This window comes from Empidonax traillii, unplaced genomic scaffold (genome assembly GCF_003031625.1).
Source record: "Empidonax traillii isolate 1590-97213 ecotype Southwest subspecies unplaced genomic scaffold, ASM303162v1 scaffold65:size4453928, whole genome shotgun sequence".
In the NCBI taxonomy this organism is placed as follows: Eukaryota; Metazoa; Chordata; class Aves; order Passeriformes; family Tyrannidae; genus Empidonax; species Empidonax traillii.
This window is the reverse complement of record NW_020955258.1, coordinates 614,637-758,815: the sequence shown is the minus strand read 5'-3', so window position 1 is coordinate 758,815 and position 144,179 is coordinate 614,637. Positions and strand designations below refer to the sequence as shown.

Here is a 144,179-nt window from a genome sequence, read left to right as displayed (position 1 = left end):
TAATCTTTGAGCATCCATAAAATTCACAAAGTTGAAGAAGGTGATTTTCTGTGAGGAATCACATGGTAGAAAGCATCTCGTGGCTTCAAATCACACAGACTGGTTTGCACTGTCTTCTTGTCTCAAGATGAAACGATTGCTTATTTTACCCCAAGAACAAACAGGAATTCCAGTCTTTACACAGAGCTGAATCAGCTCAGAGAGAAGCTACTAACAGACTCACCACGTACAGCAAAAGAAAATTTTTCAACAAAAAGTATTTTGTAAGGCAGCTTTAATGTATACCTGTCACTTTATTTTAGTCCAACTCACAGTAAAGGTTATTAAGGCCCAGATTTCTGGAAAAGCACAGGGAAGGAAGCAGTTGGCTTTCACTGGCTCAATGGGATTTTGGACATCCAACTTCTCTAGGTCTCCTGGAAAAACCCCAGTCTACATTTAATCTGAAAACATGAATAAGTATATTACGGGATTTAAACAAGCTTAGCATTTTTCCAATTATTTTTTTATATGTCTTTCGCTTCCTAAATTACTCCATTCAGAGAAAAAAATAAGTAAGTTCATGTTACTGTTTAGCAATTATGTCAGAACAGAAATCACCACAGCCTTAGTCACACATAATCTTTTCCAGTGGCCAGTGTCTATTCACGGAACTGAAAAAGCCTGAATTCTTTATCTTTGCCCTAGACTGGAGTTCAGGGATTTTTTTTTTCTTCTGGGTACGAGTGTCTGGCTTTTGTTTATCTGGGCTGTCAAAGTGAAGTATCTGCATGGAATAACACAGGAAACTCTGCAGCAAAAGCAACAGTAAGGCAGACTAATGATGTGGCATTTATCCCCCAAACTCGGATGTAACAAACTTCCCACAGCAAAATCACTTCTTTTAGAGTCCACTTTAGATTCCCTTTAAAAAAGGCCCGGTGCTGGATAATCCCCCAACACATGTAATGCACTCACTTTTCTAGCTAGCAGGAACGCCATTGCTACCGCGGATATTACTGAAACATTTTCCAGAGAACTGTTCAGTAGCTTAAGTTTGGAGAAAGATAGTACCCCATAATGCCTGTCTCTTACAGTATATTACAAAAATTCTTCCTATAAACATTTTTAGGAAGCTTACACTGCTGGCAATATACTGAAATATTTGAACGCTGGCAAACATTCTTTGACCTGAAGCTACAAGGAAATTAAGCTCTAAAATCATAATCATATTTTGCCCTCAGAAATGTACATTATATTATCTTCAGACTGACTACGGAAGCTTAATCTATTTGGTTTTGGAATCTTGAACTCTGAATAAAATGACAAGAGGAGCAAAAGGTAGAAAATAACTTCCATCCTGACATACTTTATGAAGGCATCAAGCCTCTCACCTTTTCAGAATTCCTCAAACGATATAAATTTAACTTCAAAAACATCTGAAGTATTTATCCTCAAGGCCTTTAGCACTATGCCACAGAATATCCCACAAACCATCGTTATCTTGAGTCAAGAGCAGGGTCAACATGACAGCTCCCTGCGCACCTTCCCACAGGCAGTGCAAGGTGAAAGCCAGCTCATGCCCAGCACGGACTATTATCAACGACCAGAAAGAGATTGGGCTGCTACAGGAACTTGGGATCTACTTCAAACACTCCTACTTTGTGTTCCTTAGCTGAGAGAAGCTATGGAAAGAATTGTCAGCTAAAGGTATTTATGGTGTTTGTTGAACTGGGCAAAACCAGAAAATATTGACTTTTGCTTCTGTTAGACTTCAAGGTTATCAGCCCGTTGAACAGAGGTCACTGTTCATATATTTCTTGATGTTACAGTGCTTACATTGTTGGAAACTTATGGGCACAGCAACAAACTATTTAAAATCAACTCATACGTTTTCTTCATGCATTTCTGCTTTTCCATTTAAATCTCTGTTGTAGGCAGCAACAACAACTTCACTGGCTAAGAAGGTGATATAAGCAACCTTTTGCAAACTTCGTATAGTCAGAAAAATCAGTGTCTAGTCAAGACAAGCTCTTCATTAACTTCTGGTTTCTAAACTTATGCAGTTAAGAAGGGCATGGTTGGTACATGCAGACCAGCCCAGATTACTGAACACACTTGTTTCAAGGCCTGGCTTCCACGTACTGAAGTACAGCACGTCACACCAAGGAAACAAACTTCTGGGGACAAGGAAACAAAAAAATATTTTAAACAGCAGAGGATTGTTTTTAATTATCTTTGTTGATGCTAATGACAGGAAACGTAGAAAAGGGCACTCCCAAAATACAGACACTTAAAGGAAAGACTGTAATCAACTTGCTTAACATTCTGCATTGCACACCTGAGGATGATGGCTACAGTTATGCTCAAAAGACCATCTTTCCTCACCTTATATATATATAGAGAGAGAGAGAGAGACAGATAGATACACACAGAGACTCATACATATAACACATCCCAGGTAGTACAGGTTAAAACTCTCAAGACACAGCAACAGTGTGAGCAGAAAACATCCCGTTCTCCAGGTCACTAGTGAGCCTCACTCACCAAGCAGCTGTCCCAGGGGCGAGCACAGAGCCAGACTGTGCTGGGGTTTCCCCACACGCACTGTGGTTCTCTACCACAGATACACACAAGATAAGCATTTCAGTCCGTGACTTTTGGAGTTCACACTTTTTCTGAATCAGACCTGCTTTAAGGGCAGGAAATAAGCACAAACAGCATCTTGGCATTTGGGACTACGAAGGAAGGAACAACACCAAATCTCATATAAAACCAACAAAAAACAATGTAGAACTTCACAATAGTAGAATTTAGCAGTGAAGAGGTTGTTTCCTCTACATTTTCACTTTTTTTTTTGAAAGGCTTCAGCCTTTCGACAGTGCAAAGTGCTATATACATTTATCACAGGGATACTGAACAAATATTAATTAGTTGATTCAGGTGTTTTTAGAAGCAAAGCTATGATCAAACACTACGTCAGCCACTACTAAGAATGTTTTAATTTCCGACTGGGGTCACGTGGTTTACTGGTGAACATGGTGATTCTGGGTTAATGGTTAGACTCAATAATCTTGGAGGTCTTTTCCAACATTAACAATTCTACGACTTTATGAACTGATAAATTTTTCTCTTTAACTTGAACTAGAATTATTAGAAAGCAATATAACTTGGAGCAAACATTTAAATAGCAGCTTTAAATAAATTCAGATCAGTTATATTAAGTCATGTACTTATTTCCTAGCAAACTGGCTCTAATTTATGAAAATTAAAGTATAGCAGTGAAAAACACTCCTGTTTGCACATGCATTATTTAAATTACATTTCTTTATAAAAAATAGAGTGTTGTACAGAGTACTGCATAAAGTAAGCCATACACCATTATGAAGTAGCTTTCCCATTCTTTTTAACACAACTGTATCATGGAAAACTTATCTGCAATCTCTCTGTAAATAAGAGATCCTGATCTGAGCCCAAATTACCTGACATGGTGATAAGCCAGATAAGGACAATTTCTGGTGATTAAAATACAAATCCTTCCAACATTAAATGAATTTAAGTTCAATTTTTTTCCCTAACAGTTTTAAGATAGACATGCCTTTTTTCTTTTTCCTTTTAACATAGATATGAGAAAGGGAAAACCCCAGAAAATACTCAACTCATAACTTGAATATGTGTTTTAGAGTCTTAAGGCAAGATATAATTTATTCTACAACATACACTAAACACATTTACAGGATCAGACAGGTTTTCAAAATCTCTGAGACAAACTAATACTGCAATCAAAGGATTAGCAAACCAGCTGCCTATATGCCATTACAGCTGATTATCATAGACTGTAGACAGCTACCTTGCTTGGAAAGTGCTTTCAGGAATACTGCATTGCTGCCAGAGAGAAGGGTTTATAGCAGGATAAATAATAACTCATTATTTTATTTAATATACATAAAACCAGGAACTTAAGCAATAGAAATTGCATGATGGTTTAGAAAATCTTGTTATAAACTACATTTACAATAAAACCTGGCAAAATGGAGAACTGATGAAACTTATAAGACACTGCCATTCAGAGCTACGGATGCCATGCAGAAAAGGTTTGACTTTTCAGTCTTCTCCCCAAATCTTACTAAAAATTAAATGGATTCCAACATTCGTCTTATCGTGAATCCATAAAATCATGGAAAGACAAAAACTGACCAACTTGGAAGTGACAGGTTTTATCTTCAAAATGTTTTCAAATAGCTCTTGAGTTCACATGTAGAAAAAATTGCAAAAGATAAACTCCCAATAGCCCTCAATAAAAAAATTGTCCTTGTTATTAAATACTCTTCAAATAGTTTGTTATGTCCAAACAATTTTCCCTCTTTAAGACTATGAGAAAGAATTATTGTTCTTACTGGAGACTGAGCTCTTTCCAAACAGGAAAGCAGCAGAACTCAGCATATTCAACAAGATGGTGAACTGTTTACAGCACTGCTTACAAAAGAAAAGGAAACGTCTTTGGTTTTCTACTAACACTTCAGCATCACGTTCTTTCAACATCTTCGTGAGTTGCACTACTGGTAATGAGACAATGTTTGCATCACTCCAACTTGATACAACTATAAAGGAAAAATATAATTTATTATCTATGAAGAAAATTCAGATGAGGATGGAAATCATAGTAGTGATTTGTTCATCTGGTAAAACCCCTTCTTTCAGATGACACTGATGCAAACCCAAAACTAGTAACCAACTGAGTTCATCTCTCAGGCAGCTGGTAAAAGAAATCATGTTAGCTGAGCAGAGCTGTATCTCTCTATCAGAAGTATGGACGTGGCACTTTTTTGGCTGCATATGGTTTACTTAGACTAACATCAGCTTTAGTCTATGTATATATATATATATATATATATGAAATTATATATTGAATTCTAAGATTCCTGTACAGGGAGAAAAACAGGATCATCTTGATCACAGTTTCTGGCTATTGATATGGCCTCTGTATCTCAGGAGAGGAAGCCAAAGTCAGAATTTCACAGCCAGTCAAGAGAGGACAGACTGCCTAGGGGTAACTACAGAAGTATAAATATGCACCAGTTATTCAAAGCATGGCTTTCCAAAAAGCTTTTAGATTAAATAGATTATTCCTCCTCTACTTGCTTCTTCTCTAGTTTGTCTTCTTTCCCTCACCTTCTGGGGATTTAAAGGTCTTTGAACATCCTGTGTAGGAGATGAAACAACAGCCATTCACAGTTTTTAAATGCTCTGTCTGAATGAGCAGAGTAGTTAAAGAAAAGAAGCTTACCATAGTTTTAATCTCAGCTTCTGTGTTTACAATATGGTTACTCTCCAAATCTTGCTTACAGTCTCTATCCCATAATATTGAGAGGTCAACCTCTGAGGCTGGAGAGCATTTTTCAATCTTATAAAAAATCTCCTGAAATCCACCTCCCTATCCATCCACCCAAGTAAAGATTCCTAAGAGAGTCTACACACAAGAACATCCACACTGCCTTTGTCTTCTTTATTTCTAAAAGCTGGATTTTCCATTGCACCTTGGTTTTTTTTCTAAATCACAGCTGCACGTCACTGAGGACAATGAGGATGAGAAAACAGGAAATACTTTGATTGATGTGGGGTTTAACGTTACCATGTCACTGTATTATTCAGGGACCAGAAAACACTAACAGAAATTAAAGCGAAGAAGATCTCAACAACAGAATCAGTTGGATTTCACAGAAGGAAAACAAAAAAAAAAAAAAAAAAGAAAAAGGAGCTCATGCTTAGCTTCATTAATCCTTTCCCCCTTGTCCCCTCCTCTAATTAGTATGCCTAAGGGCTCTCCAAGAACACTGCACCATAAGGATGTACGACACAGGTATCAAAGCAAAATTGGAAGTCAGGTTACTGTTTTAGAGTAATAGCAAAGGAAAATTAAGGAAGTTCAACAAAGGAAATGTGCAGCTGTTACCACCTGACAATAAGCCAGTGACCACCAGCTACAGAGGAAAAGGAGACATGAGAGTTCTCAGGCTGTGCAAAAGTACTAACTTGTAACTGAAAAACACAGACAAGTCAAGTACAAGGCAGTTCAACAATCTCTGGATATACTAAGTAGTTTACTCATAAAACACTATCATTATAATAGGAGTATTTGGAATTTAAAATCAGTGAGTGCAGAATCTGTTCAGCAACATTTAAAGTTCCAGGTAGGTTTACCCCAGCACAGAGATCATTATTAGGTTCCCTTCCATGTCCCTATTGCACCCCTCAAGCAGTAAGGTTCTCTCCCTTATCCTTAATGCTTAACCTCGTTGAACTTCCACCTTACATTTCAAAGTCCTACCACATTCAGTACCCCAAGTGATTTTTTTTCAATCTGCTTATCATTTCCTTGCCTGCTCTTCCCCCGATGTATTTGACAGCAGATGCACATTTCTCCCATAAGCACCACTACACCTTTTTTAGGTCACTCTGTATGTGCAGCACAGTTCCTGTGAGCAGCTGCCAAGTCACAGTCACTCTCTTCATTTCATCCAAGCTTGTGCTGAAATTAATTTCTACCAGAATGCAAGTCCGTGATGAAGAAACTAGTTCCCCCTTTTTAAACCACTAAAAAGGCATCAACAAAACTCCCACACTAGCAGATGCATAAAGCTGATGCACTGTGTGGCTCTGTTGTGCCTGTGTGGCATTCTTCAGCCTGTGACCTGGCCTCCACACCTTGGCATTTTTTGCCCTGAGTCACTGTACTGTTTGTACATTTATTTATAATTCTGATTATAAATAAACTGAGACAGCATCCAACTCATGCTTTCATCCAAGTACCTATCAAAAATATTAAAATAAGAAAGATCAAATCTGTCCTGGTTATGGTCATGTTGATTGTTATTACAAAGTGCTTATCCAAGTCCCTAGTCAGGAGAAGCGATTTATTCTCATTTCATGGGACAACACACGTAACTCCAGGATCTGAGAGAAGGAAGGCAAGGACATTCTAGAGACCCCTCAAGGCCACAGGAACGCCACTGGCATGAGCACCCCCTGTGGAAGACCCTGTTGGTGATCCCGGGTGAGCCCGTCAGCCACACCCACAAACTGAACCACAGGGGCTCAGGCCGGCAGTCATTCCCACATGGATGGCCACAGCACTGCAGTCAGAACGATGGCAGTGCAGATTTCTCCCATATTGGTCTGGTTTTACCCACACAGAAACATTTGACAGTCCCCTCCTTAACCCTATGTCTGCTCTACAACCCAGAGACACCAGATGCTAAGACAGCAAAAGTTCTTTTTTTAGGTTCTGTCCTCCTCTCCTGCCCATCATAAAACACTGCTCACTTGTTATTTTCAATCAAATTTGACAGAAAAGTAAAGACCCTCCTGGATTTCTCAAGAGTCCAATGAAAGCACGCTGGGTAGAGGCAAGTGGCACCAGAACCACTCCAGTGGAAAGAAAAGATGCTTGTTAGGCATAAGGGATTTTACAGCTTAAGGAAAGATCACTTATAAGTGCCTCCTACTTAATCCCAGCACAGCAGCTCTCAGAGGACCTCTGGCAGTCAGGACATTTCCAATTTGGCCAGAGCTTGTGCCATCACCAGATCTAATCCACATTTCTCACTTCTGTAACTTTTTAGCATACACATGTAGCTGTTTACACTTACTTATATTGTACTCAAGCTGTTAAATTCCAGTCAGGTGCCAAATGGCAGCATTAGAGTCAGATACGGTGTCAAGGGGGAAGCTGAGAATCACTGTTGAGGTCTCTCTGCTCATCCTCAGCACAGCTTTCCAACCAAGACCAGTTGCAATGGAACAGGAAAGGAAATGGAAGAAGAAGTGCCACCTGCAGTGTCTTGCTGTGTTTTAATCCAAAATCAGCCATACGCTCCTCACAGCAGTGTCTGTTTCCAAGCATTACAAACAACTGAATCCCTTGGGATCTACGGATGCACACCCCCATCACCTTCTGCTGAAGCACACACTAACACTAATCCTACGCTGGCACAAGCAGCATCTTAAAAGAATCAAGAATTTTGTCCATTAAAAAACAGAACTTACACTTGGCAGTAGGATGAACAGAACAGACATTCTTTTCATTTTATACAGTTTTCTTGATATGCATACACTGATTTAAAAGATTCCACTCCAGACATCATTTAAAGCTAAATGAGTCTGAGGCTGTCAATTTTTATTTTCTTAAGTTTTACTTTTTATATGTGTTCAAAGAAAATAAGTACTGAAAAACATCACTGCAAGCATCACTATAGCAACCACAGCTCTTCAAAGTTCCTTGAAGCAACACACTCAGATTCCAGATGGAGCAAAATGCCATGTCTATCTCGCTTTTCCAAGGAGCCTCTCTTTCCTACAAAGCCTCCAAAGACTAGCAGGGACATCTGCTGCAGAAGTTGCTCTTACAAAGACCACACAGACTCGGATAAATTCACCTATTTTCACAGTTCTGAAAACAAATAAAACAATCAGCATCGTGACATCTGCACCCAAATGCCTGCATGAAATGTCACTAGAACAAGAAAAGAGTTATGCAAGGCATTTATTCGAGTCCCTTTACAATCCAATGGTTGACCTCGTTAAAGTCAGAGGCAGTTTTGCCACATATTTCAGCAGAGCCAGAATTCCACCCTTCATGGGAGGTTTCTCTGGTAGCTCAGCTCTTTGATTCACCACACGGCCAACAGAGTACTTTGCAGCATTTCACTACACCTGCTGCCAATCAATTCTGCCTCACTACCTGGATGCAATTTGTAGAAAAGGCTGTGTATCCTTGAATCAAAATCTTAGAAAACAATAATAGCAAACATACTAAGGAGATTGTAAACAAATCCAGGCTCATTTTATATCTAGGAAGAGACAGAAGACTGGAGGAAAGGTATCACTGGCTTACAGTTTTTTATGCAGCCATCCAGGGAGGAATAACAGATAATTGTGTATTTTGTTTGTTGGTTCCAGTGTTCTGCATGTAATTCAGTGTTATGGAAGCAAGAGCAACCAAAGCATCATTTCAGGTGCCACTACAAACTGCCATCATAATATCCCAGTAAAAATCAAAACACCAAAATGCATCAGTTCTCCAAAGTATTCCCATCGCCAAAAACACATGGGAAAACAGCCAACAACAAAAATTCCTTATAGATTCTCCGGTTTGGCCCATCTCCTTAAAAATAATTAACAAGGCATTCCATCTGGCTCTTGTCAAATCCCTTTTTGAGTCTGCAGAAGTTCCAAGGTGAACTTCTGACAGTTACGGCACCTTCTGGGCCTGAATGAAGCGGCAGGACCACGGTGCAAGGAGAGATGAGCAGCTCGGCGCCGCTAACGGCAGGCACAGATGCCGGCAATTTACAGGCTCCTCGCAAGCCACGACTCTCAAACAGCAATATGGTCATGTACCAGTAACATCGTTATGCCCTGGAGATTCAGCCCTTTGTCCTCCAGCTGACATAAACGAAAACAAGTGTCAATACATCAAAGAATGCTGTCTGCGTTTCTTATTGGAACTTTCTGCTACAGCTGACAGATGGCTCCGTTCTTAGGAGTGGAAGAAAAAACATTTCCTAGCAGACCCCAAATATTTGTGCTTGCTTGGCACACCTCTCAAAGAATTCAAGAACAAGAAAACGGGGTCAGTATGAATTCTCTTTCTGAAAGGAAAATAAATAATGGAGGGAAATATACAGGTCATGAAACTAATTAATATTGTGCAGGCCATATTTGAAAAATACTAGACAGTATTTCCATTCTAGAGCCTTGGGCCATAACACTCAAAATAACCTCAGCTGCCAATTATCTGGAGTCCATCTACTGCAGTGAGGAATCTGACAGTCGCTAGTGGGGAAATTACAACGAAAAGATTTAAGTTACCACTGCCATTTGGCAAATGTGTAAGTAGTAACTTAAAAGGATATCCTATGTATGATATGAAGTTCAGGTCTGAGAAGAAGTTCAAGCAATATCAATATCTAATCTGCAAGCAATGATGAGAAACTACCATCAGCAGCAATAACAACTGGAAATCTTTCCTGAATGGTTGTCTAAATTCTTATATCAAATATCCAAACAACAATTATTTTCTAAGTTATATACATGGAGCTTTATGTACTAAATACAAACTCAGCCATGCAAATTTGATTACACATTTCTGGCATGCTATCAAGGCACAGAAAAATGTCACATACTTCTCTACTTAACTTTAACTAGAGATGATTCCGCTCATAATTATTTAGAAGATTTAAAACTTTTTTTTTTGGTTGATCTAAACGAGTTCAAGGAAATCACCTCTCATCTGTGCATATTTGGGGGGAAAAAAGTAAAACTTTGATGCAATTACTTCCCTCTGACTATCTCAGCTACTTCTAGGTACAAAAACGGCATGTAGAACCTATGGCTGTAGAGTTCTCATGTCACAAAACAGAGCTCTAAGAACCCGCAGCATGATTTAGATTGTGTCAAGGAAAGCTGTAACCTCCTACGCTATTGAACAGATATTACGAGACAAATGTGAAGGACACATGTCATTGTCCAGCTTAGGGAGGAAAAAAAAGCCAACAACAAATGCTTCCATGACAATTTGTTAGGTTTGTAATTCACCCATTCTAGCATAAAAAAACCCCAAACAAGCTGCAGTGGTCAGTTATACTTTTCCTACATCCTATAGCTGTTGAACATCTGTACTATTAACACACTGAATATTCAAATCAACTTATCTTTTCCAACAGAAGGGAAAAATCTCAGGTTTCCACTCTGGTCAGCAATTTTTCCAATTTTTTTTTAGCTTTGGATGATGTTCTTCTAAATACTTGTAGAACTACCATTTCTTGGAAGGGAAACTTACAGAAAGTAATAGCCATCAGTATGTGCTCCTCACTCTGAGGCTAGCAGGCCCTAAAAATTAAACCTACATTCCACAAAAAATTGTAATCGACTCCCTCTAGGCTCAGGCATCAACTGTTTGCCAATACTTGTTAATCAGCTCAGTGTTCATCCCTCTCCACTCTTCCCGACACTCCTAAGATTTACTACCAAAAGACAGTACCACTACACTGACTCAACCTCAGTTTGTGCAATCCTTACAGTAATTCTACACCCCTTCGAAAAAGCTAACAAGAAGCACGGGTTTTTTTCAGACAACTTATCTGCATTGTAAAACAAATGTTGGTTTAAAAGCTAACTGTAAGCACTCAGCAGTACTGCTGCTTGCACTGCCCTGCTCCCAGAAAATGATTAACACCACCCTATGGGACAGGCTGCTTCCCTCCTTCATAATCAACCCTGCTAACTTAGTTTTCAGACAATATAGGACTATTCAGATCCCCATCCTGGCCTGCTTCTTTGTGTCTCTATTAACTGATCTGCAGCTGTACAAACAGCAGTGTTTCACCAGCATACTGTCTCCTTTAATACAATTTATCTTATTCAACAGCACTTCCATAAGCTTAAATGAGCCCAGCATTTGAAAAACAGTAACAAATACCTTCAAGACATACTCCCCGATCTACAAAAAGATACCTACAGGTCTCAAGCAGTAAACTGCATGACAGTCTGTCTACTGCATCTCCACAAAGGGGTTCTGCTGAAAACACAGGTCCTGGGGAGTGTGAGGGGCCATGTGTTAGTTTTATGAATATTCTGACTCATTATCAGGTTCCGTTCTCAAAACAGAAAACAGCACTGTATAAGCTTTGCCAGTACAACCATCTACAAAAGCCATCATTTATTTCTTCAGGTAAAAGATTTCCCCAGCTGTGCTAAGAATGCCATCATCTTCCTAAATAAACTATTAAACTGATGAGGAGACTGTAATTTCTAAAGAAAAGTCTGGAAAGAGTTGTTTTTGCAAATTTGCAAAACAAGTCCGCTAACATGAGCAAACAGTCCCCCTCACAGCTGACAGCCCTGGCTGGCAGCAAGTTGTAACTCATTTTCATGCTTCCCCCTGCAATCTTCTTGGGCACTTCTGGGTAAAAATACAAGACAAATACAGAAGAGACATCCAGACACATCCATGTAACACACACAGCCAGTCCACTGCTAAAAGCAATCCACATTACAAAAGCTACACCAAATTATTCTGAATTGCCTTTGCACAGATCTCTCAGGGCACAGTTTTGCATCTTAGTTGTTCAGAACATTCAGCAGGGGAGCACTTAAATGAAAAGCTCTTTACGTTGGTGCTGCTCAGAGCTACTGTGTTTTTTAGAAAGCATTAAACCTTATCCAGATCATAATCACAGGTTCGAGACAGAAAGGAAAGTGTAGCATCACAGTCGAAAATCCTTCTGCCAGGCAGAATTCAATTTCAGAAAGTGTTTTTTCCTGATCTCCTAAAACACAAATGCCTCAGTTACTGAATATTTCAGAAAAGTTACAAATAATCTGAAGTTTTCCCCATAACTGATATAGAGAGTACACTTTTAATATTAGCCAAAAAAACCCCACTTTATACCTTATAGGAATTATTTCAAATAAATTTAAATACTTTTTTTTTAATAATTTACAGAATGCAAAGAATGGGACACATGAAAAGTAGATCATATTTTTTCTAAGTTGGCAGTGTTTACATCTGTAACACGTTATTTCTCCTTTGATTTATAAGAGTATATCACAAGAGCAGTCGATTTTACTAAGAGTTCGGGAAGACCTTTGACCATCCTGTTACAGTTACTGTGTCTCACCAACGAAAGGAAAAGGGCGAGGGGACAGGAGGGAACACATTCAATTTTACAGCAGCAGAAGTTACGGCCTCAAGTTTTATTTCCAAGAACTCAGCTAACCCCTCCGGCACAATAAAACGCAGCAGTTGATGGGTGAAGCAGTCCTTTCTTTCCTCCCCTCCCTATTTAAACTGCTTCTCTTCGCTGGGAGAGACAACGCCGAGGCTCCCCTGCCCTGAATGCCTGGCTCTGGTCCAAGCTGCCCTTAATGAGGTCCTGGCAACTCCCGGGCACTGCAGATGCCTCTCAGCGCCGCAAACAGCCTTCATCAAACACACCAGAACCGCGGGCACAGCCGCGCCTGACAGCAGGGCTTTTACTTCCAAAATAAAGAGACAAACAGACATTCGAGAATATCGCATACCCCAGACTTTATCTGAGCTAATCCGATCTCACTTCAACTCTTCTCCAAGAAAAGCGAGCGCTAATGCCTTATAACAATTAACAAAGTTTACGTATCGTGCTATTCAAGCCAGCCAACATTTGATGCGAAAGAAACCCTTAACTCTTCTCATTTCAATTGTTAGAAATCCAGTTATATATTCAATATTTGGGGAGGAAAAAAAAAATCAGTAGCAGTGAAGTTCTGATTTTCTTTTCTAAGCATCACTGATAGAGAAAATCACTATAACAGGAACCAAGCTCTAAAAAGCAGGAGATTCATTTTTCAAACAAGTATCGACTAAAGAGACACCACAATAACACATCAGTGACACTACTCACTATAATTTGCTAGAGAATGTAATGCCCAGTCATACTTCCACATTTTTTAAATTACAATAATTTTCATGCTTCATATCCATGTTTTAGATTATCTCCTTTTCTGACTGACTACAAGCTTGGCTTAAAAAAAAAAAAAAAAAGATTACAGTACAACCTAACTCTACCATAGAGAGCAGTTGCTCTGCTTCCAAGTTGATCCACATTTAATTTCAAATTGAAAAAAAATAAATATTAGGCAGAGATGTGCACAGAAAGTACTGCTGTCTCTTATCTAGTTATGGAGCAGGATTTTCTTGTTTGGGTTAGGGGGTTATTTATTTGGAAAGTAATGTGACTTTTCTCTACAATAATTTGAAAACTTTATTAAAATTATAATTTAACTGAGTTTGACCTACTATCCCATTACAGGGTATAACCCAAATCCTTGCTAACAAGGCTCAAAACATTTTCTTTCACAAAGATCACTTGTGCACAGGAGGCACCCTGCAAGAAACCACACATTCAGATCCTACCGGCAGCCAAGTTCCAGCTGAAAAGGGTAACTTTTGTAAATTACCAGCAGAGAACAGACGAAGAATCCTAGTTCTTCAGGCTCAAGGTCAACTGTCCAAGCTCAAAATGAACATGCAGGAAGTTTACTCTCTTTACCACTGACACTGTCCTTTACCATCTTGTGTTGAAAGCAGCTCCTCAGCCCAAGTCTTTTGTTTTACACACGTAAATTACACACAGTAAAAACAGTATTTAGCAAAGGCATTTACTCTTCAAACCTTACATTAAAAGACATTCTGTTTGTAATATCTAAGTAAATCCTAGCTTAGGACCAGCACTTGCTCTCTCCACCCATGCCAGCCTTGTCAGAATGGAGCAATCTTTTCCCAAAGGTGAGGGAGAAGGTTCCTGCTTGATCATGTATGACTGAGCTGGGAATCAGGTACAGTAAGAGACTGCACCTAATAAAGTGTGTGAATGAGCTTTAACAAGCACCAAGTTGTAATAAACACTCCAGATAAACCTAATGTCTCCACACTGCTGAGGGGCAGAAGGGGTTGCAGGTCTCTCCAGGTGACACTTGGCAAGAAGTTGCTTCCCGGGAAAGGTATTCCATAGCATGTTGCTCAACTAAGTACTGCATTTAGATTACTCTGCAAAGGCAAACCTTTTAATTAAATACAGCACAAAGAGGCTGTGGGAAATCTGAACAGCACACAAAGGAGCGTGGACAAGAGCAGAGATAGGGAGAGCAAAGGGCCCAAGAGAAAATATGCCAGAAGACAGCAAATAGTAAGTCCAGGTGGCCAAGAGTGGTAAAGCACAGTCAAGGTTACCATTGCTGTGCCAATCCATCTTACAATAATCACAAATTATATATCAATTGGTGCACAACACCGCTATCTGCTGAAATATAAAACCACATTTATACCTAAATAATGATTTAGTGTATTAGATATCGCTAATTTTAAAATGAATTGACAATCCACCTCATGGTATTGTAGAAAAGGGTTGCACTAACATCATCCTCTCACTTTGTTAATTTGAGACTGAAACACATCCAAATGAATGCCTGTGAAATGCAAAAATAAGGATTTATATGTAAAGATATTTGAGAAGAGACACTGATTCTGCATAATTAACAGCACTGAAGAGATGGAAATGTTTGCTCTTCTTAACAATATCCAGCAACCTGTAATTTAGCGAGCTGCTATCATGAAAAACCTGTTATTCCATTTATCATTTTCTCACCAAACTGGACTAAAATTTCCGTCTGGATTCCATTTAAATCCGTCTTTGTAACGGTGCAGCTGAACATAGTTCCATAATCACACTACTGAATATTTGCTAAGCAGGCTGTATTTTGAGAGAGAAGGAGGTGAAAGACCTTTTCCTTTAGATACACTAAAGTAGCCTTTGAATCAGACTGAGGCACCGAGAGTGAAAAGGCATCAACAATGCCCACATCAGGGTAATGAAGCAGAAAAGCAGCAGGATCAGCAGCAGCAGAGGGAAGGAGCTGTGAGGAAACTGGACCTCCCCCAAAGCAGGCAGGATGGCACCAGCGCCTACCTGACAACACGGCGGAAAACCACCCCAAACCACCCTGTAAGGGTGAGGCTTCAGATCCAGGCCATTCACCTTCCACGTGGTCCTTCTTCACGGGGAAACTGCGTGCTTTCGAAAAGTGCACTTATTTATTTGTACCCCCACTGGTTTGCAGCACAGATCTCTTGTGTAACGCTTGCCATGAAGCAGACAGGGGAAAATGCACAGCACCGGCCTTTCGGCGATCTCAGTGTATGGGCAAAATCATCAGGAGACCTTTATTTTCAGTATGAGACAAAAGGTTTTTTCCCAGTGACCCCATGCACATCATTTACAAGGATTATCCTGTTGGTTAAAAGGCATTTCAGCAAGCTCACTGCTCAGGGTATGAAAAGGTCTTAGGCTGTTACATTATTTTCCCTCCAGCCATTCACTTGGTGCCAGTAACAGAGTACAGTATTTTTGAAATTCTACACTTACGTTGCGTGTTTTTTGGATGATTTCCAATACTGACCAGTTTCAGATGTTAGTCACACACACACATAATATTTTCCAGTACAATTTTCTGGTTTCTAAGCAGGATTAGTTTAGGACTCTCTAAATCAGAGATTACGGTATTTTGTGTAAAGAAAAAAACTCTAGAAATTTTTCTCCCACAGTTATGAGTATTTCTCCTTTTCATCAACCTGTTCTATCCTGCACATGTGTCAATAGTCTTTAGAAGGAAACCTACTGTATGAAATCACAGCTTTCACAGAAAAGTAACAATGGGTCTTACCAGACTAAAATGCAAATACAGATGTCAAGCAACTCAAAATTTTAAATGCAATTCAATACCCTTTAATGTCATTAATCAATATTCCTTTCAGGAATGTAACGGCACGAAACAGTTTGCATTAAATTCAACAAAACATTTTGCTAGCAATGACCTCCTTCGATCTTGGTAAGATTGACATCTTCCTCTAGAGTTGGAAGAGACAATTATTGCCTTAGCTCCCGTTTAAAATGTCCATAATTGACTTCCAAAAACATTTGTTTACCAAGTCACATAAAACAATGAATTATCCAACTGTATAAAAGTCCATTATATAGCACTACTTGATACAAAAGCAATTAAGTGCCAAGAAAAATCTGATTTTATGCAAATCCAAGCTGTTTATTATGAACAGAGATAAATGTCTTGGTTTGGCTCAGCGATGAACACCAGTATTCAGCAGAACATAAACATATCCTTAACTTTGTGCTTAATGTTAAGGAATTGTTTCTTTTCCATTGTACATGTCCCAATGATTTTGAACCTGGTATTTAGCAAGTTTGCAATAGAACATAAATACAATGATAAAATCAATAGTATTTATGTCCCCCATTTTTTTCAATCTCATGCTAAGAGCTCTAATAATCATAGAGCTGTCTAGCACCAAGTAAGTTTGCATCAGTCCCTTATTTTTTTCATAAATGCACATGACTTTCTTCAGATCTCAAGTTTTTATATATTACTTGCACATTCTTCTGTATATAATGCTTACAGCTTATCCAAACATGATGCAGAACCACACAGGAACAGCTTGTGTCCATAAGGCAGCTATCACTTCACCAAATAATCCAAAAAGGAGTAACAGATGAAATGGGAGAGGAAAAAAAAAAGCAGTCACAATCAATTCTTCAGAAGGGAATAAGTTATAAATAGGTTAAGTATAAGCTTATATAAAATTGTACCAACTGCTTGATTTAAACAAGTAGCTTTTTAGAACAGCAACAATATTAAAAAACTTCTAACAGGATTCCGTAGTAGAACTAGAAAGTTCTGTCAGAGTGCTGAAAGTTTTTTCTTTCAGTGTCTTCTACTATCTCTTACTATCTCTCCCACTTACTCTAGAAGTCTTTCAAAAGCAATCTGCATCTGCAGATACTTCTTAGCAAATAATTATGCGCATCATTTCTTTATCTTAATTATTTATATTTTATTATCTCAAGTAACCGAAGGCTCACAAAACCAAAAAGTTTAAAAAGCCTTTCCCCTCCTGCTGCCAGGGATTAGCATATTTAAGCATTCTAGGGAGGCCCACGTGAAACAAAAGAGACGGGCTGGGAAGTACCACAAAGCAATGCTTCTCAAGTAGAAATGAGTGCTTTAAAACAAAACAAAAGCGGGGGAAAGAAAAAAACAGAAAAAACAACACTTATGTATTCACACCACTTGCTATTTACCCAGTGACAGAAACAGAGGTTAAAAAAAAAAAAATCACTGCAGAAATTCAAAAGACGGTAACAGAAGTCGGTGTATCACACACAACCAGCTCAAAGCCATTCAGTTCCTTTTTCCTTGCAGCAAAGGTCTGCCCCAAAGCTCACTAAAAAGCACAATATAGTCATGCCCTAAAACAAGCCTCCTTCTCCTATAAATCAAGTAAACTACCAATGGGAATAGCAGATGAAAAAAAGAAATATCTCTCTCTCTTCAGACAAGAAGTTCCCAAAACATCAACACTTAAGCCAAGATTTTCATTGAGACAATGCAGCTTTACGGTGTTTAATGTGGTTTTTACACATCAGTTGTGAACTACGGGGTCTTTCGTGCTCCATAGACCAATTGCGGTGAGAGATTTTCCTCCTAATCAGCCACTCAATGACTCTGGACAACCCTGTTATTCAGTAATCCAGGAATAATTCTCTCCTTCTCTCCCGGGGCCATTATACTGCCTCTTAACCCAAAGTGAAGTAGGATTAGCACCATTTTGCCTTTTCCCCTCCCCACACTTACTGCTGTTTCTCTTGAGCCAGAGCTGACACTCATGGAACTGCACAGTGAAACAATTCAGAGAGACGATCTGGGGGGAAAAACAAACTGGGGCAGCATGGGGAGGTTAGTCCTGTAAAGTCGGCTCTCCAAAGAGCAACACTGACGCACTGGTGCTGGCAGGGAAGAGAAGGCAAGGTCAAGTGGCTAGTAGTGCATCCCAGAGGTGGAAGTCAAGAAAGGTGGTCCCTGGCATGTCAAGGTTTAGAGGTTTAGACCAACTTCAATTCACTGCTTTAAATCAAATATGTAACAATTCTACAAATGCAAAGAAATCAGTATTTCTGAGCCAATGGTTGTATCACTGAAATAGCAGTTTGTCCTCGGCTAATGCTGACTGCAGGAGTGTCAGGAAACTGAGTGTATTGTCACTGGTACTTGATTGATTTGGTATTTGACTGTGTGATTCCATCCACACATCCACAAATTAAAACCAAGAACTTGAAGAAATTATTCTTAAAATAAGTGACTTGTCACAGTGCCTGTATGGGAATTCTACAGAAGTTTAAGCTGTAACCTTGTGCTGCATTGAGTAATTAAGAGCACAGAACTGTAAAAAGAACAGCAAAATACTAAACCTTTGCAGAGTAAATGCCACAGCCCTTCATTCTTTGACTTCTGTGGAGCTCCAGGGTAACACAATGTATTTCACAGCAACCTACTACTAGTACGTCTACTGAAGAAATTCCAAGTTTCTTTGTAAAGAAATGAGAAAGGGAAAGAATCTGCTATGTTAGTGATAACACTTCAGAACACAAAATCTTCACTTGGTTCAATTCTTTTGAAGTGCTTTAATACATTTTTGATAGCTCAGTGAATGGACTTATGGGTAGCCATTTGCATATATTTTGATAGAATATGCAAAGAGGTTCTCTGAAGATCCCTTTAAATCAACTACAGAGAAAACACTATTTCAGTAACTATGAATGATAGATTTCTCTGTCCCACAGAAATTAGACACCCATACATTCTCTGCATTAAAATTTAATTGGATTATTTACTAGGAAATGTGATTTCCTTCCTGAAAACCATTTTATACTCATCTCTGACAAGTATCTAGAAAGGCCTAGAAGCCAAGCAAAAAGTTGAAAAATCTACCATAATTATGTGTTTGAAAAGAAAAATTTATGGGGAAAAATCAAAAGAAACCAATCCACACCAGAATGCCCAAAATCAGATGCAGATTGTTGGGCAACCACTCAGGTTGAAGAGAAAACTCAGAGATGGGCCTGCGAGTCACAGGTGCCTGGATTCTCCCCAAATCTTACAACTGACCAGTTCTGGCCTTTTCGGACTTCCTACTCCCACACAGCTTCCTGCGAGTAATTACTTCACCCAGACATTTCCGAACCCTTCCTTTGGACCAAATCTCTTACTTCCTTCTTTGTGCTGACCCCGAGTAACTTCTCTCCTAATGACCTGGACAAATACCAGTGGACTTTGGAATTTCAAGTGTTGCCAACAATCAGGCTTGGCTTTCCTTATACACAAGTATCCCTGAAATTCGAGACTACTTCTCCAGTGCAAACATCTCCGGTCTTCCTCTAAGATAAGGTAAAGGCACTGTGAAGAGGGAGCGTTTCAAACAGAGCTAATGCATAAAGACAGATTACCAAGCCAGACAACTGCACTGTATCACAGCAAAAATGACCTTAGGTTAGTTTTATGAGAATGAACTTTGACAATAATGAAATATAAAAAAGGTGTTTGATTACTCAGAACATCTTTTCAATCTCCTCAACGTAAATGACTACTAAAACAGGAAAAGATAAGCAGGCAAATATTTGAGCTTGGAAGGCAGATGAATCTACCTACAGGTGAAGGAAATTCAGATTTGAAGATTTGCTGTCACAAAAAAAATATATAGCCACTGATGCACTTCTTTTCTCCAAGTCTTAAAAATTTGTATCTTGTGAACGTAACTAGTTAATCACCAGTTCTTGCATTACTAAGCATTTCTTTTACCTGCTTACACTTTGTAAGCCATTTTGTACAGCACATAAGTATTATACTATTCTACAGAATTCTACAGTAAATGTCACATTTGAAGTGTTTTAGAGCACTGTAATATTTTATGTTGTTACAATCATTCGTCTCCCATGCAGAGGAATCATTACCAACAGACATAAATTATGTCTATCAGCCTGATGCATGTTTTAAGGGTGAGTTTAGATAGCCAGCTATGACTTTGCTCCAAGAGCATAAAAGAAGAAATACAGCCCATTCTGCAGCAGAGGGAGGTGTCACAAGCTCTTCAAATTTACCGTAGGATATAGATAGATGTGTGTTATTAAGGCCACTGTCAGAACCTAAGTACATACACAGATACTGTTTCACCATCCAACAGCCTGAACAAATTCCCAAATAAATACAGTGAGCAGGCACAGCTAAATTTCCTTCTCAGAATAATTGCCAGAAACACTGAAAATTTCCAAGCAGGATACAAAAGCACTGCACACTCACGCTATTTAACAAGTGTTGGAGTTGACCCACAGCAGGAGCCCCACGAGCTGCTGTAACTCACCAGTCTGGCAGAAAACTAGGTCAGTAGCCCTGCAAAAACACTACTTACATTTCTGCCAGTTAGAGACTTAAAGCTGCTTAATGAGGGGTTCCAGACGAGTACAAGGGAGAGGAAGGAATACGTAGCTAGGAGCAGGAGAGAAGCTGGAAGAGAGAGATTCCCTAATGGATTGCTGCTGGAGAAGGATGACTAAAATTGTCAGCTCCAGGAACTGAAGTCTCCTGAGTAGTTCCTAAAGACCTTTGCCAGAATGAGAAAAGTGAGAGAAGCAAGCAAAGAACTCTAAATACCCCTTTGCCTCTCCCTACCTCAAAGGGTACCCACAGACCCAACCTCAACTACCGTTAATTGCAGACACTTCCTAAAAAGCAGTGCTGTGCAAAAACCAAATTCTGTATTCACAATTCCATTTTTATATGGCATCTTTAGAAACACAGTAAATACCACCTCCACAGAAAAATTACTTCTGTTTACCCTGAAACAAACAAACAAACAAACAAACAAACAGAAAGGGGGCAGCAGGGAGTAAGAAGTCAGAGAGAGAAATGTATCTTGGGATAAATCTTTCTACATAAAAGAAGTGCAGCTAGAATTTTATGTTAAACTTTTTGGAATAGAATAACTTACTATCTCATGGGTCACTTATTTTCAAGGTAACAATGAAGATGTTCTACCAACACAGCCGCTCACTAAGCCAAAAACTGAATGAAAGATGACAGTATAACACCATTTTCAAATCATGATGCTAGCAGGGACCCTGGCAAGCACCATTCTGCCTCAAATTAATGACAAGTGGAAATTACCCTTTGCTTCCAGCTGCCTACCTTACATCCCAAGTCCTGAAGTTTTCACTTTGCCCTACCTGTTCCAAGACCATCAGTGACAGAGATTACATTTCTCAAGGACCGAAATGCAGAGTCTGCCCCACCAGGTGACTCCCTGCAGCTGAAAGGATGGGAAGTATTTTCTAGCTATGATGCACAATTTCTGTCTGTGTTCAATGAACACTGCTCAGTTACAGCTGTTAAAAACAACAGATGAAAGGGTGAGTTACACATAATTGTTCAAAAATTGACTATCTGGCCTTACCTTAAACATAAGCCATGACAATTCAGAAAAAAAGTAATATTATTTCTTACAGTGGTATATATTAGCTCTAAAACCATTCCCTGTGGGATAAGGGTTTGCTTCCAATGAAATCATAAATCATGGGACATAACTAAGAATTAGAAAAACAAGACAAGGTATTTATTATTGTTTATGAACAATATTTAGAGAGGTCCAGAGAGTGTGTCTGGATGCTTCAGTAGCGTGTGTGTGTGGGGGGGGGTGAATCTACTTTCAAAACTCACTGATGACCCACTTCTGAAAATGTATCACACCCGTAATCACTGCAAACTCTGTAAAAATAGGCAAATGAGTTACAGTAATAACTGAGATACTGAAATGTAAGGTCTTCTGAAATTTCCCTTAAATTACTGCTGTTACTTTCTGCTGGATTCCTCTCAAGACAGCCAGCGACCTCTGTCCCATGTTCTGTTCAGATGAGGATATGGATTGAAGAGGGACCTGGGAGGCCCACGTAATCCACCCAGGAGAGTCCCAATAGAACTTCACCATCCGCTAACAAGTCTCTTCTCAGTCAGGTTTTTCCCTGGGACGTGGAGGATGGGAGCAGGTTTGGAGGTAGAGAGGGAGTAATGTAGTTTTGTTGTCGCTGTTTTAAATATACTGTTTCATACTATACCATACCAAGAGTGGTGGGCATACTTCTCTAAACAAGCTTGATTGAAGTGAAGTGACCTTGTCTCCTCAGCCTTATTAATAATGCTTGAGAAGAAGACCTGTGAATCCCTTACAAGGTCTTGATAAGCATAGCCATAGTAGCTTCTTAGAAGATACTATGACAATCACACAGTTTAGTCACCTTATAGCCAAAACCAGAAAGCTCTACAAACTTCCAGGGCTGCAGTACCAGATAATGGAGACGAACCCAGCCTGTACTTCAGAAAACCCGATCTGGCCTTCTGGCTGGCTGCCACAAAATCTTTACTTCATTTAAATTCTGCTCCAATTCTATTCTCTATTGTTTCATTGCTTTAGGGAGCTTTCACTTCACAATGAGGGCACCTCTGCCAATCCAGCCCTGCCTCTGTAAATAATTTACTGGTTACAAGATTTCATCATAAGCAGTGACTGGAACTGCAGCACTGGGGAATTTAAAACATGAGTGTCAAAACATGCACTTACCAGAATCCCCCCAACAGCCAGAGCCCTATCAGTGGCTCTCAGGCAATGCCTGACAGACCTGAAGCAGGTCTCTCCTTGCTGCAGGAACCACCAAATATGTTTCATCAAGATGGGAATGAAAAGAAGGGTAACTACTTCAACATAGCCACTGCAAGCTTCAAGCGGAGCACAGAAACAGCGGGGGAAACTCTACACTGATTTCCCTCTGTGCCTTTCAGCCAGTCAGTCTCTCATATTCCTTCCAAGATTCATCGTGTCTCATGCCCAGGGAAAACCATCTCAAGGCAACTAAGAAACATCAAACCTGCTGGCTTCCTTAGAAAACTACACTGCTTCATGCAGGCCCTCAGAAATTATGGGAGGTGTAATAGGGTCCCTCATCCATGCCAGCCAGCTGCTCACCTTCACCTGCACAAGCCATTAAAACATTGTCTTCACAAGAGGAACCACCACAAACATCTACTTCTGTAAAGACCTTCAGAACAATCTTTCATATGTAAAACTCCTTGCCAGATCCACAGTTTATGTCACTGGGATTGTCCCAGAGAAAGAACACAAAGAACACAAAGATTTCTCTCCATTGGAATTTAAGGTTTGTTATTTGAAAGCCTGATTGTAAAAATCAGAGCACATGCAGGTCTGAAGAGGTTTTTGCTCGTGAATGGACCCATTAAAAACACTCACCTGAATACAAGTCCTTGTGCTTACAGAGCAGAAAACAAGCTGGAGCAGTCACCAGAATACTGTCCTCCTCAGATGGTAACTTGTTTGAGAAGCACAAGGTATGGGGACAAGCAGCAGAATAGCAGTGATGTGAATTTTCCAGCATTAAATAATGGACTGCTTGCCTATCTTCTTCAAGAAAATTTGCAAGGAGTTACAGATTTCTCCATGCAAACTCCATGAAATTACTGAGTACTGCACTGATTTCTTAAAATCTGTCAATAATGCTACAAAACTAAATTCAAGCAGAAGGAAAGTTTTCATCAGAATTGCAAAACAGTGGAAGACATGATTGTAATTCAGGTCAAATAGGTTATAAATATTTGCATTAACAAACCAGGTCTGGTTTGTCATTGGTTTTTTATAATGACTCAGTTTTGTTAAACTGACCACCACAACAAGTATTCCTGTTCTAGTTTATCTTCACACTATTTCAGCTCAGTATGTTCATATACATAACCTGAAATTCAAGTTTTAGGATCTCTTCTAAACTAATTACACTGTTAGCTACCTTCTCAGTGTTAGTCAATTAAGGACACCATTGAGGGACAGTTTGGTTGACATTATTTATATTTACTCACTTTAAATTGAGAGGGAAGGGAATAATTACATTTATTATAACCAGGCCTGGAAGTCTGCCTGTAATTAAGGATCTGACACAACTTCGAAGTAACTCCATTTTCAGTTGTTTAAGACATCTGCCAAACTATCAGTGAGGTCACAGATTTCATAGGGCAAGCCTTTGTCTACCATCTTACTTAAAAGTGAAAAGCGGATTCTGATAATACGATGTGGTCATGCCTGAGAATAAGACTAGAAAAAATAGGCCGTGAAGTCCATACTAAAATAGTTTTTTGAAGTATTCTGTTGACGAATTCTAAACGTGGAAGAAGCTGAATTTAAGCTGTGGCAGACGGGCTGCCTCATCCCAAGGGTGTGGCTCCTGGTTGGTTTGCGGTGAACTCTTTTTTTTCTTGTGGGGAAGTGGAAGGGGAACAGAGAGAGGATTGCTCATTTTCTTGACAAAGTACCAAAATTACAGGCCTCTGAAAAACTTCAGAAGAGGTTGTTAGTTTGGAAACTCAATTTTTCACAGACCAGCAGCAGTGGACATGCTCTGCAGTCTCTCTAGGACAGGGGATTGTTGCACATGCTGCTTCCACGAGCAGATAAAAATCTGCTGCTTTATGAATGAGCTGAGGTGAACTTAGATCAGCTCCTCCTCCAGCAGCCAAGCACCTACTCTGGTAAAGCTGGAACTAAAAGCACAGTTCTCTCCTGATCTCTTTGCTCTTGCCAGGGAAGCAGAAAAAATAGCAAAAAACCCAAAATACAAAGAATTCTGGTATGTGAAAAGCAGTGAAAAGACAGAACATAGGCCAGTGGAGAAAGCAGCAGCACTGCTCAGAAAAGCAGACAAAAGCAAAGGAGGTCAAAACCAAATGAAAAGACCAAAAGCCAGGAAGAAGATGCAACTGAAACAGAGAAAAGAAAGACTGGAAATGTTTGTGGCCTCCAATAAAGAGCAACTCTGCTTTGTAGAAGCAGCTTTTTATTTTTCCCCTTCCCCTTCTCACCCTCCAGGTCCCTGGCATTTATTTTATGATTCTGGTCACAATGTTGTGCCTAGGAAGAAAATATTACTGCAGCAAGAAACTGTAGGAAATAAACTGCTAGGTTCAAAGCAAGAGATCTTTTTAATAACAACCTTGTTTTCGATATATAAAGTTTTGGGGTTGTGGTGTTGTTTTTCTTTTTTCTTTTAAATTAATTTCTTCCTATCTTATTGCAGGAAGCTCTCACCAGGGTATCTGGATGCTAGACTGCATACTTGTCTTCAGCAGTATTTAGAGAATTACATCAACAAATAAAAATGGTAAGACACCCTGTATTTTTAATTCATTGGTTCACTGCAGATTCCTCTGTGTTTGGTACCAAACAAGGCTACATACAAGGGAAACAGACCTAGAAGAAGGAACATGTTCATACTGTGGCAGGGATAGATAATTACACACCAACAGTGTGCATGTGCCAGGCTATCATCAAAAATCTACTCCTTAGATTTACTAAGAAATCTACAAACTTTAAGCAAAGAACAATTTCTCTCTGTCCAACCTTTTGCAGTCCCTAACTCAAATGTGTTTTTTTCATGTGCTTAAAGAGATCTTTATTCCATGGCCCTTGCGAGGAGGATTCATTCTTCACACTCGCCTAGTGCTTCAGCCATTCAGTCACACAGGAAAATTAGGAAGGAAAAAAGTTCATCTCCAATTATATTATCAGCATTCTTGCACCTCACGAAATTTTCTTGTGCTTAAAAGTACTAAACTATTGAAATAACCTTTTCTGTTACAGATCTCTTATCTTTTTCATTAATATAGTTTGAAATCTGCTCCTAGTTAGAGTGTTTCTCCCACAGCAGAGAAACTATAGCTCAGTGTCCGTGGTTCTTTCATAACATGGCAATAGTGTAAGGTTTGGCAACTAGAGTATTTTAATTCAGGAATCTAATAACACTACATGCTCCTTTTTGGAACTTGGAACTGCTGGAACTTGGATGCTCAAAGTTCCAACTGTCCCGAGATGACTCGAAATATTGTCTCCTCGTTTCAAAGTCACTCATTTTAAGACCATAATCATCCCGAGCTGTCTCTCACAAATATAAAAAGCCTTACGGAAAATTACAAAGCTCACTATTAGCAAAAGCAATGGCTATTACAAATACAAAAGGAATGGAAATCAGTTGATTACAGGAAAAAAAAACAGCCACAACTATGTTAAAGTTTCATCATATATATATATTAAAATTCACCAAACAGCACTGGGAAATTGGCAATATCTGAGTAAATCTATATAATCTGCACTTATTGATTTTCAGAGAGCAGCCCACTGGATTCTCTCACACTAAACTCATTACTTGAGATGTGAAAAAATAATTGCTTCAGAAAAGGTTAACAGAAAACCCTCTCAGGATTTCATATGTTCATTTAAAAGTCCTCTGAACCTAGAAGTTTCTTAATATCTACAGGGAAGGCAGGGCTCAGAATAATTCTTCATGTACTAAGACTCAGATTACTTCTCTCTTCTACACAGGCAGAACAGGCACTTGGAGAATACTGGAGAGAAGAAAGAAAAAAGTGGAAAAAATACAAAAGAAATACATAAATATGGGGGGGGAAAAAGGAAATAGAAATCATTCCAGCAATGTGCTCATGTCCCTACACCTTGTTGTTTCTTGCAATAAAAAACCCCAAGTATGCTCACTGCCAAAAGAAAAGGGGAAAAAAAAGTCACATAGGGAACATTCTAGTTTAGTGCTGCTTCTAAGAAAAGCAGTGAAAGCATGTCAGAGTACAGACACTTGGAATTGCTAATTTAGATGCAGCTTAAGATTAGAAATTCACTTTCATCTAAAATAAGGAACATCCACCATGTGCCTACCAAATAAACACTTTTTTTGCTGCATCATTAAAATATATTCACGTAGTTGAGCAATTGTACATACTACCAAAAAAACCCTATTCAGTCATCTGTCCAGCTTTCTGAGCTGTTTATTAAACATCTCAGGGATAGCTCAATCAAAGAAAGACCATGAGCAGATGATACACAACAACAGATATTTGGAATCTGGGGCCTGCTTGGGGTAACAAGCTGATGAAATTGAGTGCTCAGCAATGATGATAAAAATTCAGTTTAACTAAGCAGAATTCAAACAGCAGTAAATTAAGATGCAAGGTAAAACACTCCTAAATATATTTCAAATGATGATGTTTTCTCTTTTGAACTGTATTTATAGAATTGAAACAGAGCACTTAACAGTGCTGAGAAATTATAAAACACATTTCTAAACCTTCCAAAACCAAAAATTTTGTTTAAAAGTGTTGTCTCTAATAGCTGTATGCTTTGCCACTTTACACAACTTTTCTCTGCAGAGTAGCTTTAATTAGTGCAATTGCTTCCACAGCCAGCTTTCTACTATGAGATATCTCAAAACAACCTCAGTTTTGGATTGTTAATGAAAGGATGGTGAAGTGGATGACAGTGCCCTGGGAGCCAGCAAACCAGATATCCATTCCTCTTTGATGGTGGCACACTAAGCAGCAGCGAGATACTTCATGTCACTACGGCCCTCCTTCTATCCATTGGCTGTATATTTTTTAAATTTGTGATGCTTTTGCACACTGAGGCCTCAATGCCTTTTTTTTTTTTTAAGACATCTGTACTGCAATAATCAGTGGCCTGTGCAGAGCAAGTTCTCAAAACACAACTGGTATTTCAGAACAGAACACCCAAGGAATGACACTTGCCTCCACGTCCCAAGAAAAAACAACATTTATAGCAACTCAGACAATTGTTTAGAGGAGGAAAGCAGCTATTTTTAACTATTCTGCTTAGTGGCTGCACTTAAGGGAGGCTCCCACTTCCTTTCTTCATCTTACGCAGCAGCCGTAACTACTATTTCCTTTTCCCTCAGCTGCTTTTACAAAATATCTGGGCTCGCAGCTTGCACCGATGCACTGTCTTCAATACCATCACAGGTTCAAAGTAAAAGCCAAATACTGCTTCCAAACCAAATCCTGCCCTCAAGGGCAGCAGGCAACTTTACCTTTGAATGCAGCTATTTCTGTTCCAACACAGAAATAGCAAGCCTGAATTAGGCAAGGCTCTGAACATGAACCAGCAGGCCAGCCAGGGGATCCACATTTAAGGTGCTGGTGTACAAGTAAGTGCAAAAGGGGATGCAGCCCTCACACAAACAGATTTTGATTGTGCTGTTTAAGTACTACTACTTGGTGTGATCACCTGCACTGGGGACGCTTTTAACTCGAGCACGGGAATCTGCAGAGACAGACAGCACTGTATGAACTGTCAGCTCCTGACAGCCAAAAGCAAATATTTGGTGGATCACTGAAGAGGAATTTAGGAGCTTGACTCTAGGAGTATCATTGCTCAAATCCTAGTTAACTCTGACTCTCATTTAATTCTGTTTATTTTAAGGCTATGAGAGGTTTATTATCATATGCTAAAACAAGTCTTCTGCAGTCTTTAACAGAACTGGATAAATGCTACCATATGCCAGATATGGGACATGAGAAAGGAACTCTGTCTTCTTCCTCGAATGGAAACGCTTGAGATGCAGACAGTATTTGTATTCACATTTGTATACATTTGGTGAATAAAAACCGGAAGGATAGGAAGGGCAGAGCAAGCAACGGCTACAGCAGTTCTAAGCTAACTTCCAAAGCCTGATCTCATCAGTCTTGCACAATACAATTCCAAACACAAAGATGAGAATTCAAAATAAATCTAGCAGAACTACGAGGAAAGGTATCTGCTATCACACTAATGACTAGATACGGATCTCCAAGAGAGCACGATGATTTTCTTTTTCAACTGTCACACCCACTCTCCCCTGCCACACAGTAGTTGACAATGCTGAGAATAATTTTGGTTTTCTTCTACACACAGTGAAAAAATATATTACCAGCTTGTCTTTCAAAGGTCCTGGAACCCTTTAATAAAATGCACTGTAGGAGAAATAGTTTGGAGACCTGTGGCATGGAACCTGTGTATTCCTCAAGGACTGGAAAGCTCTGTGCACAATTTACCTTAACTGCCCTCTCCCCAAACCTTAACCAAAGCAAATGATTCTTCTGAAAGCATTATTTAAATATGTATCTGAAATCACTTCCTTAATTACCCACTCAAGTTCATGCATGTTGAGAAGAAGTTTAGTGGATGAGCCACCTCTCCTGGGCTATACTGAACTAAGTTTAGGTAGGCAGTGACTGTCCTACACCGCCTCTAATCTCACCCCACTTCATTTTCCCCGGAACAAATGATACATTCACAGAGCATCTGTCAATCAAGATTCTCGCAGTTTGTGTTCTGCAAGGCAAAAAAAAAAGTAGAAAGCCGAAGGATCCCCACTTTTTGAAAGCATACCAAAAGAGTCAGAGAAACTCAGCATTCCTTTAGGGAAGAATAAACTTCAGTCTTTTGCACTTCCTTTATGCATCTCAGTTGATCTGAGCACTTACCAAAGATCTCTTTTTAGTAACATGATACAGCTCATTTCTTTTCATTGAAGAGAAGAAATGCATAAAACAGCAATGTTCAAGTGGAAATAAAAATGTCTTTCTACAATAACTGAAATAAGGGCAATAATGAAAATTAAGAGAGAATATCGGGAAAGAAGCACACGTGAAGAGCTGCCTCTGAACTGGGGGATATAACGTCCAAGGGGAAGAGAGAAGCAGGAAGGTTTGCAACTGCAAAAGTCTATTCTCTGCAAGAACTTAAAATTACCCCTTTTTACACCAAATGAGGCAGATATCTGAAGAGAAAAATACTTTAAAAAACTGTCAAAGTTATGCACTGAATCAAAGCAGCTGAATTAAGGTCAGGCAGAGAGCTGCTATCATGACATTCTGGGTGTTTATATGACTGATTCCATGTTTATTTTTAATGCTCTACCTTTAGGTAATTCTGGGTTTGCTAATGAAAACTACGGGATTGTGCTCATTCTCTGCTAAATGCATTTGCATCTTCCCACCTTTAAATGCTCTACCTGGATCTTAATCTGCAGGATTATCATCTGCTCAAGCAGAACAATTGACAAGGGAGAAGGGGTGATGTCCACAAAAGCCAGATAACATAAAATATGAAACTGCAGTGATAATTTATTTAACTTATCCTGCTGAAACTCTGCATGTGCACACCCACAATGTCTTTCCAAGAGCTATCTCAACACTTACTGTAGGTTAGGAGCATGCATATACTCAATCAAAGCAAAGCAGTTGGCAAACTAGTTTCCATCTGAACTCATCCTGTTCCTTTACATCTCTTTGTTCAAGGGTTCTTAACATTTATCCTCCTCAAGCTGCCACTGCTTGTGCCTCCTGTGCTATCAGGGGCATCTGCTATTCAGTCTTTGTCCTCACATCACCACGAAAACTTGAAAATACCTTTCCACGCTGTCCTCAGTAGCTCCCACATTTTTCAGGCTAACAAATCCAGTAGAACTTTTTAAACTGGGCTCAGTTTGGGCCACATCACACTCTACCTCTGAATTTTGCTATGCCATCCCCTTTAATAAAATAAAATGCAATAAAAAAAGCCCTTTCCCTTTAAACGTTGTTTGGAAAAGTCAAATCTCACTCTATTACTCTTCAATTGAAGGGAGGTGACTCTCTAATAGTGTTTCCTAATACTTATTGCTATAAAAGTGTGCTTCAAACTTCCTCCCACCTCAACCAGATAATGAGCTTTTCCTTCAATCAAATATAATTAACTGTACAGCAATTCATTATACCATTTCTTTAAAAAAACCACACCACCACCACCCCCCATGAAATGAGAAAGCATCAACACTCTGCAGTTCAGGTCTCAGCCTTTCAAGTGAAGACCCTTAACTCTAGGAAGTGTTATTGCTGGTGATAGCGCTGAGCTCTCTGCTCGCCTTCCCCTGTGCCCACCAAAGCACATTCTTTAGCTGCACGGTCACTTTTAAGAAGGTGATTAGCTCTCCTTGTTTGCCACAGGATGAACGATGCTCTCTCGTGCCTGTCTAGACTGAGACTGGATGGAATGCAGTTCCCTCTGCACCTCGTACCCCCACACCTCGCGGAAGTGAAGCAAGCCCCGCTGTTATCAATTAGGCACTGAAACCAACTGCTTTATGTAATTGCCACAAAGGAATTTACTATCGGATTCCATCGCACACGTCAGCCTCATGGGCTATTAAATATTTCAGCTAAACGTAATAACTGTTTGTAGGTGGTATTCCTAGACTTTAAACTGTTTAGTTGCAGTTATGTGTTGAAAGCACATGTCGGTGACATCAAGGTAAACTCATTACATGCTTACCCTAAGCATCCCAAAAAGAATAACAAAACCAAGGGTGGAGAAGGGTGGGCAAATCTCGGAAAGAATCAAGACACAAATACCTTGTTCTGTAATAACAGTGGTAAACATCCAGCCAGGATGTCTAGTTTTATCCGGAGAAGAAAGGATATTGCAATAGGCTTGCTTCTCAGTGTTTCCTGGTAGTCTCTCTAAAATGTCTGATCTCCAAAATCTGTGTCAAGTTCAAAGAACTAACTGTAAATTTGAACAAAAGAATAAAGTATTCAGAACACTGGAATATTAAAAAGGCTGATGGGATTACAACAGCACCTTGAATAATAAGAATCTGAAAACACAATGTAACTGCACTGATCTTCATTGTCCCAAAGTGGTTCTGGGTTTAAGCTTATAGCATGAACACAAAACTATGTGAAAAAAGGAATGCTGAGAGGCTCATTACTAGCACCACATCAGCACAGAAGGGGAAAAATTACTTATTTAAATTTCCATTCAAATACAGAACATTCACATAAATTTTCATTTTCCCCTCAGTAATGAGATACAGAAGACAAGCTAGTTGATACAGTAAAATAGTTCAGTATTTAGAATTATCTTGATTTATCTTTAATTAGAAGCCTGTCGACATCTTTGGGGTTTTATTTTGCATTATATGCATGAACATATTGCAGGAAGTCTGGAAGTGATATATAACAGCATCGTTAAATGTATGTTGAATCATGATGTCTGAAAACTAGGGATTTAACTACATTTGAAGACTTGAACTTGGCAGAAAAGATACCATATGCACAACAAATACATGAAACCTGCCACCAAAGAGAAGCTGTATCCCTTCTTGCTAGCAGTAAAGCAACATTAAAACACAGGTACTTATTTGTAAAGCCCCATAGCCATTCAGTCACTTAAATTAAGCCCTGGTTTTCACAAATATTTAACAAAAATCTTATGCAAGATTAATCCTAACCAAATAAAAGGAGGCAAAATCATAAAAAGGATTGAGATTCTAAGCAAATTCTTGTTTCAATTAATACAACTGTGGATTATTCAAGCTCTCTGTAAAAATATGCTCAGTAAAGTTTTGCATTATTTGCCACATAAACCCATTTTTTAAAAGTTGAAATTTTGGTTTTCATCTGTTTCTTTACATTCCCAGCAGTTCAAACAAAAACCTGTGGCTGCTATGTTGTTGAGCACTGGCCACACAGAGTGCAGTTCAGACAGAATTCTGAGGGACATATTCTAGATTTACAGGCAATTTCAGATACTTTCTTGCTGCAAGCTTCTTTCTGAAACGGGACACACAGAAGGAGTAAGAGTACAATGCACACTGCCCTGTGTGCTACACACAATTCACTGTTCTTCACAATCAGTCCCTCGGTTTTTAATGAGAACCTTAATTAACTGTAGAGCATTTTTTACTTTTCCACCTATCTTCCCTCGTTATTGGATCACAACTCTGTTCCCAGTTTTGTTTATGCCACACTAAAAGCCCATTTTTTATTTTTCTGCATGCCCCATTATGTTGTCAGCTCAGCTCTTTTGTTACTGACCCTTCTCCCCCTCTTCCAAAACCAGTCAAGAAAATAGAGTTGTTGGCAAAGATATCACTTTGACAATATCTGTCTCCTTTTGCAGACCTTAACTTCTTCAAGATGAAAGACTGTTTTGATGGCTGCTTCAAAGTACAGAACATTTCAATAGTTGTTTTCACATTTAACTCTTCCATTCCTCAAGAGGACCCAATTCAACATCCCTTTTAGCACATCCCCTCTCAAATATCTCTAGATTTCCTCAGTGAAGTGACTCCTGCTCAGAACATTCTTACCAGTATCAAATATTACGGCACCGCTTATTATTCAAGTGTCTTAGGACCTCACTAATTTTTTTTTCTCTGCACACGAGAAAGAACAAAATATTGTTACATTCTCAAAGTGAAACCACAAAGTTGTCTGAGTTGTATTATTATGGTATCACTAGTCTTCCTTCTTCACACCTTCTCTCCATTTTTAAAACTCACTCACTATGTCATGTCATATATAGAATGGACTGTGTATTCCTGTACCCAAAGGCCACATATTCAAATTTTTTAAGTGGTGTTATATAGTCTGCATACAGATTAGTAAAACAATAATTAGGGGGTTATTTGTTTTGGAAACAAACATTCTATTCCACTATTTCTTAAAATAAGGGAAGCTGAATTTGCTGACAGCGTCATTACTTCTCTGACAGGAAACAATACAAGCAAAGAAAGTCTCTCTATTTACCACTTTCAATATTTCTGATTCTACATGGAATAGCTCAAGAAAAACATTAACTAGATTTAAAATTCTTACCTAAACCAACCTGAAGCAACTGTGACCAAATAATTGTGTTCTGCTGCAACAGCATTAACTACTACAGATTAAATTTAACTAAAATTTAATTAGGCCAGATTCATCTTAGCACAACTAAAAGAGAAATTATTTAACAGGTCCTGATAGAATCTGGATGTAATTAATAAGTGTAAAGCTTACCCATCATACAAAACAAGTAGTTTATAAGGACTTCTTGGAAACTAAGAACACCATGCAAAGACCAAATTTGCCAACATTAAAATATTATTCGGGTTTAGCAGTGGAAGCATACTTGAAGGTATGCTTGAGTTTTGGTAACATATTGAGTATATAAGGATACGTACACACACAGGCACACACACACATACGTACATATATATGTTTGTATTACATATTACAAATCATCTTCACTGTATCTATGCAATACACACTAGAACTGGGGATTTGCATATGTTCTATATTAAAAAAAAAAAGTTTACAGAGTTCCTAATACTGCTGCAGTGGGCACAAGGAATGATTTATCCTACTGCTTCCACATCTTTTTTCACTCATTTAGATTCACTGAGTCATTCATCCCTGCCTGCAAAGCCGAGTAAGAATAGCACAGAAGGCTGGAACAAGTTCTTCCACTTCTCAGTGAGTCCTGCTCCAACACCAGGAGGAAGCCCAGCGAGACAGGAGTGTGCACCCCTGTCTCCTGTCCCTGGCACAGCCCAGGCCTGGGTGGTTATTTCAATCCTGGCAGCTGCTCAGGCTGCAGCTCCCTGGCCTGGGCCATTACAGAGAGAAATGAAGGAAAAGAACTTCAAACATGCAAACAGAAGAGACCGGCACCGCAACGGCATCCAGACGAACTTCATTACAGGGTTCCTTTTAGCCTTCTCTGATTGCAACTGAAATTATTTTAACACAGAAAGCCTGTTCTTGGGCTAAGTGCCTGCTCTGCATATATATGGCAGTGCCACTGCCTAACTAAAAAGATAGGTGCTACAATTTTCCTACTACAATCTCAGCTTACTATACTGGCTCCACATACCATGCATATCTCAGACAGTTAAATATAATAAAAATTTATATTTAAGAACTGGTAATCATTCAAAAAACCTCTAATTTCCAGCTCACATTTTTATCTGCAAATAAGTAGAGAGAAACAATTCCTAGTGTTTAGGTTTTAAACACATAAAAGGACTGACAAAAGTTCACGGCATATAGCACATTATCTACGTTCACACCAAGATTTTTGCAGCTTAGAAGGTACACAAAGCCTCTCAATGAAATCAGCTTTACTGACTTCTCTGTGAAGGATAGCACCAGAAGGAAGGACCAATTTTCAAGTAGGTTCAGCAACAAACTAACTACAACAAAACCACTCCATCGCTAACAAAAGCAAGCATTATTTACAGTGGACAACTAAATATACTGCTGTAAGATCATTTACTTAACACAATCATTACTATAGAAAACAGCTTTAATAGTAACAAAACCCACTATTTTCCCTGGTTACATGTTTGTCAAGTGTAACAAAAATTCAGAATAGCAAAAGATTGTGGATTAGCTTAAATTCTTGGAAAAATCTAATTGAGGTTCTCTAATGTGGATGGTCTAGGAGTTTTGTTCCAAGTATCTGCTGCTTTGGTTGCAGAAATAAAATGTTTTCTTTTCAACAGAAACCAAACCATTCTGAGGAAGTCTCATAAGGCAAAAGCAAGAGCAGGAGAGCATGTTTAGTCAGTTGTTCTAGTCCCTGAACCACGTTAAAGCTTCTCACACCAGGTAAACCTGACCTTTGTGACTTGTGCAGAGGGAAGTGCTCTTCACGTCAAGACTGACGAGCTTGAGAGATGACAATGCCAACGCCCAACACTTTGATATTAATTGCTGCATTCTCTAATGTATAAACTAAGGAGCCCAATTAACATACGTGACCTTCGATCACACTGACAGTCATCTCACTGCAAAAAAAACCCGCCTCTTACGTACATGTTCTTACACCCATCCTGCTCAAACTCAAAATAGAAGAACTATTATAGTAGAAAAAGGGGCATAAATGAAGCATCAGGTTTTGGCTAATCGTAATAGTAAGAGCTGCTGTGCACCACTGATAGCATTACCTTGCCCACTTGCTGTTGGCAGTCAGGACAGAAGATCAGAGGTTCCCTGTACCACTGCCTGTGTCACTGTCTGCCATTTACTCCAGCCCAGAAGGTGAAACTACGTGCCTTTCCACTACTCCTGCTTAAACAAATAATAAAACTATGTTTCATGCACTTCACGGATTGAAGTAAGTATAATACATAGCAAAAACATCCAAAGGGACCACAGGAAAAGTCTAAGCTACAGCACTGCTGAAAGAAGATCATAAGGAAGCTTAATGTGTCAGGTGTCTACACTACAGTGTAGAGTCAAATCCAGTTGGAAAAACAATGCATACCGTACAAGTTACTCATACACACTGTGAAGTTCATAAATGGATGATAGCCATTCACTAAGGTGATTTGGGCATTGTTTTGCAAGTTCAGTCAAAAAAATTGGCTACTGCATTGTCTCAGAATCACCAGCTGTTCCACAAGCAGCGAACTAATTGCCTGTAAATGTGACCCTTATCCCACACTTCTCAGCCAACTCCCACACTTCCTACAAAAGGGTTCCCCCATTTCCCCTCAGGTCTCCTATGATGTGCTGAGTGAACAGAGGACAAAATATACTGTGCTTAGTCCAGAACAGTGTACGTACCAACACACTTGCCAGCACCCCTGCCCTGACTGGGCAGCCAGTTTTAAGCAAAGAAAATTACCTGGGCTGAGTTCTGCTCCTCCTTCCCCTTGGGAAACCTCTGTCTTGGAACTGTCTCCTCTATTCAGTTCCTAATTTTCATGAAAACAGTAGCAAATTAATCTTTGAAGACTTTAAGCATCTTTCACATCTGGCTAAAATCGGACAGCAGATTCAGATGTGGAGATGGAAGACTTCACAGTAGTCAATGTTCTGTGTCCATATTGCCTCTTTTTAATTCCTTCTCTCATAGAAATAATAAACCAAAGAGAAAATACAGAGTACTGAGAGACGCAGAAGGTAGACACATTTAGAGTTCAAAACAAAAACCACAATTTGCTGCAAACTCAAGAAGGCAGTTGACAAAACTGACACATCCCAGTGACTTGGAACAAAATGCCATCACCACCCAAAAGCCTGTGGTTTCCAAACTTACAAAACTGAGAGAAAGGGAGGAGGGTAAAGGCAGCATCTAAATGATTGGGTCTCTCATTCCTTCTCACAAAAGGGAACAGAAATCTTCCAAACTGCTACCTACAACTATGCCTTCTCTCTTCCTCCGCCGCAAAAGCTTCATTCCACTCATTCTCCAAACAAGTCTGACAAAAGTTTAGACACTATCTCTGTCTGGCTGTCTAATACGCCTTGGTTCTCATCCCACAGCTAAACCAGACTGAATCCTTCATCCTTTCAAATCTCTCCTGTCCCAGCCTTTCTTCCTTCTCGTCACACCCCCAGACTGACCTCTCCTATCAGATTCCACTCCTGCTGCTCAGCCAAGCTTCCAGCTCTGCAGTGAACAGAGTAACAGACCCCTTGAGTCAGGAAAGCACCAGCAGAAGCCAAAATTTAAGAACAGTGTAAGTTTTCAAAAAGAGTTTTCAGAAATTGCAATAATTGCATTTTAAAACACTAATAGTCAACTCAAGGCTTCCATCAAAATTTCCTGTAGCCAAGCTCAAGGCACTGGACTTCAATACAGAAACTTATCAAGACTGATATTCCCTGGCAATTGTCTATGTGTGCAGTCCACACTACATTTTCAGGTGGATTGCCACATATTAATTAAGGCATATCTTAAACAATCTTGCATTAGAAAAGAGGGGGGGGGGGAAACCTACTACTATTGCATTATGAAAAACATGATGATAATTAAGCACTGTAACAGGACAGACTACCCAGACAGCCTGTGAAATCCCTCTTTGCCGGAGATTTTAGAGATGTTAGATAGACATTATTATCTCTACTCACACAACCAGACCATGGAGGAAACAGAGGAGAAGTCACTTCCAGCTTTATGTTTCTGTGAATGTATGTTTCAGACAAAAACAAGAAAAAAGAAAAAAAAAAAAAATCTCCAAACAAATTAAAAAAGCAACCAAACAACAACAGCAAAACAATAAAAACCACCCCACAGAAAATCAGTTTGCATACTGAAAGGATCAGTCTTTTGGAAAACAGTTCTTGTATTTCACTTATTTTTAAAATTCAGATTCAAGCAGTGAGCAGCTCCACAAAGTCTACAAGCTTAATAAAATTAATACTTGCTGCCTGTAAGCTATGCACAGATTCCAGTCCTACCCAACACAAACCATCACCCAGCCTGTTTTATTCAGGGCATAAACATTTTGTTCCAAATGAAACTTTACACTCAACTCACAGCCCTGGCTATGAAGTTAGATTCTGCCCAGAAAATGACAGCACATTTTCACGGCACAGCCAGACTGAGTCCAAACACAATACAGCTCCAGTGCCATGCACTCTGCTGTTAGGAATAAAACATTTCTGAAGAACCCAACATAGCAACTTTCTTGTCTCTTCGGTGAGAAAGGCGGAGGAAAGTGGTAACTGCCAAGGAAACAATGCCCCTGACTACTGAGAAATACTTAATGGGATATAAAAAGGAGGGGGGAGGCAACAATGTAAAAGTCAACAAATTATTTTTCAGAGAAGTAAGTGCTAGAGAGGTGCTATCAAAACAACCACTTCAACGAACTTTGCCATAGCAATAATTGTAAGAAATAGAGTAATGCTTCCCTCTTTGTCCAGGGGGAAGTGAGGTTTGCCTGCCTTCATCAGAGAAGGGCAGGCAGACAATTCAGCCAACCCTTTATGTGTGGTTCCTTTGAGGGTAGAAGGGAGGTATCTGTGTAGTGTCTCGGGGCTTGAAATTTGGGTTCATCAGATGAGCACAGCTTCCATTTCCTCCCAGGCTGTGCCTATTGCATGGTGCAGAACCCAAGCACTGAAGTTTGCCTGGGCAATGGAAGCAGCTTAGCTGAAATGTCACCGAGGTTCCCAGAGGCTGATACACCTGATGGCAAAGGGGCTCTCCTCAGCGAGGGAAACAGCTCTCTGCAGGATCCTGGGCTTTCTTTACACAGCTAGGCAGCTACTGAAGCCCGAGTCTGGCCCACAGGCTGTGCTTGTATGTGAGGTTATCCACCAGCCATACCAGTGTGCTCCTCAAGCAAACAGCCTTGTTTCCATCTCCTGGGTTAGTATTTCTGAGACAGCTCCCAAGACAAACAGAAAAATAAATTTAATTTTTAGATTTCATCTGAATAAGCCATAAACAGTGGGTATAGCTTTAGTAAATAATTAGAAATTGGGGTGCAGATAGGTTTAAAAAAACACTTTTATACGCAAGATGCATAGAGTCAGTTTGTAATTCAAAACACTGAATTAGAAGAACTGAGTTGGATAGCTAAAGGAGGCTTTTCCTCATGTCACACAATTCATATTTCAAAAAAATTATTATGAGATACTAAAGTAACTTTAACTGGCAAGACAGAATTAGATAAAGATGCTTCTGCTCGCTCATTTTAATTAATAATTAAAATGATCATTAAAAATAATATTTCAATCTCTATCCCATCCCTTACACACTTCAATTCTTACAGCCCTGATGAACCACACAGATACAGATTGATGGAGATATTCACAAAAAGATAAAACCACATTCTGTTTGCTTTAATTTTCACTTTATACTTCCCACAAATAATTTACACATTAGACAATGGAATGCTGTCTACCCTGGCCATGTATAAAGAAGGAAAAGTGGTTTAGTATTGCATATCGCAGAACGCAAGCAAGTGAAATGAGGAACGATTATATCTTTAATATCTGGTCCCTATGAACACCCAAACAAAATTCTTTAGCAATACTGGGGAAGAGCTCAAAGGTTCACCAAACACCTCTTCAGGCACAAACCCCCATGATTAACACATCAGAATACTCTGCAATTTATAGGCATATAAATATTTCTCATAGTTCTGAACAAAAGATTTAGAAATAGGTATTTCAAATAATTTGAGAAGAACAAAGAGGCACAAACCATTTTTGCCCAATACTACTTATTAAAGCTCTGCCTAAGACCATTATCAGTAAAACATCCTCAATGTAGCCTATCTCCTTACAAGGACTATTACATGATTTAAATACAGAGTTACCAGATAACTGTTAAGATCTGTATTTTATGAAGGAAGCCAGTATTATTTTCCTCCTAATAATCAGCAAATATTACTGAATCTAGAGCTAGCTTTTTAGTATTAATCTTCAGTTACAAAAGTGAAGAACCACCTACTTCCTTCGTTCATATTCTAGATTATGAGTGGAACTATCATCTCCAGCCCCACTGTAAGATTTTTTTGTGTGTGTGGTCATCGTCTTTATGCATCTTTTCATCTTCCCTTTCCTGCCCATACTAAGCCCAGGTCCTTGTGGAGCTCTCTCCAAAGAGGTCCAGATATTCTCCTCCAGACAGAAACTTAAAAACCTGTTATGAAAATAGTTTCCCTCTGATGTCATGATTTTGCATTTATAAACACTCAGTTCTGTACACTGCTGAGATATAGTATCCATTCACTAATCAGAAGTAAGAATTAATAGGGGGTTTCAAAGCTACAAAGGCAGCATTTTCACTCTGATGGGAGCATACAGTTCATGCTTTGGGGGAGGGGAATAGAAGAAAGAGTGTTGGCTCTTTCATGAACATAAAAGGGCAGAATTACACATTAGTGTAGCTTCCCCATGTATAGACATTTTTTTTCTGAAATGCAGTGTAAACTTAAAATCATCCATTAGATTCTTTAACTAAAGCTCAAATCATCCATGTAATTACTCTTACAGAGGATTATGACCAAGGTTTTTTAAAACGAGAATAGTTAAAACTGCACAATTATGAAATAAATCACAATGGGAAAAGAGGTTCCTATTCACAAAACAACCAAGCTGGCATCGTTAATATCCTTTTAGAAAGGCAAAACCAGAACCGAAATACTGGGAATGCTGTTGCCGGGTCAGAATCGAGGTGAATTGGCAAAACCGTGCAGATGGGCTCCTACCGCACCTGCCCAGCCCTTGGCCTGCTACAAATCCATACTTGCTCCTTCAGTAACCTTCTCCTTCATTCCGTAACCTTCTCCTTCATCAGGGCACTGAAGTTTTCACAAAGGGGAAAAAAAAAGCCTACACTTTTTTAAAAATACATTTGAAAGAAAAGTTGAGATGCTGGGCATTCTTGATTCACGTGTGCTCTAAAACCAAGATTTTTGACCTTCAGAAGTCCCTTCCCCCGGCTAAAGCCGGGAAAAAAACGGAAAAAAAAATAAAAACACTCCTCAGTAACTACCACAGAGAGACGCTGCAGACATCAATCTAAAATAATGGCAGTCAAAGGTCAGGATGATATAGGCAACATCAAGCTTTTCATTTAAATATCTTCCTGAACGAGACCTCTTTATAGGCAGAAGCAAGAAAATCAGGGACTATCCAGTCAGTGATGAAGAAACTGCCTAAACGTGTGTCATCTACAGGATTTTCCTAATAATGACACCAGTATCTTCAACTTTGACAAATAAATTTGAAGACCTCACTGAAATATAATACACAAACTACCATCACCTTGTTCGGTCATGTCAGCAAGATTCAGCAGTTTTTTTTACGAAGATTCACTTATGAACTATACACAGCAGATTACAAAATAACATTAAAAAAAAAAAAACAAGCACTGCGAATTGGATGTCGATCAGTAAAACGACACAACAGTCGTAGGAGTCTTCCAAAACTGATGGAAAACGCATAATGCAAGAACAATTGGTATTACTGCCTAACAAAGCTGGGTAACACTCAGAAGGCTCCAACATGCTAATCTGTCACCGTGACAGAAAAGCAAAGGATGCCAGACCAATACACATCCCTCTTCCAGTACCCTACACATCTAACACCGAGCTTCCGAACATAATAAAAAATAAGGACTAGAGTGCCCAAAAATATGAGTAAGCATGCTCTTAGCGTATCTGCTTTCAACTTCTTGTTATTAAAAAAAGAGTACTCTTCAAGATCTTTCAGCATTCCTCAACAGTGTTTTGTGTTATTGTTCTATAAACACAAGTGACAATAGAAATAGCTACATTTTTGCTTCAGATCTCTCCTCCAAGAAAAAAAAATTACACATTTCATTAAGTCTGTTATAAAAGTGCAGCACATGTTTAAGGCCCATAGAAGCACCGATGCTGATAAAATTAAAAATGGCTGTGCCCGAAGATCCCACAGCAAAAACAAGCACAGCTCTGCTGCAGATTAAAATATATATTAAAAATTCCCGCATTACCTTACAAAGGGCGAGGTATGCAAAACAAAAAGATTATATGTATTTCCAAAACTGAAGTAAGCTATTAGACAAGAGATGCAGATCTAGGCAAAGCATGCTTCTTGAGTGCAAGTCGAGTTCATTTACACAATAAAGCAGCATTTTATTCCCCGAGACACTTAACGTATCGGGATTTCAAAACTTTTATCAGGCTTCGCCACTGAAATAGATGCACACCACTCTGTAGGGAGAGGAGACACAGATGTGCCCAAATACCAGCGGACCCCACCCCCTTCCCGCTGCCAAAATGGCCAGTTCGTTCCACCCCGTGGCTACTCACCAGCCGCAGTGCCGAGCAGCAGGGTGGCACTGGAGAGCAGGAGCACCAGCACAAGGTGCTGCAGTGAGGCAGGCATACCTGGGCAAGCCACGGTTCGAACCAGGAGGAGGGGGGAAAAAAGAAAAAAAAAAAGGGAGGTAATAAAACCAAAAACCCGACGAGAGGAAATTCCTCCTGCTTTCGCACAGCCTTCCTCAACTCTCTCGGTTTACAATCCCGCCTGGAAGGGCAAATGGCAGATGAGGGGAGCCGTCTTCGCTCTTACTCCATTACAGCCGCCTGCCTTCATGCCTGGGGAGCGGGCAGCGCTCGGCGGACACGGGGGAAGCGCCTGGCTCTGCCTCCCAGCCCCGAGGCATCTCCCCCGCCGGGGAGGACGGCGGCACTCTCCCGACCCCGCTGGGAACCGGGCTATTTCCCACGCAGCTTCACGACATCGAAGAAAGAGCCCGGTTGGGATGGGAACATATCCAGACGCGCCCACAGCGTTGTCAGTCAGCGCGGCCCCCGCGGGCTGGCCCGGGCACGGAGGGCGAGCTAAGGGCTCACGGCAGCGCCGCGTCCCATCCCGGCAAAGGTCTCTGTCCTCTGGCCGGCCCTCCTCGCTGCCTCACGCTCCGAGGAAGGCGGCGGCGAGACCCGCCGCTCTCACGGCGAGGGCTGCGGCCGCATCCCGGCCCATCTGCCTCCCGCGCCGGGCGGGCTCCTCCGCGCTGCCCCGGCCCCCGCCGCAGCACCGACGCCACCCCCGGCCACCCCGACAAAGGTGGGGTCCGGGGCGGCGAGGCCCCTCCTCGGCGACTCCAGCTGCGAGCGCACCCGGCTGCTCTCCGCAGGCGAAGGCCCTTCCCCTCCTCCGCCGCCCGCCCCGAGTTTCCACAGCGCCGGGCAGCCCGGCCCGGCCTCCTCCCTCCGGTCTCGGCTCAGCCTCTCCGCGCTGCCAGCGCCTTCCTCCCCCCGCGCCGGGTTCGCCGGCGAGGGGCCGCTCCGCCTCCTTCCCCTGCCCGCCGCCGGCTGCGGGCGGGAGCCGAGCGAGGGCCGGAGCTCCGCCGCCGCCCGCGCCCCCTCTCGCCCGCCCGCCCCAACAGCACGGGCAGCTCCAGACACAAAGGGGAGTCGCTGCCGCCGCCGGCCCGGGCGCCCGTCCCGCCGCGCCGCCCCCGCCGCCCGGCCCCGCCCCGCACCATAGAGGTGGCTCCAGGTAGGCAGAGCGGGCCGCCCGGGCGGAGCTCCGCCGGGCTGCGGCAGGGGGCGCGGGGCTCCGGGCGCCGCCGGGGCGGAGGGCACCGCCTCGGCAAAGGGAGTGGGACGCGGAGCGGCTCCGTGAGACGGGGAAGGCCTCGGCGGACCTTCCCGGGAAGGCCGCGGAAAGGCGGCGAACAGCCCCCCAGGCAGTTTGTCTCTCAGAGAGGCTGTCAGCAGGGAGGCGTGAGCTCAGGAATCACAAAAACCGCCTTTAACAACAAGAAAAAAACGTTTAGCAGACTCTGAGATTGCATCAGCTTTGAACTCCGTGGCCTGCCTGTCAGACACCCCGGAGCTTCTGCCTCGTCCTCTAGTTCAAGCCCCCGTTATCTTTGTCCCTGTGAGCTCCGCTGCAAGCACTGGCCATACCACCTCCCTCAGGGAACTCAGGCAAGTCACAGAATCAGTGAGGTTGGAAAGGCCTCTGGGATCATCGAGTCCAATCTAAGACCAAACACCATGTCAACCAGACCATGGCACTTAAGTGCCGTGTCCAGTCTTGTCCTAAACACCTCCAGGGACAGCAATTCCACCACCACCCTGAGCAGCATCCCAATATCTAATCACCCTGTCTGTGAAGAATTTCTTACTAATGTCCAACATAAAGTCCACCCAGCTCATACAGCTTCAGCCACCTGACTCTCCCAAGCAAAACCATTATCTGCTGCTTAAATTAAAGAGATTTTATGATTTCAAAACAAAGATAAAGGTCAGCCCACTGTGCTGTTTGTATGCTTTAACCTTTGCTACACTGCACAGGACTAAAGAGATAAATTGAGGCCAGCAGCTGATGGGAGAGCTGTGACTGGAACGTGCTGTCTGATGTTCTGGCCTAGCAAGGCTCTTTCAAACAAGTTTTACTGGCTATAGTGCAGAAAAAAGTTCTAAAGAACACTCTGCACACAGAAAGCACTTTCATATATGGGCTTCACCAAAGGCCTGATTATGGGAAATGCTTCTCTGTGCCAAAATTCCTATACCAGTTTCAAGGATGGGATACAAGGAATAGAAATTCAAAAATCCAATTCCACACCTCAAAATACTAAGTGCTACTGCATAAAATTTTGTAGTTGCAAATAAGAGTTATAATTTTAGTGATGATAAAAGGTTTTAGCATAACTCCATTTCTCCTCACAAGCCATAACAGGTGAAATAGATGTAATCTGATTCTTTCATCATCAAGAAAATTATTAAATAAATTCCAATAGCATTTTTGTCATCGTGATGCTTTACCCAGAGAGCACGTAGTTTGACATTCCTAGGGTCAAGATGAATTTATATGGCTGATAGTTATAAAAATGTTTTTTAAAGTATCCTACAATATCTTCACTTCCAATCTATGGAGATCTAACGTGGATATTGGTGAGAGACAATAAAATATAGAATCCCAGATTGTAATTTGTATTGCCACTTTCCAGAATTGCAACCACATGTTAACCACAGTATCCTTCCTGTTATTTGTGGAATGTGAACTGTCAAGAAATAACCTTTAGAAGCAAAAAAACAAAACAAAACAAAACAAAACAAAACCAACAGTCAGAACAGTTTTACCTCCAAGAGAGGGAACTCTCCCCCCCCAACATTAAGTATTTTTTGCAGGCCCAAAATCCAGAGTTCTTTTCTGATTCAGCAAAGACACCAAACTATGCAAAAGACCTTCTGCCCAGCTGAACCTGTCAATAAAAGAAGCGAGATCTACCTTGTTCAGAGAAAACAAGAACCTAACTTTGTGTGGGTTGTACAGCACTTTCACTGTTTAGATGGTAAAAGAAAATTACTGTAATTGTTTATGACATGTATGAAAACCTGCTCACCCTGAAGTAAATGACAGAAGTCTCACTTGTTTTAATGGTTCTAGTTTTGGCTCATTAATTAATACTAGGAATTGTTGTCCACAAGAAATTGTACAAAAACATATATTCTGCCTTAAAATACCTTTCTTTTTTTCTCGCCACAAAATGGATTGGATTTTTGTTCCGTTTTTGTCCTAAAAAGAAGGAACAAGACATGCCATTTTTACTACAATTATTTCCTCTTATTTTCACAAAAACCCCAAGCCTGATCAAGAAAACACCCTTGCGAAGGCCACGGGGCTGTGGATCTGCTTCAACTGAGCTTATATCAAGTCCTTGGACTAATCTCGCAGACTTGCAGTCCCAGCAGTTTGCAAGAATTTCCCCTCCTTCCTTAACCTATTTTGAATTTTGCAAAAGATCTTCTCTGCAAGGGCCAGGTCCCTCCCAGCCCGGGGTGGCTGTGAACGCCGCTCACAGCCCCTGGCCACCACTGACGCCAGGCTGCAGAGCAGGAGCCACTGCACCCCCGTTTCTCTGGAGCTGGCAGGGCCGAGGAGGGGCTGACCCCTCCTTCACCACATGGATGTAGAAAGCAATCGCTGCTGTCTAAGCACAGAAGCAGCTTCCTTTTCCCACGGTGGTGAGAGGAAATCAGAGATCTAAACTGTCACACTCAAGCTCACCCATTGTTATGTGCTTGGACAAGAACATATTTATAATCCTTTCTGTGGTATTGTTTTATCTGTAAGCTAGGATTTCACTAGCCTAATATCCAGCAACATCCAGTAAGACCTACAGAAAAGTACTCACAGAGCTTCAGCACAGTAAATCTGTGGTGCAGGTTCAGCCAAAGGTAGGAGAGAGACAAGAGAAAACATGTAAAATTTACCAAGATCTAAAAAAACAATGTTCTGACTGAAGCACTGTATTTCCACCAGGAAGAACAATGAAACAACACTACTGAACTTAACAGAGACAACTGTTTCAAAGTAATAGGAGGAAAGACCTTAGGAACTAGATGGTCTTTTGCAGCTGTGTTCCCTGTTCCAAGGCAGGCAGAGGCAAGGCTGCCCCAGGAGCACAGTCATGGGGCCGGCACAGGGAGGACAGTGGCAGAGGAGCCAGGGTATGGTGGCTGCAAGCTCCTAGAGACGCGAGTCAGATACACAGCAGGGGACTTGTGTGTTGCCCTCGGGCGAGGGAGCTCAGAGCAGAACAGCCACACGCAGCACGCTGGGGCTGCCCTTTGCTTCAGTGAGACACTGAGAGCAGAATTACTGCTGATATGAAGCTCAGAAGTTTCCCGCTGTCGGTCACACTGATGCAGACACAAACATATTGATATCACTTGCAAATTCAACACTGCATGCAAGTGAAATTAAACACGTCCTTGTTAGAAGCAGCTCCTTTAAACAACACACATCTTTGTTTTTAATTAACTGGAATATGAGAAACTATTTTCATGCTACCAAGAGAGTGTACCAATCAAAGAATGAAGAAAACCGAAGTGAACTACCAAACAATAGCTTTAGCTCCATTTCTTTTCAGAAAATCCAGTGTCCAGGCACTTTAAAAAGATTTCTCAGGATAGGTTCACTGTTATCCAAGAGTTTTTCAGCGCTGACGCAACACAACTGTTATCATCGTTAGGACTCAGGGGACTGTTCTTTTTGACAGGGCCTTTCAAGAAGTCAACAAATCAGTTTAAAACAAGCCATAAATTATATTTGGCTGCCCATCGGCTTGGCCGGAGTGTTCTCTCAGTGTTGGCGTAAGTGTTGGGGAAAGAATACAACAACACAGCACGGTATTTAGCTTTTAGGGGATATTTTGTTCCTAATTTAAAAACAAAGCACCCCCCTAACATTGACTGATGCATAAACATATGTTAGAACAGCAATCAAGATGTTCACAGACTTTTCTACAAATAAATACACCCCTTCTAGATCCTAAGTAATAACTTAATAAATAATGGATTTGGTACAGGTCTCCACCACGAATGCCTGCCACTCATTGCTAAATTAGGGAACTGTCAGCAAGGCCAACTCCCTAGTCTTGCCTCCTGTATGTGGAGAGAGACATGATTCCTGATAGATAGGATCCAAGCCTTCTGTAACTCTCTAGATATTATTAACATCCTGAATTGCAGCCAGAACGCGCTGAAAAGACAATACTGTCTACTTACAGTCTGCTGAGTTAGCAGTACAGCTTCAGCCAGGGCAGCCAAACAAGTAATCACACGCGGACGTCACTACCCTCAGAAGTATTCAGTTCCTTGTTCTATATGGCTTTTCCCATCAGTGTCCAATCCAGGGTGTTGCACAGAGACATCAAGGCACCCCTGTAAATCCTCTTAGAGTTCCAGGTCAGGGTAGGGAGGGTGGCTGTGGGAAGACCATTGGTACAGAGAAGTGGGCACATGATATGCAGAAAGAAAAACAATGAAACTTCTGGGGATTTTACATGCAGTCTGGACCCAAAAGAACCTTTCTCCATCATGGACACACTTCTTTGGAAACAGGGAAAGGCTCCCTGCCCTTCAGAGGCTCCCTGCAACCTACCAGCAGCACTTGCATCTTTGAATTATTGTTGGTTTCTGCTCCTTTTCCAGGGCTTGGTTTTGTCTTGGGAAAGCACATTCCACAAAAGAGGTACAGAGGGACATCCAGCCACGACTGAAAACCCAGGAAAGTCTTTTGTGGGATTAAAGTCAGTTTCCTTCTGTTTTTTCTGACAGGCAGGAAGAACACTATCCACGACAGTCAGTCTGCCCTGCCAAGACGCGACAGTGGCAAAACCTCATCACATACCCGAGCAGGCTCTCGTGCTCCCAGTCCTACTAACAGCCTTAAGGAAATGGTAAATCAAACTCCCTTCCTCAGAGGGAACTGATTTCCCCCTTAGTCCAGTTAAATAATCTGTGCCAGATATTACTTCTTGTCTTTAGACTCATAAAAGTCTATCTGAAGACTGTTACAACTTCACTTTTCTTTGTGTCTGAAGCATAGAAAAGAGCACCAACTGTCAAGCTTTTGGGAAAAATCCCCACATTTGTGAATATGAACTGGTGTTTTCAGTCCTGGGTTTTTCTAATTCTTCCATGTTGCTGTCTAACCTACTGCAAGGTGAATCACACTCCACAATGAAGTGATGACATCACCATCCTATAACAGAAGTTTTGTGGCAGCTTTGTTTACCTTTTCATGGCAAACTTTTAATAAATTTAATGCAAAAATTAATTACACCACTTTTGTGGCAGTCCCCAGAAAGATCTATTTTGGTATTTACCTTCTTTTGTTTTATGCTGGTCTCACATTCACTGATTTTGGTATAGTGAGTGGTTTCCTATGGGGAGCCCATAATTGCACGATCAAAGGTGTGAGGATAAAGCCTGGGAACATAAGCAAGTGGTGTGGGACAGGTAAGGCTTTGGTACACAGGGAGGAGGAGGAGGAAGGTGCACACTGTGGGATAAGCAAAGGGAGTATTTTGTATCTAAAAGGATTAGCCATGAAATAGTTGAGAGACATTTTTACATTTCACAATACATGATATTTCCCTGTGATAATGAACTACCAGCAGTGTTGGTAGCAGTTGCTGTCTTGTTTTAGAGATAACACTGCTTAGTCTGTGGAAATCTTATCTCCATTTTGGGGGTGGAGGTGAGAGAAGCTTTCAAGATAGCTCTGAGAAGCACCTCCTACTTTGAATTAAGTCTGAAATCATATGTTAAAGGCCCTTTACAGCTTTCCTGAAATCTCTTGGCTTGTTCATCACAACAGAAGATGGGAAATTTGCTGCAGGGTGTTCATCAGTTCAAAACATCACTTATTCATTAAATCCAACAATGGGCTTAGTCAGAAATAGAAATGTAATGAGCGGTGTCAGAATCATCTCCTGGTCCGTAGCAGAGGGGTATGTCATCGCCACAGACCTGCAGGGTTTCATTCCTGAGAGCTACCTGAGCCTTCTCATACTCACGACAGGCGGCTGGGAACGGAGCTCAGGGAATGTCCAACACACTCTCCTGCTACTGTTACCTTCCTTGTTTCTTCTGGGTTTGGGTTGTTGGGTTTTTTTTCTTTTTCTGTTGTTGGTTGGTGTTTTTTTAATCACTCACTACATGAGCTAGTTAGCAGTGCAAGCCAGGTTTGTTTTCAAAATCCACCTTTTCTTTTTTGTTCTTTAATTTATTGCAGACAATTAGGATTAGACTTAAAAATATTTCTCCAGTCAGCTCCATACTTCTAGCAGGAAGCTAATAAAAATGCCCTTTGAGAACAAAATGCAAGCATGTGAGAAAGGCCTGCACTCAGTTTGCCAAGGTGGAGGTCCAGAGAAAGCAAGCTCTGTGTGTGCTCATGGCTGGCCATCCTTGAACTCCACACCAGTTTGACAAGTGTCAGGCATTCATCTCAAGGAGAGAAGCAGTGTCTACAACATGAACTTTTTGCTTGTTATTTTAAATGACAGTGTGGAGGGAACATCTTTTGCTCAGGCTTCTTACAACAGTTCCCCTTGGCAATGAGAAAGGAGGCATCAAACATGAACCCAACAGCACAGCTTATCAGGTTTTGTCTTCTCTTACAAAGGCAAAAATAAGTGAAAACACAGCTAGAATTGAAGCACCTTTTAACTCAGTGTTTGCTGCCACTGCAAGCACGAGCCATTGCTGCTCTGAGTGTGCCTGCCCAGCGTTCCTCTCCTGCACTCAGCCAGCTCCAGGAACATCACCTAGAAGGTGATCACAAAGGAAGATACAAGTAAATTATTACCTTTTACTATACCAAACAGGAAATTTCTATCCCTTGGGCTTCTGCCTGTAATATGACATCTGTTGCATGAGGATTTTGAAACATTTTTATCTGTGAAGAATGTTCCTTCACATCAAGAAGTGAGTCAGTATCTCTATATGCCCTGCTTGCCTCTCATAAATCAGTCTGGAAACATGAGCCCAACTTAAGTGCTTCCCCAAAGAATTCCTCAGGAATCCTCTTGCTGAAGAGACACAGGCCAGACCACTGACTGCAGCCACCGGCACCAGTCCTGAGCTACTCAAGCACACAGCAATTGTTGATGGTACAGTTGCTCCCTGCACCGTCTACAAACATTTGAAATTGCAGAGGCCTAAAAGGCTTTAATTCACAAATGAGAACCAGGCTTTGAGAGGCCATTTCCAGAGCACGGCATGGGCTGTGCAAGCCTTGGGTAGGCAGCTTAGGGGGCACAGACGGCCCTCGGACTCTGTGAAACCTCTACCTCTGCTTGCAATTTCAGATTAAAAGGCAGAGACAGAGATGAGGATGGAGAGACAAGTGGGCAGAGACTTCTACAGGAAAAATTGCCCTTCATCTCCATAGTAAAGGGTTTGTATTTTTTCTATAGACGAAAGCCCATCAAAAGCAGAAAGTACCATCTCCCAGAAATGCCATATGAGGTGCTTTATGTTTCGTAAGTTTAAAGGAATTTTTCCTTCTTTCTTCCCCCCCACCATTTGCCACAAAATAATTGCAAAGTTTTGCATATTGCTTTTTCCCCTCCCTTCCTTTTCCCTGCCCCTCACTGAGTTCAGTAAAATCAATGTCTCTAGTGTTTTTGCCAGTTCACTTTTGTATTCATTTACTTTTAACCACCCCCTCAACTTTGGAGAGGTTGCATTTAGCAAAAGGAAAAACCACCACCCCTGTACCTCTGCCTTTGTAACTGCTGAAGCTCTCACACTCCCAGGAGCAGCGGAAGGGTGGAAGGGATGTGAAGTGAGGGCAGACAGTAGCACAGACCCTGAACTAAATGTTGAACAAGAAAGAGGAGGGAAGTTGTAGGCAGGAAAGGGGAGCCGGGGAGGGAGAGGAGGAGTGAAACAGTTACAGGAGAGGGTTACATTTGAATTTGCATTTGGTGATTTAACAAAAAGGGTCTCTATTATCCATGACCAAACCTCCCTGTGTGGTTACCATTTTACTGTGAGTCAGCTATTTGTACAGTAAGAGTTGCTGTGTGACACTGTCCCCACCAGTGCTCCCATCAGTGTTATGATCAAAAAGGAGCAGAGCAATAGGAGGAATCCCATGGGCTGTGGAGATCAGGTCGAAACCCCAGGGTTTTGCCTTAGTGACAAGAAGGTGCCGGTGTGCCTGCCCAGGAGTGCACCCCCAGGGGGTCTCTGTGCCTGCAAAGGGAAGCACATTAACTCACAGTAACAATGGGAGCACCTTAGATCTTCCAGACGTCCTGGAACGCGAGGCCATCACTGCAGCTATCTGCCTGGAAGGGCTGGAGATCAGCACATGTAATTGTAGGATGAAGAAAGCTCCCGCAGGGGCCAGCACACAGGTGTGACCTGCTGGCTGTTTGGTTGCACCCCTGAACGGCACCATGATGGGCCAGAGCTCCCTGCCTGCCCCACAGGACGGGGCAGAGCCAAGCGAAGAGCTGTCTAACACAAAGCCCCGCTTCAGATGTCCCCAAATTCAGATAACCAGATTGCACCCAAAACTGCTGCAGAGCCAGAGCTGGGCTTCGTTCCTCCTCTCCATCCCACAACTGCCCTGCTCCTTTGACCTGGCCCCAACAGATTCAGACACAGTGACGGGAGGGGGGGATGTCAGCCACATTTTGTATGGGACAGAAGACTCCCCACTCAGAAGGAAACAGCAACTTCCAGGTTTCTCTTGGCTTAACCAAAAGCTGTAAAGTATATTCCTCCTGCCCTCCACCAGCATTCAAACCTCCCCTGCGTATTTTGTTGATGAAATCTCTCACCCCAATTGAAGAGATAGCAGTGTTTGCTAAACATGCCCTGCCTTGCTACCAGAAGAGCTTCTGACCTTGTTCTGTCTTCTTCTTGGCATTTGGCAAATACTTATCAGTGCTTGCAGTGACCTCCAGCCAGCTGGACAAAAAGCTTCGGAGCCAAACATGTGCACAAATAATTCCAGGGGCAGCTGTTACTACTGGATTATCTCTTCCTGTGGCTTCTACTGATACAAATAGTTAATACATGCTGCAGTTCACAGCCCCTTTCTCTTTAGCAAACCAAGACCCATCTTCCTTCAACTTGGGGCCATTAAACCCATCTCAACAACAGGGGCTTCAATCTGGTACTACCCTGAGTTGCCAAATGTATCTTACCAGATGAAACAGCCGAAGTCACAGATCACAGCCCAGCCATCTTTACTGAGAAGGTCACCATTTAATCACTCTTCCCAAGTTATGTGTAACAGAGGCCATTCGGTGCATATCCAAACACAGCACCCTCTCTCCAACCCCTCTGGCCTCCCACAGCCCAGACATGAGGTGTTTTCTCACCCTGATGCATTGAGGTCCACGCCTGATCAGAGTTCATTCAACCTGAAGAACAGCAATGACTCGCTTCCAAAAAATGAGACTATTATGGCTAGAGACCATTATGAAAGCCTGCGTGAAGCTGAGACCAGATGTGTGCTCGGATCACTCCAAATGTTGCTTAGAGCAAAGCCCTGGATTGTTTTGGTTTTGTTTTTTTAACAAAACAAAACAGAGGATTGACAGAATCTCCTCTGTAACAAGAAGGATTTTCTGATGGTTTTCTGCACTGCTCTCACAGATGCGTGGCTGGACTTGGAGCTCACACCCACTAACAGTGAGCACAGCAGCTCTCAGAAGGTGGAGGAAGACTTGAAAGGAGCCCTTACATGACAGGATGGAAGTGATGGGGATGCCGCCCTATTTAAGTTCAGCTCCCGGAATCAGCTTGTGGTCACTGGGACTGTGTTAGTTTTTCAGTGGGATGCTCTGTACCATCCCCTGGAAATGAGAGCGATCGCATGGCTATGATCACTTTCTGCCTTTACAGCAAACCTTTCATCAGAGGAACTCAAAGCAACTTGCCAGCAAGAACGAGCACAACCTCACACTGTGCCTGCGAGATAAGCGAAGGATGGAATAGATTAACTGCTTAAAAGCACACAGCAGCTCTGTGGGATGAAGGAAAAACAAGAAAAAAAATATATATGCATACACGTTTGAAACCGTACAGGGTTTTATGGAGAGGCAGCCTGGAAGGCTGCCAGGATGCTGAAATTGCCACCCCTACACAACCACGAATACCATGGAAACCAGTGGGGCACCGGCAGGCAGGAAGGGAAATCAGCTGAAAAATGGCTTTCCATGAAATGCAGCCAGGCTGGGACACTGCTCCCCTCCTGACTGAGGGAGGACTACGTGCCTAACCACCAGTGCTGCTGCTGGTGAGAGCTGGGCTCCAGGAAGGAATAATTCCCAGTAATTTCCCAGCCTGGGGTAACATCGCTTTCCTGGCGGCAGCCAGTGGATGACAGCAAAAAGAGGGATGGCTGCAAACTGCTACATCATGTCAGCTGTGGTATGGAGGCAATGGAAACCCTGAGTGCCAGGTAAAGCTTCAACACGTGCTGGGAGGTGTAGGAAGATCAAAGTCAGTTGAGATCTGAACGAGGACAGGGAAGGAACGTGTATGCGCAAGCTCCTGCCTGCCCGGTCTGGTGAGGCACGATAAAAAGGCACGAAACACTCATCAGTAATAGTATTTCTCCCTCAAAATACTAAGAAAGCTCAAAAAAGGATTCCTTCAAGCAGAGCAAAAGTAACTAAAGGAGAAAGGCCTGGAAAACAAAACTAAAAATAACAAATGAAACTGAATACAACAGGAATAACAGAAATAAACAAACCCAGACAAGCAGTGGGGGAGGACTGAACACACTGTTAATTTGTCAAGTACACCGTGCCCACAGCAAACTAGAGAGTAAGCTCAGAGAAATATCCAGCCTCCCAGCTGAGCAAGGGCACCTGCTTGTTACCAAACAGCACACATCCCTAAAAAAGTCATACTGCTGCTAAGCCAAGTGAGGAGGAATCCAAGCATAGAACAGCTGTACTCATTCAAAATGCTGCTAAGAGGAACAGTGGCATCTTATGAGTAACCTGGATGTGGTGCAACCATCACCAGGCTCGAACAAAAATAGCCCAGTGGAGATGAGAGGCAGGTAGAGAGACCAGCACACAGCTGCCCCTCCGGCTCTCAGCAGCTGAAGGGTGCAAGGGTGATCTCCTACTGTTCCTAGGTGGAACAGAGGTCAGGGGGAGGTTTTTACAGAAAAGCAAAGAGGACTGGAAAACCAGAGAAGCAGCAGAGCGGCATTTCTGCCACGCTAAAGCACACAAAGCTAACGGGCCTTCCAGTAACCCGAGGGGAGGGCTGGAAGGGGATGGGAGCATTGCCATGGCTGGCCCTGATAAGGCTCTATCTAGGAACAGGCGAGGGCTGCGCTCATGGCCTGGCCGAGAAACGGGTCTGGAGGAGTGCGAGAACAACAGGATAACATCAGGCACTTCTCACACAGCCCAAGGACCGCCACCGGTCATCGGGAGGAAAGTGCAGATGGGAGACTTTAAAGCCGTGCCAGAAAAAACAAGCTACAGCCAGGGTCGAGGAACATGGGATCCAACTCCTAGTTGTCAGCAGTTGTGGTGTATACATTGCTGAAAACGGACGTAGTGCCAGGAAAATTCAACTCCCAGCATGAAAAGAATAACTTAGGAATGATAATGGGAGAAGTCAAAGCAACTGCGACTGTGAATTAGCGATTATATAAAAGTTTTTATCTTAAAAGTTATGTTAGGCCAAATTCTGAAGTAATTTTTTCAGCCAGAATGCTCTCTTGAGACCCTGTGATTTGGCCACAAATTGCTACATCTTGAAAAAAAGAAGGGGGAGAAAAAGGACAACAAAACGAAGTTCTTTATAAGCTGGCTGGCAATACACAGCAGAAAATGGCCTTGACTTTGCATCAAACACTTCTCCAGCAGGTAGCTGAAGCCCTCTGCTCTATGACACCATCCAGTGTCACCCTGAGGCACAGGCCAGTCTTCAGGATTTGCTCCCTTTTGTGGCTGCTACTCAGGGAAGTGGGAACATCAGGCTGTATGGTTTGAAGGGAAGCACATGTTATTCCAGCTCCCTGAAACAAGTGAGATACAATTCATATCGCAGTTCCTTCCCCTTGGAAGGGGGGTAGCTTTCAGAAGCTACTTCTGAAAAACTGGATGTACAGTAGCTTGGGTACTGCCATAAGAAAACAGCAATTGTCACTGCTGAACAGGAATAAAAATGTCTTTTCAAAGTAACTGATCTGGGTTAAAAACTACCAGTGTCTCAGTAGAAGGCTCAAGAACACTGAAAGGATCCTCTCCATCCCATTTCCCGAGCAGTACTAAGCCCAGCAGCAGCCCCAGGCTTTACACCTGGAGGCCTCTGTGTAGTTTCAAATGGAGCATCTGCAAATCCCAGTCTCCAATGAGTCCCAGAGAGGTGCAGCCACACCGAGACACTGCTCTCTTCCCAGAACCTCTCTCCATTCCGGTTTGAGACTTATTGCACACACGAAACTTCCCTGCTCATTCTTTGGGCTTGGCTTAACATGGGTAATACGCTGCCAACCTGCAATTTCTAAAGAGGTATCAAAAATAACATGAGAAATTGAGGAATATTTTGAGCAGGAGACACACCCTTCCCATGACAGATGACCTGCTGTAAAAGCCCTGACAAAAGCGAGGGAACGTGCTCAAATACCTGTTGTAAAATCTGAAGCTCAAAGGCTGCCCAGCCAAAAATGCTGGAAATAGTTCTTTCAAGTCATATAAACACTTTGGAGATTCTGAGGGAAGAAATAGCTGGAAATAGTTTCAGATAAAAGAAACTTTCATGCCAGCTGGCAAAAGAAAAACAGATGGATCAGATAGATGGATAGACAGGGCTTAAAGCCACTTTTGTCTCAGCAGTGGGCTGGGCTTGTATATGCAATGTCTGAAGGCAGCATATCACATCATCTGACCCTTAAATGTTAGCTTTGTGAAATCATATCAGATGAAGCTGCAGCCTTCAAAAGCACCTCTCAGCCTGGCAGGATTCTCGCTCTCCCCCCAGAAGCAGCTTCAGCAGGCCCTGGGATGGCTTGGCACTCATGCAGACCACTCAGGTCTCCCCCGCTCAGCGCTTCAGTGCAGCCTCTGTCAAAGCTCAGGAAGGTTCGTTATTGTGCAGGGAGTTTCACAAACATTTAGTCAAGACACTTCTGTGCCCGTAGTGCAACAGCAGTGGGGTATCACAGAAGGTGAGAAATGAAGGATGCTGTGAAGGCTGAAGGGAAATCCCCCCAAACCGTGTTTGATGCGCTTTAACAGAAACTCACTGAAGGCAGGACGTGATGCAAACAAAACAAACCAGGGTAAACACACTGTATTTTTGGTACCCTGTGCAGTTTGAGAAAGGTGCTGTTTAGTTTTAGCTGTGCTTTTGATGCCTTAATCAGAAGATGTCAAACTGAACCAGTTATAGCCAGACACCCGCTCCTCACCACTTACTTGCTTTTTATATAAGATGATTATGGTGGGGGATTGGGCTGTCCCCAGTACTGGCAGCTGATGTTTGTCACAAATTGCAAGGATCATGGTCCCCGCAGGCTTCTTCCCGTGGCTCTTCTCCTGGGACTTCAGTGGATCACTGCCAGTGTGACATCCTATTCTGCTGGATCACCAGCCAAAGCAAACCCAGATTCTCTGCAGCGTCTCAACTAGTGCAAAGAGAGTACAGACATTTGGAAAGTTTAAAATAAGTACAATGACCAGGAACATTTTAACTTTCTTTGAGAAAAGCGTGGGTTTTTTGCTGTATTTGAACTATGTGTCCCTGAAGATCTCATGTCAAAATGGAATTGTGTAATGAATATTAAATATTTATCAAGAAATTCAGTTGAAAGTGGTTTGCAATGACAGATCAAAAAAGAAAATCACCTCTGCAGTGCTTCTATTCTCATTTTTTTGTGACACACAAATTCATCTAGAAGGACTTTAATACCTTCATAGACGTTTCTGTTTTTCACATCAGACATCTCGCTCGAGAAGACTCTGAGTTACCAAAGACATGGCAGGATTACCCCATCAAAGTTGCAACATCCAAGTGCTGGTGTGACTCATCCCCACGTAAATGGGAAAGACCAAAGATGGACAGTCTATGCAGTGGGGAAGTGCAGAGCCAGACGGTCTCCCCCAGCCCACGGGTGCATGGGAAGCGTGTCCCATCCACACAGGAACAGCCTTGGACAGGCAGGAGTCTCTGGCACCCTCTTCCTTGGGTCCCTTCATAGAGAAAGAGGCACAAGTGGCCCTGTGGCACAGCAGGGCTGGCCTTGTGGTGGTCCCCCTGATGTCAGGGCAGCGTGGCTTAGGGTAAGGGAGTTGAGCCCAGGAATAATACAGGATTCCACTTTTTACCTGTGGCCTTTGAAAGACAAGTATAACTGTCTTCCCAATATGAACTGCACCTTGGAGAGCACACGAACTTCTCGGTCCATCCTAGAGAAGTAGCTCTCAGAAGAAGACATCACCAAGTGCACTTCTCCTTCCTGTGGGCATCATTTGGCCATGAGTCACACAGCTCAGCTGAAGGGCACATGTGTCTGTATGATGCAATGACAGAGCTGTGTCAGGTCCAGCAGCCCAGCACTAGTTTTCAGAGTAAATATGCTCATTTTTGCTCTGCAGAACCAGTCTAGCCAAAAGCCGGTATGAAATGGCCTAAACCCTTCCCCAGCACAGAGCAGGGGTGGCTGATCTGGGCTCCCCCAAGGGTCAGTGTGAGCCCCTTTCTTTTTTCACCTGAATTAATTAATTAAAGGGAAGATGAGAGGGGTGACTTGCAGTTTGGAGGGATTTGCCCTGCAGGGCAGCATTTCCTGTGGTTTCTGCCACTGAGCTAAGAGCACAGGGACTGGAAAAAGAGATGTGAATGAAAAATCAAAAAGAAGCAAGACCTGCATCTTTTGTGGGCATGAAACTCAACTATGAATAGGCAAAACAGTTCATCACAGCGATTTCTGAAGGTCAGGGCTTCACGAGGGGATGGCAATCAGCAGCTGACAGCCAAAAGGAACCCAGATGTTTCAGTTGCATACTGAGCAAATTTGATTGAGAAATCAGAGAAACCTATCAAGCACAATTCTGTTATTCTACATTCAGAATTATTTTTTTTTAGGTTAAAAATGCACTTGAAGCTCTTTTTTGCAGCTTTGACCTCAGCAAATGGCAGTTGTTCAACTGTCAGGAGCAGAGCTGTGAGCTCCAGTGATTTATTGCAAGTTTCATACTAGCTGATATTTCTGACAGCTCGTAGACTCACGTGAATAAATCAGCATTTCAGCTTTTATCAGCATAAGTTTCTATGCTTTCTGCTAAAATAGAGGAAATAAACCCTACAAACATGCATACCAGGAGTCAGCCAAATGCCAGAAGCTGCTACCTTTAATACCAGTCATTTTTTTTTTAGTTGATCATATAGAGTGGGACATAACACTAGGTCTTTTCTTTCTTAACGCCTTGAGTTATTTTTAGATTATACCCCAGCTTGCACTTTCAGATTGCACCGGTACATTTGGACTGTGCTGTTATATTGTCACAGGCTCTGGTGCCCGTAGTACCTGCGCTTGTGACTCACCACACCACCACGAGGCGTTGGAGGATCATCCACCTCCACTGGCATCCAGTGAAACCTTGTGCAAAACCTTCACCAGGATCTGTGGGAGCCGGGCCTGCTCTCACTGCCTGTTACTGGAAATCACCAGGAATCTCCAGGAAATGCCAATCAGAAAGGGCTGGAGGCAGCATCGAAGTAAAAATAAATCCCAACCTAGCATATCAGAAGATATTTAGTATAAAGGGATACTTGCAGTCCTGCTCTGTGCTTTAGGCACAGTGTTTGACAAAAGTGGTCTTACCAGCCTTTTTCATTGCTAAAATGATGCACATCAGTTGGACTTCAGAAACAAAAGGCAGTCTGATAAAACAGATGGCTGGTTCCTGAACAAGGCTCTAACCCTCACTGCAGAACAAGTCATGTTGAGCGTTTGCCTGTAACACCGAGGCCATTTACAAGTGCCTTTCAAAGCAAACAGAAAGGTCACCACTGACCGCAACAAGAGTTGGATCCAGATGAAATGCTGCACCCAGCAACCCACTTTCCTACCACTTTTTCAAGAGATATGAAGTTTGTACAAACCTTTGTAGAACAAAGACGTTCACTTGCAGCCCAAATGGATTCACCATCCTGCCCCAGCAATATAAACAAAGCAAATACCCCAAGACTCGCAGACTGCCCTGGCCAGGACAGCACACAGCTTTCCTCTTTTTGCATAAGATGAAATAATTGCTGGCTTGCAAGGTATGGTCAGGCATAAGGAACAGCTCGTTTTCTTTAATGAATTTTGGTTCTCTTTGTATCTGCAATTTCTTTAATAGTTTCAGATGCTATTAGTTATCAGGTATATCTGCTTCAAGGCATAAGCAGTGAAAGTTCTCAATCTGTCATCTCCTGCGGGGTTTTAAAGCCTCCTCTCCCAAAATAGGCGTGAGGCCTTTTCCCACAGATGCTCCAGAGCAGATCTATTTTGATCATCAAAATACTAAACCCATAAAGCCGGTGGGGGGAAGATAGAAAGCCTTTCAAATCAAGTGAATAAGCCAATGGTGAAAAAATAGACTCAGTCATCTCTCCTACCTATTTAATTAATAGCATTCCACTCCAGAAACAGCACACACAGGGAAAACCACTGTTTACAGCCAAGCTCCTGCAGCTGCCCCTCTCCTGCCCTCCCTGCTGGGACGTGGCTGTGCCCACGCCCGTGCCCCTGCCGGGGGCAGAGCCACGGTGCCGGCGGGCAGGGCTGCGTGCCGAGCGGCTCCGCTCCCCAATTGGCCAGGCTCCAAACAAGGGTTTGAGCAGACAGACACTGGAGTGAAAGGAGCAGGACTGGTTGTGCTTCAAGATAAGATTGTCTGCCAGGGCTTTGTTGGAAGCAGCCTTGCAGATGCAGGAAGGAAAACAAGCTGTAAAGATGGTAGAAGGAGAAGGGAAAAAACGCCCTAAGGGAAGCAGCACTGGCAGGAGCGAAAGGCACAGCAACAAACTTGTACAGCACAAGTCAGGTCCTGCCTTAAGAAGCCCCCTTGCCCCACTCAGCTTGTGTGTTCTGCACCTCCCCAGCCAGCCAGTGATGGGAGAGGGTGCCAGGGACCTTGGCAGCACCTGGGATAGCCCACCCACACCCCACCTTGCCTGCACACTGTCCTGTGCTAGCAGCTGGGACACCGGCTGCGAGGCCACCTGCAGCACGGGCTGCTTTGCTCTCAGTGACAAAACCTACCTAGGAAGCAAGCTCGGGTGGCCACTGACCCAGCTGGCACTTCACAGTGGCAGCAGAACAAGAAGCACCTGATGGCAGACTTTGGATGATCAAATGCTGCTCCTGCAGGAGAGGTGGCAGGTGCTGCTGCTCACAACCTGAGCACAGCACGGGCACACCTGCACTCACATCCTGCTCACTTGTTTTGGTTGCTTCGTTGTGTCTCCAGATTTAGCCTCCTATTGCATCCGTGGGTCAGGCCCTGTGTTTAGTCTGTCCCATGCCTGTAGAAAGAGAACCAGGACCTTCACAGAGGGTCCACAGAGGTCCACTGCTTCTTTAGAGATTGAAGTTTTGCTGCTTGAACGTCTTGCTTCAAGCAAGGCAAAGATTCAGGGGGAAATGCCAGTTCCAGTTTAGCTTAAGCTAGTCCTATGCAGGCCAGCCTTCTGCATCCCACCTGTCCTAAAGGTATTTTATGCAGCATAATTTCCTGGTTTGCACATCTCCACTTGCTTACAGTCCTTTCTCCATTGCCCCAAGCCACTACAACGGGAGAATGGAGATTCCACCTGGACAGTGGATGGTGTGAGGGAGGGGAGCCCAGGGGCAGGGGGTTTTCCACGTGGAGATAGCAGACAATATGTTGTTTTGGTTCTCCGTGATCTGGAGGCTAAAACCAGCACCTGCAGCCCCACGGGAGCCGTGCTGAGAGCAAAGGGAGGAGCTGTGGGGTTGGGACCAGCACAGTCCTGTTTGTATTCAACGAGTGATAAACTTAATGAGCCAGACCAGACCCCAGACAAGATAATCCACACAGCTTCCTGCTGCGCTTTTTTTACCTGATGCATCTTCCAGTTAAGCCAGCACCTTGTCCTCACGTGGCTGAGCTGCAGTTCCTGGCAGGCACCGGACCTCGAGCACAGGGAGCAGCAGGACCTGGCCAGAGGGTCCCCAGCTGTGCCAGAGCACACGTGGGCAGTTGCACAGCCCCAGGGACCCGGGGAAGGCAGGGTACTTACAGTGAAAGCCTTGGCTGCTACTTTGTGCCCTCAGGCTCAAGGTCTTTTTTTATCAGAACAAGGAAGAGAGACTTGTGCTAAATACCTGAGCTTGTTTAATCCACCGTACAGAAACAAAATTCTGAGAGGTTCAAAGCTCCAGTGTTTATTCTATCAGGCTTATTTCTGGGCTAAATAAACCATCAAAATCTAAGTCTCAGCTGAAAACATCTAAACACACTAGTTGAAGCTGATGAATTGTTAGTGTTTGGCAAAGACAAAGCATGAATCCATAATTATTGTAGGATGAGTCACCTGGAGAAACCAGAGCAGTAGCCAACAAAATGCCCCCTTGAATAACTCAGTGAGAATGAAGATGCCTAGAAACGCACACATCAGCAACACCACATCCTCAGCCCTGCCAAGGCCAGAGAGGGGCAGGCAGCACCACTCCAGCTCTACAGAGGATGTTTCAGACCCCATTTGTCACCTCTGACCAAGGACCCCGTGCCTGTCTCACCAGAAGCCCATCCCTGGATACAAGGGCGGTCTGACACCCATATTCCCTCCGTGACTCATAGGATTGGACAAGTCAGACTTTTGCAGACAACAAAAAAGATAAAAATCATATTGCTTGGGGGTGTGCCAAGCTATTATTTCACCCAGTTAGAGTCTTGAACCGCTGAAAGTTAAAAGGATTTCCTCTGGAAAGAGAACATTCCCCAGCCAGAAAGTCTCCAGAAAGGTACAGGCGCAATAACTCCTGGCATTTGGTGTTAGGAAACAAGTGTCTAGACAAAGCCGCCTCCTTCTGATTTGTTTTGGATGGCATTTTTAAAACATGCTACAGTACAGATCCTAGAACCTGAATTTCTATTTTTACACTCTTGATACCTGTGACGGGTTTCCATGTCCAGGACATGCTGGGCATGATTTCTGCATCTTTGGTTATTTTATTTAACCACCCTGGTCTAAAGGTACAGTACCCCATGGAGTTTGAAGGGATGGATATCACTATTGGCATGTCACTATTTGCATGGATGTGCTGTCAGGCAGGAACAAGAAACAAGAGCTAGCTGCACTGATCCCTGCAGCTGAAACTGCCTCCTGAGGACGCCAGGGGTAGTTTTGGCCCCATGTCAGTCCTGCGTGAGAAACCTCAGTTGGATCTGTGGGGCATAAGGGGCTCCTGCACAGGGGTCTCACGGGGAAGCACCCAAAACCTGGTTCAAGCGCCTCCTCACGCTCTGCATGTGGCACATCTGGGTCTGGGCACAGGAGCTCTGTTGGCACCTCCTCTCCCACACATGTTTGCTGTCAACCAAGCAAAAACACGGTGAATTGCTCTAATGGGAAGTGCAGTTTTTACCTTGTCCTGCTGTTCCCAGGAGGGCACGGGCAGGCTGGCCATGGGGAGGAAGCATTCCCCAAAGATTCCCTGCCACAGCACTGCCCATTGTTGCTTCAGCACGTTGCGATATGCTGATTGAGCAACTGGCAATTATATTGCATTTATCTGCAGTGTTACGGTGTTACATTCACAGCTGTCTAAACAGCAGCCTGTCTCCCATCCACAGTAGCTTCCATTTTGCACGGCCTTGCTGATCCTGTGGCAGAGCAGCAGTAAAGCCTGAGCTCAGCTCAGGTTTCAGTGCTGCCCTGCACACCCAACCACGGGCACACCAGTTTTTAACAGATTATTTTTAAACATGCTTCTACATCGCTACGAAAGCAAACCTCTTCTTGCCACCCTGCAAAGGGAAATGTTTCGTGTTTTGGCACGGCTGATTTGGACTCCTGTTCCAGAGGAGGGAATTTAGTGTGGCTGCCCTGAGACTGGCTGCAGTTTTATCAAGAGAGATTTCATCGTGGACTTAGACAACCTCGCTTAAGCCATTGTGCTGTCAAACAGGCTTCCTTCCTCTTCTTCACAACACTTCTACATCACATCCTATTTAGAGCTCTTATAGTGCTTCATAAATAATGCAATAATGGGAGCCCTGTACACTTGTGGGATTTGGGAGGCATTATCTCCGTTTTTAAGAGGCAGAAAATGAAGATCAGAGATCAAAGGTGGCAAATCCAACAGGCTGTGATCCAAACAACAGGAGCTTTTCCTAACTCATTCCCTTTAAATTTTGAGCCCCTCCTGGCTTACCAACAGTCAGCCCAGCTTTCCCACTCCTCCATCTCAGCACTTCAGTCCTGCCCTGTACTTTCTCTCCAGGGTAGCTCAGAAATTTTGCACAAGCACTTCACCATTTGCCCCTCATTGCATTTTCCTTGAGCTCTGTTGAGACAGCATTGCTGTTTCCATTAGCCAGTAACTGGGATGAGAAATTAAACATCTGAAAATCTTTCCACTGTAAATTAATACTACTGAAAACCTGGAGTCACTGAACATAGAGATGCTCACTGCTATAAGAGGAATAACCTTTTGCTTAAGAAATACGACACAGTGCAAGGGACATGAAAAGAAAACGAAAGCTCAGAGATAGGACACACCATGGGGGACAGGCCCTCCCTGCAGAAGCTCCTGGATTTCCAGCAGGGGTAAATTAAGCACAGGCAAGTGCAAGTGTGGATGGAGCATTTAGCAGCACTCCCTGCCAGCCAGAGGAGGCAGCCTCTGGCTTAGGGCACCATGAGCTCTGTGGGAGCAAGGCTGACTGATGCTGAGGGCTGCACATCACCCCCTGTGGCTGGAGAGGCACAGGATCTGAACCTGGCGACTAAGAAAACAAGATTTCTATCCAAAATTTTAAGCTACTTCAAAAGACAACACGCTGCTGTGCTTCTCCCTGGGGAAGACAGAAAGCTACTGCTGAGCTGTCTGTCGTTTATAATAAAATTATTATTTTTTCCAGAGAAAGTGAAGCCTCGCTGCAGGGCTACACAAGCTCCAGGATGTGGCACAGACAGCAGGAAGTTGACTTGTGGGATTTTTCATGTGCAGAAACAGCTTGGGAGGGATGGGCAAGCTGAGGTTTTACTTGAAAAACAGCAGTGGCTCTGTCTCTTCAAAGCAGACAGGATTCATGACCCCTGAGCAGTTACCTCTGTGCCTCCAGCCTCAGTCTCAGCAGGGATATCTCACTGCAGGGACACAAAATCCCTGGATAGTCTGGAGAGCTCTTCCAGTCCAGATAAGAAAGGCCAGTGCCTAGAGTGGTACAGGGTGCCTGTCCATCCCATTCCCCATAGCAGGAAAAAAACAAAGTCCCTGTGCTTGGCTTCTGATGCCCAAGAGCTGCTGCATAGGCACAGGGAAGACATGCAGAGGGTGTGTCTGTGGGTGCAACAACCGGAGGATGGCTGGAGCAAGTAGGGTGCCTGCAGGCAGCAGGAGATAGGTGAAAGGAAGTGCATATCCATGGCCTGTAGGCACTGGAGGGAGGGACTGCTGTGGGGCAGGGCTGCAGCAATGTGCGTGTGCTGCCCCCTCCACACGTAGCAAACGACCCACTGGAATTCCTAAACTCCTAGAAGGGGGTATGGGTCTAATCCTGCAGTTCAGTGAAGTGAGCAAGGAAAACCCATCAAGCTGATTTTCTCAAACCAGTTTTTGTAATGGCCTAAATTCACCTAAAATCACACCGATACCTCACAAGCCCTCACCATAATGTCAGCTCTTGAGTATTTACAGCTCCACTCTTCATATCACAGCAAAAGTGTGCAGGGTCTTACACCCTGGAGAGCAGAGATCGGTGTCAGGGAGCTCCACAGTCGCTTTGCCACAATGCAGTAGCTTTGACAAATAAATGCAGGAGCAGGGCATCTAACTTGATTCCACGCTTACTAAACGTGGAAGCCTCTAGGTAGCTTGCGCCTTATACCAGGCGTCTAATCTTGGGGCCGGCCCCCTTTTGCGACCTTACCGCCGCTCTCAAAATGCTACACCTGGAATCCACCCCCGGGCAGCCATTGGCAACTGCCTCCCCGTCCTCACAGGGTCGTAAAAATCTTCTAGATTGCTCCAGGAGTTACTTATGAGAGTTACAAGCAGAGCGAAGAAAAAGCGAAGCCGAACGGTAGCTGGAATGCTGCCTGCAGCACCCGAGGGCTGCCGAGCGGCTGTTGCCGGGATACAGAACAGCCTGAGCCGAGGGGGCTGCGAGCAGCGCTCCCGCAGTTTGCCTGCCGGGCGGCCGCGGCAGCAACGGAGCATTCCGTACTCCTGGAAAAATCCAGTCCGGGTTTTCCCCCATTCCGTACTCCTGGAAAAATCCAGTCCGGGTTTTCCCCCATTCCGTACTCCGGCCGAAATCCAGTCCGGGTTTTCCCCCATTCCGTGCTCCTGGAAAAATCCAGTCCGGGTTTTCCCCCATTCCGTACTCCGGCCGAAATCCAGTCCGGGTTTTCCCCCATTCCGTACTCCTGGAAAAATCCAGTCCGGGTTTTCCCCCATTCCGTACTCCGGCCGAAATCCAGTCCGGGTTTTCCCCCATTCCGTGCTCCTGGAAAAATCCAGTCCGGGTTTTCCCCCATTCCGTACTCCGGCCGAAATCCAGTCCGGGTTTTCCTCCATTCCACACGCCGGGAAAAATCGGGGATATCGCCGTTAAGAAAATACAGTTGTTTTGTGCTGACAAATCAAAACAAAACTCGATGCCGGTAACGACAGGGAGCTCTGGATAAGGAGAGATAAGTGATAAGTGACCGAGGCTATCCACAAAAGTGTTGTGAATGCCCTCATCAACAGAGGAGAGACCGACATTGTAATACCAAAGGCAAGGTGCTTAGCATAGCCCTCGGTTAGCCGGGCATTGCTGGGTTGGTGCACTGCACAGAACGTTCACAAGTCAAGCTGCCTTTAGTCTTCCTCCGCCTCTGGGAAAAAAAACCAGGTGATATTTTCATTCCAGGCGTATACAAAACGCGGCAAAGCAAAACAAAACAAGCAAAACTAACCAACCAGCCAAACCCCCACCAAAAACAACAATGCAGAAAAGTTTCTAAATCTGAGCAAAGGGAGGTGTTGGGGACAGATCGATTCAGCTCTGCTGGGATTGCTCCCACTGTGTAAATACACTGAAATACATCCAAAGCTCCCTGCACTTCCAAGGTGCGTTTCTGGGCAGCACAGACAGCTCTAAGTGAGGCAGCCTGTCCCAACTCACAGACTTCAGCAATTCTAAGCCAAAATTATCCTGTTGTGTTATTGTGCAGTGCAGAAACATTTAAAAACAACAACAACAACAAAGAACAAAATGAAACCACAAAAAAAAAAAAAAACCAAAACCAAACGAAAAAAACCCAAAACTGTTGCAAAACACAAGGTACTTCTTCCCAGAAGGAAAACTGTATTGTTCTTCGAAAGAAAATAATTATGAATAACATGATGGGAACTTTCAGAGCATACTGCATCAATCAACTTCTGCACGAGTAACCATACTAATGTTTTGTAATATCATCAACTTGGTCTGCAGAAAACATCTCGGATTTCTGAAATGCAAGATTTGCACCCAAAAGAACTTCAGCCCTCAGCATAAGTTCTTGGCTAATTTCTATAGCTCTGCTGAGAACATCTGAGTGGTAAAGAAACATTTGTCTGCTGCGCAGAATTTGGCTGCTGAGGTCACAGAAGGTATTGTCTGCAAGCTGGCTGTTGTCCTTCTACTGCAACTGTTTTGAAAGATTTCACAGAAGTGCACACACTGTTAGGTGTAGGAAGGCTTATGTCAGTAAGCATTAAAATTATTTTTCCTTCCAATGGGAAGACAGCTCTCTATTTTATTCATTTTTGAATGAGAAGCTATCTATTTCTTATGGCTACATCTTGAGATTTCAAGTGGGGATTTTACTATTTTTTTTAATGTTAGGATCATAAAGAAAGGAAATTATTTCTCTGCAGAAGTCAACAGGTTGAGAATAGTTTTACTATTACAGAAAAAACAAAACAACAGATTAGGGCTTACCTTCAAGGGGCAGGAATAGGAAAAATAAGTCGAAGAACTAGTTTGTTACAGACCACATAACCTTAGAGTGGATTCAGAAATTATTACAAATGTTCATATAAGCATCAAGCATTTCATAATAACAGTGAGAAGGAAAAGATAAACCTCAAAAAAGATCAATATTTGCACAGATAAGAAACGTGGAGGAAAACAGTTCCCCCATAATTGGGAAGAGAAGACTAGAAAGGAGATAAGGAACTAATTATTTGAACTGATAACAGGCCATCCAGGGGAGATACCAGAAGTGTGAGATTGTTGCCAGTAACAATATGACCCCAAGACAGGTTTTAAGCCAGTCAGTCATGAAATTAAGTCCTCACTTTTCAGAAACAAAACTGCTCCTGCTTACCTTATGTGGGTCTGTCTTACCACACAAGAGGTACGGTCAAGGTTCCAGGACACTTGTGCAATTAAATTCCTTTTAATAAGGAATCATATTAAATTCCTTTTAATAAGGAATCATATTAAATTCCTTTTAATAAGGAATCATATTAAGTCTTTCAAAAATTATACAGTTTTCAGTTAAAACAGCTCCAAATTAACAATTTCAACAGAGTTAACAAACCACACTTTACAAACCAGGAAAATTTGATTTCTTATTTTTCACAATATACTGACTTGTTTCGAAGCTGTTCTGAGTGTAAAACAAGTCAGATGAGAGGGCAAGAATGAGATTTGGCCAGACCTCTTGGTGAGGAATTCACTTGGAATATAGTATTTGCTCCCTTTCAAGAAGATAAAATTATATATAGGATTGTTCTTTTCCTCAGTCTATTTACTTACCTTCCCATCCAGTCATATTTCTTCCTTGGTTCTGCCCTACCATTGCACTACATCCCATGGCCATACCATGGTGTGCACATTTAACTGCTAGTTCATTAGTATGCAAGTGAAAACACTGATACATTTTTTACTTTACTCATTTCAGCCGTAAATTTTGCTCATGTTGTCCTGGATGATTCATGGGGCATTTCTCTACTAACCCTGATTTCTATTGCTCTCTTCCTACCTGCTGGGTTTGACAATAGTCCATTTTTTTTTCTTGAGACACCATTGATACCTGGGGGACAATACAGAAAAGCATCATTGCAGCCTGTATTTCTTCAATCCTTCCTCATAAACGTTCAGTTTTCAGGTTTCCCACGTCACAGCTGGCCTCAAAACACCTTCACACAGCAAAGGCACACACACACACTATTTGAAGTGAAAAGATGAGATGGATGATCTCAGAGGCTTGATCCCTTTAGCCCACTGTGGACTTGGCTGTCCCATCTGCTTTGCCATTGACTGGGCTACTCTCCTTCTGGGAAGAAGTCCAGAAATCATCTGGTTCAACCTCCTCTTGAAAATGGGGCTTTAGATGACATTATCCAGGGCTCTGTGCAGTTAGTTGTAGTTGGCACTGGCAGGAAGGGATTTCATGTTTTATTAGGCAACAGCTTATATTACAGAGGATTTACTGACTGCTATCTATAGGAAGAACTGAACTGCAGACATGTGAAAATTTCCCATGTTTTCATAAAAAGGAAAAAATAATAAAATTTATTTAAAGCTATGAGTGCTGGGGAAAAAAAAAAGATCTAATAAAGTTTTTGGGTGACAGTAGTTTCTCAGTCATCCTGTAATTAGTGACTTTGTCAGGGGTCAACATCTGGACGTGTTTTATGTTTTTACTTGTCATTTTAATTCTTTTTCTGACAGCCACTCTAACTCTCTGCACTGCTAAGCCTTGATCTTCAAATGAAATCCAAACCAACATGTTTAAAACCTCTGTGCAACCCCATTTTTGCTGAAAATACATTGGCACTTGGAGAAGTGAAGAATGCACTTGTCAGTGATGGCTTGGACTGTGGTATCTTAGAATTTGGTGATGCACAAAGAATTGACCTTCTGAGAAGAAATCTAATTAGGAAATCAGGACTGATTTAACCCTAGAGACTAAAAATACTTGGGATTTGGCATTTAGCTTTCTGAGAACAGTGTGACTATGGGGGCATTCTGATTGATTCTGTCATATAACATTTACAGTCCTGCTTCAGTTAAGGTGTCCAGATGACAAGAAACACACAATTACTAATTTTCAAAGTTGCCTCTTTCTCAATCCAAAACACTGGTTATGGAAAAGCATTTTAAATACCTATATTACTTCCACATAATTCCAGTAACCAATGACCAGAAAAGAAGAGCAAACACATTCTGGGAAAAACTACATTAAAATTATCTTTGAATATCATACATTCTCAAAAATCTATGATAAAATAATATATTAGATCGTCAGTGATATTTTAGGATACTTTTTGTGAAGCTCACATGCTTTGGACATTCTGTAATTATCACCCATGTAGAGAGACAGACAAACAGTTCATTGCTTTCAAATTTAGTTAGGGCTCTAACCAGGCAAGGAAACTTCTGCCTGCCCTTTTGGAGATCACAGTCCTGTGACGAGGACTGAACTGTGAGGCAAACCAGAACTTGAGAGGCATCAACTCACGACAGAGCTGCACAACTCACTGTTAGATTCATTTTCTCCAACGTTTTTGTATAATGCTGAGGCTCTAAAAATACCCCCCCCAAAAGCTGAGAAGCATCAAGGTAGCTAGTCTTGTTTGGATTTTTTTTTTTTATTTTGACCTTTTAAAATGTTCAGATAAGGTCAGAGCAAAATTAACAGGCAGTAATCACCCTCTCCAACACAGTAAGTCTGAGTAAATCCATCCAGCCGCTCCATTGGGAATACCATAGGTCACTGTGTACCAGGAACATTGCCATGCAAACAAATCCTCATGCACACGGAATACTACCAGGCAAATTCCCAAGCAACAAACAAACAAACCCCCAAACATCTGTTTTCCAAAAGACTATTGTATGAGCCTGAAGAAAACACTCCTTTCCCTGGCAAGGGCTTTCACAGCACCAAGTAGCAACTCAAAAGCTGGATGACATCTCTCTGGTGAGAGAGTGCCCCAGCACAGGGAGCAGCCCCTCTGCTCACCGACTCCTGTTCCATAGAGCACTGCTCCATGCCAAAGGGGGAAAAACAGCAGGAAACTCCATCACTTTAACCTTGCCGGGCACTTTGCCACTTGGATTCTGCAGCTGAAAGCCAGCATGGCTTTCCTTCGGAGTCAATGTGAACAACAAGGAGAGAAGCAGGCGGGAGACCCAAAGGCCCTCAGCCCAGCAGCAGTCAGGCCCAATACTTCACAGAACTGGTCCCCTCAGAGGGAACACAAAAGATTGTCACCAGCCCAGAGAAAGTCTGCACTGTCCCTAGATGAGCACCTGGCAGCTCCCAGAGGGCTGAGCTGGTGGTTGTGTCACTGGCCAGAGTGAAGGCTGTGCAGAACCCCTTCCCCAGCAGGACCCATGACTGGGCTGTTGGCTACTAATTAAGACTTACTGAGGGCTCTGAAGGAAGGCTGCCTGCACCTCAAGCTCTCAATCAACATGAGAACAGATTTTCAAAAGCTGAGTGAGCACAGGCCTTGTTACATCCCTTTCAAACTGCCAACCATCCCTTTGAAACACCCTCACTCACTTTGTTCCAGGCTTAGCCCCAGTTCACCAGCCATTTTCCACCGCTAACTTTGGTTTAGAATAACCCCTATTGGTAAAATGCTTCAAGGATCACATTATCATTTTAGTTTCTTCTGTTCCACAGATCTCACTGTTCTGCTTTAAGTGCCATTGTCAGTCTGGCTGGCTCTTCTTTCTGCATTCAAACAACTCAAAAGCCTCTATCCCTACTTTAATGTTAGTTTTGGGATTTTGGTTTTGCTGTATCAATAGATGAAATAAAAGATCCATTTTTGGATGAATCCCCTCTTTTACAAAAACTGTAATACAGGTTCTACATAAATGCCTTTGTTGCACAATTATTTCCTACAGGAAAGGCTGTACAACCCTTAAAACTACCATAAAAAGATTAAAAGGCCTACATGCCAATTAAAAGCCTGTCATATTTCTGAAGTAAGAATCACCTTTCTGTGCAAAGAGGTTATAATATTTCCCAACTATACCTGTAGGTTTTATTATTATTTTAAGGTGCAAGACTGTACACAAATGCCCAGACCTTCGTTTGTGGAAAACCATGTGCGAGCAAACCAATCTTACCTGTTTGAACTGAAACCCAACTTGAAATGCAGCAACCCTGGCTTACAGTGACTGCAGTCTCTCACTACTGTTTATTTGCACTGATCATATTTAGCACTCGAGCTGAACACACTTATCAATGTTTCAGCAGCAGCCCTTTGAGATAAGTGGCTTATTGTTTTTGAAGATGAGGAGTTTAACAGTTCAAACTAGACCCCAGAGTACTTCTTTCCTTACCTGCTTAAAAGAGGGGCAGGCAGATAAATGTAGAGTCTATCCAGCACTGAAAAGCTGAACGCTTGCTTCCTCTTCTCCACCCAGTTTTTTTGGGTCACACACATCTTGAAAGAGAATAAAGTAGAAGCTCTAGCTGAGTTGATATTAAAATCAACACTCCCAAGACCAGAGCAGGAAAGGCAAAGACACGCTGCTTCATGACTGAGCTCCAGTGGGCTGCCTTGGGAGATGCAAGTTGGCCTGCACTGGACATGGGCTTGCTATGACAAACCACTAAAATGTGCTACATAAGGAAATAGGTGAATCTGATTCCCTTGTTATCAAAGGAATATACAAAAGGAAGGAAAAAGTGGCCTTGCAAAAATAACTTCTCTCCATTTCGATCCTGATTACACTTACTAAGCAACTGATGTTCATATAGATTTTCTGATTAGGGTAAATTATGTAGGACAGTTTCTGAACAGCATATACATAATTTATCTGGTACTTTTGAGGAAGCAACTACATTAACAGTTCAGAGGAAATTGAACTCTCATATCTGGTAAGGATTTCTGCTTGAAGATGCATTTACAACAAAAACCTAAAGGCACTATTAGCAGAGTCTTCCATCTCATCATGAATACTTTTTAATACCTTTGCTGCCCATTTAAACATTTCAGCCTAAATTCATCTTACTTGTCTAGCAAAAAGCAGATGAACTGGAATGGTCTCGCTATTCCCAGGCAGTCTCAATTAGAGCAGCTAAACTCACTGCAACCTTCCTAAGGGGAAAAAAGAAAAAAAGGCAGTTCATATTCTTGATACAGGTTCTGCATTAATAAAATATTCCCAAACTTGCTCGGGATTTGGTATATCCACTTGCACTAAGAGGTCATAAGCCATGGGCAGTTCCACACCAAGAGCTGGTCAGTAATCTGTATTCCACAGAACAGCACCAGCTACACTGGTTGCAGAGTTATCAAAGGTTACCCAGATAAGGAAACTGATTTTTTGTTCAGGTGATAGCCTACCACTACAACTAGAAAAAAAAATTCACCTTAATTAATAAACTGAGTGATAAGCACAGTTAAATAAAAATTGTTTCCTTTTCCACCAAAAAAAGCTTCAAGAGCTTTAGAGTCTTGATCATACGATGCTACTTTAGTGCATCTGTATCCCCACAGAGAATGGAAGAACTGGCAAATGGCTGATTCCTGCTATTAATAAAACACTTGTCTTTTCTGCTTCTTTATCAGATAGCTCAAGAAGTAGTTTTGCTTTACTTTTTTTGGATTTGTTTTTTTTTAAATCAAGTGAAGACAGCTGCCACCATCACCGCAAAGCAACTTGAAAGCTACCTGACATTAGTTCAAAACATGCATCTGAATCTTATCAGTCAGTGCAGCAAAACCAAAATGTCTGGAAAATGATTAAAAAAGGTTTCATCAGGGGAACTACAGTGCAGACTCAATAACACACCTCAGCTGTTCCACGTCTTTGATATGCATAAATATTCGTAACCATTTTATGGAGAACTTAAAAATATTACAACCTTTGAATTCTTTAGAGAATAACCTGCAACAGAACATTTACACTTTTAGAGTTTTTGCTGATCACTCATTTAAAACAATAACTCTTAGTCCTGATAATGGCTAGAAAACCAGCAAACAAGTTTAAAGACAGAGGCATAAGATCTCCATAAAAACAGTTTTATTCCTTATCAGTGGAGATGGCTTGTGAAAAGCCTACTGTAAGCTTTTAAACAAAAAAAAACTGCAAAAACCAGCAATCCTCCCAATGAGCAGAGACATCAGGGTATCCTATTCCAGGGCAGAAGACAGCTATTAAATCCATCTCCTTGCCTTCTTGCAGCACAAGGAAGTTAGTTTTCAGCAAGAGGATAAACAAATTATGTTGGGAAACGCTACTCCAAAGCAGCTGTCCAAGGGCCAATGTTTTCCCCTGCTCCCGATCAGTCTTCATCCTCCTCTTTCACTTTCTTCTTTTTCTTCTTCTTTTTCTCTGCATTCTGCAAACAAACAAGCGTTGTCACAAACAGCATAATGGAAAAGCAAAGCAATACAGGTAGCCAAGGCAACAGAGCTCACACTCGAAGCATCCCCTCCGCTGCCAGCTCGGGAAAGCACAACCCGAGAGAGGTCCTTCCCCAGTCACTGAATGCACTGGCTGTTCACAGCCCGCTGGGGGCAATGGGCAAGGGAAGCTGTGCTGGCAGCTCAGCACTGTGGTCAGGCAGTGCAGCTGCCACACACAAAGGGGAGAAAATTAATCCCCACGTTAAGAACGGGATTGCAGAACTGAGCAAAAAGTTAGGCCCGGTCCCATCTGCTCTGCTGTTGCTGGAAGGCATCAAATGATGCGTCATCAAATCAGCAGGTACAGCCTCTGTTCCCTACAAGTCCTAAACTCTAGACAGATGTCTGTGGATTGGCACCAAGGGACACTCCTCCCACTAGAAAAGATGCAAAAAGAGAGGTGACTAGGGCTGGGGGTGGGCAGAGGAAAAGGAGGGGAAACACGGAGGAGTTACAGTCACAAACTTCCCAGACCTTATTCTGCAATGCAGATCTTCTTGGACATTACAGTGATGGATATCACAGCATAGATCTACTAGAGCAAGACTGTCTTTGCATACCATATAGGAGTTCCTCCCCGCCCCTCACTCCACACTCTGAATGTTTTGGAGAAAACACATTCCCAAAAGGGAATGCAATTCAGCCTCACCTCAACTGTGGGGCTGGTCGGGAGTTCCTCACTCAATACTTCCTCTTCTTCAGCTTGCTTTTCCTTATTCTTTTTCTTTTTCTTCTTTTTGACAGGTTCATCATCTTCTACAGCTGTGCCTTCTGTACCACAGAAAGGACAAAGATGAAAAGCAGGTTGTCAGTTATTAAGAGTGCAGACAGAAAAGATATGAAATGTGAGAAGATGCAATGACCACAGTAAGAATGCAAAATACTGAAAACCACACTGCCTCTTCTTTAAGTCTCTCTACATTTATTTACCATCTGCTTTGCCCTTACCTGCATGACTACTCCCCGCTATAATCACAATATACAAGTGCCTAATTCACAAGTGACAGTGTTCAGACAGCACTATGCATATTTGGTACAAACACTGCTCCTACGTGCTGCTCCCAAGGTTTAAAACAAGCTTCCATGTTTTCATTTGCTTGCCAAATTATCTTCAAGTACTCCATCTGAAAAGAGACTGTCCACAGTTTGGTAAATATTTTCAGCAGCAGCAAAGGAGCAGTGAAAGGACTCTAAACTCCACATTAGAAATGTGTTCAGTCAGCAGCAGCTTGTTCGCAACTGATTTCCCAACCTTGATGTTGGAGATTTGCTTAGAAGCAGACCAGTTTTCTTTACTGTTTAGACTGGCAAACACAAAGATGTCTTAATGCTGAGCTAACATAAAGCATTTAATGCAGAAACTTTCCTGCCCAAGACGACAGGAATTATTTATATAAGCTGAGAGGAATGTCAACCCAGGAAGGGATTTACTGATGACCTTACAGTTACTTTTTAGAACTATTCATCAACAGCTGCCCTGTCTAATCACAATGGTAATGGAACTATGATTTACCACTCATTTTCTAGAATATATACCACAGTCTTAGCAATCTCTAGGTAAAGAAACCAAGCAGGAATCTTACCAAGCTGGCAGGCTGTGCAGCAGCCAGGCTGTTACTGGAGCATACCCAAGTCAAATTTATTTGCACAGTTGAGTCAGTGCTGGATACCAAGTTTCTCCATACATAGTACTCATGACTAAGTTCATGATGTAGCAACCACTGACCTTCAGCAGTTACAAAAATGATGCTGAAATCAGTGGTCTTTGTGGTATGTACAGCTGCTACCGGGGGTGTGACCCAAGAAAATTTTCTCACCACATGCCCCCCCAAAGGAAAGAAGCATTTTCATTTTGAAGAACGCTCATCCCTTACAAAAAGAACTGTACAATTACAAAAAATACCCAAACCACACAACCTCGTAACATCTTGACTGTACTTTGTCGCAAATTTAGTTCCTCAACAAGTCAAAAATACACTTCAAACTTTGCCTCTAACATTAGCTTCACACAAAGAAAAATTGGCTTCAGGCTAAAAAAATTCTAGCCATGTCTACATGAGCATCCAGACAGCTAACACGAGCATCCAGCCAGCTAATGTCAGTTCGCTGACATTAAAAAACATACCAGAAGCAAAACAGCAAAGAATTCCAGATAAAGGAACCGTTAAATATAATTTTAAGTGGATTCTGCCACACACATAATTCACAGTGAACAGTGTGTGAGCCTAAGGGATTCAAAACGTATAAAACTAAGTATCCTCACCTTCCTCTGTATGACACAGGGAAATACAAAGTAGCTTAAAAGTAAGCATAAATTACATAAAACCATACAGTACAACAGGAGCATACACATGGTATTTTGGCATGCAACACCTTTTCACTCAGCTGGATTGGCAAGCTATGCATTTTCAAGCAAAATGTTGGGTGGTAACCTTGAAAAAATAACTTCTCACTATTACCCTACGTGTCATCAAGTGTGACACATCAGGCAGTGAACCTGTCACAGTTTACAGCTGCAGATGATGCACGGGGCACTCACAGACACTGCCACTCTCACAGCCAGCAGCAGACCCCTCCCTGAAGATTTCAGTTGCTGCTTTCCAGGAAAGCTCATCACAAGACTTCACATATTTGCACCTAGGCAGAATGAGGACACAGGCTCCAGGGGTTCTGGTCTTTTCCCTCAAGGTGCAGTACTTCTAAGTCACTCAAGGCCAGCGGGGTTTCTTTGTGGTACACAGCAGCTGACAAGGAAACCAACAGCTCTTACTACCAGGCACTGCAGCACAGAAAGCAGCCCTGGAAGAGCAGTTTGATTGATGGCCCTGCGAGTGCTGGAGACCACCAGCAGCAGTTCCACTCACCCATTTTTCACCATTTTTTCCTAGGCTTTTATACACCAGCCTGATGTGCCCTCTCTCCTCTACATGATGCTCCACTTTACATAGTGAAGTCACATTGCCTATCAATAAAGACATCCTGTCATGATGTTCCTGTCATTTAAGGCTTTGCATCTTGCAGGGTTCACTCCATTAATTTAAGCTATTTCTCTTTCCAAGAGAGGCCTTCCCAAGTGACTGGCTGCTGCTATATCCCGATGCCAAATGCAAGCTGAAGGCTTCACTGTGGGCACTGGCTAGCTCTGCTGGTGGTATGCATTCTGTCCAGCCACATCCAACTTCAGACTGTAGTCACAAAAATACCTGCCCTGTTTCCCTTCCCCCAGCACTAAGACAGCTTTTAACAGACAAATCCTTCAGTGAATTGTAACTTGTTTCAGGCACTATCCTTCCGCTTGGTTTCTTTCTTGGTATAAAAGGTGGGTAGAGCCCTTCACAAATCTTCGTTCGCAAAGCCTAGCCATGGTGATGATGATGATGATAAAAGGTGAAAGTAGTTTGAAGTCATAGCTCACCCTCAGCCCCCCTGCCAGTTCCCACCCAAAGTACTGCCACACATGCACCCCACTGAGGCAGAGAGAAAATACCACACATCTCAAAGTAACACTTACATTTTGGGGTAGCATAACGCGAAATATTGGCCCCCTTCCCAACAGATATTAAAAGCAATAGTTTGACAAATCAATCACTGGCAGCATCCCAGATTCTTCCTGTCCTTTACATTCCTCTTGTAACACAAACTGGATAGAAATGTATCTGGTTGGAAAGTGCCTTTCTTTCCAGGACTACTTTTCCACCACCCCCATTTATCTTGCAGCTGCACAAACAGCAAGGGGAAGGAGGGGGCAGAGGTTTCTTTCACGAGGCACTGTCTGGATGTGTAATCTCTGACCAGGAAAAGCTTAATATCAAAAAAAAAAAAAAAGGCTTAAAAACCAAAAGAGAATGGAGCCAAGAACAGCAGACATTAAAGGCTCATGTGTACTCAAGAGGACATGCAGCATAAATCTTAATGCTGGGACCTTCTCTGCACTCTTGTGTGTATTATGGGGCTTGCTGAACTACTGTAACTTCTGGGACCAAAACCAGAAGGCAACCCCTCTCTAGCACACTGTGCAGCCACAGAAATGATACTGGAAAATAGCAAGGTCATGGTCTGTCTAACAGGTGTCAGGGAAATCCATGTACTCTGCTGGATGCTCAAATACAAGAATCTGCAAACATAGGGGCAGTTCTACTTTATAGGGCGCAAGAGGACACGCTGAAGGGAAGCAAAACAACCCATCTGAATCCTGTAATTCAGGTTTTGGGAAGTTTAAAAAACAACCAAACAACACAGATTTCAGTGGTCCACAATTATTCTGGACACTGTCTCCAGCTCAAGGATACCTGCTGAGCTCCACCCAACCCCTAAACCAGGAAATAACAATGCTCAGTAAAGCAAATGAAGCAACCACAACAAGTTTGTGTATAAAAGCATGAACCACTGAATAATATAACTATGAACAGAAACATTCCCCTCAAACTGCAAGAGTCTAGGCTGGAAATCAATGTAATATTTCACCTGCAAGGAGCTCATGCCTGTGAGATGTCAACACTTGCTTTGATAATGCAAAGTAAGCCCAAGGGAACAATTCTGGCTATAGCAAAGGAAGTTAGTTCAAAAGATAATCAAAAGCAGTAACTGTGAGAACATCCACATTCTCCAAAAGCAAATGGGCAAGTTCAAACCTCCAAAGTACTCGTGGTTCCTTGTCTCATGATAAGAGAACAAGCTTGGGCACAGATCTCTACAGCAGAAAGCATTCTCCCTCCTCAGAACTTTAATTCTCAGCTAACTTTAGGTTCCTACAAGTTGTTCCATCCATGTAAACAGACACCATGGACCAAATGGCATCTGGAAGGATCACACCTTGGCGTCAGCTGAGCAAGAGGAGGTACTGAACCAGCACAACTACACTTCTGGTCCTTAGAACACAGCAGCAGAGAAGGCAGAAAGGGAAGTCTCTGATAGCCCTCACCTGCTGCAGGCACAGAGAGGTGACAAAACTTGTGAGTAGCTCCTACCCAGGTCTGGCTCTTGATCTCACAGAAGTGATTTAAAGTCATCTTCTTTTTCCCTTTTTTTTTTTCCCCTCCCAAGTTACACACTGAGTGCTCCACCAGCACAGCAAGTATAGATCAGCCTTTTAGAGGTGCTGAAGTGCACACTGGAGAGAAGAGAAGGTCTCTTACAATGAACTGTAGTAAAAAACCAGATTATTTTGAAGTCAGTTCAAAATCTTTCTTCACACAGTAACATAGCAGAAGGAAAGAACTGTGGCCATACTTCAGTTTTAGCTCCCCAGAAAATAACCATTTTTCATATATTATGTAAATTCAGATGGAAATTTCCAAGTGTCATTTCACTTCAAATTCCGACCTGTTTGTACACTGAAACATGCCAGAAAACATTTCTAGTTAGAATAAAACAGAATTCTTGAAAGAAAATTGGGCAAGTTTCTGGTTTTAGAGAAAACAGTTTTTCTGTCTTCAAGATACTGAGGGTCACTAAAGATGAACCTGCTGAGCAAGAAATTCTGCAAGAAGAATACAAATAGAGTGTCATTCTTAGATGTTCCTATATGCTTATAACTGTCTAAAAGCAGATGCTTAAAGCAAATTACTTGCAGTCAGTCCATTAAGGATCATTACTATTGTTAATTACACCCAAGGAGAATAACCAGGTATTGTGGTTGGCTGTAAACGTTAGGTCCCACTGCATGATGGAAACAGCAATGTCAGCAGCACAGACAGAGCAACTAACCTTTCATCTCTGCTTTGAACTTCTTTGCTTTCACTGGAACCTCAGTGTCTTGTTCTTCCACCTCCTGAATTTTGCGTTTCTTGGAAACAACCGGAAGTGTTGAGTCACCAGATGGGTCAAACACCTTCACTTCGCTGTAACGAAGGAAACAAGTCCATTACAGGGGTAAGAAGAGTTGGCCCCCAGGTAAGCTCCTGCACTTGAACATAAACTTTCCAACACAACCTCCCAAGAATACCTGCAAATAAATCTTACTCAGCTAACAAAGCATCTACAGGTAGTGAGGCCCTTTCTCCAATACAGAGGTGGTTTACCACTAATCATGACTGCAGAAGAGATACCTCCCCAAGTACAACTGTCTGATCTGAACAGAAGATAGCAGTTAAGTAAAATTTTGATTCTGGTTTATATCTGTTCAAGGCTCTATAGAGCAGCACTTCAATTACCCATTAGATTGATCTCTCTGTTGCTGAAAGCTCTTTCAGCACAGCCTTATGGTCACAAGCACACAGCTCCTCACCATTTGGCATATTATTATATTGTATTTGGTTTATTACCCTTCAGTTGTACCCTCAGGTGTAGATATGCACACAGAGTATTAAAAGTAGTTTTACTTTTGCCTTTTCTATACTGCTTCTCCACTATTACATTGAGAGGGCACAGCTCACAAGGCAGGGTAGTGCTATGGTTCATTATTTATAACTGATTGATGGAACATTCAAATACTTAATCCGTGTCTGAAACTGCCTCTTCTCAATTACTGCACGCTTGTTTGTTCCGACCCAAGCTCCTCTGCAGGCCGTAGAGAACCAGCCACCCTGAAATCCAGTGCTCTTTAGCTGGAACTTGTAAGGGGCAATTGAATCATTAAATAGCAAGAATTCACAACAGAACTCCTACTGAAAGGAGTTTTAAAACAGTTAAGACTAAAATACTTCCCCCCAGCCACATCCTGAGCACCTGAACTTTTCCAAAATAGGAATCTGAAGCAGCTAACTCACCCGTGTTATAAAAGCAACCGAGGCTAGTGACTGGACTGGGAAGCATGTGGCAATGCCAGCAGACAGTACCATCATTTCATCCTCTAAGCATCAGAAATGATCCTTATGGTTATTAACATCACATATTGCTTTACAGGAATTGATTACATGGCCTTTTACAAACAGTGGACTCTGCTTCAGTGAAACCCAAGAGAGAGCACACTGGCTTCCTTGAGATTGTCAAGATATTGCTGCTACTTAAAAAAAACCCCAAACAAACCCCAAACCAAACCAAAACCACTCTCGCATCTTTTTTGGAAAGCATACTGAAATGTTTCACTTGAACCTCATCTCTAAAAGCTACCTCGCATTTAACTGCTGATACTTTGATTAACCTAATTGATACAAAATTCACAGTCCCATACACAAAGATGCTTGCCAATCCCCTCAAAACACTAGTTTAGCCCTTCAAACATCCCCATACAATATTGCCATTTTTGGACTCTAGGGACAATTCGACAGGTACTGAGTTAGTTTCCCTTTTAGGCAGCCAGACTACGCCAAACAGTCAGGAATTATCTTCAGATTCTCCCCCAAGCCTAGACATGTTTGCAAAGCATGTCTAACAGCAGAAACATGTCCTGGCAGGAATTCATGACTCCTCATTTCAAGAGGTCAAAACCCAGCATCTATGTTGTCTCCTCCCTAAGTTGCTGTCTCGTGACAGGCCCTGATGCTTCATTTCCTGACTGACACTGTCTCTGCAAAAGCTGCTCCAGAAATCGCAGCCGTCACTACACTTGGAAACGCCTGGCATATGGAAATGAAAGTTACAGCCAGGCTCCTGAAAGATGTTTGGGGACTGCAGATGGGTGCAACAGTGCTATTTTTTCCTCACAGAACGAGCACTCAGCCCTGTTTTTGCTGAGCTCTCGCCCTCTCTACACCAAAAGCTCAGCAAAATAAGCAGGTCAAGCTACGCAAGAAGCCTGCAACCAAATTAAGTGATAAACCCAGATGTCACAGCTCAGACTAATAATACCCTGTTCAAATCCTCAGATGTTCAGCTGTCCCAGTTGCAACTTACAGTGTCACTTTGGGCACCAGAAACTGTTCTAACAGTGTCCAGAGTACATACAGACCTCATCTACTGCTTAAGACATGTATTACTTATTATGTACAAGGCTAAAACAAGGAGGTGAAGCTTTGTTCAAAAGAAGCGGTGCCTGTTTTTTTTATTTTCTAAGAATAAGATGGTAAGTAGGTCTCTAGGACAGCTTTCATGTCAAGGAAATTAATTCAAACTGTAATTTTCTCAAATTTATTTCATTCAGACTTGTATTGAATAAAGCTGCTACATATTAACACCCAGCTTTCTGGGCTGATGCTCATAGCACCTAAAAGTACTTGTTATCTGATTATGTCAGTAATTTACTATTAGAAAATCTGGGATAACAGAAGTTCTTACGAGCAACAGAACTTATCATCACTGTTTAAAGCACAGAAAATGTTTTCTAGATTTTAAGTCAATTCAGCCTACGAACAAAAAGCTTTTCAGAAATAAAAACATGGAGAGTTATTTATACTCAGCCAAGTAAAAAGCCTGAAAGGAAAAACTATTCACCTCTTGTTTTGATACTTGTCTGTCTTAGCCAAGGCTCTTCCAGTGCCACTTATTCTTCTTATCTACGAGAAAAATTTAGATATGAAAACCAAATTACTCATAATGAAAACAATTCACAACACACACTTTTACAGCTCTTGAAAGGAATTAAAAATAGAAAAACAGACATATATTATGGGTCAGGTTCTTGTGTACCTGCACAGGTCTTATACCTGGGTGCAGAGTAGTGACAGGGAGTGTAACTGAGGTGAGAAAGACCTTTCTGATGCTGCTCTTCAGAAGTCCAATTCAAGTAAAGGGTATCTAGCACTGGATCAAACATACCACAGAGAAAAAACACACCACATCATACCTCTGAATTCCTCAAATCTGCTCTAATTTGTGCACACTTTTTTTTTCTTGGCAAGAGTACGTCAGGGCATGTATCACCCTATAGCTGGCATAAGGCCAACCTTAAAACCACAATACAGGTCCCAAACTGGATTTGAATTAAATATATACTTGTCAAGTGGTCGGTTTGTATTTTGGTGTTAATATGTCTCCTTGCCTTTGTTCCAATGGGAAGTATCACCTCCCACGAAACACTCGAGAATGGGCAGGTTTTTCTGGATTTTTCTTTCCTGTTCCAGTGATGCCAGTACTACAGCACTATCAGATTTTCTAGCTTGCAAGACTGCACCTAGTCATCATTCACAAGATCCCATGCAGCAGGCATGTCACCTAAAAGAGGAAAGTGACCTCATGTCCTCCCAGCGTGTTGTGCCAATGGCAACATGGAACAGGTGTGGAGAGGCAGGACATGCATTAGGTGGTGGGAGGGCAATGCAGCAGATTGCAGAATAAGAAAGCTCCTTAAGACTAAGCATCACCAGTGTTCAGATTCTGAGGAACCACGGTGGAAAACATGAGGCATAGACAAAACCCAAATACTCCTTTCTAAGGTAAAGAGAAAGAAGCTATGAAGTAATAAGCATATCTTGGCAATTCATAGAAATGCAATGAATGTAAAGGTATGACCTTACTCATCTTGTTCAGTATCAGGATTTTTAAGGATAATGTAAAGGAAAACAAGAAAAGTTGACATAAAAATGCCTGCAGCCAGCCAGCTTACACATCTGACTGCTCCAGCCAAAGCTGGGAGAAACCAGAGAACAAGAGTGACACACTACTGAGTGACAGGGAAAGAGTCAAAAGCAGTGCATCAGAAAGTAATACCCTCAACAAGAATGTCAGCTTCATGCAGCCTCTGCTAGACTTACCCCTCTCTCTTCCAGAATCCTCAGTCTGGTCTCTACTTTTAGTCTGTTCTCAGCTCCCATTTCAGCACTGGTGTTCTCTCCAAGGGCATCATAACGAACAGTCAAGGCAGTCTTGGCTGCCAGCATTCGAGAAATCTGGAAAAGCCAAAAATAATATTAAATGCTAAGACTTAACATAAGGCAGTGATTCACTCTGATCTGGAAACCATACCCACATGCAAAAGAACAAAGTAACCATTTACTAGCAGTGTTTAATCCAAAAAATAATTAGTGTATCATTCTTTCAACACTGAAATACTGTTAATGGAACACCCTATTTTCTTGATAGAGGGAAATGTCTGAGACAGCGGGTAAGTTACATGTATCCTACTCTATCCCAAACTTTGGATCAGGTTAGTTTGAGGTGTAATTTCTAAATGGACAGCCTTTCTTCACAATTCAAACACATGTTCATCCACCCACATTATAAAAACCTAAGCTCTTCAAGATCAAGCCCAAAATTACTTGCTTTAGCACAAGAGACCCACTTTCAAGCAAGACTGAAGCCTATCACGTAGAAGAAAGTAGTAACGTAGCCCTTGAGAAAGCCAGTGTTATATCATAGCTCAGCAGGACTGCATCTGTTATTGCTCAGGTGTCTCAAATGGACAATCCCATTCACTTTTTTGAACAGGGATGAATAACATTCAAAGATCTGTAGACAGTGGTATTTTACCTGTTATCACAAAGCAATACATTCAAACAAGCCATGGAAAGAGCCTCACTGTGAAGCTCAAAACGCTCACGCTCTGGAAAAAGCGAAAGTGGTGAGCAATTCTGCAACTTACCTTGCCTTTATTTTTGGCATTGGTTTGTCCCACCAGGGAAGCATGATAGATAAGGCCAAATTTAGGTGTGTCCCTTTTAGTCTTCAGCGCTCGGAAGAGTGCCTTCTCAGCACCCAGTATCTGAACTGTTGAAGCCGGATGTTTTGCCAGATTCAGGAGGGAGCCTAGGAGGTGGTGACACAGCAACAGCAATTTGTCAGAGGAGCAGCTAGGCTAGGTGCCTGCTTTTGAACAGTCTACGAAGCTCAGAGCCATCTATTTCTGAGACATGCTTCACATTAACTTCCTGAAGGAGAGTTAACCATTTCAGCCTTTCATGCTTCAGCTAACTCTCTTGGTTTGATTTCAGCATGAGGAAAGAAGGCTGACTCAATAAAACATATTCCACTGGAGTAATGCCTACTCCTGACAGTCTGGCAGCAAGAACATGTCATCACAGAGCTGCAGCAGAGATAACTGAAATAAGGTTGCTACCTTGAGCCAGTCTGACTATAGAAGTGTCATGTCAGTTTGTCGGCACTTTACCTCAGAGGTGACTAAATTATCAGCAGGAGGCTCAGTAAGTGTCTCAGAAGAGGTAGTGACTTAAGTTGCCCTCATATTCTGAAAAGAATTCAGGCCAACTGAGAACTTCGTCATCACAGACAACTACCAAGCTCATGCTGGTATTCTCAGAGTGCTGAAGCGCTGCCTTCGCCCCCTTTACCACGAGGTGTTCATCAGGGCCCTACGTAACGCTTTTAGCTGACCAGCACCAAGGAGAAAGCCTCTGATGAGGTCACCTAAGAGTTACTTACACTGATCACTGAACCCACCTGCATGAGCAATGAGCCTGGCTCCGACCAGTTCTCCCACCATGACAGTGAGATTGGGAGCAATGGCCATCATCCTGTTCTTCAGGTAGTCGTACAGCTGGGTCCGATACTCAGAGATTTCAATCACCTGCCACAGACAGAGTGTGGTTACTTCAGTCAGTATCAGACGACCAAAAAATATCAAGAGATAAATGTACTGAAAAGAGGAACTGCTGAGAATTCCAGTGAGGAGACTAACAAATTGGAAAATGCAAACAGCCAAGAGCCAGAGTTACGGGAAGCTTTATATAGGGCATATTCCCAGAGTAGAGCTCCATCCTCCAAGAACATTGGATCTGTGTTGCTTATTCCCCTAAGCAACTCACTTTCTCAGCAAAGCTCCCGATAAAGGAGCTGACAGCATGCCAAAGACAGCGAAGCAGAACAAAAATACTTAGTAAGGGCATTTTCTTTAGGACAAAACCCTGGAACATTCAGTGTTCACATAAATCTTTGCCACTATTCTCTTGAAATGGGATAAATGCTCTTTACTTGTTCCATACAAATACACACAATTAGAACATACACAAAAAAGCAGCCTGGTCTAGACCAAGAACAGGAACTCCTAATCCTGCCACTCCCTGGTAAAGTCACAAAGGGATCCAACTGGCACAACTAAAGTCAGAGGGTGTTCACATACAATCCAGATGAAAGCAGGATAGGGCTCCTAATTCTTTTGGGGCCTCAGTGCTCCAGAGTTTATCACCTAGCTTCCAAAGTGGCAGATTAGAAAGAGGCTATACAATGCCATTATTTTCAAGACTTGAAAGCACAATGATAGCAAAATTCCTCCCCCAGGTAACACTACCACTTTCAGAAGGCTTTCTGCAGTTATCAGCAGTCTGAGATGGCTCAGATGAGGTAGTGACTGTGCACCCTCACGTCTGAACATCGGGAAAGCAACAATATAGGAATCATCACTGCCATCCCAAGTGTGTCAGCACTGCCCTCGGAAAACCTCTCCTTGGTAGAAGATGCTCTGCAATGGTTGAAGCGGAGTTCCCACTGCTATCCATCTGTGTGTACGTACTTGATCACAGAGATGGATTATGTTGTTTATGTCTTCTTCTGATACTTCTGTCCCCATGGAAATCTCAGCAGCAGCCTTCACATCCTCCTCAATCTCCTCTGGTAGGATGTCAGAAACATCAGAGGAAGCAAAATTGCTTCTGTCTCCTGTGGGGGACAGATGAAAGCATGTTTGTGCTGGGGGCAAGATGAACTAGTAAAAAAAAAAAAAAAAAGGGCACAGAAACACATGCAGATAAAAGGCCAAAATAACAACAGTGAGTCAAGTCTGCCTTCACCCTACTCCAGATTCCCAACATATATGTCAATGTTCTATGTTTATACTAGTTAGGAATGGTTGGAAATACTAAATTTGAACCTATAAAAAAAAAGCACTCATATTCTGTAACATTGCATACTTCACCTTTTCCACAGCTGGTTGCTGCAAAATTGTTAGTCACAATATTAAAAAGAAAGAATTCCAGGAAGCAAGCACTCATTTACCAATAACCAAATATACTTAATTCTTCCTACAGTTGGGAAAAAAAAACTCCCTTCAAACTACAGGTCTCCCTCTTGACTGCAAACTTCATTATTAGAAAACCAAAACAAAAAAACCACCCAAAACAACAAAGCAACACCACAAAAAAAAAAAAAAAAAAAAGAAAAACAACTAACAAAAAAATCATCACTACAAAGCACATGAGCCCAAGAGGTGAGGCAAGTGCCCCAAGTATTATAGCAGTCCTTCTTTTTGCTCTTGTGAATAATTCCAGCAGTTGCTGTCTCCAAGAACATCCAGAAACAGGCGACATTTCTCTTTACATCAGTTCTTTTGGAAGCTGATTTCCAAACTAGTCTGCTGAATAACTGGCATTCTCAGAAGATATGCTGGTGGTCCCTGCAGAACTGGTTGGTGCTGTGGTATTAGCTTTCTCTTAGGCTTCCAAAGCCTGCATCAACGCACAGATGCAAACATACCCTGCTTTTCTGCTGGCCCTGATTACACTGCTGCTGAAGGCAGGACTGCACAGTGTCACGAGAGCTGGATGAGTGACCTGGTCCACCAGTCAGTGCCACGAGTACACTGCACACTGCCGTGCAACACGCTCCAGGCTCACCACTCTTACTACTCACCAACTTTCCGCACACATTTACAGTAGGTAAGGTTATCTGTGATGATTTTGCCCAGTTCAGGGAAGTGCCAACCATACCATTCCCTACAGCGCATGATGTAGTTATTCAGTTCTTTGTCCAAGTCATCAAGAAGTGCTAAGAGAAAGAAGAATGGACTACTTTTATTTAAAAGGAAAAAACTCTCAAATCAACAAATTTAAATAGTGTAAAGGGAGATTAACTGAGGTATTTTATCCTATAAAAGACTGGAATAAACCAAACTGCAGTACACTAAAAGTCTTCTCTTTTCAGAGAATGCAAAATCCCAGGCACAATATTATAGAACTGTTAGCATTCCCATGAGTGTGGTCTGAAAGTTTCATCACTGGAATTGTCTTGGACAGATTCCTTTAACAGCTGCAAAGCAGGTTGTCCTGGAAGGGGAACAGCAACCAATTATTCTTCCCCCCAGTCAGCCAACGTGCTACATACAAGGTTGATGTAAAATGCAGCCATCTGACTAACTTCAAGAAAATAATGTTTTAATGGTAACAAACTGACTTTTATATTCAATTACTTGATTTAAGAGATTGTATTAAGCCCTCTAGTTGCCTTTATAATATAAATATACCCAATACAAAACCAACAGGCTCACCGTTTACCAGATATGACCAAAAACCAGATTTAGAATCCAAGAGCACAGCATCCACAGTATATATTGCTAGAGAGCCCCGGGGCTAAAATATTTCCTGCTAATGCAATACCAACATTCCCATCTGTTGTCTCAGTGGTAGTGACGAAGGAACTGAATCAAATCATTAATTTCAGTTTAACTATATGTTTCATCATCGACAACAGTCTGGGAATTAATATTCCAAACAGGATTCCTCACCACTGCTTCACAGCAAGCGTGCCAATTATGATGTGGATGTCTTCAAGGAAAAACGAGGAATGGGCTTTCCAAGCTGTGCTAACAATTTCAGCCTGTGAAATGCAGCATTACACACTGCAGCACGTCTGATGTGCCTAACAAAGGAGTCTATTTCTACAATACCCTCGGTGCAAGATGCCACTAAAATGATGGGTCACAAAATGCCTTCCTGTGGGGCCCATCCTCCCAGCACTACTCAGAAGGGAGGTATATTGGGAAAGAGAGCCCTTAAAGGACTGTCTGTATTTCAGCTGATTTCTAGGCTAAGAGAAAGTGGCAGCTTACTGTATCACCCTACAAACGTTCCTGCTTGTGAAAAATCCTATTAAGAAAACACACTTTATACCCTGCTGAACATCAGTGCTCAATGTACCAAGACACACTAGGAGGACGTTGACAGCAATACTTTTCAGTAACCAGCGTAAAGAAGTCAGCTATCCTAAGCCAAATCCATTAATAATTTAAGCTCTAAATATACTTACAAATTGCCTGGATAATCATGGTATCTACTTTGTCTGGGCTGAATTTCAACTTGTATCGGGAAAGGCTGAGGAGACAGAAATACACTTTCATCAGCATCCTGAGCTCCTGTTCCAGGGTATGCCCCACCTGTTCCTATTTTACAGGAATACATTCAGTCAAAGCAGCTCAGTTTTATGCCGCTGGCTGCTCTCAGCTGTGGCCAGAAGCCACACTGACACGAGTTTCACAACAGCTCCGACGTGTGTACACACACATACCCTGTGACCAGGGTGAAAGGGAAAGTGAAGGCTATTTGTACCACATGCAGCACACTGAACATGAGTGCTGTGGCAGGAAATTGGCTGCTGGTTTCTTTCTGCATGGTTCCCCACAAACAGTATTTGTCGACGGCATTTCCAGTTCTGCAGCGGCTGGAGGCAACCCACAAAACTACACCTACCCAGCAGCCAATATCAGCAATGCTAATGTGAGGCAACAAAAAACACTTCCTAGAACAGATTCTCTGTGTCTGAGAAAGCCCATTACCATCTGGCTTTAATGTATGTTTACAAAGACAGTTGATATCAATGAAGATTTGCATCTCTGAAGTCCTCCTTCAATATTAATGCCCATTTTCTAAACAAACACATATCTATTTTCAAGAAATTAGCTACAGTAAAGCATTTTTCTAACTTGCCAATGGCTCATAAAGGACAAGCTCATATCAGAACATGAATTAAAAAGTTACTCATGAATGGAATGTTTGATCTCATGTTGATCCTTAACTGTTACTCCATTAAACCTAAAAGGCAGCGATACTAAGGTGGAGAGACAACCCTGCCTTTAACATTCTTACATAATTATGAATTATATGAGTATTTATTCTGGCATAATTCAGCAAATCACGACCTTCACCTTGTCTCAGTGGCAATGGAATTTTAAATTATCCACTTGACTCCTACAGAGACACTCCAAACGAAATCCTGAAGTACATAAAATGCAAAGGAAAGCTATCAACTTCAACTTCGGGTGAAGATGAGGTATTTCCCTAAATGGTGGGTGCAAACTGGAAAGCCCTTCCTTTATCAAACAAGATCTCCGATACAAATGTGTCTTGATGAGATCATGTCATATACTCAGAGACACTTCAAGCAGCACAGCCCAGGACACAAGAGTGGGGCAGACATGGGATGACACAGAGCTGTTCCAGGAACTCACCTGTGTGCCAGACCCAGACACATGGCTGCCATCTCTCGAGAAGGGAGGCCTGTTATAAGCCCTTCAATCTGGGAGCGAATTCCTCTCATCAACTCTGTAACCATTGGGCTGTGTATACAACTCAAATTCAGCTTGTCCTGCAGGTTGGAAATCAACGATCCAAAGTCAGGCACAACACGACATTCTTCTAAAGCCCTTCTTCCAGCAGCCTTATATCATTTATGACTAGTTTTCCCAGTGCCATCCCATGATCGCACAACAGTTTCATTGCTTTTGACACTAAAGGTAGTGGCACCCCCAGTTCCACACACAGTAACAATTCCACTATCAAGAAATTTATAATACATATCTGATATGTAGAAGATTCAACTTCAGATTCAAGATTTTGCAGTTTACTAGAAACAGTTTGGCCACAGGGAGAAAATTCAGAGGTAGAGGGTTGGGGGCTCTGGGTCATTTTCAGAGAACAAAACTGAGTAATTAGTTCAAAGTCCTTGATATTATTCACTTTACCGCTAAACCCTTATGATTTTGCAGCTTACACCCGTCTCCTAAAACAGCCCTAGGAAGTTGTCAGAATAAAAATCAGTGGACTAAGGAGCAATTGGACATGAGAGATGGGAAACTGGTATTTGACACCTAGGAGACACTGGAGAAGGCAGTCCACCTCCACTGTACCTCTTCCTTCCTCTGGCAGGCAAGGACTGAAGGAGGTGCACGCTGCTTGCAGACTGAGGAAGGCAGAATGACGCACACTCCCAGTAAGTCATCACCCCACTATTGCAGCATCTCTTAGTGAGGAATAAGCGTGTCTGTCTGTCTGTCTGGGGTTTTTTGTTTGGTTCCTCACCCCACTCTTTTTCTGGATTGGATCATCAGAAAAATTAATTTTTTAACCTGCTGGGTTTCTAACCAACATTTAAGAGAGAGATCAAGCAAATCCAAACACTTCAGTGCACTTTTACAATATCACTCACTTGTGTACTCAAGACAACATCTTCCTGTATGCAAGCAGTATAAATGTGTGGATTAGATATTGTGCATGCTGCAAGCACAGCATTGGCAGCACAATCCATTGCTAGTAACTGCAAAATCTCTGCAATCTGACAATAATATTTCAGCAGCATGAGGCAAAAGGAAGAACGGCAAAATCAGCTATCACCTTTATGACACCTCCAAGTTTGGCATCTGCTACAGCCAACTGCTCATGGGCATCTTTTGCCACAATCTTCTTCAGAATTTTCTTCAAGTTCTTGCTGAGTTTGCCTTCTACAAGAGCTGTGGATGCTGTATAAAACAAAAAGACCAAAGATGCAGTTTCTTTCCCCTCCTAAAATCTGTAAAAATAGTACTCCTAACTTTGTACATTTGTTTTAACTGCCCACAGTAGCTCTAGTCTGAGCTGCCATGCAATGGCTAAAATCAAAATAGAAGAAAATTGTATCCTTGTTCCTTTGGAGGCCTAAATCAAAAACTTTTCTCTCAGTTGCCTCTCCTTTCTCCATATGGTTTCAGTTCTATTTTTGCCAGATTTTTTTTAAAGATCTCTACAAACAGTATGCCATATGTTTTAGATGCATGTTTAACATTTCCAAAGGCAGGGTTATATGGGAACATTTTGTGTACCATTTAATTAACCAACCATTTTCCAGGTCCCTTAGGCAGAAACCACGATATCCTAAATTGAGTAACGGCTTATTTGCACCCCCTGGTGATGATAATGTGACATCTACAGCCCAAGGAGGAATGATGCCAAACACATTGACTGGGCAGTCAGGCACAGATCCTTTTAATATAGCATGCAGACAGAAGAATTTTAAAAGGACATTCTTCATTCTCAAATATTAATAGATTTGTAAAAGCTTTACGACCCCACACAATGTATTTTAAGCAGGCACTTATACAACTTTGTTTGACAGTCAGCTCTGTGCTCCACTGAACTGTGATTGATGCAACATCTTCATCACAATAAATAAAGCAAAGGCCGGTGATTTTTGGTTTCCAGAACCTTAATGACATGTAAGATTAAAATCGAAGTGCTGTGCTGAGTTTACTCTCAACTTTTCTAAAATGGAGATAATTTTCCACCTTCTTTTTTTGCTTTTTTTTTAAAATCAGCCTAACTACTCGTGATCTGCATCCAAACCAATGCAAAAGCACATAATCCAAAAAATATGCTATGGAGATGAACATACAGCAGCTTTAATCTCAGTTCTTTTACTTGCATCCCATATACAATGGCAGCATCTCCACTCTTGTTTCCTTAGCTTCCTTTATAGGCTAGTCCTGCCACATCAGAATGAAAAAAAACGCTCTTAAATTGTAAATGCAGCTTGGAACATCCATCTATTGCTGTCATGCAGCACATTCAGCAGTCATTGTCACACTATGAATTATTACCTAGAACATCTATCATTTTTGTTCAAACTAGTCCACAGCATCAAGCCTTTAAGTGTAAAATCTGAAAAAAAATATCCAATATAAGGGTTTCCATTTTGTTTAAACTCCTGAGTTCAAGTACAAGACAGACTTTTTTTAGGCTGAAAAACACAGGCATAATACAATATGCACCCACAGAACACGGGCGACTGCAATAATGAAAATTCTCTGATACCCATCTGTTGTCTCAGTGGTAGTGACGAAATGTTGACTCAAATCAGTTATACTCAGCTTCAGCAAGAATCCATCATTGACAACAGGCTACAGGGATCAGGCAAAACTTACATGGTGCCCATTTGTGAGCTGCTTGGGAAATACACACAGTAGGAAAAATCTATACTTTATTACATCTCTACTGCGCTAGAGACCAAATGGGTGACCTCATAAGCCATCAAAAACAGTTTACTTTGAAAAACCTGTGATTTAAAAACTATGCCAAGAAACAGAGCAGGGACAGAGCGAACTAGTGCACGATAGGGATTTGGGTTTTTTGTAAGAATGGGGTTAACTCGCTTACCAGCAAGTGCTTCTGTGGTGTCCTGAAATTTTTCAAAGTGCTTCAGTTTTACTCTACAGAAGAAAAATAAAAGCGTGTAAACAAATGTACATCATAAACCAGATGCTAGAACAATTTTACCTTTTTTTTCTGCCTTCACTCTTCTAGTTCCCCTCTTTTCCCCAAGGCTGCAAGAGAGCAGAGATCGATACCCATATCCTCAAAAAGAAGTCAGAGCACTAAATGTGCAAATTAAGGTTGGATTTGGAGTGACTTTTCAGCTGGGCCCCACAATACTTCCAGAAAGGAAAAAAAAAAAAAAAGGAACTTTGGTTTGGTATTTCTTGGACCAACATCACCAGAAAACTTAAGTCCCCTTTTTGTTTGTAGTTCATATTTAAAGACAGATATCATCCATTTAAACTTCAACACTGCACCCTGATTGACTGATGATAGCATCTTCCCACTCATGTTCAAAAGGAAACCTTCTGCCTCTGTGGAATGCAGAGCCTGCACAGCTCAGATTTAACATGCTTTTTAAACAAATGCATCTTCAAAGACTTTAAACTGAACTGATTCATTACCCATGAATCCTCAAGTCCTGCCTTGTAATTAGATGTTAGAATACAAGTTCTGAGCTGAGCTTAAAACCAACAACAAAAAATTCTTTCATGCCCTAACTGCTGACCAGAGCCCAAAATCATATGGACAGTGTTTAACCACACTGTGTCAGATCCTCAGGCACAGCTTCCCTCTGCCCTTCAGAGAGTCTGTGGTGTTGATATATAGAGTTACAGTTAGGCAGCTATCTCAATCCAGTAAATTCCTTGTCAAGGACGGGCATTTGACTAATCCAGCCGCGATTAACCAATGCTGTTTGCGAGTGGAGTATCTGCAAAGGAATCAGGGTCACACATAAAGCTCAGTGCTTCAGTTAAGCATCTGCAGATCCCAACAAAAGCTTCAGGCTTACACTGATGCCTTTTCAGAAAGGCAAGCCAGGAGTTACTTTGATCAGAGTAGAGATCCATTAAGAGCCACATCCTGTAGAGTGAGTGGCCAAGATGATGCTTCCAAAGCAAGATTACCAGCACTACAAACAGGCAGATGTGGGATTTTCCAGCCTCTCCTCTATGTACTATTACGGAGCAGGATAAATACAAATCACAAGGCATAACTTGTTCAGATGCATCTGTTCTAATCAAAGAAATCTTCCAATAAAAACACACTAGACAGGCTTGGAAGGAATCCACCACTGCCCCCCACTTTAGGGCAATTTGCTAGGAAGGTCAGCTGGGTCAGTGGACACTACTCCCTGTGCAGCTGTGCAGTGGTGCTAACACTCACTGGTGGCATAGGCAACAACACTGAGCTCAATTCACAGCGATTTACATAGTTTCATCTGGATTAAACTTTTTTTTTTTTCAAAAATAATTTCCTGTGAGAGCAAAACCAGTCATTTCACACAGTTCCAGCATTACAAGCTTGGATGTTCTTGTCAAGGCATCCAGAGTGCCTTAAAATATTGCTCAATATTTTGCTTCAGTGACACACGGTAATGACTTCTGCCGCTTAATTACACTGCAAGGAAAAAAGGTATTTCTTTCACTTTGATACTCCATTTTAAGTTTCTCAATGTATTTAACTTCACATTATCATTTTTCACCGTTTTTACAACACTGAAAAGCCAAAATCAATAGTTCTTCCTGAACCATACGTGCATAACTACAGGCAGTCGTGTTCTTCCAGAAGCCACACTGCTATCCCCACACAAAGCTGCTTACATTTTGTTTGCTTTTTCAGGAGTTTCAAATTCTTTCCACAGACTGTCAACTTCTTGGAGCTTTTTCTCATTGAGAACCTGCAGGGGAAAAAAAACAACACACAACTATATTTAGATCACCTTTGAACAATCTTCAGCCTTCATTCAGCACAGAAGACCCTAAACAGATTTACAGTGTATCCAATCACACTGTTGATTCCATCTGTGTTAACTATTGCAAACTCAACTTCAATGATCTACAGTTTCATCATTCTCTCTCAGCAGCTTTACCCTACTAACAGACACATAGTAGAGTGTGTTCACTTTCACCTGATTTAAAGAAGTTCCTCAATAATGGCTGGGTCCTCCTGAACCTGCAAAATTCTCTTCTTGTTTATCAAAACTGGGCTTGTTCCACCTCATCTACCAGACTCATTCACAACCCAGTGACCCAGAACCAAACCTACCACTACTTTGCAAAAACTAAAATAAGTCTGGGACCCCTAACAGGAAGGAGTCATCCCCTAAGTTATTTTCATTAATCTGAGCTAACCCAAAGAAAGAGAACACCCCTATAAAGAAGAGTTGTCACCACAGCTTGGTAATCAGCTGGGCAGGCAGCAATGGCTTAATCCCATCTCTGAACACAGGAGATCTCCCTCAGCTTTTAAACAGCACAAGATTTAAAATCACAGCCCTGGAGCCTATATAAACTCCACAAAATGTGGAGTGCACTGCAAATTCCTAGAAAACTGCTCAGGGGAACAGTCAAGATCTTTACACCTACTAAGAAATCTCGTCGTTTTGTTCCCACAACGCAAATACAACACAACTGCAATTTAACTCAGTGTAGAAATCGTTCCTGGTATTATGAATTTTGCTCTCTTGCAGATTTTTAAACCCTGGTTGAAGGAAATTGCCTTTTTTTAAATGTAATTAGTAGCTGAGCAGATAAACATGGTAATTATTTTCCCACATGACTCTGGGGCACAGAAAAACCTTGAGGCAACTCTTCCTTTCCTCAGCTTGCTGATTCTTTCCTCCAGTTCATCTTTCCTACCCAAAGCCCTTCGGAATTTGCAGCCTCTACAAACAAACATGGGCACATGGAGAAAAATAAAGAATAAAAAGAAAGCTGCTAAATCGAGACTGTCAGCAGAAAAGAGAAATTACATGCCTATGGATATTTTGTGTCATTGAGGAGAGTAAGACTCCTTGGAGAAAGTCCTCCAAGATCCAGAATGTGACTATATCCCATCTGTCCTTACTACCTGCTCCTCTGATGGGACTAACATCTACGAGGGAGTACCTGAGAGCTACACAGCTTGCAGAAGGCAGTGGTTCTTGGTCACCAAGGCAGAGCACAGCTATGCTGCCAATAAACATTTGTGGTTCTTGCTGAAAAGGGAAGTGGGTGACCATGACCTGTCCTCAAAATTCAGAAACACAAAGTCTCTCTAACCCTCAAGTAACTAAAAATGAGACAAAAAGCACCCCAAACCCCCAGCAGCAACAAACTTTAGGAAGCTAAACTCTGCAGAGAATATCTTAATACAGCAGAATGAACATACAAGTGTGACAGTGACACAGGTCTGCAGCTGAACAGCTGCCCTGTCTAGGAAGGTTTTGTCACTGAGAGCCTTGCCCTGCAGATGAGCACTGGGGCTGTGGCTTTGCTGTATCCAGCCTCGGCACCTGCCAACAGGCATGGAAAACCAACCCTTGTCTCAAAACATAAAATACCACTTCTGCTGATTCCCAGCTTACAGCTTTCACCGCTGGCCGCTGTGCACATCCATTCCAGCCAGACCCCCCAGCTGCTCACACCTGCAGCAGAACACAGCAGCACTGCTGCACAGACCTCTTGGCACTTCTCTTTAAGTCCCTCCCCCTACCTTCCTTTATGCCTACTCTGCTTTCAGAAACTAAAATACTGGTTATTTTCAGCCCCTTCCGGCTCCTGTGAAAGGTTAAAAGGCCTTGGCCTAAAGCACAAGAAATCTGAGCCTACTCAAGAGGTAATTTTACTATTTTTAATAATTCTGAAGGTGCAGGATACTACTCTGTGTGAATATCCACCTGAGCAAAGCCTTCAGGGAGATGCTGCACGTGTGTCAGTTCCCCAGGTGTAAGTGTTTGGAGAGGGGCACAGACCAGAAGCTATCTACGTTTAGAAGTATTTCTGGCTTCTTCATGAGGCTCGTGTGTTAAAATGCTCCTTGCCTGAGTTGCACAGCTGCACTCCAAAGAGGAGGAAAGGTTTCAGGGCAGGTGAAGTAAACACAGTGCTCTATAGAGCACCGCAAAGGGTGCAGTTCTGACGCAGGCTACGGCAAAAGAAACCAGAGCTTTGCTCTCTTTGCACCCGCACTTGTGTTCGCACAAATTAAACTCGGAAAACGACTGAGCTGGCGGTGAAAAAAACACAAACCTGAAGATTCAACCATGAACCCGCAGACTCGGCCGGGAACGCCGCCCGTCTGCCCCGCGCCCCAACCCCCCCCCCGCACCCACGAGGCTGTGCCGGAACACGAGCCGTGAGGGCACAGCCAGGGAGAGAGTGAGCAACACGCCTGCCCCGGGGCGCCCCCGGAGACGCCGAAAGGAGCAGGGCCGGGGGGGCACACACCCCTCCCAAACGCACCCCGGTGGGGGCACACGAGCGGCACGGGGGCGCTCGGAAGGACCCCCCTTCCTGCCGCCATCCCGCACCCCCCGCCCGCAGCCCCTTCCCCCTTCCCTCGCTCACAGCGCGGCCCCGCCGACCCTGCCGAGGGTCGCTGCCTGAGAACCTGCCCGTCAGGGGACTCTCCCTCACGGGCTCCCCCTCACGGGCTCCCCCGGCCCGCGTCTCCCAGCAGTTCCCGGGGGAGGCCCGGCGCGTTGCCCCCCCCTCCCCCGCAGGACAGGGAGCCCCTCACCTTGAAGATGGCGTACCCCGCCGCCGTCTCGAACAGCACGAGCATCGCGGCGCCCGCGCGGGACACTCCGGTCGAGCACGCGCGCGCCCCGAGGGCAAAGCGGAAGCGGAAAGGGGCGGCGGAAGGGGAAGTGAGCACGCGCGGGCAGGGGAAGCGGCGGGGCCGCCTTCCGCTCGCGGGACACGTGGCGGACGGCAGGACCGCGCATGCGCCGCTGCAGGGCCCGCCCCACCGAGGGCCCCGCCCGCCCAAGGCCCCGCGGCTCAGGCGGGAGCCCCCTGACGGACAGACACGCGAACTGCACCCGCGGGGCTGTGCCCGTGCCCCCCGCCCCTGCCCACAGCCCTGCCCAGCGCCCCGCGGTGCTGCCCTGCCGGCAAGCAGGGCCCCGGGACTCGGGTACCAGTACCGGAGGCTTCTGTTTCCCGAGTGGGTCCTGAAGCAGGTGTGAGCTGGTGGCCCCGCGGTGTCCCCGAGCGGTGCCCGGAGCCGCGGCCTCACGTCGGGGTTCAGCCACTTCAGTCCAGGGCGCTCCCGGCCCCCAGCACACAGCGGGGAGGGCCTGCCATTGCCCGCTCCGCTCCCGCGGCCTGCTCTGCAGATCCTCACGCGGATCCACTTCATAAACAATTTGTTGTGTGTGTTTAAAACCTTTGCCTCTCCGACAGAGAAGTAACACGTCATCTGCATATAAACCAAGCACTTTAAACGCTGCTTGTTTCCCCACGGTGCTGCGGTGTCCTCGGGATGGGGGCAGAGGCTGGGCCGGCCGTGTGTGCTCGGCGGTCCCTGACTGACCTATTTGTGCCTGGCCCCGCCGAGGGACAGCAGCTGCGAGCCGGCGGGAGGGAAGCGCCACTCCTTGCCCTTAGGAATTCCCATTTACTGCACACCGAGGGTTATCTGTCCTGAAAACAAAGGCAGAGATTTTCCTGCCCGCGGGAAAAGAGGCTGCGAGCAACGCTTGGGCTTGATTTATATCAGACGTTCATTGCTGGATTTTATGCAACCATCCGTATGAGTCAGCACGCCTTTGTTTCCTCCATATGTAAGGAGTGTGCTGGAGAGCCAGTAGTCAGAAATCTGGGGACTCACAGAATTCTGAAGATCTATTTTTTTTTAAGGAAAAGCTTTGGTGCTTTACGTAATGTAACCAATTTTTTAGAAATCCCCAAACCAGTAATAGTGCCAAAGATAATAGGTTCAACTAGACAGAGAATTTCCAGGTTCCACCGCGTTTTAAAGTACCGAGTTTCTGGTGCTGTTGGCTCAGGGTAGTACTACTGTTATGTAAGAGTAAATGTTACGTACCTGTCTGCTTTAGAACACTGCATTGATCCTGTTTGCTAGCACAGGCAAACAAGTTGGCATTGTGGGATTACAGATCATTCTTAGATTAAAGTCTGATTTTATAAGAATCTGGTTATGATGGAGTGAAGAAGCACAAACCATAGGAGTGGGCCAATAGTTTTTAGAAAACCACTAATAGCTCCTGGCCCCTAAACTATATACACAGCTTTAGAGAAATTAGCAGCAATTTGAAGGAACAGAGGTGAACTTTATTGACTCCAGGTCATGTGCACATGAGGGAATAAGAGACATAACAAAACACCTGAGAAGGAAGTGAGGTTCTTAAGGCAAGTGGCCTTAATGGTGCATGCAAATGCAAGGCTAACTATGGGTTTTTGTGGAAAGAAGCTTGTGTAAGCATATTTTGTATTTTTAAGACAGCATTTTTTGGTTGTGTTTTCAGTTTATGTATGTTCTGTGTTGACTTTGGGCTGTTGAAGAAAAGGGTGAGTTTTGCTGATGTACATCCATAGTTCTCGTAGGCTGAACAGAGATTAACTTTGCTGATCCTGTATAAATCTAGACTGTAGCCTGAAGAAGTAATGTATCCACAACTGAGTAACAGGGAGTCAAGAGAGGTGGTATTAGTTGGTATGTGTGCAGATAAGCATATTTTAAGATTATGCCTTTATGGCTGTCTATAGGGATAGATAACTGCACTCTGACTCATGTCAGTCTTAGCTTTTATTGTGAGATTACACGGAAAAATTGGTTTTGTGCCAGTGTCTGAGACTTTGACCTTATCACTGTAAGGCTACTCTCCCTGTTTAAAGCTGCTTTAATTTATGGAAAGCAGTAATGTTCAGGACAGAGAAAGTATTTGTTATTTTCTATTTTGTTAGTATTGTGTGTTCCTGTGAAGCCCATGAATGGCTTATTTTGGTGCTTTGTTTAGAGTTATCAAGCTCATAATGAGCTCTTACTGTGAGCTTGGCACAGTGTGAACATATTTGGCTTCCCTGCCTGCTAGGTCTTGCCTAAGAAAGATCATCTTCATTCTGTAGCTCTGTATAGCATCTGTTTTGGTTCTCTTTATTTATTTTTTTTGCCTCCCCTGTTAATTCTGAATTGTTTTAACAGTTGTGATTAAAACTAATGCCCATGAGTCTAGATACCGAGCCTTTCACTGGCTAGTAAAAGTGCATGCCTCAGTGTAGCTGTGTTTGGAGCTCTGCATTCAGTTAGTGAAATGCAGCAATGCAGGCACAGAGTGCAGCGTGTTTGGTGTTTCTACAAAGGAACATGGGACGCAGAGCATTGAAATGCTTGCGTTGATGAATGTGCTCTGCCCAGAGTGGTTTCTTAGCCAAGGTAGCCGATAAAGTTAAAACCCCGTTTAGTAGCATCGAGACCATAATCTCCTGTTTCAGCGGAGCTAACTTCTCTTGATCTATTTATTTTACATTCATTTTATTTTTATGGTTCTCACGGGTGGCTTTTTTCTACCAGCTGGCCATTAGATCTAAGCACGTGCCTATTCCAGCAGAGATGCCATGCAGGAGTTGCGTTAGTTGTTGTATAGGGGACATCACTACTACACACTATAATCTAAGCAGCTTGCAGTCTAAATATAATCTGTTTAGGTGCAGGTGTTGCTTCTTGTGCAGACCTCCAAACAGCCCATGCTGTGCCCCTGTAAAGCAGGACACCTGCTCTGTGCTAGTGGGGTTTATCACTGCAAGTTTGTGCAAATGCAGCTGCCTGGGTGCAGATTTGCCTAATATGTGCAGATCCTGTTTTTGCATGGTTGTGATGATTAAAAACAAAACAAAAAAAGGCAAACTGTGCCTAAATGAAGAAATGAGATTTGCTGTGAAATATTATCTCTTAGTAAAAGCCTTAGTAAGGTAAGCCTACCTTAGAGGTAGGCTTAATGACAGGGGGAGGCATAATGACAGGGGCTTTTGCTCCAAGATCTGCTATTGTGGGAATGGTTATGTGACTTCACAGAATCACATCATCACAAATTGTTAGAGATCGAAGGGACCTTTGGAAATTATTTAGTCCAACCCCCTTGCCAAGGCAGGGTCACCTGGAGCAGGTGGCACAAGAATGCATCCAGGTGTGTTTGGAATGTCTCTCTTCAGGGAGACTCCACAACCTCTACAGGGAGCCTGTTCCAGTTCTCAGCCACCCTCAGTGTAAAGAACTTCTTCCCCATGCTGAGGAAAAACTTCTTGTGTGTTATTTTGTGTTTAAGTTTATGTCCATTGCTCCTCGTGTCACTGGGAACCATCCTCTTGGCATCTGCCTCTGAGATATTTATATGCTTTAATGGGTCCCCTCTCAGTCTTCTTTAGACTAAACAGGCCCGGTTCCCGCAGTCTCTCCTCGTTAAGAGAGATGCTGCAGACGCCTCATCACCTTTGCGGCCTGCGCTGGCCCGGCAGGCCAGGCCGCCCCCGCGCGGCCTTCGTGGCAACGCCGGCTGCTTCTCCCTGGGGGACCCTCGGGGGACGAGGGCGGCGGCGGCGGCAGCAGCTCCGTAAGGACGGTGCGAGGGTCCAGGGCCGGTGCCGGGCGGAGCCCGAGCGGGAAGTGAGCTCAGGCGCACAGGAAATCCCGCCCCGCCGCGGCCCTGTGTTTGCGCTGCGGGCAGAGAAAGGAGCGGAGCGCCTGCAGCGGCCCAGCCGAGCCTGCCGCACGACACGGGGCCGAGCCATGTCTGACCAGGTACGGGCGGCTGCCCCGGCCGCGGGGGGACCGCACGGCGGGCGGCCGCGGCTCCGCAGCCCCGGGGGCGCGGGAGGAGCTGCCCGGGCCCCCCTGCCCCCTCCGCGGCCGCGGGGCAGCCCCTGCCCGGGGCGAGCGGGGCCGCGGCCGCCCGGGGGGCGCCGGAGGGGGAACGTTCCTCTCGGGGAGTGTGTGTGTGCGTGGATGCCGATCTCCGACCTCGGCCAAACTCGGCCCCCCCTTACCGTTCATATTAATCCCCCTTTCCCCTTCCCTCGGGCTGTTTCGCGAGCAGCGCGGGGCGGGCTCCGGGCGGGGGCACTCGGGGGCCGGGGCGGTGTCCGGCTGGAGCGGGATCGCCGCCGGGGCAGCCCCGGCCCTTGGAACCCGGGAGCGCTCCGAGGAGTGAGCCGTGTTGCACAACAGTTGTTTCCTTTCGTTTCCCATTTCCCGGGTGTGTGGTAGGATGCTCTCCTCCCGGAGCGGGCTTTGTGCGGGTTAGGCTGAGCTTGCCGGGTCCTCTGTTCGCCCTAGGAATGCGAAGGTGGGGGCTGAAGAAAACCAAGCATTCTTAGCTGAGCGCTGCTTGCCTGTATTAAGTACCCCATCCTTCACCAAGACTCTATCCTGCCTTCTCTCTTTATACATCGTTATGTCCCTGTCAATTCTGTCTTCCCAGTCGTGGACTTAATTTGTTACCTGTACCGCAAGTTCCTGGCTTGCTCGGCCTGGCATGTATACGGCCCTTTGCTTACAACTATTGCTCTAGGCTATGTGACCTGCTGGTGGAAAGTTAAAACAGCGTTCCGGTTTTAATTTGTATTCTGTTTTGCTTTATTTTTTGTGTTGCCTTCATAGGGCAGTGTTTTCTAACTTTGTCATAACGCTAAGGCTTTGGAAAAATCCATGTCAGTACTTCAAATGCTTCTTGTAGTGGTGTGAAGTCAAGAATAGTATTAGTGCCAGCCAGGAAATTAAAAGTAGCCAGAGACAAGGCTAAGCTTAGTGTGTACCGTGTCTGCTTTGAGGAACAGCCTCGGTACGTTTGACTGGCAAATACAAACCAGAGCCTGATGCACTGGTGGTCTTCCTCGCCGCCCCCGGCTTGGAAGCACAGTGCAGCTGGGGATGGTGCTGCTGCCTGTCTGTGCCTGTGCCTGGGAGAGGGCAGTTGGGAGCTCAGCGATGGCTGGCCCTCAGTAGGATGTGTTTCTACTGTAGTAGAATGCACAAAAGTGACTGCATGTAAAAAAAAAAAAAAACAAAAACAAAAACACCACAACACCAAAACAAAACAAAACAAAACAAAACAAAAAAAAAAAAAACAAAAACAAAACAAAACAAAAAACACAACAACAAAACACAAACCACCAAACTAAAAAAACCCAGGCAAATTCTGAACTGCGTTTTGTAGACAGATGTTCACGTGACCTGCTCTGTAGTTGTCTGCACATACGAACCAAGACATGTTTTAACACATAGCAGCTTTCGTTAGGTAATTCCTTCTCCAGGCAAGTTCTGCTAAAACACATATGTGTTTGTTGGTCTTTGGGACTGCTGGAAGTATGTAAAATTCCATGTATGTCATAACTTTGGTGGATCCATGTTTTAAAGGTCTGTGTATAAGGGCCCTGCTGTTTAATAGATAAGCAAAACATGGTTGGATGTTGTGTCATTCACCTCTGTGTGGACTGTGCAACAAGAGCTAAGCAGATGCTTAAGTAATAATATAATGTACAGTTATGAGCATTGTAAATCTCGTTCCTCTGTTTATCAATACTACAGGAATAGTTGGATTACCCAAAATTGTGGCTTCCTTACAGTGTCTTTTTTTTTTTTTTTTTTTTTGGCCCTGGAACTAAGTTAAGAGGGCATCATTTGTCACCACTTACGATAATTTTGGCTCGTCTTTATACTAAAAGAAGTATACTTGACTTAGTTACTTTATTTCCAATGGGAAATTGACTTTTATGATAAGTAAAAATGCTTTCAAAAAGGGCAGACTTGAAAAGAAAACACCTCAATCTAAGCAAAACAACAAAAAAATGTTTTTCCCCTCCCTTCAAGGGTCTTAGTCTGGTTTTGCTTTCGTTGAATCTAAATGCTGTCATTTTTATCTGTTCATGTACTATTAATAAAGAATACTGTAGTTTGATTGTGTTTTTCCACTCCTATAAAAAAGAGTAAAAGTTTATTTGCTCAGTTAGGAAGTATGTTGTCGTCTATTCCTCCAGTCATTTTGGTTTTGTTAATTTTACTTTAAAATGCTGAGCATAGTTGTGTTGTTTTTTTTTTTTTTTTAGGCTTGGACATTGAAGTTTGAGCACTTTTGAAAATTGTAGGAGGAAACTTGAAATATATTGGCTTACAATGTTTGTTTTGTGGTTTCGTTAGTTGCAACAGCAATACCAGGGTTTCATCCAAGAAACTTTGTGTGCTTTTTAGGGTCATGAATTTAGTGTTAGTATATAAATGTGAGACAGTACTAGAATCCTTATTTTGTGCTGTTAAAGAAAAACTGTGGAATGAACCCTTTGAAGTTGGAGCGTTGTGGTATTTCTGGTCTGTTTGTATGGGGGTCTTTTTTCATGTACTGTTGTCCTAAGCACCAATTCCTTTCACGGGGCGAGTAGAAGGCTGGAGGCTTGCTTGCAAATTGCTGATTCAGGATTTTAATGAATTCTTGGAGTTTAGCAACTTTGCAGTCTCCTTGCTTTTCTTTGTTCTTTAGTGTTTTTGTGTTGCCTTTACTGTTGAATGGCAGTGTAGTTCACTGACAAACTGCAGGAGCTGTTTAAGACTTGCTGGGTCTTGTGTTCTGATTTAAAATATTTTGCTCCTATTTTAAGCTTTAGTTATTGGCACTGTCAGCATCGATTTGATATTACTTCTTTCCTGGAGTTCTTCAGTTTCCTGAAGAAAGCTCTCTTTGCTCTTATTTGGTGGGTGAGAGGTTGCTGGGGCTTTAAATGAGCATCTTTATGGCTCGAAGACGCCAGTTCCCTCTGCTTATTCTACTGTTTGCCGCTTCCCCTGTTTGTTTTTAGTACTACAGCCCTCTTTCCTCGAGGGTAGGAATCAAACATGAATCATAGTTTCCCACTCCTATTGGCCAGAGGCACTGTCATAGCAGCGATGATAATTAGTAAGACCTTGTATGGGGTGATTTGGTTTGGAAATCTAAGTAGGTAGATCTGTTACGATGCACAGAATTATATAACTGCTACAAATACCTCTACTGCTGGGGTAATGCAATTTGTAAGGTAAACTTAGACAGGGACCGACCTGAGACATCCTGTAAAGGAACAGTGTGTTCTTATAAATTCTTTCAGTGAGAGTGAAACAGGAGCTAGTTTCGAAGTGACAGATTCCAGATCTATAGAGATTTGAATGTCATTTTGATTCCTAGAGGTTAGTAATCCTCTAATTAAATATGCTGTTTCTGTAAATTATCAGAAAAGGTTGCAGGTTCTTGTTTTTACTACCTTCTGGTCAGGAATGGAAACCATTTTATTTCTATTCCTGCAAATAGTCCCATGAGCTTAGAGTCCATGTACGTTAGAAAGGCAAAACTTGGGTGGGGAACACGGTTGATGTGACTGTGTTACCCATGGAGACTCCCTTCATGTTTCAGAAGTGACCTGCTTGAAGACCCGAGGGTGTCTAGTTTCTTGTCAGCTCAGGTTCAGATTCTGGGTTTGAGACTGAAGGGTGATGAATCAGTCCCAGCAGTTCAGGTTGGGTCCAGGTAGGTATTTAAAAGAAGAAAAGGTATTTAAGCTAGGTGGAGTCTCTGGCTCATACTTTTTGTCATTGCAGAAATGGAATTGATCTGGGTTGAGGCAGTGAGTCAAAGCGATACAAAGAGCATTTCCTCTTGTTCTTTGCTCCAGACTGAGAGTACAGATGGGAAAGGTGTTTGCAAACTTGCCCTATGCTTTTCCCCAAACTCTTAACATTCAAAGAAGTTGTGCACGTTTAACCTCTTTAGGGAGAACCCCCTCCCAAACCTTAAAAGGGCTTGTCTGCCATTTTAATCTGGAGATAGAGACCTATCTGGATGGGCTTAGTAGAGAAGGTTAGTATCTGGTATTGGCGCTTGATCATAAAATTCAAGTCTAACCATACAAGGGGTATTTCTGTATACTTGGCCAAAAGTCCCTTTAGGGCTGGGAAAAAGCCTGTAGTAGGCACATGTACATATTTTGGTTATTTTATCTACTATGTTAAGCAGTAAAATATGAAAAGAAGATCTGAAACACAATCAGCAGGGTATCTGTACTTCTGATTGCTTGGGAACAATTTTTCATTGAGCACCATCTAGACCTGAGGCAGTGTCTGTGTAAGATCCTTTTCTGCTGCAGTGAAACATAACTAAAGGGCTGACCCAGAATATGTAGTGACAGGCAAGGAATTGGGTTCGTAGTACCTGATCTCTTACTTGTTTTATCTATCAACTGCGAACATGAAAACTTTGATGTTCTTAACTCACGTCTTAGAGTGCATAACACTTCCCTTTTGATGAGATTTAGTGCTCAAGTAGTTGAATCAAACTTGTCTGTACAGTTAATTCTTATCCTGGAAAGATATCAAAACACTATAGTTCTTGGAACTGCAACTTCTAAAACTTTTCAAAATCGTGGTCTTAAAACTAACATGCTAGAAGGAAGCTGTTGCTTGATGTTGTTTTGTTATCATAGAAAAGAAGGTGGCTGAGCATCCTTTTGAAAGTAGTGCTATAGATTTTGATGCAGTAGATTGAAAAATGGATGCATGGGTCACTCCAAGTGGATAGGGTGTCACAAGTGCTTTCTGTTTACTCTCCTCACAGTGTTCTTTTTTCTGTCAAACATCTGAGCCTCTTAGTACACTTCCTGTGTTTCTGTTTTGCAGTTTGTTTGTTGTCCAAGAGTTTGTGGTATAAAATAATACATCATAATACCAATAAATAAAATAAAACCTTTCTGTGTGTCATCTACTTCCAAATGATTCTTCTCTTTTCCCTTGCCATCGTTACGGTGTTTCTCATCCGTCATTAATTAAACTTTTCACAGGCAGACAGACAGCCCTTCATAATATTGAAAGGTTGCTGTTATTTTTGTGCACATACAGAGAAAAAACACCTTGAGTAGTCTGATTTCATGCAATAAAGAGGATGACAGCTACCACACTGTCCAGTGAAAATAAAGCAGTGTTGAACTGATCATGTTTTTTTATGTTGCAGGAAGCAAAACCTTCAGCTGAGGACTTAGGAGATAAGAAAGAAGGGGAGTACATCAAACTCAAAGTTATTGGGCAGGTGAGTTTCTACATAATTGCTTGTTGACGCTTGGTGGAGGTGTCAGTTTTTGTGTGGTAGAAGTGACCAAACGAAAGTTGATACTCCGAGTTCTTCAGCGAGGATCCTCCCCTGCCATAAACTACTTCAGTTGCCAGAAATGTGTATTAGGATACTCTGGTGGGGAGTTTTGTGATGCATTGAGGGATATGAATTATTTGATTATATGATTATATGATGCATCGGGGATATGAATTAAATAAGTGGCAAAATTGATAAATTCAGGTCTCCAGAGTTGGTGAAGTGCTTTAGGCATGAAGTCAGTTTTCTTGGAGAGGGATAGGAAAAGGATTCTGTTGGCTGGTGTGTTATAGATGTGAATGGTGGATTATAAGTCTGCATTCAAGCTGCGCTGGAATGTGAATGTTGAGATATTTCTTGAACAGAAGTCCTTCTGTGCAAAGAACCCCCTCGCTCAGATGACTTAACTGGGATTGTTTGTTGGAGCAGTATTGTTTGCTGCTGTTGGGTGGAGACAGATGACTTAAAGTAGGACTAACAGAAACTACCTTACCTCTTGCTGGATTAATCAGCAATGATGAGAACACATTCAACAACTGAAAGTTACCCACATGAACCCTTTTCAGTCTGTTTTAACTCTGTAGCCATTTTCACAGTTGTAGCTACTCATATCTTATGGCTGGTAGGAAGGACTACAGAATAATGAGTCTTAAGATTTCTCCTCAGGTTAGTGTTGTGTTGCCAAGTCTGCCTGTATCCTGACTTCTAGATAATTACTCTAATTGAACAAGGTTTCGTGTATATTTTGAAGTACAAGCTTTAACTTGCCTCTTTAGGAATCTCAGAGCAGAAGTCCCCTGCGTATGTATGTTTGTATTTCGTGAGTACATCAGCTGGGTAAAGATGGAAGCACAGACTGAACCATGTATGGGTTTTAGTACTTTTAAATCCACAACCTCTATATTGAGCCTAAGGCTATACTATGCCATCTGCTCTTTAAAAAAGAGCTTCCTATGGAAGTACATGATGAATTTAGTGACTGATACATCATCCTGGAGGTTCATGTGATGATGCACCAAGGTATGCATGGTGATAGTCAAACTGCATTCCATGTTAGTTTTACATAAATGTTTCTTAATGAAAGACTAAAAATAATATAAAGTTAGCATTTACTACAAGGAGAGGTAATTTTTTTCTTTTCTGCTCATAGGACAGCAGTGAAATTCACTTCAAGGTGAAAATGACAACACACCTCAAGAAACTCAAAGAATCATACTGTCAAAGACAGGTTTGTGAAATAATGACGCTACCTTTAAAAAAGTAAAAAACTCAAATCGCTTTTCTCACTCTTCTTTCAAATAGAGACTTTTGAGGTATCTGACAGTACAAATATCTGCTTTTGACAAATAAAGGTATTCCTGTGTAAGACCCTTGTGAAGTTTGTAGTAAGTTAAAATTGCTGTTTGAAAATACGTAGTGGCTGCTCAGAGATTTGTTTTAAAATGTCCAGGCATGCATTTATAGTTGCTGTAAAATCTTTTGCTTCTAAGTAAAATTCCCTTAAAGCTGTAGAATGCTGCAGCTTAGGGTGAGAGAAGCCTTAGGCATTGTTAAAACCATTAATATGGTAATCAAGTAACACCAATTATTGTGCCCTAAGTTAAAGCTAAATCTGCAATATTAATTGTGGATGTAGGTAAATAGTAATAACTGTGACAGAGCAAAAATACATCTTCACTTGCAGATTCTGTGGCAGATATTGTGGATTCACAGCTTCTATTTCCAGAAGCCCTGGCCTAGTTTGCCCTCAGCTTTGGGGATAGATGCCTTATGTGGCCTTTTATTGGATAAGTGTGTTGGAGTTCACTTCAGGAGATATAAAAGTAATAATACTTTAGGGGTTTTTTTTTCTTAATACTTAAAGATGAGTTGAACTTGTCATTGAAGTGTTCTTTTGCAGAATGTGTTCTTTTTTGCTATCTTTCTGGAGTAGGAGGAAAGAAAAAGATCAAATACCAGCTACGTTTATAGCCAAATTCGAGTGATTAAAATTGTGATTCATTTGGAAAACATGAAATTTTAAAATAAGGTCTTGGAAATAATTCATGCAGCAGTCTTGGTGACTAATGAAAATGCATGTGTGGAATTTGGTTTTAAGAAAAAAAATAGTTGTTTGAAAGAACACAGCTGTATCTCCTGGGCTGAATTCTGGAGGGTCTGTGATTTCCTTCATCCGCAGTCAGTGCAGTTTTTGGTATCAAGTACCCTTTCTCTAGTCAAGGGACCATGAACATTTCTTCCAAGTTGGCCAGAGGGATTGTCTAAACAATGTGAAGATCTGTCCTTTCCTGTGAAATTTGTCTGCCTAGTTATTTGCAAGCAGTGTTTTGAGATCTAATTGATGCACAAACCGTGTCGTATTTCACTTGCATTTGTTTTTCTCGTAACTTGAAAGGCAAGGAAAAGATGAGGCGTTTGCCTTACCTTTTGAGGTGAAGTATGATCTGCTGGAAGGTGGGCACACTGTATAGCAGACATACTGCAACTTTATGCACCTTTGGGATGCTTCTTTCTCATTGTTTGAAAGCTGTCCCTTTTTTCTCCCCCTCAGCTCCTCTTTTTCTTGTCCCCAGTGCAGAGCTTTTGCAAAACTGATCATGGTAAATGTTGCTGTTCCTTCCTGTAGCCATAGAAGATTGGGAAAGCAAGGGTAGGAGTTCATGAAGTAAACAGCATGTTCCTCATGTTGTTTTAGCATCTTTATTAAGACTGATACACAGTTCAGAAAAAGACAATACTTTAACGTGTAATGTCTTGGGAGGGAAGGTATAGTCAATACTTTATTTATAAAGGTAAGGGAAAAAAGCCAAGGAAACTTCCAAGTCATTGAGCTAGAACTCCAGTGAGACTCTGCAATAAACATGTATTTTAGCACTCTCATGCTTTTTGAGTCACTTCTTTGTCATCTGCATGAGTGCAACAGAATAGCTGAGCTCCCTGTGTAACAGGAACTAACACTTTCTTTTTTGACTTCAGCGTGGTTTTTTTAGTTTAAAATGCTTTTCTTGTAAACACATACAAGTTTCAGTAAGTTTGTTTTTTTTTTTTTTTCTTGTACATCTCTTTCTCTTTTTAGGGTGTTCCAATGAATTCACTCAGGTTCCTCTTCGAGGGTCAGAGAATTACTGATAATCATACCCCCAAGGAGGTGAGTTTCTTTTAGCAAGAGTATGATATAATTCACTGGACAAACTAAATACTGACTTGGTTAGTTTCTCTGTTCTGCTGGACTGTTAACCAGAATGAAGATTTTTCTTTACATATAGCCAACTCATTGGACTGTATTTAGTTAAATATAGTCTGACAATATTTTGCTAATTAGGATGTTTAGTAAGGCCCACAGGCAGTTCAGAGAGAGACTTCATGTTACTCCCTCATAAGGGAGGGTACAGTCACTGCCTGCTTGCAGAGGGGAAAAAAAGCCTGAAGGAAACTTGACAGTTGTTGATCTTGAACTTCAGTGTGACTTTGGAATAAATATGTATTTAGTTCACATTTACTAGATCAAAGTGTAAATAAACAGAAAACAACTACTTCTATCCAGTGACTTCCACCAATTGTTATGACAAAGCAGGAAGAAACACTCATAATAATGACCCTCTGAAAAATCAAACCAACTTGTGGAATTGAACAAGTTGCTCTCCCTGAGAGAAGAGCTGTAAACAGGCTTGGAGTTCCAAGCTGTAGGTGTTAGTTGCATTGTGAGCTGATGCTGTGCTGTACACAGTGCCCGTGGCTGTACAGCTGGTGCATTCCCTAAGATGTTCCCCCTAAACGAGGGGTTTAGAGAAAGGTAAAGCCCAGTGTCTTCCAGCTTGGTGTGTACTGCTCCACAGCTGGGCTTAGGCTTCACCGTAAGGCTTTTGTTTTGACTCAGATATCTGAGTCCTTATCTAAGGAAAAGGACTAAAAATCATGAATGTTGTCTAGTGAGATGGTGGCTTTTTACCCCTTTGAATTATGATGAGACGGAGGAACAAAACATTGTATGACTTGTCTAGGACCTGCTCTGATTTCATCACACCAGATTTATAACAATTGTTTGCTGTTTTTCTCTGTTCTCACAGCTGGGGATGGAGGAGGAAGATGTGATTGAAGTTTATCAGGAACAGACGGGGGGTCACTCAACAGTTTAGATCCTTCTGTTTTTCTTCCCTCTTAATCCTTTTTTATTTTTAAATAATAGTTCTTTTGTAATGTGGTGTTCAACACTGAAACTGGCACCCCATCTCTGGGAGTTTATTTTCAAGCGTCTGGTATTTTGAATTCTCGTGCTCATTATACACTATTGTTTCTGTTTTCATTGTGCTGAACTTCTGTGATCCAGCTGCAACCTTGCTCCCCCTCTTCCCTTCTGCCCTCCCCTTTAGGAATACATGTACACACATGCATTTGTATGTTCACTGGGTTCGTGCATTTCAGGCACGAAGGCTGTAAGATCTGCCAGGTGGGCGAGTGTTCTTAATGACTTCCATATCTGCCCTGAAGTTTTGATGTGTGACTGTTTCACTCCTGGACTATAACTTTCAGTGCGAGATGAAGTTTTTCAGAGAACTAAACTGTGGAGAAATTGTGTATCCATAACTCAGAGCTATTTTGCTTAAATTGTGCTGATGGCCCGACGAAGAAGATTACCGAGTTGGAAATGGAAAAGCTAGAACTGTTGTCATCTGTTCCTTGCTCCAGAGATGGCTTTGCTGAAGACATAAAATTGAAAACCCTAATGATTTTTAAATCTTACCAGAAGAGCCCAGAAGCATTTTAACTTCATATAGGAATTAGTACACGCAGGTATTCATGCAAGAATGTTCACAGCAGCCAACTGGTGTTACTTTGACACTCTTGTTTGTACCTTTTGGCCTGGGACGTGGGTTTTGAATGGACATTGTCTGTACCAGCTTCATTTAAAATAAACAAGAAAAACAATTTTATAAACAACTTGCATTTTCTTTTCGAATGTTTGGAAATGAGCAAACCCATAAAAAGTTATAATTAGAGCATGCTTTTCCAGTGACTATAAGTTGAAGCCAGAAAAAAAAAATGTGCTCTGTAAATATACCTCATGAAAAACATTTATTTTCTACTTGCCCTAGTAAAATACTTGATCTGCTTGTTTTGCAGGTGGCTCTTAGAGACTACTAGCTGTTTCTTTTCTTGTAGAGAATATTCACGTACAGTTCCATACGTCTGCACTTCGTGCACAGAATTGAAACTGAAAATGAAACTTGGAAGGAAATAAAAGATGGTTTTCAGTGTCTATATTTTGTATGATGTGGGTGACATGGAAGTGTCGTGATGGGTCATTGGGCATTGTATGAGGGTCTACATGTCCTGGTGACTTTCAGGTTATAAGTGGTCAGTTTGAGAAGTTGTTACTGAATATGAACGCCGAGATGGGAGGTTATGGGCAGAGGAGCGTGGAGAGAAGATTTCTGTACTCTCCCCACTTCAGCTTTTTTGCCGATAAATAGGGCATTTTTGGTTTGGTAAATAAAGTTCACTGTGAATGCCAGCTTTAGTCAAAGACAGATTTTAGTGCTGGCATACTTGGAAGAAATTGCAGATTTTGAGTACTTTTGTTATGGCATTTGCTGTAAAGCTAGAAATGGCATTTTCTTTCATGCTTGTGGTTTGTGCCCTGTTTCTGATTTAGTAATACTTTTGTATACATAGTTTACATTAAGCAATTTTTTTAAAGATTAAAATTTTTGTTTACAAAATACCAGAATATGGGGTTTTCTTAAAGTATTTTATGTAATTCAATTCTTAAGGGAAGAGGGCTTGCTACTGTGATGTAGAACACAGCTTCTTTGCACTCACCTCCAATGGCTTTTTTTGAATACTAAATATGTCTGCCTCAGAAAACCAGAAATAAAACCACCTTGTGATTATTACCAGATCATCTTCTAATGTAAACTTGTATAATGCTCTTGTTTGTAGACAAGTTCCTATTATCCCTCTTCTGCACACTAGGAACTGAGGTGCAGGGTATGGTAGTTTACTGGGGTCACTCTGGAAGCTGAAGGTGCAGCTGAGAGCTGAATCCAGATCCCCAGGCTTCGATGCTAGGACTGTAGTTGTTGCCCTGACTATCTTGGCTTCTAGCTGTTCACTTTCCTCTTCCAAATCTGGTTTTATGTGCTCATTTATATCAGTTTTCTAGCTGAAGCACTGCATTTAGTTCTCTTGAGACTGTGGAGGAGGGTTTTCTGCAAAATGCGGTTTCAGAAGGATGAAGCTCAAGGCGAAGATTGCTTTTAGTTCTGTAACCTTGTCCTAAAATACATCTCTTTGTCACTGGTACCATATCCACTCTGTAAACTGATTTGACCTCTTTCTCAGACTTACTGTGAAGCCTCAAAGAGCTTCAACAGAGCTGCTGGTCCAAAGCCATGTCTTTGCTGTTAGAACTTGATAGAACAGTAATAATGGGAAAACTGTACTCTGCCTCAAAGATTAGTACTGAGAACTCAGTGTAAAATGAGGAGACACGTGTGCTACACAGATGCACTGGTACCCTTTTTAAAGAATTGATTCGTGGAAATTATACATCAAAATAAAACCTGAATTTTGAAGTCAAGGAAGTTAGACTTGAATTTTCTTGATTTCTCTGGAAGAGGTAATCCTTTTCAATGAATTTCTTTCTGAAAAGCTGATCTGGAGCGGAAGGTTTAAAGCACTTGCATCTTTGACTGGAAGTAAGGTTGGTTTTCATATACTGGAGAAAAAAAGTCTTTTTTCCTCCTGCAGTTTTTCTTTGCTTACCTGTATATTAGAAGAAGGTTGGTTCTAAGGGCTTTAAAGAATGTGTTGGGGGAATAAAACCATCAGTTATGCAGTAGAAGTTGAAAGCTAATACTTGCTTTGTTTTGAGTTGTGATAATATATTTAATATTCACTATGGTGATGTATAAAAGCTTTATTGATAAGCACGTCACAAAACTCAGTCTTGGCAGATTTTCTTAAAAGCTGCTATGTTTAAAGGATTTGTGTGTTCTCTTAAGTATAAATAGGTCTGTGATCATCAGTTTGACAATATGAGGGTTTTTTGAAGCTAAATGCATAAATGTTGGCAGGATTTGGACTTCAGTTAAGGTGTCAGATAATGCTAAAACTTGAATTCTGCCACAAACTCTGACTAGCCTTGTATTGTTTTAGAAGCACTACAATTGTTTACTAGCTTTTAGCTTTCCCTAATTTAAATGGAAATTATATTTAAGGATACATCTTCTGTATACACATTTAAATTATTGCTGTTCAGGTAAATTTTCTTAAATGAGAAGATAAATTTTTGAGGCACTATACAGAGACCTGTAGGAATTGGGCAAGCTGGAAGTGGGATAAACTGGTTTTGTTTTGCTTTTAGAACTAGTAGTTAATGCATACCTAAAGAAGTTCAGCTTCAATTTAGAGACTGCAAAAATTGATTACTCTTCTGCACAGGAGACTCTCTACAGGAACTGCAATATAAATTGAATCTATAAATGTAACACTTTGTTAGATAATATTAGAGAAGCAAAAAATGATAATAACCTGATTTTTAAGGAAGAAAAGTTTTTACCTTGCTACAGTTTCTCTAGTAATTTTATTGCTGAATCTGAAATCCAGCCTTTTCTTACAGTAGCACGTTTATTGCAACTTACTGTTTTGGAGGATTCCTCCTGAAGTCAGCACTGAGGTCTTCATACCTTTTTGTAACCTGGTTATTTCATTGTTTCATCTCTTAACACAAAATAGACCAAAGAATCTGTACTGTATTCTGGCACTTCGGGAGGTCTGTCTGGATTAATTTCTACTGGCTGATCAAACACAAATGATTTTACTTCCTATCAGTGGGATGTACACACAGACTAGTGCTGCAGTCTAGGAAAATAAATTTGTGATTGACTAGCACTTGTGCCAAAAAGGAATTTGACTGCAAGAGCTCAGTGCAATGGCCCATTCTTTGCACCAGGGATTTACTTACTCCTTTATACTGTTTTCAGGCCTACCTTTTTTAGGCAGGTGAACATGAGAAAACACCTCGTGGGTGGGAAACATAGTGTGTTCTAGTCTGATAGCTTCCATTAATCATGCTCCTTGGAACTGCAGAGGTGGTTCCAGATTTGTTCTTTGCCTGCAAACAGTGGGTTGTGGACACAGGACAGGATTCCTCCTGGGGTCAGAAAGCTGGTGCATTGATTTGATGATACCTACACAGCTCACTGCTGAGCACTGGCAGTTTCTTTGGCTTTGCCACCGTGCATACGGTGCCTTCTGAGCCTTGGCAGGAGCCTGGACTCCCCCTAGGAGCTGGCTTTGAGCAAGGTTTGGAACAGGCTGGGGAAGAAAATGTTGGCTTATGCAAATACCTTCTTGTGGGCCAGTATGTCCTCCTGTCACAACAGCATGAGTAGAGCGAGCACGAGGTAGTAATTGCTGCTCAGCTGTAGTTATTACTTGGCCTTTTATCCCTGGTAGCCCTCTGTGGCTCACAAATTGATTTAGGTTTCCCCTCAGAAGGCCTGTTATACCATTTCCAATGTTTTAATGTGTGCCATGCAGCCTCCCAGCTCCTGTGTTCCTAGGTGCTGGTAGGAGTGAGTTCTGGAAGCACGCTATGGAGTCTGCACTCACGGATCGTGTGAAGGTAATCGTAATTTCAGGTGTGCAGGAAATTTTGTTGGGTTTCTTTCTGGATGCTATAAGCTCTCAAATAGTTAAAGAATACAGATGGATGTGAATTGCTGATGCAGTTTGGGGAAACACTGAAAAACTGGTTAAATAGCAGAAGAATTGCATTGTGTCTTGGAGCTGGAGCTGAAGGCAGCTTAACTAACTCCGGAGGGACTGATGCTGCTCTGCAATGTTAACTGCCCTTACAGAACTCCTGACTACAGAAGTGTTTTTGTATAGGCTGGCACGAGGTGTAAAGAGGTGTTACTACTGAGGAAAAGAAGTTAACTTTTATTACTAGCTACATATCTGGTTAAAAGTTGTGCTTGTGTTTTGAATTCCTCTACAGCTAGTCTAGCACCTTCCTCTTCATTTGCTGCTCAGCCTTGCATTTCATCTTTTCTCCGTTTTTTCCTTCATATTCCAGGTGTTCTGTTGCCATGTCCCCCAGCTGCTGGCATTCCTCCTCTAATCACATTGCTCCTTCTTTCTCTCTGCATTTTTGTGCCTCTCTGAAACACCACAAACAACTATTAGTTGCTTATGTACTCTCTATTTTTTCATCAGTTTCAGATAAAAATAAAATACTGTTATAATATTGACATTTCAAGTATTTACTATTGTTTCACATGACTTAAATTGTAATTGGATTTTTTTAAGATCTGCTTGGCACTTAGGTTTTCAAGCCTTCCTCTGTGACTATTTGTTAGAAATAAATATCTTTTTTTAACTGTGAAGCTCCTGGGAGTTGGGTTTTCAAGGAAGAGATGTGATGAAAACATCAAGAAATGATCAGATGTAGCACAAACATTGTTATTGCTAGCATCTCGCACAGTTGCATCACAGCTAGGCTGTGGAATTTCTCTTTTTTTTCCAGCCTGCAGGGACTGTGACAGAGAGAACTATTGTTACCACACCTGTTTAACAGGGGAGCAGCTGAGGTACTGTGAGTTTGGGACTTAATGTCACGTGAATCTCAAGGCAGACACACAGGAGGCTGTCTGTGTCTTTACCAGAAATCATCCATTCTGACGAATTATCTGCAACTAAAGTAAGCATTAGCCTTTCTATAGACCATCTGCTGCTCCACGTTCCTCTAACTGTTGCTTCTTCTGGAAGTGCAGAAGCTTCCTGTGATATTCCTGCTGCTGCCAAATATGTTCTTGTGCTGTTTTCTCTAATTGTGACTTCTTTGCTGCCACCTCCTCCTCATGGCACCTCCACTCTTCTTCTAGTTTCTGTTTCTGTAAACTAAAACGTAAATGATTATTAATTGCTATGGCAACCTTGGTTTTGCTGAGCGTTCTTGCCAGAAGAGCAGATGCTGGCCCAAGGAGCTAAGCAGATTGCCAAAGGGAAGGGGAGAGAGCTGAGAATAAAGAGAGAATGGGTTCTGGTTAGTGATATTTAGCATATGTCTGGTTGGTTCTGCAAATAAATACTACAGAAAAATACTGTCTACTTTCTTCCATGCTGTCTGTAAGGGAGCTAAAACCTGAATTATGTTTTTCACATATGTGCCTTTGAGGAGGACATGAGGAGTATGGATACAGGTACATGGCTTACGTGAAACAAAGATCTGGAGGCAAGGGATAAAGGAGAGCACTGGAACAGATAGGAAAGTCCAGAGAGCAGGAGCTGGAAGAAGTTGGAATGCATATTTGTGTAACAAGAACACAAACCCAGAACGGGAAGCCAGGCTATACAACAAACGAGGCAATGGAAAGCCTTGGCTGGGATTTAGATGTAAACAGAATGGCAGTTAAATGGGCTATTTTTGCAAGAGGGTTCACACTGAGAGTAAAGAGAATGAAAGAAAGTCAAGGAGGTTCATGAAGCAAAGGAATATTCTCCCTATTTTGTGAATGGGAAGTTAAGAAAAAAATCAAAAAAAGGTCATCTGCTTCACTGAATGCTGTTGAAGGTATTTTCCAAGTGTCTTGGTGTTCTCAGTCCAGGAGTTTGACTTGAATGCCTAATTTGCTTTTCCTGAAAGTTAAGCAGGACATGGCAGTAATTTTGAAAAATGTCTTATAAGTGAGATTTGTCTTGCCTTCAACCATCTGATTAAAACATGCTACTTCTACTAATCAGGTTCTTAGGGATGCCTGTTTTCCTGGGAATTCTCTCCAGAGTGTTCAGCCATTTCTAGGTAGGCTGCAGCTCCTCGAGACCACCCGAGGAGGTCGCTGTTCTCCCCGGGAAATGCCGTTCCAGTGAAAAATTATCGGATGGAAGCGAAGCAACGAGATGGTGTCAAATGTATTGTTTTGTGTAAGCAGAACATGTCAAAGGGTGAATAGAAATGTGATTATCATATTGCACCAGAGCTTGTTTCTGGTGCAATATACTTACAGGTTTCCCAGAGCTTTGCCTCAAGTATTTGGTGGGAGGGGTTTTTGTGAGGTTTGTTACTGGTTTTTTTTTTCCTCCTAAAGTTATATCAGCAGTAGAAAAGAGCAAAAGTGCTATTAATGCATCTTTTTTGTATTATAAAATGCTTGTATAGTTAAGGAATAACCTACGTTGTTATGAGATGGTTATAACCATGCTGAGTTTTTTGTCAGGGAAAGTGCTCAGTAAGGAATTTAATGCTGTATGAGAAGTGTGGAATATCATCTTCATGAACTCACTGTAAGCTAAGTACAATTGGTTGAAAACCTGAATTTGGTTAATGACTTTTAATCACTGTTGATACTGATCTTTTTCATATTGACAGACACTTGGAAAAATCAGAATTAAATGTAGTATTAGAAATGGATGAAAGCTTTAGAAAAAATGAAGTTAGTAGACATACATGCAATACTAAACTCAGGAAAAGTCTAATATACTGCTATGCACCTATTTCAGATTAAAATATCTGTGATGTTATACTTTAGTTTGGAATTTGCCCAGCAGTGCTGGATCAGTTTGCTGGCTCCTTTGCACGCTGTGTTGTTAGTCTTCTGATATATTAGAAGATGCTTTGTTGTTATCTATGTTTCTTCATGCTGGAACATTGATAGGTTTGGATGCATGTGCCTGGCCTGCAAAAGAAAAGCAACTGCTACAATAGTTCTGTCATGAATCCATTCAAATGTTTCCTTCTCAAATGAGAACATTATTCTCACTAACCACATCTCTTCTGTTGTTCCTTTTCCAGGTCTGCCTTCACTTTTTCCATTTGTTCCTACTTCTCTTTCTTTTTCCATTTCTGCTCTTGTTCTTCCTTCTTCTCCTTCCTGTGCAGATTTCTCATTTTGGCATTTATCAGAAGGAATCTGAATGGGAATATAATTAATAATGAACTTCAAGTTGACATTCTGTGAATGGTTATTATTAACTGAGATTTAACATTTTTGAAACATATATGCTTTATTTACTTATTAAAGTTTGTTGGGCTTTCCTCTCACTATAGCCAACAATGCCTGTTTTCTCTATATGATACATGTTTTAATATTTTTTTCTTCCAGAAGATAATTCCCTTTATGATTCTTGATTACTCTTATGTTAATTTACTAGTATTTAGCGTCCAAATGTATTGCTTCTTAAGCTGTATTCTTGAACCTCTGCCAAGTTTGTGTTTTTCCCTGTATTTTTTCTAAATGTTTTTGAAGCTGTACAAGATGAGTGGGCAGGCACAGGGGTTTCAGTCACAGAAAAGAGGATGCTGAGGAAACAGGTATGGTCTAAAAAATCATAAGACTCTGGTAGCTGAACGATCAGCTACAGAATGATCACTGTGGTGAAATGGGAAGGCTTCAGACAGTCCGTATTTTTCCAGTTTTAAACCACGACTGAGGGAAATGCCGTATCTGCCTGTGCGGATGATGCTCAGATAAAAAAACCAATACAACACCTGTTGCTAGTGAGGGAAAACGAGTCTGGGGGTGATTTGAGATTGGCTACACCTGTGCTTGGGGTGATAAACGAGCTGGTGCTGCTGGAGAGCTCTGTCTGGGGTGGGGCAGCCCCGGGGCCGGGTCCTGTGCGGGGCTGTGGGATCCGCCGAGCGAGCCGGGGACTGCGCCCTCCCTGCCCGGGAGACAGCCCCCCGTGCTGCCCTCTGAGGGGGAGCTGAGGGACAGGGTGTGCCGTGAGGGGGCTGAGGGCTGGGAAAGTACCTGCGAGGCGGAGAGGCCTGGCTCTCCCTCCGTGCTGGGCCGGGCGCCGTGAGGGGACCCAGCCGTCCTGTGGTGGTGGAGGCCGGCGGCAGAGCTGCCCGGCGGCAGTGGCCGTAGCCAGCAAGGACACACTGGGTAAGTCTCTGCTGTCTTTATATCCTCACTGCAGGGGAGTTTCTTCAGCACATGTCGCTGCCCACACCGGCAAGCGCCGTTCCTCATCCCCAGGCCCAGTGCTCCCGCCCGCTGCCGTGTGGGAGGGAAGTGCTGGCTGGCGTGGCTGTGGGAGGCGATCGCCCTGAGCCGGGGTGGGGGGAGCTGTAATGCCATGGATACTGTGGTGATTTTTCCCTCAGAGTACAAATGTTTCTTCAGTCTAGAGGTAGATCTGGCCTTTCTGTCAATGTGATAATATTTGTCATATTTTTGTGGCGTGGGAAAGTGTCAGAACAAAACATAAATAGAATCAAAATGCTGTGTTTCATGTAAAACTCAATCTAGGTACAGGATTTTTTTTTTCTAGATATAACTTAAAATCAAAGTCATATTCTTGGTCTTTCTGTCCCTCCTCTGTTTTCTGCTCCACCTAAATTAATCGAAGGTACCAAGAATCTTACTTTGAATCTTCATTTGTTATGGTCAAAAAAGGTGCATCAAATGTGTTGTCAGGACTGTAGTGAACTTCAGACAGAAAAACTGGAGGGGGAAGATTAAGACTTTGATGCAGACAATTGTTAACATTACAGGTAATCTTGTACTAATCACCACTACTGCTGCCTGGACTGCTCTCCCGACGGCTGACGCTCTTGGCTGGCTGGCTGGCTGGATTAAATGCTCACAATTAACTTGACCTCTGTGTGGACAAATGGTAGAAGGCCGTGATATCCAGCAGAGAGAAGCTGCAATGTGACACAGGTGAGCTGTGAGCTTCCTGCTGCCTCTGACCTGCTGGGTAACTTTGGGCAAGCTTTCCCCATCTCTGAAAGTCTGCTGCCTGCAGTGCGAGGCCCAACAAAATCCAACTTTCAGTTTCCAGGTATGACCCTAATGCAAACAGACGTGCCTGAATAACCTCAAACCACGTTTATTGTAAGTGCATGCTCTAGTACACATACTTGAGGTTTTCCACTTTACAGGTGCAGTCTAGAGAGGAAAAAAAAAAATCTAGCTGCTATATCTGCTTGTTAATACGATTTGTAATCCTTGAGTTTTGATACAAAATAAAAAGAAAAAAAACCCCTTTCATTTACTGTAAGTGTAGTTAAAATAATTTTAACTATTAGTAATGCTTGATCTATCTTGTTTGAGGCTTAGTAATAAAGAAATTAGTTTTAAAACCAGTTATTACCACTCAAAGTTATAAAATAATTGCTAAATACAAGAATTTTCCGTGGTCTTCTATCCTGAAAGCAACTACCGAGCAAAAGCACAGAAATCAAATTGGCTGGACTCTCTCCTTCAATCTGTTTTGAAGAAATTGGCTATAGCATGTTAATCCCTCATATCTTTATCTCTCCCACTGGGATAATTACAGGTGCATACAGTAACCTTCAGCAAGATCTGTTTCTTGTTAGTTAACCTTACTGTAAGTACTTATGATATGTGGTCATAAAGGGGTATTGATCCATCTCCTTGCAAGCAGAAAATGCTGAAATGTTGTGCTGATTTGTTAGTTACATCACAAGAGTTGCTGATATGAGAATATTTATGTCTCTTCAGGATTTACATGCTAGGGCTTGGCCACAACTGCTGCAGCCCACTGTTGTACAAGCACTCCAAATGAAATGTATTCCTATGCTAGTGGGTCTAAAATTTCTGCATTATAACTTACCTGAGACATGAAGAGAACTTCAAGGTGCTCTGTGTTCTCTCTAGGGGTGAATTGCTGAGGAAAAGATAAAGAAAACTATTTTCCTCTATAAATTACAATTTAGGATTTATGCCTCAGGCTAAACCCGTGTCTACTGATTTGTGTAAAGAACTGCTGTTTGCTCTTTGTGGGTTGTTGGGTTGGGTTTTGGCAGTTATCTGCTGTGATCAAACTGCTTCTGCAGTTCCTTCTAGTACCAGGGTGGGCTGTGCACCGAGACCCTCCTGTTTCACTTCACCCTAAAACCAGTTGTTGGACCAGTGAGGGAGAACAGATGGCATCTCAGAATATACTTTGAGACAGAGTTTGTCCTCTGCTAGTCCAGCTGTGCTTTTTCAGTGCTGCTGGCCCTAGGGAGGGGTTGTGAGGAAGAATGGTGTTCTACCATTAGTCAGTAGTGTCTGGTCTTACATGTACACATTCATTACTTAACAGGTGACTATATACAATTCCTGCAAATGAGTGATTGTTTTGCTTCCTTAACTTTATCCTGATGGTACAAAGCAGATGGAATCTGTACCACAAACCAGACAGCACTTAGTTTGTTAGAGTCAGTGTCTGAACTGTGATTGAAACCAGTCTGTAACAGAAACATTTAGTCAGACATTACAGGGAAAGGGAGCAGGAAATTTTGCTGTCGTAGGACTTAGAAGATTGGAGCTGCTGCCAACTGTTGTTTTTTTTTTTTCCTGCTCTTGTTCACTGGGAAGTCTCCTCTCCTGCATATGGTTTTGGAGTTACTTGTTTTTATTGCATATTTCTCCTGCATATTAACAATCAAAATTTAGACTTGATTCCACCTGAAAAAAAAAAAAAAGTTTAGGAAGGTGCAGAAAAATTTGAGATTTGGTTTTACTCCTGCCTTAAACCTCTCGACCTGTTTTGCACAAATGTAAGCATGAAGCTCTTCAGAATAATTTGTCAGTACCACTTAATGAACAGCTGGTGTAATTGTAATGGCTCTAACAGGTGGCTGCTGCTCTCTTTTTGAACATCACTTTTCTCCTCATCACTGAGGAAAGCAAATGCAGGTGCTTTGCATATTTATAAAAGGTGAATATTTTAATAATTCATTTCATTTCCGTAATATTTATCCAAAGATCTTGGAGTATTTTAGAAATTCATGGTCTGAGTTTTATTTTTAGTTTAGGAGTGATGTGAATACATCACTTCCAGTGACTTCAGCAGCAGCAAATGCTCAGTTTCTCTGAAGATCGGGCTACAAATACTGACATTTCACATTTTAATTAATAAGTTCTGTATTAGTGTTCTGTGATGTCCTGTTTGGTTTGTATTTCCTGAATATGGCTCTGAGAGGCATATTTGTAAATCAATAGCATAATTAAAAAAAAAGTGAAAGGCTTTATTTTGCTTGTCCAGAGATGGCTCTGGGGAGACCTCACAGCAGCCTGGCAGTACCTAAAGGGGTCTACAAGGGAGCTGGAAAGGGACTTTTTACAGGGCATGTAGTGACAGGGTAAAGGGGAAGGGCTTTAAACTGAAAGAGGGGAGGTATAGATTTGATATTGGAAGAAATTCTTTACTGTGAGGGTGAAGAGGTTCTGAAACAGATTGCCCAGAGAAGTTATGGGTGCCCCATCCCTCGAAGTGTTCAGGGTCAGGTTGGATGAGACTCTGAGTAACCTGGTCTAATGGAAGGGTGTACCTGTCCATGGGGGTTTGGAACTAGATGATCTTTAAGGTCCCTTCCAAACCAAGCCGTCCCATGATTCTTGTCTTTGGATTAACTGGTTTAGAGCAGGCAGTTGATTCTGAGAGTGTGACCTGAATGTAATGATTTTATATGCAGAGTCAGCATTCTCATGGTGTGTAGATGTGTGCTTGGGGGCAGGGTTTAGTGGTGGACTTGCTAGTATTAGTTTAATGGTTGCATTCAATAATCTTAAGGGTCTTTTCCAACCTAAAAAAATTCTAGGATTCTATAGTGCATTACTCTTTCTGCCACAATACTGGACTGGGGGGAAAAAAGAAGGCAGATGTTCATTCTGAGCATGGAATGTATTACCTTTGGCTTAACACAAGTTCTGTATAAAACGGTTTACTGGGATGCAAAAAAAAAAAAAATCTTAGTCCTAGTTGAATCTTTATAGATTTCATTTTGGTTTAAAAACTGACTCTGCTTTGAGGTCATTTGGTATAAATTCCACTGAAGGCCTTCTCCTTGGACATCTACTATAAGTAAATGCTGAGGGGTTTGTCCAGGACCATACAGAGTTGTAGAGAATAATCTGTTTAGTGCGTGTCTTCTCCCTGTGTTTCCCCAGTCCCTGGTACTTGTCATGAGGTCATCGCTGTGCAGAAAAGTCACAAGCCTGACTTCACTGCCTGTTTGAGACTAATTTATGGTTGTCTTGTGTCATCCAAGTAGCACAAAGCCTGCCTATCCGATGAAGTTTCCAGCGGTGTCACCATGTAGCTTTTTCCTGGTGTTCATTTTATGTATAACTCATTAGTTTTCCTCCAGAGTCTGTCTAGACTGGACCGTGTGCTTTTGTGTTTTACTTGCAAGAATGGGTTTACACCTGAGCAGTAACTTCATGTAGCCTTTTATTTTTTCCCAGTCCTAGTTTCAGGTCTCATCAAAGCACCCCATAAAGTGATTAGATACCGTAGCAGTCAAATGTTTTAATTTGAGGGTTCTGACAGGGGATCCATCTCTGACTGATAAATAGGAGGCAATGACTGTCCCTTCTCACTGTGAATATGGGCCCAGAGGCATTGATTGCTGAGAATTTCCCCTCAGATGCTACACTGTGGTAAACAATAATGTGTCTAAGATGCCTGACTAAAATAGAAACAAAGGAAGTAGAAACCCAGTCTGAGTCTTGTTTTCAGAAACGAACTTGACATAGAAACAGAAGGTTTTTATTTAGTAAACTTGTATCTTTTTAGTGAAATCTGCTGTATGGTCAAAGCAGATTCCCAATTGTGTAATACTGCATTCAGCTTTTCACTTGCTTTTTGTCTGCATGTATAAAAGTGAAGATCAGCTCTTGGTCAGGTTAGGCTACGGCTACACTGTCGCTGTGGTTCAGTGCCATTGGTCCTAGTAAATAAGTAGCCAAACCATAGGATGAGAGAATAGCTCTAGTCCTGAATTTGATGTTGGAAAAACAAACAAACAAAAACCCCAAAACACAAACAAAAAACAAACAAAACACACACACACACACAAAACAAAACAACAAAAAACCACCACAAAAATTAATGATTACATTTAACTCTCTCATCCTGAGAGAAATTTGGAACTTGGTATTGTAGTATCTTCTGACTTCAGTTATGGATTTTTGATAGTCCCATCAAATGTAATTTTTCTCAATGTATAGTGTGGTTAAAAGAATGATTTCATATGCCTATGAGCCAGACTAAAGCTGCTGAATCAACACTGGTGATGTCAATTATCAGAACTCAACTATTGGGTAAATTAATAATGAAAAGGCTCTATAAACAGCAATCTGCCTCTTCCTGACAAAGCCCTAGGAGCCAGTTTTCCTGCCAACATCGGCTGAAAGTGTGAGAGATTAAACTGTAGGAGTGATTCTTTAGCAGTAGAAGATTGTCTTCTCAGGCTATATTGAAGGACAGCTTCACTTACTAAAAGAATGAACTTGAGTGCTGGAGAGGAAGGAGCAGGATTTTCCCTGAAAGAAGTAAGCCATTCAGTGCTTTTCCCTGCAGAGCTGGGCTGTGGCACAGGATGTTGAGGCACCAGCAGAGAGAGCCGTTGTTTCAAGAATGTGTGGAAAGCTGTACAGACGGTACAACTTGCTGGCAGGGCATGAACTTGAAGTGTGTTACTGCAGAAGCTCACATAGATTTTTAAGGAGATAAAAGAACTCTTGTAGAGAAGGAATCTTCACTTTCTCAAGACCCTCCCTCCTCTTCCCATAGTGTCTGGACAAAGTTGCACGAGGATCACCTAATAGTTAAAGGCTTGAATCCATGCCTCTGCTCTTTTATACTTCCTGCAATGCACAGGCTTGAATAATTTACCTGTGATATATGCAGAGCTTGTCTCAGATGAACTTATACAGTGCAGGCAAGCTCATGGGATGTTGGTCAGGAGAGGGAAGAGAAAGGTATGAATTCCAATTAAATATGCAGTTACGAGTCTTGGAACTGATGTTCCATTTAATTTGGTCCCCACCACATTTGACAACACGAACTGTTCTTCCCTAAGTTGTCAGTTGCTGTTGAGACTTACAGCATTGTTAGCCCTGTTGAAAATGATTCATCCTTAGCATGGGGGAGTTGCTCTCATCCAGCTCTGAGCTTCCTTCTGAGGGTGTGCACCAGTCCTGTTCTGGCATAAGACTGATACAGCAAGCCCAAGGAGGAACACAGCATTGCCAGCTGTTCTGTTAGCCATGACCATTTGCAAAGCTGAAATGGGTCAATTTGCTTTTGTTGGGGTGTGTGTAGTTGCTTGGCAGCTTCCTGGCCCATGAGCAAAACCCTGTAAAATTCAGAGCTTGAACGAATCTCCATGGAAGGCTTGACTGAAGCTGCAGCTTCTCACCTTGCTGCGTGCTGGAAGCTTCCTGAATTCTTGATGTTGTGCTCTTAATTGGCAGAGGACCTCTTACCTTGCCAAGCCTTTCTAGTGTGGGGGTAATGAAATCTGAAACCGGGCAAGTTTAGCGTGGTTCTGAATTTCATCACAAATCACATCTCACACTTCTCATTTCTTGCCTGGGGGAGAAAAACTCCAGTATCTTTCTGTCTCCAGAATGGAGGCAACGCCTGCTTAATTCCTCCATGCTGGCCAATTGTATTGACTTGGTGATAATTGAGGAAGGAGTCAGATATCAGCCTGTGTGTGATACTGGCATGTAGAGCCCTGTACAACCAAAGGCTGGCCCTGATGAGACAGCAAGAAGGAAGCAGTGATGGCAGCGTGAAAAACAGGGTTTTGCTGACGTATCTTACAGCTGTCACTAGACGTTGGAGTGCAGATGGAACATCAAGGAAACTACCTGTTGCTAAACAGAGTTCCTTCTTTAAGTCTGGAGTACTGACTTCAGGAGAACAACTCCAGAAACTCTTAAGCCTTGTGTGAATCCTCACCAATATTTTTACAGACTTATTTCTTATTATTTTGTGTTGTGGTAAGTATAAGTGACTTTGTCACAGAGCTGACCAGCTGCAGAAAGTATCAGAAACAACCAAAGCATGTATGCTTGCAGCTCTTATTGGTCTTAGGGGCCCTGTTATTTCTGCTGCCTTACTGCCCCCATCTCCCTTGCTAGAAGAATGCAGTTTAAGTCTTTTTATATAGTATTTACTGCCAGTTCCACCAGCCCACACTGCTGCTTCTGTGGGCTTGTACTGTCCTCCACTGTGCCTTCACATGGTGCAGGGTAGATTGTGGTGCTGTTAGGCACGATTCCAACACAGACCATAAATCTGCTTTAAGGTAGTGGGGGTGTGTACTATAGATTTAACTAACATCTTCCTTTTTCTTCTCCCTGGCAGCTGCACTGATTTCAGGAGAACTAGTACTGAGAAAATTTCCTATACACAGCTGGCAAATGTGCATTTGGGAGGGGAAAAGTCTTCAGTTGTCTTGCACTGTTTCTGCAACAGTGAATAATGGGAAACAGTCATGGAATTACAACGAGAGTCTTCTCTTAAGTTAGATCAGTGGGTTTCTGAAGGATCCCACAAAACCAGGATGGTCTATAATGAAAACTGTTTATTTACATTTCTGAGATCCTGCAATGTTTTTGGTATGTTGGGATGCACCTTATCTTTCTCACGTCTTTTTCCATCCTTTAAATGCTTCTCACCTTTGGACGACCTTAATGATTTGAGATTTTAAATCTTCAGCAACTTCAGGTGCTTTCCACAGTATCTGCACTGCAGGAAGTAATACTTTGCCTTGAAACATCTAGGGGCTTTTTTGGAAGGTTGTTGTAAGGAGAAGAAAAGGAAAAGAAACTAACATAAAAATGAGTTCTGTGGAAACAGCTCTAGAGGGAGTTTTCAGGGCTGGGATGTGCAGTCGTTATGGGCTTACTAACAAGAAATTCTGTATGTGTGGAGTTCAGAAAAGAGAAATCAACTCTGAGATGAAACCCATGCTGTGTGAAAAGGTGTGCTTTAGGAACTTCCCTGGTGTGAGCAATGGGTAGCCAGGAGAGTTAAGAGCTTTAGCTAACAAATGCTGGAGAATAACAGATAAGAGAATGAAACTCCCTCACTAATGCACTGGACTGTTTTCTTTAGTGTTCAAAACAGCGGGAGAGAACTGGTATTGCTCGGTGTTAGCAGCTCTGGCCTGATACACACATGGAGGTTTTGTACACGTGAAGTACAAAAGGGAACATGTGACTCTCTCCCATCAGCTTCCTTTGGTGAACTTCTCTCTAATCTGTTCCTTCTCTCTTCTCTTGGACTTCCACATGCCTGAAGCTGGTCCTAAGTTACCGAATGCTGCACCAGTGCCAGCGTGGCTTTCTGTGGGAAGAGATGGTGGGAAGAGACTGAGCCTGCAGTGACCAAGCATCAGAAAGGGGACAGCAGGATGTTTGTTTTACCCCACATCTTCACTTCAATGAGTTGTATGGCAAGGCTGAGGGGAACCTCAGTGTCACATGAAGGTCACTCTTGCATAGCTTTAAGCATCTGAGCAGCGTTTCCTTGTCATCTGTGTGCTGCTGAGCTTCTGATAAGTCAGTTGCTTGGGATAGGAATCAGCGGTAAAAGCTGCTTAAGAGAAAATGGATCTGGCAGCAAAAGCTCTGAAAAACAGGTAATTGATCCTCTGCAGAAAGATACTTGGTAACAACAAAGGCACGTGAACTCGATTAAGATTGTAGTCTGAGCACCAAAATTAAGTGGGGCACAGGAGAGTAGTTAAAGAGTTAATAAAGCTTTTCTTATAATGCAGTTCTTAGGAAGAAGTGGCTTTCATTGTTATCATTGCATGACAGACCCTTCATACTCAATTATCGGTGATATCTGTGCATTGATCCTATTTAAGCAGTGGGGAATTAATTTCTGTGTGACACTTAAATGTGACAACAAAGCTGTTGTAAGACCCTAGTCCTTGAAAACATGCAAAGTGTGATAGTATGGTGGCTAGCTTTATAGACTGTTTTATAAGAGCAGGAGGACAAAACTTGTTTTGGGGTGACTGGTCTTCTGTTCACAAAAGTCAAGGCACGACTAGCCCTTTATAAAAAAAAAAAATCTGAATTTCAGCTTCTGAGCTGCATCTTTAAAAATAGTGATGTGTCTTTTTCTCAGAAATTGCTGAACTGATAAAATCACAGGAAAAAAAAAAAGGAGGGGTAAACTTGCTTTGATTCAAGTCTTGAGGAATTAAATTGAGCATTAAAATAGATTTGTACCATCAGTCTCCTTAGACATGAACATTGCTGAGCTTAATGAGAAAGTACTGAAGCAGAATGACAGTTTCTTATTAACTCAACAAGACTTGTCTAGCTATTTCCATGGTGCTTTCGCTTGCTCATTAATGACCTTCTGCACTATAAAAAGAACAACCCAAACAGTCTAAGCCCCTGGGAAGACCTTTTTATATGGTCTATCAGATGTTAAATGGCCTGCTAGCAGCGAAGAAACAACCCTGTGAAATGCTGATCAGCGTTTTTGTCTTGTTCTGGTGCCTAGACAAAAAACTATAATTGATTAAATTGTCTACTGGAAGATAACAAATGCAGGTGACACACTAAGCCAGAGTCACTGATGTCTGCGCTTCATCCAACCAAATCCAAGTTGACTTCAAAGTAGTGGAGTCACAGCTGTAAGTAGCTGAGAAAAGATAAAGCTGTCAAGCTTGCCATGAACACCACTATAAATGAGTGAACCGCCTAGAAGGAAAATATTTGTCATTGACCCATCATTCTAAAAAAGCAGAAAGTGTATCGAGAAGGAAGCTAAAATAGCATGGTTGTAGGTGATTGTTTCCTTCATGTGCTGGTTGGGTACCTCAAGGAGTTCTTGTGTCAGAATCTGAGCAGCTTCTTGCATTTAGATCTAACAAGCAAATGCTGGCCAGGTCTGCTTTGATAGCCTAAGCCTCAGCTCTGCAGTCACTTCCCTGCAGCTCAACAGAATTCCAAATAATCCCTCGTAGTGCCCAGCTATGGGTAGCCAGGTTCCCTGAAATAGAACCGCTCACTGTGATGGGGAAATTGATAAAGCAGGTTGAGAGCTCTTGGTAGTGAGTTAACTCCATGTCCAGCAGTGTTTCACTGAGCACAGTGGGCTCCACTCAACTCCTCTGTCACTCTGGGACTTTGCTGAGGTTGGGGGGAGTGGCTCAAAGTAAGCTGGGGCTCGGAGCTATGTGAGCTCAGTGCTGTGGAGCCTTCAAACACACACCATTTTCTGCTCTGAGGGTTCACTGTGCTCTTAAAGCTTGGGAAACTAGAGCTGAAAGCCGTGTTAATGATCTTCAAACATGGTCCTTGACTTTGTCCCAAACGAATCTGAGTCTAAAACAGTTTATAATCCAAGTCTGAAACAGTTTCTAAAAGGAGGCTAACTTTGAAGTTTTGTTTGGGTTTGGTTTTGTTTGAGTTTATCTGAGTTGGAAATTGGTGGATGTGAGGGGAGTTACTTCAGTATGCATCAGGGCAAGTCTGTTGAATCAAGCAGTATCGAGGTACCTATATAAAATCGAAATAAATGCCTACAGAATCCCCTTTGGACTGAGATTAGTGATTTGGCTTGATATGAAATCCCTATCCTCTAACCTGGAAAGCTTGCAGCTAGCTGTAAAAGAAATAGTATTTAATAATAGACCAAGAGTTGATTTCAATGGAAGCATTGTCTGAGTAGGGACATCAGAGCTTGGTTCCAGAGCACCAGTAAAAAAAAAAAAAAAATAGCCTTTTTATTTATTGGGCACTCAGACTTGAAGACTCCCAGGTGCCTATTAGTCTAAGGGCTTGTCTGTACAGGAAAGTTAGTGTGCAATATGTTGGAATATGAATTTACAGTGCACCAGCTCCTCTGTACTCCCCCTGTGTTTGGATATTTTTAGCTCACAGTAATGGTGCCTTTCTCTGTGGCAGTTCATTCAGCTTTGAAAGTGAAATAAATCACGTTCTACTTAGTGCCTGTGTGGTGAGCAAACGTCAAATAGCCAGTGCCCTCTAAACTTGTACCCAAACTTCCTCCTCTCAGCTAGTGCCAAGGGTGATGTTTAGTAGGATTCTGCCTTTGTCCATGAAGATGTCAACTGTGATTCTGCTTAGTTTTTCAGAAGGGAGGAAAACAGCATGTTTTCAAGAGTCCCTGTATTTCAGTTCTCAATACGGCCTTGAGTGTGTAGCAGTGTAGATCAGAGGGTTCCAGTATAACTCTTTGAGAGTTATTTTCATTAATATTTTGCAGCTGACACTTATTAAAATACTTCAGTGTGGCTGGAAGGTTTGTATGGCTTTTTAGTGAATTGAATTGAGTTTTACTTGAGGTTTACTTTACTTTTTTTACTTAGTCTTAAGCTCAAATGCACTCCAATGCTTTTGCTGGCATATATTGGAGAAGCAACCTCAGAATGAGAACATGGAAAGAAATAAGGGAGAAAGGGTGGACATACAGGTACTACTTTGTGTTTTTTGTTTGGCTTTTTGGTGGCAATGATGATGTTTGCCATGTTTCGAAACTATGAACTGAAGGTATAAGGCACCTGGACAGCCCTCAGTTTGCTCGTAATTCTTGTAATGAGAATTTGGACAAAGAAACCTGACTATTGTTGAAGCTTTGAAAGATTGGATGTTGTTTGTTTGTTCTCTTAACCTGTAAAGAAAAGTGCAGCAATGAGTCTCAAGATAATATCTGGTGGGGAGAGGGAAGGGAATAGGGGTAAAAAGCCTTGCTAATTCAGTCTAACCCATACTTGATCTATTCACCTTACAAAGTAAATTCCATCACCCTTATTGCCCTGAAAATGTACCAGCTTGCATATAAACATTAGGAACCGATTGTGAATCTTGCACCTTTCACAGAATTGATGTTACCTTGTTGCTCTGCCTCAGGTATCCGTGGTATGTTGGAGGAATGCAGCAGAGAACCAAAGTCTGACTTAAACTGTTTATCCTGCATTAATCTGAAGCTCCCGCAGAGACACAATCCTGATTTTGAGTCTCTCTGAATTCAGCAACAGTGCTCCTGTTGCCTAGAAGAAAAATGGAGAAATAAGCTATAGGTCCATGCATCTAACAAAAAGTGTCATATGAATTAGACTGAATCTCACACAGCTTACTTTTAACCAGCTCACTTCCTGAGAAGGATGTACTTTGTCAGGTTCTGCTCTTTTGTGTGGTAAAAAGAAACACAAACACAATGCTAAAGCGAATTATTGTATTTTTCCCAACTCTGTTGTTAAGCAAGTGAAACTTATGCAGCTGGAGAACTAAAGCAGGGTGAAAGAAGCATTGCTGCTTTGTTTGTCATGTGTGTATGCAGAGAAGATCTGATGGGAAGGCTGGGATCCTCAATAGGGAGCTGCACCTGGATCCACACATGCTGTTCACTGCAGAGCCCCTTTCTGTGGGAGTTCCTCCATACTCCCGATGCCGTGAGAGTGAAGGAGGAGAAATGTGACTTGGATGTCAAACCACAGTGAGTTGTCTTCATGGGATGACTGTGGTGAACCAGTCAGCACCAGTTATTGCTGGGTACTGGTTTGTGTGATGTTTGCAAACACACAAGTTTGCAGCTAGAGCAGATCAGAAAAAAAAGCATGTTCTTTATTTCAGTCGTGCTGGGAGAAGGCTCTCATCCAAGTCACATGTTTCCTTGACCAGCTGATGTACTGTACACAGCATTTCTCTGCCTGTGGTGTTTTATAGCCGTGCTATGCATTGACGTGATCACAAAATATTTGAGCTTATGAGCTCCTGTGTTGTAACTATGCTGTGAGGATAAGCCTAAAGGAAGTTTCTGCTCCTTGTGCAAGGACAGTGTAGCTACAAGTTAGAGCATCAGTGTTAGTGGGGTAACCCCTTCTTCAGTCCAAACGAATTGACCCCCTACTGAACTTTTGGCTGTGGGAAGGAAAAAGCATTTGACCTCAAATGACTCGCATAAAAACCAAGAGGGAGACTGTCAGGCCAGGTCTTGCGAACAAACTGGCTCCTGATCCTCTGCTTGAGTTGCTAGACCATATGTCTCTCCCCATTCATGCTGAATGAATTCTCAGATTGTGCTACATTTCCTCCCTTGAATAATAATCATTAATGAAAAGGAAAATGAGAAAACAAGGTAATGACAGATAGCACAGAGAAAACATTGGAAAGTGAAGAAAGAAATGTCTGGGAGTAATAGAGATGCTGATATTCCCATGTTAATGATTCAAGAGCTTTCTGACTGCCATAGAAGCAAAAATGATAGCTGCTGCAGTCTACAGAGATTTGAGCAATGCAGGGAAAATTTCAGAATTGAACAATAATGACCCCCATGTTTGTTCTGAAAAGATGCCTCTGGCTCCCTCCTGCAAGGTGGGAGGTGGTCTCTGAGATGCAAAATGCCCCTTTGCAGGTTTAAGCCTGTATTTAATTAATCTGAAATCCTTCCGATCTGGACTGACTAGTTAAGAGAACTTAATAAATTACTGAGACACCAATCTCAAAGGAAATAGAGAAAACTCCCAATTATATCACAAGGTTTATCTGTGCCTGGACTGCATGAACGTGCCCTTAGTATCGACATTAGCTCCACGTCCGCTGTTCTTTTCACCCAAGCACAAATCCCGGTGATTGTAATAGCTCTTAAATCACTTTTTTCTTCAGAATGTGTGTTTTGTTGTAACTGCATTCACCACCCCTGCTCCCTCCTCTGTTTTGAGGTCAGTCGCCTGTGACAGATACTGTGTTCTATTTGGTATGTGCAGCTAACCACTTCTGCTTTTAGGGAACATGGTTTTAATTAGTTCCCTTCCTTTCCTCTGGTTGCTGAACAGAGCTGGCCTCAGGTGGAATTTTTTAATTGTGCTATTGCTGTCTGTTGCACAAGCTGGAGTTCTGTTTCATAGAGTAAATTCGAGACAAAAATGAGACTTTTTGTGGCAGAATTCACAGGACTGGTTAAAAGTTTTTAAAGTCATGTGAGCACTTTTTTCAAATGTGTTCAGTAATGAGCACAGAAGTTCTGGGAGATACTGTCTTTCCTCTCTAGGTTTCCCTGATTTCACTGCCTTTAAAAATTATTTACCAAGTTATTTGCTGTCATGTTTTCATGTCTCTGTGCAGTGGTGGTGCTGGAGTTGCCTATTTCTGCTACCTCGCTAGGAAGTGTTTTCCTGAGACATTTACAGGGAGCCTTAAGCTTTCCCTTCTCCCTTTTCTCAGTAGCATCCGTTCTTATGTTTGACTGACCTTTGACTAAGTGATCCAGTTGGCTACTTTACTGGAAAATTATTTATTATTATTATTATTATTACTTAAATTTTTTGAGTTTTTTTTTTTTTTTTCCCCTGGGCTAGTTTGCAGCTGCCATGAGGCAGTGTTGACTGGAAGACATGAGTGCCGATTTTCTTTGGTGTGAAAGACTAGGGAAAACACCAGCCTCTCAGCCAGGGCAGGAGAGAGCAATTCTCTACAACTTCATGGGCATTTTCCTGAGTATATCATGCTGCTGAGAGGCTTTTGTTTGTTTGTTTGTTTGTTTTTACCTAAGACCTTGCTCTAAGCTATTTAAACACACTCTGGAAAAAGCTATCTGTAGTTTGAATACACCAATCTCTTATCTATACAACCTCCAGAATTTCCTATCTCCAAGGCCGTGGTATCCAAGATTTGGGTGGGTTCCTGTGAAGATAAATCACATCAGAGGCATGACCTTTATCCTTGGTGCTATTTAAATAGCTTAAATATCTGTTGACTTCATGCCTTGTGGTTTCAGTTGCTGAAAAGTGAACACTAAAAAAAGGAAGAGTTGACCTACAGTGTATCAGATGAGTGATATCTTCGTTTATAGAGCTCTGCAAATACAGATGTTATTTTTCCAAAATATTCTCCCCCCAGCACTACTGTATTGTGGCTGGTTGCTTTTGAGAAGGAATCTGTGCATCCACATGGAACCTAGCCAAAGAAGGTGCTAGTTCCTATTGTAAATGCTAAGGTTGTTGACGGAAAGATGAAGACAAAAACAAAGCAACTGGGAACCTCCTTTGCCAGCAAATGAATATTCCCTAGTGGTTCTTCAGAAAAATCTTTAAATCACTTGCTTAGGTAATTCTGCATCTTTGTGAGGATGTTCTGTTGGAAGAGAGAGTGAAGTTGAAGAAATGTATTTGCATTTGCACCTTAAAGGGCAGCAGATCCAATGTATTACACAGAACTCCACTAAAGTGTCTGTGTCTCCTCACTAGAGCTGAAGGACTCCACATCTTCTATATTTACAAAATTGATCCACTTTCATGAAATTCTGCTCTGGAGTAATCTAATAATAAAAAAAGCCCTGTTTTTATACTTTAAAGAGCTGGGGGAAAAATATTTAATGTAAGCCAGAGTGATGCAATGACTACTTGAGTTTGGAGACAGTGTGAAACTATAAACAAAGAACTGATTAACTCATTCACCAGCACCGATGTGTTAACTCTGTCCGATTTACCAGCCAGTTCAAAGATCAGAAACACCCAGAACAGCTCTCAGCTGCGGGTCAATGCAAGGAATTTTAGAGATGTATTAATTTCTTTGGATTTTGTTTTCCCATAGGAATATTAACCATGTGTTTAGACTACATAAACTGGGGTTTGTATCGTTCTTTGCATTGTGTTATTGTTGTGGTGGCAAATGGAACTCTGCAGCTCTATGGCAGTGTTATGTGACTGTGGGAAGATCCATTGTGCAGGAAGAGGACTTAGTCTTCTTTTCGTTCCTCTCATTCACAGAAATGGTACAGTCAAAAACCAAGTGTCCCGTGCCTGTATTTCCAAAGTACTGAGGTTCTCTTTTCTTCTGACTATCTCTCTCCAAAGGCTGGAGAGTTTTCTGTGAAGATGACCAAAAGAATTTCAGAGCCATGATGTACAATGAATTGTACTTGCTATCTGAATTATTAGAAATAGTTCTTGTAACTGCAAATATTAAAAATTAACTCCTGAATTTGGCCTCATAGGCAGTTCTTTTCCTGCCTTCGGATGGTGGGGTATGTCACTGTGAACCATTAGCTGTAATTTTGTGGGGCAAAGGCAGCTGCGTTTTGCTAGTGAGGTGATTCCATCTGTAATGTGCTTTTATAGCCCAGGGTTTGCTTTTGCTAGTGTTTATAAAGTGCTTTGAATTAAATGGCACAGAAATGTCTATTATTCTAACATCTGTTCCTCCCTGAGAGCTTGTGTAACCCGGAGTAGCTGAACACGAACTCCATGGCCTGTGTCCCTGGGAAAGAGCAAAGAACTAGGAGGAGGTTGGTTCTGTTTCTGTGGTTCCACACTACTGTGTGTGTCATGGCTTCCCTTTTACATCAGCAGGGAAGGGCTCCACAAATTCTGTCAGTCTCTGGAAGCAGTAGATTTTGGACAATGTTGAAAGGTCTGGCGGGTGACCATGGGATATACTTGCAGGTGAAAGAAAGCTTTCAGCTGGCACCCTGAGCCTCTGTCATGCTGACAAGGACATGAAAAAAGTTTCAGGCTTTCTGCCATATCTTACCCTAAGCACAGGCAGTCCTTTTGATATTTATCCACGGTACTGCTTCTTGATCTGCTTTACTGTAGGAAACTTTTCCAAGATGTTTTTGCTTGCCACAGTTATTTCTATAAATCCCCTTTCCAAAGTTGTTATCTTGAAATGCAGTAAACTCTCCCAGCTCGAGAAGAAAATGGCTCTATTTTGTATCTTAAAAAGTACTGTGTACATTTGTGGTGCTATAAAATAATCAGCATGAATAACAGGGAAGCTCATTTGGGATATGGATTTTAAGCGTTACGTTCGGATTGCGTTGGGATGGGAAGAAGCTTTGCTGACTGCAGAGAAGTACCTGTCTGCTGTTGCTTACCTATAACAATCCTCGCTGTTGATCATGATGGTTTGCAGGAAGCCTCACTGTACATCACTCCCAGTTTGGAAGTATAGCTGGTTCAGATTGACTGGCAGCCTACATGTAAAACAGGCCCAGGGCTGGAACAGCAAAGCTGTTGCAGCTCAGGACTGAGCTGGATTGGCACTGAGGTGTGGGAAGCTCATTTAATGCAAGTTGTAGCTGGTGGTATCAGTGCTTCCCTTTCATGAGCATAGAGTTTAACTTTGCTGCCAGCCTGGCAACTTCCCACTGGGATAATGTAATGCAGCTGCAAGATTGTTTTGGCTCTGTGCTAACTCCTTCCCATGCCTTTTTTTAATAGTCTGTCTCCTGCCTTTCCCCATTCAGTCATAAAACCTTTCCTAACATTTGTTCTACTTTTAAGAGCCAGTAAGGGCATGGCAGTTGATAACAGAGCCAACACCCTTCCATAAAAATGCACTTTTCAGCAGTGAAATATGCTGCCTTTTGGGGAGTTTCAAGAGTTGATTCTGGGTGATGGAGTTTTGTTTTGGTTTGTTCTTTCTCTGCTAGCTATCCTTCGTATCAAAAGGTTGGGTAAGGTGCAGGTTGTGTGTTTCTGTGACTATTAAAAAACCGGTCTGAGACTTTTGAAATGGAATAATAATCTAGCTTGCTTGAGTCTTGGTCCATTTAAAGAGTTCTGAAAAGGTCTGAGACTCAGTCTTGGGAGACAAGGTTTTTTTGAGGTTCTTGGTCCTTCTTCAAAAATCAGGGCCCAGTTTGGCTCTTTGGAGACCTGGATGTGTGGTCACGGGTGCTTGGTTTGGCCTGGTTGTCACAGTTATTTTGTAGTAAAAGCAATTACTGATGTTGTAATTCTTGTATCAGTTATGGTTGAATGAGACCTGTAATTTTAATCATAACTAAAAGAGGCTGAATTTCTACTTCTTGCCCAGCTTTCCAGTTTTTACCTATCAGTAATGCAAAGAATGTGAGATTATAGTAAGCTTCCTCCTTCTTTCAGAGACTCAAAGCCAGCTTTTAAAATCAGAATAAAGCCTTCTTTCAAGGAAACGAGGAAGCCATCAAAATTAGGGTAAGGCAAAGGTAGCTAACTACACTCTGCCTTTGACTGCAACCTTCTTGTTCAGAACCTGTAACAAAAACTTCCAACACGTGCTTCCTGGTGTGATTATTTTCTTCTGGAATTTGACCTCTAAATGAAAATTACTGTTTTGATTTCTTGTGGGGAAACCACAAATGTGGAGGAGTGTAAACGATAGCAAATGTTAGTGTCTGGAGGAGCTGAAACAATAGACCAGGGTGAAAACTGCCCTCTTCTCCTGCTTAGTTAATTCCTTACTATTCAGTGGCACATAATGGGCTCAGGTAAAAATTTCTAGCAACCCAAATTGACCTCTGAGGGAAAGGCTTTTGTGTGTCTACCCTTTTTCTTAGCAAGTCCGCGATGATTTCAGCTCCAGTTACTGAGAGCCATTCCCCTCTACAGCCAACGTGGTAAATTGTTCCCATTCCTCTTCTAATGTTTTTTCTCCATCCTTGCCCTGACAAACCATTCTTGTAAAGGGAGATCTCTTTCTGCCGCTTTTGTCGATGCTATTGTGTTACAGATTGTTGAGGGTGCCTGTTCAAGACCTGCGATTAAGACTTGCAAAAGACCTGTGAGAATTTCCTTGTGTAGTTTTTTCCTAACTCATCCCAGGGGCTCACAGACAGGCATAAACCCTTAGGAGACAGAAATTAAATTTCTAAATAATTGTTTTTCTGTTTTCCAAAAAATACTCTGTGCCCTGCTGCTAGGAGCAGGCTCAGTGCCTCGGTGTCCTTAGGACTGACTAAATATTGGGGAATTCAGCTTTTGGTTTGTATTTTTTGAAAAGGGTTTGCTTCTGCTGTCTTGGCAAGGTGGAGTAGGAAAGCAGCAAGAGGTTATCAAAAAATGTGTATTGGAATTAACTGGTCAGCGTCTGGAGGGTGCCAGGGTGCAGTCACCAGCATGTAAAGGCAGACATCTGTGGGATGCTTTGGGTTCCAGAGATATTTTTATGAATGAAAGGTGCTTATGACAGGAATGCGTGCTGGAATAGGCAGTGCTAATGGAGAGTCTGTACAATCTCCTTATCTTCACCAGTAAATCTGCCCCTGAAGATAAATGTTTAATAACATTCCAATTTGGTTGTACTTGGTAAAAGTGATTGAACTAATGACCCGTAATCCAGCAGATCCATTTGCAGTGAATAGCACCAAGGGTTCAATCCCGTGCTGCTGATTTAGCAAGATGTCTGCTTTATTTACCACGTTTCACTGTTGCAGTGCTTGCTCAGCGATCAAACCAAATGATTTACCTGGCACTGGATGTTGTCCGTCTTTCAGCTGCAAATGGGCAACGATTTCTTTGTACGTATAAAAATTAACAAAAATCTCACATGCTCTCGGGAATCGGTAAATCTGAGTGTGAGAGGCAGAAATTTGAGTTTTGGGTTACAGTTTGGTCAGATCAGTGATGTGTGGCAGTAGCTGTGTACACAAACCTCTGGTGCACATACTTGTAAATAGGGACCTGAAATTTGCTCTGGTCAGTAAACACTTGTGCATTCAAATAACTTTTCCCTGCAAACATTGAAGAAAGGTGGAACTATGGCCAGAGTAAATTTGTGTCACACTTCAAACAAATACCTGTGGAATTCTTTCTATTTGGCAAATGAAGCTCTCCTAATCACTTCAGGGGGAATCTGTCTGCTTTAAGGAATGCCGTACCTTGACCTAAGACCCTCGCTAACACTTACGTAATGAGACCCACTGAACCACGTGGGACTACTCATGCACATGAGTAATTTTATGGACAACTCTGTGCAATATGCAGGTCCAGGACATGCAGGTTGTGACTGCAGTCAGCATTTGCTGATTGCCAAGTAACAGACTTGTGTATTAGGTTAGAGTGACAGTGACCCCAGTCATGTTTTCCTGCTGCTGCACTGCGGATGGTCTCCTCTTCCTTCTAACCTAACTCTCCTAGGGGACAGTTGCTTTCATAAATCCTGAAAAATCTTCCAGTTGCTATTTACTCACAAGTTCTTTTGGTAGATTGAAATGACTGGTCTGCATTCTAGGAACTTCCTGTAATAAAAAATAAATGTATAAATAAATAAACCCCAACCCCCTGCCCTTCTGTCGCTTAAGTATTTTCTTTGTTAGAAAGTTCTGCAGTTCGGAGTAATGATAATTGAACTGGGTGGAACTGTGTGGGGAGAGAAATAACTATTTTTTTTCGAGTACTTTTCTTAGAACCCTTTGCTTTTTCAAGCATTGCTCCCAAGTTTGAGATGTTTTATTGCCAACTCTTTACACAAGAAATGTGTTGAAGCAACTGGATCCTGATAGCTCATACTCTCAGGTTTTGCAGCCTTGCCAGTAACACCTTATTAAGGACTTGGACTGAACAGTGGCTGATAGGAATAATCTGTTACTAAAACATCTAGTAATCTGAGAGACTAAGTGAGGCTGCAGGGGCAGCAAAACAGTGAAAGCGAAAAGATTTCCTTCGCAGCCTGAGAATTCCGTCCCGCACTTCTGATGATAATGGTTGGTGTATCAGAAGGTTTGCAGCAAAACTGAGGCATATGCTTGATTTCAAAAGCTTCATTACATATATTTTTTTTCTCTTTTTATTGCAAGTGTGTAAAGCAAACTCAAGGCAAGGAAGGGAAGTAGCCTAAACAGACAGCAGTGATGTTCTGTCCCCTTTTTTATCCTCCACAGTAAATTAGACCAGTTTCCATCTTCTAACCCTTGTGTAAGATTGTGCTCACCTTCCAATGTAAGCATTCCTGTTTAAACATCTACCCTAACATCTGTTTTTTTGCCCACTATCCTAATTTCTCTCTCTGCTAAATTAGCTGGTCGCTGACCCACAAGTTTTGCTAGGAAAACCCTGGTTCCTTGGATGAGAGTCAGTGGCTGTTGTATCCCATGTCTTCAGGACTGCCTCTTATTCAAGTTCACTGAAAATTTCATGGTTTTACCTCTTTAATAGTGAATAGCTCTCCATAGCTGCCCAGAGTTTCAAGGAGGCAGTAGTGTAGCTTTTTAGTTCCAAACAGAACAATGTAGGTTTTTTCTTTATAATACAGAATTAAAATAACATCAATTATAATTTATTATAATTTTTTGTCTTTTCAAGTATCTATACCTTTTCTGCGATCTACTAACATGAATAAGAAATGCAAAATGATCATTTAAGAAGTCTGTTCTAATTATAAGCATATTTTTATCCATAAAAAGTACTGTTCTAGTCACCTTGAAATTTCCCTCCAGAGAATGGCTGCTAAAAATTTCATGTGCTTTTGCTCTAAAATACTGGAGGGCTCTGTAGCTGATTATCCTGTAACAACAAATATAAAGACTTTGCCTTCTATGTGATACAATGAGGAAATTCTTGATATTCTTGTAGACCGGTAGCATTAACATTTTTGCAGTAGGAGGGCAACTTGGTATCTGTGACCTGATGACTCTTCCTTGTTTTTAAAAAAGCCTTCATAAATCCCTTGTGAATCTCTTGGCTAGAATGGAAAAAAACCCTCACCACTTTTCTTTATTAGAATCTGTTTCTGAATACTTAAAAACTGTAAATAGAATTGGGAAAGCTTTCTTATTCCTACTTGGAAATAAATCTATGTTCAGACCATAACTAACCTGCAAACCAGTCGTTTTAAGCTGTTGGCTCTAGCTTAGTCTGTTATTCTGTGACAAATCTGTTACGATTTTCCCCCTCTCAATTGAAATATTGGCATGAATATTAATAGTTAACAGCACTGGTTTAGATGCAGTTTGATATAAAAGTCAGATTCCTTTTTACCTTCTCATCTATATAAATACTAAACCATAAACACATCATTACAAACAAAATCATTATCTTGGGGATGGACATCCTCCTATAGTTGACAGACATAGTGTCTGAAGGCAGAAAGTACTATTTGTGCACTCAACTGACAAGGTGGCATTCAAGATACTTTGGTGTTGGGACCATTGCAGGGAAGCTTTAATTTTTAAGGAGCTTTTCACTAATGGATATGTTCTTTCTTTTTCCGGTGTCTTTGAATCCTGCAGGAACTGAGCAGCTTCTTGTGGCAGAGTAAGAGTATGGAAAGTATTGAACAATTGACTGTGGTACCGTGTGGCCGAGATCCCTGGACAAGCACACAGGCAGGCAAGGTGTGAACACAGCAATGTCTCACCTCAGGGGACTGGGACGAGTGTGATATCTGGGCACAGAGAACCCGGGTCAGCCGGACTCTCCTCTGAAGCTCAGGTGAAAGAAGAGACCACAAAAGAGTTGTCTGCAGGGAACTCTGCTCCGATGAACAAAGAGCTCTGAACGCCAGGTGTGTGCCACAGACGTGCAGTGTCCTCTGGGGCGTTTGGGTGCTAGACTCTAATAAGGCCATCAGCGTAGTCAGAAGGGAATAATGCAAAGGGATTGTTAACAAATGGGTAGCTAACAGGACTAATTCACCACAGACAGTTAAATCATTTCAGTCCCACAAAGAGGTGAATGGGCTGGGGCAAATGTTGCTTAAGAAAAGTGCATTTCAAAGAGGAGCTGGTGATGAGGCTTCCAAAGGTCTCCCGAGGACCCCTTGAGAGAACTCCTCACCTTGCTGCACTGGTGGCAGTTTTACCGTTCAGTTCACTGGGAGCAGGATTTTGCCCTGGGAGATGAGATGAGAGAAATCTGCGTTCTGGTGAACAATCTCAGAGTGGAGCTTGGAGGTTTTTCTATGGTCTTTAGTTGCAGTGCCTATGGTAACTTGAAATGAAAGACATGTGTTGAGTTAGTGATAACTGCTAGAAGGAAAACCATTTCCAGCCTTTCCTTGCCCTCCAAAAATAATCGTCATCACTTAGATTTAAGAAATAAATAGTCTGATGAGAAAATAAGTGTTTAAATGCTACCTTATGTACTTTAGCTGTTCCTGTGCTTGCAGTGTTTAACTTCTGGTGAAAATATTTGTGGGGTTTTTAGATTTGTGCTCAAAAGGATTGACGGAGTGAGACAATTTGACCAGCGTGCTAAATTTGGAACCTGGAAAGAAAAAATATAATCAATGATGTCAATTGCTGATTGTAGAGTTCAATGGTACACACACTAAAGATTGTCCATTTTTCATTATTACTGGATTTTATGGCTTAATTCAGAAAGAGCATGATAAGCATTAGTTTTGTCTCTCAGAACAAAGACTTCTTCCTAGAAAAATCAGATAATGAAGAAAATATGTGCACTATACACAACTCTTAGAGTATTCCAGTCAGTTACTTGTATATTATTACGTTTTACCTCATTAGATATTCATCTTCAAGTTCTTGATTTGAAATTATTGTAGGAATGCTGATTTCCTTATTTGTTATTTATTGATATACCTAATATAGTTTTGGGGAAAGATCTGAAATGTAACTTAATATTTTCAAACATAAATTAACAAATTGAAAACATTCCAAAATTATGTAAATTATTTTCTTATTTAAATTCTGGGTTCTTGAAAACTTAATATACCTGGAGGGCTGTTTTGGCTCTTACAGAACCTATAGGAATAATACTTGTAACTGAAAATTAGTGAAACCTTGGGTTTTGTGGCTTGTGATTTTTGCAACACCTAAAACCTATTCTGTTGTCTCCAACAGTAAACACAGAGAAAAATTTAGAATACTTCCTTGTGCTGCTGAAGAGCATTCCTGCTGTGGAGTAAATACTTGATGTCTTTTGAGGAATAAGGGGAAATATTTTTATTATTAGTTTACATCATCCTGTACCTGTGAAAAAAGCCTCAAATTTAATAAACTTATAAGAAATTTCTGTTTACATAGTCCAGTGATGTTTTTAAATGAGATCTGGAAAAAAATCCATTAATTTTGCTTTCCTCTCTCTTTGGTCTTTGTTTTTGCCAGGTGTGCTGCTCCTGGAAGGAGGATGCTTTACCCAGCCACACTGTGACTACTCATGGGCGCATAAGACTTGAAAACGTGTAAGTTACAGTTTAATGCTATTTTTAAAGCTGTTTGTTAACAAGAGATGATTTTAAATCTTTTGGTTTTATTCTTGCCCTTCAGGGCATTAAGGGTCTAACCCAATTCCCACTGTACTCCGGAGCAGTTTTCTAGTTGGGATTACATCCCAGTAGTTTAGCAAGGTACACCCTGTTATTGTTTATTGCTGTGGTTCAAAAATATTTGAGTGGTTGTAGGATCTAGACTTCTATTTCCAGACACCTGACAAAGATCTCTCTTTTTCTGATAGTCTCAATCAACATCCT

General features: G+C 42.1%; 4 protein-coding genes, 2 long non-coding RNA genes and 4 other non-coding genes across 11 annotated transcripts in view; 2 read left to right on the top strand and 8 right to left on the bottom strand.

The window, feature by feature from the left end:
• BMPR2 (bone morphogenetic protein receptor type 2) overlaps positions 1–43,448 on the bottom strand; it is a 107,371-nt gene extending 63,923 nt beyond the window's left edge. For both annotated transcript variants that reach the window (XM_027880141.1, XM_027880142.1), the window contains exon 1: positions 42,660–43,448. In XM_027880141.1, the coding sequence (XP_027735942.1) occupies positions 42,660–42,735 (76 nt within the window). In that variant the 5' untranslated portion in view covers positions 42,736–43,448. The remainder of the gene's footprint in view (positions 1–42,659) is intronic.
• On the top strand, positions 42,892–49,208 carry LOC114055689 (serine/arginine-rich splicing factor SR45-like). Its single transcript, XM_027880084.1, has 4 exons — positions 42,892–43,041; positions 43,086–43,860; positions 48,438–48,559; positions 48,648–49,208. Exons 1-4 carry the CDS (start codon positions 42,892–42,894, stop codon positions 48,699–48,701), a joined length of 1,101 nt encoding a protein of 366 aa, XP_027735885.1. The 3' UTR covers positions 48,702–49,208.
• Positions 49,209–60,960: 11,752 nt separating this feature from the next.
• Positions 60,961–73,158, bottom strand: LOC114055693. Its single transcript, XR_003570800.1, has 4 exons — positions 72,854–73,158; positions 72,179–72,282; positions 61,071–61,175; positions 60,961–61,014 (listed from the first exon to the last, which is right to left on the bottom strand). It is a non-coding gene; the product is annotated as an uncharacterized LOC114055693 (long non-coding RNA).
• A 692-nt stretch (positions 73,159–73,850) lies between these two features.
• On the bottom strand, positions 73,851–97,972 carry NOP58 (NOP58 ribonucleoprotein). The gene is made up of 15 exons (XM_027880140.1): positions 97,857–97,972; positions 94,958–95,034; positions 93,195–93,247; positions 91,401–91,525; positions 90,239–90,375; positions 89,041–89,105; positions 87,649–87,783; positions 86,534–86,679; positions 85,465–85,591; positions 84,650–84,813; positions 83,823–83,957; positions 82,564–82,625; positions 79,960–80,093; positions 74,903–75,024; positions 73,851–74,186 (listed from the first exon to the last, which is right to left on the bottom strand). Exons 1-15 carry the CDS (start codon positions 97,899–97,901, stop codon positions 74,130–74,132), a joined length of 1,584 nt encoding a protein of 527 aa, XP_027735941.1. The 5' UTR covers positions 97,902–97,972; the 3' UTR covers positions 73,851–74,129.
• Positions 85,213–85,298, bottom strand: LOC114055793. Its single transcript, XR_003570830.1, has one exon. It is a non-coding gene; the product is annotated as a small nucleolar RNA SNORD11 (small nucleolar RNA).
• LOC114055789 lies at positions 86,349–86,432 on the bottom strand. Its single transcript, XR_003570826.1, has one exon. It is a non-coding gene; the product is annotated as a small nucleolar RNA SNORD11B (small nucleolar RNA).
• On the bottom strand, positions 88,400–88,489 carry LOC114055792. Its single transcript, XR_003570829.1, has one exon. It is a non-coding gene; the product is annotated as a small nucleolar RNA SNORD70 (small nucleolar RNA).
• Positions 92,853–92,941, bottom strand: LOC114055791. Its single transcript, XR_003570828.1, has one exon. It is a non-coding gene; the product is annotated as a small nucleolar RNA SNORD70 (small nucleolar RNA).
• Positions 97,973–101,713: 3,741 nt separating the features above from the next.
• SUMO1 (small ubiquitin-like modifier 1) lies at positions 101,714–112,176 on the top strand. Its single transcript, XM_027880139.1, has 5 exons — positions 101,714–101,879; positions 107,104–107,178; positions 108,389–108,466; positions 110,315–110,386; positions 111,306–112,176. Exons 1-5 carry the CDS (start codon positions 101,868–101,870, stop codon positions 111,372–111,374), a joined length of 306 nt encoding a protein of 101 aa, XP_027735940.1. The 5' UTR covers positions 101,714–101,867; the 3' UTR covers positions 111,375–112,176.
• A 4,865-nt stretch (positions 112,177–117,041) lies between these two features.
• LOC114055726 lies at positions 117,042–119,082 on the bottom strand. The gene is made up of 3 exons (XR_003570812.1): positions 119,008–119,082; positions 118,735–118,919; positions 117,042–117,144 (listed from the first exon to the last, which is right to left on the bottom strand). It is a non-coding gene; the product is annotated as an uncharacterized LOC114055726 (long non-coding RNA).
• Between the last annotated feature and the right edge of the window lie 25,097 nt (positions 119,083–144,179).

Coding starts and splice junctions, on each gene's coding strand:
- SUMO1 (XM_027880139.1), top strand. Junction 108,467..110,314: donor AATCATACTGTCAAAGACAG/GTTTGTGAAATA, acceptor TTCTCTTTTTAG/GGTGTTCCAATGAATTCACT. Junction 110,387..111,305: donor ATAATCATACCCCCAAGGAG/GTGAGTTTCTTT, acceptor CTGTTCTCACAG/CTGGGGATGGAGGAGGAAGA.
- LOC114055689 (XM_027880084.1), top strand. CDS start 42,892: ATGGCAGATGAGGGGAGCCGTCTTCGCTCTTACTCCATTACAGCCGCC. Junction 43,042..43,085: donor CCCCGCCGGGGAGGACGGCG/GCACTCTCCCGA, acceptor TTTCCCACGCAG/CTTCACGACATCGAAGAAAG. Junction 48,560..48,647: donor CTAACAGCCTTAAGGAAATG/GTAAATCAAACT, acceptor TCTTGTCTTTAG/ACTCATAAAAGTCTATCTGA.
- NOP58 (XM_027880140.1), bottom strand. CDS start 97,901: ATGCTCGTGCTGTTCGAGACGGCGGCGGGGTACGCCATCTTCAAG. Junction 93,248..94,957: donor CCTGAAAAAGCAAACAAAAT/GTAAGCAGCTTT, acceptor TTTCTTCTGTAG/AGTAAAACTGAAGCACTTTG. Junction 87,784..89,040: donor CATGATTATCCAGGCAATTT/GTAAGTATATTT, acceptor TCTTTCTCTTAG/CACTTCTTGATGACTTGGAC.